Raw genomic sequence first — 143,598 nt, 5'->3', positions numbered from 1 at the left:
ATATTCTATTATTTTGAAAGATCTGTGTATTTTTTGTTACTTTGTTAAACATGGGTATAATGTGTAAGCTGTTATTTGAGCAAAACCCAGATGATAGAAATTGGTAATAGGTAATTAAAAGGATCGATTGAGTACCTGATGATCTAGCTAGCTAGTTGGGTTAAGTCAAATTTTATTATTGGGTTTATGGATTCCCTAGCTGGACCTAAGAAATCCAGAACAGGTCATTATCTCTAATTAACACCAATAATTAAAAATAAAGGGTCAAAGAGATATTAGGGGTGGTGATGCATTGTTATCAACAATGCCTGCCTAACAAACTATTTTAGTTCGGGAAGTGGAATTTTATGAGCAAGCACCAATATTTGGATTGGATAATGTTGTAAAGGTATAATGGATCACACTTCTAGGGTGCAGCTTGTAGTATGATTTTTGTTTTTTCTTTCATGTCTAAACAGAAACTTCCTCTTACTACCAAACAGGTTTGGGACCTAACGGCTGGAAAGCTATGATTTAAAGGAGAAATAAATACCTAAAACTTGGTAGGGTTACCAAACCTAATCTAACATAGAGGTGATCAAGAGCTAAAGGCAATATGCATAGAGATCGAGGAGGTAGGATTAGTGACTCTTACCCACCCAAAAAGAGTAATTGGTTGTTAAAATATATTGTCAAACCATTCCTATCCTTTAAATATTTACATTGATTATTCTAATAATGTCAAGGCCAAAGGAAAAAGGTACTGATTCTGATTGTATATTAACTTGCTTTAGCAAACCCCATGATCATGCATTTTTTTAATCATAAGCTGATGTGTTTCTCGAACAAGCATTCTTTGGACCATATTCAGCCAACCATATCTTAGTCTCCCCATGTATTTACTCAAGTTTTTGTTTTTTGCAAGATCTCTTTTGGTCCAATCACTTGAAGTTGCTATTTGATGTGGAGATTAAATAATTGATGGAAATGCATCTGATTTTGTAATTTATATATTGTAATTTTGTAATTTATATATTGTAATTTTGTATTTTATATATTGTAATTTTGTATTTTGTAATGTATATATAGCAAATAATGGAATATGTAGTAGATTGCATTATGATGCATGCATAGATGAATGTTAGATTTTTTTATTTTTTTTTAGATGCATCTAATATTTTTAGAACACAAATATTATGCTTTGACTATGTTTTTATGAGTACAGGATCACATTCTTTCATGTACCTGAATGTTGAAAGAGTGTGATCGCGTGATTCCTATCGAATTTCTGAACAAAAAGGTAGGCGTGTATAAAACGATGCATAATTAATAGCTATTTTCTATTTCGTTTTCGTCTTCATTTGAATGATGAATCGGCACGAGAAGGTAAGTGGCTATAATAATATCATGAGTAGTCGCAATCTGTATAATTTCGTAGTAAACAAGTTGGCCGACAAACCACTTTCCACCACCAATAATAATTAATTTGGACTCCTCTCTCACAGTAATCACAATTGACTCCGTCAACCCATGCAATTCTATTTATTGTGAACATTAATTCTTGAACGTGGGCTTATGTTTACTCCTCCTCCTGTACCTGAATGTTTGTCTACAGACGTACGCTGTGGAAACTACGACCTCTAGATCTCCCTAATCCTCTCTCTTTCTCTGATCTCCCTCTCTGGCTCTCTCTGTTAATTGTTGATGACAAGAGGAACGACAGCCTTCCCTGCTGGACTCATGGTCCTCCTTATAACTGTTCTGGTCTTCCTCCAGCTTCTTCCTCCAGCTTCTAGTCTTAATGATACTCATGATAACTACTCATGTGTTCCTTCTTCCTGTGGCAATATCCCCAACATCAGCTATCCATTTCGACTGAAAGGGGATCCACCGAAGTGTGGAGATACAAGGTATGAGCTCTCATGTGATGAGAACAATCATACGTTGTTATCTTTACATGGTAGTAGATACTACGTAAGCCAAATCAATTACAACAACTACACCATCCGAATTGTAGACGCAGGTATTCAGGAGGATAATTACTCCTTCATCCCTCGTTATTTTCTAAACTATCGTTATTTTCGAAACTATCGTGGTTTGAATCCTAGGGATTATGTTGAATATTCATATTCAACATATGTACGAGCGAACTCGACAAGACAAGGATTCAAGGAAAAACCATCACAAGTTGTGGTTATTGTGAATTGTGAAAAGCCAGTGGCTCCGAATTCCTCTTTCTATTTCTTCTCGACTCCTACGAATTGTTCTAATATTAATAATAGATCTGGCTCTGCTTCCAACTCCTCTTTGTCTCAGTATTCCAAAAGGTACATATATCTTTTTGTTGGAAAATATTATGACTATCAGGACATCAGTGTGATGGATATGGAGGAGTCGTGCACGATAGAGCAAATGTCTCTGATATCGTGGCCAGAACAAATTAATGAATATCCTAATATTTCCTCATGTACTGACCTCCGCAACGTATTCTCACATGGTTTTGAGCTTTCATGGTTCTACAGTAGTACACTTTGTGGAAGCTGCAGATCATACTATGATTGCTACGTCGGTGACGATAATCAAGCTCATTGCGACCCATATTGGAGTGAGTAATAAATTTGAGATCCGAACTCTAAGTAGATATATCTAGTCATTATATATGTTGGTTTGGCAATTATTGAAGTACTTCTTCCTTGACTGAATTCTGATTAGCACCGTACATCATTTGAAACATTCTAGGGTTGATTTTCATAGTGATATATTTATTGGTGTAATCAATTTTACTATTTTTAGTGCTGATGGATATGTTGATTTTCATCATGTTGACTGATGTGTACTAATTTGAAGGGATATATACGTGATAGGGGCTATAATTAATATTTTTATTTGCTGGAGTTCTTCTGATTTTTAATTGAAGATGATTACTTAGTCTACATAGGACTAGTTTTACAAAAGTGATTTTATATTATAATGTGTCGGTCAGTTTTCTTTTATATTATAATGTGTTTTTCTAATTATTAAAATTGAACAAAATTTATAAGGAGGGAGTTGATTCAAAATCTGTGATCGCAAGTAAATTCTTTCATCTTTTTCAGTTAGGTAAACATCAGCCAATTATTAATGCATGAGCGAGAACGACAACTACCTAAGCTAGTAATCATTGAATCGGTGCTGGTCAATCAAGCATCCGATGCATTTAATTTCTTCCACCAAAAAAATATTGACGAAGATAAAATTCAAAGTTCTTCTGTCAGCATTATTTCTCACAAGATTTTCATCTTGGTTCAACTGTCTCATTTAAATTCATGCGTTTGAAGTATCTTTATTAGCTTTGGGCATTTTTTTTTTATTTGATTTTAGTCTGTTGTGAGCATTTTTTAAAGTCACGGTCCTATTTTTAGTCTATTAATTTTGATTCTATAGCTGACCAATGCCATATATATGTAGCCCATTGTTAGCTCGTTCGACCTATTATTAGCCTTTTGTTGGCTTTGACCTATTATCAACCCATTTTCCACAGTTCTGATTAACTAGCATTATAATGACTTGATTTTTAATTGAAGATTCTAGAACGCTAATGTTATATCATTTTTTGTCAAACCATTCAGGCGGATTTACTTTCGCTACTTTCTTACAAGATCTGGTAAATGTTATATATGTAGGTGAGTTTTCTATCTCTATATATAAGATGTTAGATCATGTATAATAAAGCATTGATTGTCGGTAACACAAGCTGGTACGAATAACCTTGTGCACGGGCATCAATGATCTCAAATTGTTGGATTAAAACTTTTTTACATCGATCTCAGAAAAAAATGAACAAAATGAAAGGACAATTTTCAAATTTATGAAGAAACTAGCTAAAAAAATTACTTCGTCTAAAAAGGGCACTACCATGTGACTGATCTCTTGCCATGGAACTACCATGTGATGTTATGTGATTTATTAAAAATAAATTAAAAATACAAACACAAAAGGTGCAAAGAGACGTAGAATTTCAGTGATCTTACTCTTTTTGTATTTTCAAACATCCAACTTAATTTTGGTTTGAATTTATTTTTTATATTTTTTTATTTTTAATAAATTTATCACGTGACACTACGTAGTGGTGCCACGTTAAGAGAGTTATATAAATAGTAAGTTTCATATTGAAGTTTCCTTGGTACGTAGTAACACAAGGTAGCTAGCTAGGTACGTATAACCTTGTGCGTGGGTATAAGTGATCTCAAACTGTTGAATTAAACTTCTTTTCCATCTAAGAAACAATGATTAATAAAATAAAAGGACAAATTTCAAATTTATTAAATAAGTAGCTTCCCCTCTTTAATGAAAATTTGAATATTACCCTACTACGTTTGGATATTGAGTTGAGTTGAATTTTTTATGAATAGTAGTAAATTCAAATAGTTGAGTGAGTTTTACGGGACCTACCTAAGATGAGTTTAGATGTGTTTATATGTTAAGATAAATTTAAATGTATTTATGAGAAGTTAAAAAAGATTGTTAGTCCCGCATGTAAAGAGGTGTTGAATTGAAAAAAGATTGTTAGTCCTACATGTAAATAGGTCTTGAGTTAAGTTATGTTTAGTAATTAAAAAATTGTGTGTTTGGATGTTAAATTATGCTTAAATTTAAACTCGACTCAGATGAGCTCAGCTGCTTTCAGGTTCTAAACGTAGCCGTCTACGTGTATATATATAGGACTAGTTTTACAAAAGTGATTTTATATTAATATAATATGTCGGCCAGTTTCCTTATGAGTTGATTTCTCTGAAAAATTTTCTTTCCAAGCCCCTATTATATATGTCCCTCACAACAGTTTAAGGTTGGTATTCAATGCATGCTCAAAAGTTGTTTATATTTATTGACAACATAAATGGATCATAAAGCTGTTTATATAGTTTCGTTAAATCTGGACTGTTTCGATTATTTAAATCACTTTTTAGTTTCTATATAAATTAACTGAACACTTGCCTTTATTTCTTTTATGCAGTTACGCGGCCAGCTTATCATATTGGATCATGGGCCATCGGTAAGGATATTATGTATCTCTCTCATCTATTAATTCTCTTTCGTCTTGTAACAGGTCATTCCTTAAGCAGTGAAACATGAAAACAGTTTAAACATGTAGATAAGATAAGATATATTAATTACATGCACATGCATGCATACATGCATGCATACATACATATATAATGATTTCTGCAGGCATAAAATGTGCAATTCCGCAGCAATATATAAATTAGAAAAAGCTGGCCCAACTTTAAAAGTAACTTTCTCATGGCATGCCCAATTTTTTTTTTTCAGGACTACCCTAGACTTGCATGTCCTAGACTTATATCTAACTTTCAACATTACTTATATAAATAAAGTATTATATAGTTATAATATATCTATATATAATTGTTGACGTGTTATATATCTCCAATCACACAAGCTAATATGTCACATTTTAACTGTCTTTTCATTTTAATAAAATTCTATGAAGTCCCTTAAAACATGTCACAACAGATATTGTGACTGAGGATAATAAAATATAGTACAAGAAGTAGAATTGCTAAAAACATAAATAAATACAAACAAAAGCTTTGAAAGGCCGATTATCACACCCCTGCATCTGGGGTGAACCCTTTATCCTGAAGTCCATAATAATAAGAACTTAAATACAAAAAGTCCTCTAAAATCAAGTGTCGCAAAAATTATTCTATGTATAATAAACTAAATACTAGCAAAATTTATATTAGCTTAGAGAAATCCACTTATGCCACTTGGCACTAATCTCATATTTCTCTTATAATCCTGTCACGTGGCATTTGCTCTAAATGTTATAACCATCAAAGTTAACTAAAAAAATGGTGGAGATGAAGGGTGAGTCCACTAACTCAATAAGCAGCGAACCTATAATAATGTGTAAACAAAAGCCAGCTATAACATTATGGCTTGATTGTTAATTGTTGATTTGACGTACTGACAGTGTTTTTCTTTTTTCTTTTTTCTTTTTTGTTTGTTTGTTTGTTTTTTTTTTTTTTTTTTGTCAAACTAGGTCGGTTCATACCAATATATTCGCCATTTTTTGGTGAGTTTTCTATTTCAGAAAGATATGAGATGTATAATGCATGTATAATTGGATGCGTTTCGCTTCATGGATCTGATCAAACTGTTGGATTAATGCATTCTGAACATTCCTTTTAGATCTCACTAACGATGAATGCATTCTAAGCATGCATGTTTGTACATTTAATTCTTTTACTTCAATTCTTGGCTAAATTTTAATGGAGATTAATATTTTTTGTAACAACTTTTGCAGTTGTAATGGAAATAATAATTGGATTCTTGCTCGGTAAGAATCTTTATCTCTTGCTTTTTTATCTCTTTTAATTGTTTTAGCAAATCGTTCCTTAAACTACGAAACAAGAAAATAGTCGGACATAATATTAAATTGACACTAAATAGAAATAGTATTGTTCCTAACCAAAAGAATTTAAAAGGGCGTTAGGCACTCCTAATTAAATATAACACAATGCTGACAACAAATAGAGTATTGGTACTGCAACTATAAGATCCCTTTCTTATAATTACTTTTGTGATTTCCTTTCCAGAATGGCGTGTGCTTTTTAGCGTGTTAGGCACTCCATTTGTGATTGCATTTTTGATATATAAATGGCGAAGGAGGCACTTATCCATGTACAATGCTGTTGAAGAATTTCTACAAAGCCAAAATAACTTTATGCCAATAAGTTACTCCTTCTCAAAAATTAAGAGGATGACCAAAGGTTTTAAGGAAAAATTGGGTGAAGGAGGATATGGCACAGTATTTAAAGGAACACTTCGAAGTGGATGTCTTGTGGCAGTAAAAAAGTTAGGCCAGTCAAACACAAATGGGCAAGATTTTATCAATGAGGTGGCAACTATTGGAAGGATACATCATGTTAATGTGGTGCAACTTATTGGTTATTGCGTTCATGGATCAAAGCGTGCTCTTGTATATGACTTTATGCCCAAAGGATCTCTAAATAAATACATTTTTTCTTCGGAGGAAAGTATCTTCCTAGACAATGAGAAAACATATAATATTGCTCTAGGAGTGGCTCGTGGGATTGAGTATTTGCATCGAGGATGTGACATGCAAATCTTGCATTTCGATATCAAACCTCATAACATCCTTCTAGATGAGAACTTCACCCCTAAGATTTCTGATTTTGGCTTAGCAAAATTGTATTCCATAGAAGACAATACTATTTCTTTGACTGCTGCAAGAGGGACATTGGGTTATATGGCTCCTGAATTGTTCTACAAAAACATTGGAGGTATTTCATACAAAGTGGATGTTTATAGTTTTGGAATGCTCTTGATGGAATTGGTTGGCAAAAGAAAGAACCTGAATGCTTTTGTCGAACATTCAAGCCAGATTTACTTTCCTACCTGGGTGTATGATCAATTCAATGATGGGAAAGATATTGAAATAGAATGTGCTGCTGAAGAGGACAAAGAGATAGTTAGAAAGATGATCATTGTCGCATTATGGTGTATACAAACGAATCCTAGTAATCGTCCTTCTATGAAGAAAGTTGTAGAAATGCTTGAAGGAGAAGTTGAACACTTACAAATACCTTCTAGAGCTCCCCTATCATCCCCAGAAAGAGTGATAAAAGATTGTGATCAAGAAAATTCAAGTCAAGATTGGCTATCAAGTCAAACTTTGCCATCAACTTCTTAAAGGAAAAGCTAGCATCCAAGTCTTTACAGGCATGTGGATAACTGTACTCTTCTCCTATTTGGTAGACTACAAAAGATACTTTTTGTGTTTATAATTGAGTTTTATTTGAAAAAGTTAGGATGCTATTCTCAGTTTGTATCAGACATTTTTTTCCCACTTTGTTATATTGGATTGGACTATATTTGGCACTCAATAGCATTTTAACCAATAAATTAGACACTATAATTCGAGTATCATATTATATCCATACTCTCAAATTACCTGATAATTAATTACTTAAATTGAATTGAAGGCACAACATTGGAGTGTCCAAAACAAAGCAAATTTAAATACCGGAGGGCAGAGAGAAATATTGTAACGTCCTATCTTAGATTTTGGTATCATTTCCAGCTACATATATTTATTTATGTGGTATATTTTAAGTAATTTTGTTTGCCTACTGTGTATCACAAAGCAAAAGTGAGAATTCTAAAAAAATAAAGCACTCCAATTCACTAATCTGTCTCGCTACCCACTTTAAAAAATAAATCAAAATGTTTTACTCATAGCCAGCAATCCGATTATTGAGATTGATCAACAACATTTTGCAAAAGATCAAATAGTTCTACTACTCACTTATTTTTTAACAATTCTATAAATGTTATGACCCTCAACACCTGCTCAATCCTCATATAGTTTGGTGAGTACTCTTTATAGACACACCAACAAAGCAGGTATTAATTTTGTCTCAAGTATCGAATTCGTGTTAAAATTTGACATGAAACACCTCAGTCCCCATCTTGGAAATATGGATAACTCATAGAAAGTGGGTAGATTATAAAGGTAATCAAACATTTTAAATAGCAAATTGACTATTTAAAATAAAAAGATTATATCTCATATTTCATTAATACAACCTCACTTGCATAGGAGGAATACCAATTCTCACATCAATTAGTAAACGAAATCGAACTTTATAAATATAAGCAAACTTTTGATGTGTTGAAATATAACAAGAAAGTTGAAGGTTAGTTGCCCTGTCATGGGTCATACTCAGTAGAAAATGAGTAGTGACATATTTTCTTTGTAACATTAAAATTGTGCAGGTGAAGACAGAGGAGATGGTGACTGCGGATTTTGTAGGGAAAGATGCAAGGGAAGTTTCAAGTCACTAATGGCTATGGATCATATGGACCAAAGAAAGCCTTATATGTTATGTGGGTAAAGACACATTTCTAATTGGTACCTTTTTTGCCTTCGTGTGCCTGAGAATGGACCAGTACACAAAGAGCTACAAATTATGAGGTAAAAGAAGTTTAAAAATTACTCCTTATATCTCTCATACTTTTCGAAAAGTTAGACTGTATAATATATTGAGAATTATGAGAAATCTTGATCCATTTTCTTACGTTAATGATTGTAATTAGAGAGATGTTTTTCTTCATCATTAATTCATCTCTAGTCACACAGATTGATGTGATTAATATATTTTAATCGATTTTTCATTCAAGTCATTATACTACACAAGGTATAGGATATACCTTGAGTCCTATACCTTGAGTAGAGTATGCCTTTTAAGATATTGGTCATGGACTGTATCTCTGAGGCAGAGACATAGAGAGAGAAGGGCTTTCAAGTATGAGATATTGGTTAGAGTAAGGGAGGCTTGCGTCTCTGATGCTGAAGCTATCACCATTGCTGTTGAGGTTCTTCTAGCAAAGCACTTCCTCTGTTTGATATAGAGTTGGAAAATTGTTGCAGAATAGTTATAAGTTAACCATTTTCATGTTTATATATGTTCAGACTAGTTTCGTTTGTTCAGTCATTTTGGACCCATTTGTGTTAAATTTGAAAGTTTTGTGAGGTTGAATCTGTTACTTTTCTAGGTTGACGTTGGATGTATACTCCTTTAGTAAAAAGAAAAAAAGTAATTTCTGCACAAAGCCTTTCAAAATGATAAAAAGGGGCAGAACATATTGAGAATTTCAAGTGATTTGAGTAGTAATGTAAGATTCCATTGCCCTTACATTCTATAATCAGCGCTTACATTCTTCTATAAATTCCATACATTCTAATCATAATCTAACTAAAAAAAAATGATGACTTTTTACTCGACCCGAATGGTTTGGATCTGGTCAAATTATTTTGCCCTGAATTTGGATGCAAGACAAGTCGGGTCAGGCCAAAAATTGCTTGGGCGGGCCAATATGCAAGCCTACCCCCAATGTACAAAACCATATTCCTTTATTCGGATGCCATGTTTTGTTGGTCTACAAATGTTATATTTATTATAGATTGTGATATTAAATATGTGAATTTATTGAATGTGGGATATTATATTTTTAGTAAACTATTATCTAAAGAGATGTATTGATTTAGTGGTAGTGATGTGTTGTTTTAAATGAAAGAGTAGGAGTTCAAAATTCCACAAGTGCACTTTGATTTACTTTGTGGAATAAGTCAAGTGTGGGACTTGGACAGACACAATGCTTGGGCTGAACCGGTAAGCTCGAAGAGACATGATGCTTAGGCCAAAGAGGTACCACGCATGGCCACTGTGTAAAAGACTCACTTGGATGAGTGCAATGCTTCAAAATAATTTCAATAGAAATGTTAAATAGGTGTGGTTCGAACCAAGGACCTCCCTTCGGGAGAAAAGTATCCAACCACTTGATCGGGCATGTTCTTTGGTCTTTAAATAAAACAACATGACTTTTAAACTATAACTACCAGTTGAAAAGTCATAAGTTAAGAATTGTGATTTCACATTATTTCACTTCACCCTCTATAAATAGAGGATGAGAACCACGATTTATTTCTTCAACAACAAATACTCAAACCAAGACAATGCAACTAATATGTTGCACATAAATAAATCGAAAGTAAACATATATAGATGTATAATTAACTAGGACTTAGCTGTTGTCAAGTTACAGATGAAGAGGTAGCTGAGTGGCAAGTTAGAGGAGCATCAAAAGAGGAATACCAAAGATTTGCCAAGGCCCTACATGATATTTATCGACAAGCAACATTTGGGTGGGCTTACTGGACCCTTAGAAACGTCAACGACCATTAGAGTTTGAAGTGGATGATCAGGAATGGTTATATCAAGCGTTAGTACCATACACACTTGTTAATTTGTAGGGCTTCTTTATTTTTAGTAACTAAAGCTAGCTGTTCTCATATTATGCTGATGATTTACTCACTAATTACTCAAACGTAGGCCCCTCTAATTTATAAGGTCCAATTTGCTTACAGCATTTGACATTTTGTGTACATAATAATAATGGTAGCGGAAAGCAGAAATTATGTGGGAAACGATTTGGGGTCCAAATTTTACTAGTTTCTAAACAGAAATTAATATAATTTAAAAGGGCCGGGCCCCCCCAATGCTTTGAAGGTCGTGATAATGAATCACACAATGACGAGAGAAGCTTTTAGCTGCTTTCAATGATGCGCTTGCTGTCCGCACCTACCATTTACAATTTTACCCCACACATGATACTTCAGCAACAAACCAAGTCGAGTTAATAGAAAATGAAGTGGTCGTATATCCTTTTTGAGGACATCATAAAAGTTTTGGCCATGCTCATGTTGGTGGGAAACATCAATGATTGCACAAGAAATTACAATTAAAATTCCTCTCTTTTTCAATATTACTCATCATGATTGACATAATGAGATCGCAACTGAAACCAAACTTGCAATATTTTATTTACTTCACACCATTATTTCCTTCTTTTTAGTGTTTCTTTCCAAGGACAAGTTCGATATTGAAGACTTCTTCACATCATCATAAGCATTTTGCTGGAAAAATTGACAAATAATGATAGAAAAAATCTTCACAACTTCTCAACACTCCACACTTTACATTTTTTTTAATTTTTATTATTTTATCTTTTATCAAATATTTAATATATAAATAATGAATAAAAGAATTAAATTAATTTAAAAAGAATAAATTCAAAAAAAAATATTAAAAAAATATTAAAAAATTGAAAAAAAATAGAGTGTGGAGTGTTGGGAGGTTGTGTAGCATTCCTCAAGATGTGAAAAAATAATTATTTGCAGAAAATAATCATTTTTACATGAAATAATTGGTCATAATTGGACAATTTTCTTGTAGCCCAAGAACATGTACAACAAAAACTTGAGCATCTTATTTTCTTCACTTTAACATTGCACACGTACAAATCCTGGAGACAGCCAAACATATTTGCAGAATCTCCAACATATATATAAGATATACAGACCCGAAGGAATTCAAAAGATCAGCCTAGCAAACAGATTATCATGCCTGAATTTTTGGCCTGTAGTTTGGATCATATTATATGTTTCCAGCATGAGAAAAAAAAAGCAACCATCCTCCTGTAAAATTGGAGATCCGATGCATAGAAATTAGTATTTTATATCCATCTAAAAATCAAACCCAATAGTGTGTAAGCATTGAAGATATTGTATTAATATAATATGCTTGGATTGCTAGATGGGTGCCCAACTATCAATAAATTAAGGTAGACAGATATTTTGGTTGTGATTAATTAGTAGGTACTGCATACATATATATATATATATATATATGGCTTGGTCTCACGGGTCATTGTAGGAGAAGCGCGCAACTTGTATATATATATATATGTATATGTATATCTGGTCTCACGGGTCATTGTAGGAGAAGCGCGCAACTTGTGTATATATATGTATATCTGGTCTCACGGGTCATTGTAGGAGAAGCGCGCAACTTGTATACATATATATATATATATATATATAAATATATATATATATATATATATGTATATGTATATCTGTAATTCTGAATGTAAACGTGTACGTAGCTAGCCAGCTAGGTATTCGAAGCTCCTAAGCAACCACTTTGCTTAACGTTTTCTCGGCAAATTATTGAGAAGAAACACCTTGCAGCCATATATAATAGACATCTCATTTTCAAGCTGAAAGCCTGTTCATATGCCTGGATTCCAAAGTCTAAGGCCTTGTTTGGTTTCTTATTTAATCATTAACTTTCTCAAACTCCCACATAAAATATAATAAATAATTTAATTTTTTTAAATTTTAAAATAAAAATTATCTTAAAAATTATATTGTAACAATATTTTATTTAATTTTTAATTTTTATTTCATATCACCTCATTTAAAACCAAAAGAAAATGAAACCGTAAACTTGAAAGAGACGTCCTAGTCATGAGTAGGCCTCGTAAGCTTGAAGTGGTTGCTATTTATATTAATTTGGTCGTCATTATCGAGATGGATTAATTGGGGGAGCACCATATAGCCATTAATATTAATTATCGATGTAGCTAATGCTTTCAATATATTAGTAAGGCGCATCACCCACGGATGCTGATAGTGGATGTTTAGAGAATAAAATGAGATAAAAAAAAAAATTTGTAAAAAATAGTAAAAAAAAAATTTGAATAGTAGTAGAATTATTTAAATTATGATATTTTATGGGATTTTAAAAATAAGATATAAAAAGTTAAATAAAAATATTATAAAGTTAAAATATAATTTTTTAATATTATTTTTATTTTAGAGTTTGAAAAAATTGAATTATTTTTTATATTTTGTAAATTTGTAATGATTAGGTAATGATTATATAAAAGAAAGTTAAAAATTTAAAATTGAAAAGTGTATATTTGAGTGGTGTTTAGATGTTGACATATAATGTGATAAGATAAGATAAAACCATCTTAACATCCAAAACCCATGAGTGTTTTGGCCTCTGTTCTCACCATGACTAGTTGTTTCACTTATTTATCTCCTACTTTCCGCTTTGGTGCTAAATATGTTACTTATTTCTAACAAGTTTCTAATTCTTTATTTACTTTTTATTTTTTAAGGGACGTCAAAACTTAGATTTGGGCCATTCAGCGACCATTTTTCATTTTAAATGTTATTATATTTTTCTATGTATGTTACTATTTGAAAAAATTATAGTTGCAGTCGTGAGTGTGCAGACGGCGTATAATCACTTTAAAAAAGTGAATAAATACGATATCTGTACGAAAAGAAATTAATTTTTTAATAATAAATCTCATTATTTTTAAAATCGACGGCATAACACTTGCTCACTATATAACTGTTATATGTAGCATACCTAAAAAAAAAAATAAAATAGAATGAACACATGTATACCTCATAATGGTGGGTGATTCTTTATTTTCCACTTTCGGTATCTCTTTTTGTCTTTTTAAGACAAACATAGATACAAAAGTTAGTGAACTTTATGAAAGAATATATAATAATGCTGTAACCTTATTTTGTAGGGCTAGAAGAATGCGTTAGGACGCTTAATTTAGTTGATGAATGAATATACTTCCTCCACAATATTAATTGAACCATATCTAATGAAAAGTAAGCCCCAAAGGATATGAATTCCATGATTAAAGCTAGTAAAAATTATGCTTACAAAATCCTTTGGAATCACGCAAATCTGCATATATTCCCTTCTTCGATTCTTATGTTCCTCATGTACGTTCTCAATGAACCCCATCTTGAACCAAATCTTCTGTACTGTTCTCCTCAAAGTGGATGAATCGATTTTGTTAATTAAAGGATCATGAGTTGCTTTCTATATATAATTTCAAACTTATTATGTTTACCATAAAATCTATTTATCTATAGCTCAAAGTTGAATTAAAACATGGAAAAATCTAGTTACAAGCATAATTGTGCACTAATATGTGCACCAATCTATTGTGATTGGTCAAAAAGTAAATTTTATTTTAAATGATACTAATTTAAATTTTAAGTATGAATGAATAAGTATTAATATGCAAATTAGTACGCGACTTTGTTTATATATAGCAAAACTCTTAAAACATTCATAAAAAAATTTAAAAATATTAATACTTTTTGTACTATTGATGCCATAAGATTCTACATTAATAATATAAATAATGCTCAATACAATTTTAGAATATAAATAAAGTGAGATCTATTAAGTATTAATAAAAAATAATTTTCTTATACGATTATGTGAGAGTATACAGAGTCTGCAAATCTTAAAACTATAAATATTATTTCTTTATATTTAATAAATCAATTAAAAAATCATCTTTTAACTTGAATTAATTCTAACCCCCGTGTGTATTTTGTTTGCCTATACTCAAGTTTCTAAGCTCTAACGAGTTGACACTTGAAACTGAAAATAATTAACTTGGAATTAAATGATTGGTCAATAGTGATCAATACTGATAGTGAAACAAGAGTGAATAAAAAATCAAGAGAGCAGCCGTTAAAGTCTAAAGTGACGAGAACTTCATTTGAGGGACCACTACTTTTAGCCGACATTGATATTGAGAACTGAGAGAGATAGGGGTGAATTCGGTCCGGTCCGGTCCGGTCGGTCCGCAGGGGGATTTGTGGACTGGACCGGACCAATTCGGTCCAGGGTTTTTCCACCCTGGACCGGACCGAAATGCACTAAGGACTGGTCCAGTCGGTCCCTTTCGGGGGGGGTCCGGTCCGGTCGGTCCGTTGGTCCTAAATTTGCAAACACACACACTCAATAAATAAATTTGAATCTGGTCCTAAATTTGCAATGTGTCATCTACGGTGCTACCATTAATTTAATTTAATATAACTAAGCAAATCACAGCTTTATATCTCAACATGAAGAAAATGACATGATTTCAAAAAAAAACATGAATCATGTAGTAAAATACGGTAAATACCTAACCTAACCAAAAAATCAAACTACATTTGGAAATTAGAGGTATTTATTACCTTTAGAGGGAACTGGAAGGGTGCGAATCACCGTTTGGAGGGGCTGGACCGGCTGGTTTGTGGGAACTGGAAGGGTGCACACTACCACGGAAGGTGTAGGGTGCGACGGGAGGGGCTGTGACGGAAAGCTAATGGGTCTGTTAAACGGCGCCGTTTAGGGTGGAAGGGGGCGAAGGTCTGCGATGGAAGGGGGCGAATGGGTCGGCCGAGCTGAGAGGTTAGGGTATCCATGAGCTGAGGGGTAGGGGGAATTGGGAATCGGGAGCTGAGGGGGGGATTGGGAATTGGGAATGGAATCGATGAGCTGAGGGGGGAAGAAGGCTTTGCCTTCCGTTTAGGGATAAAACGGCACCGTTTGGGGTTAAATTTAACTCCAAACGGCGCCGTTTAACAGACCGGCTGGGTTTAAATTTTAAAACTGAGTTGCATGAAACGGCGCCGTTTCATGCAACCCGGTTTTAATCCTTGGTCTCCACTGGACCTAAACGGCGCCGTTTAGGTCCAAATTTACATTAAACGGCGCCGTTTTCTATAATGCCTATTGCCTAATATTTTCTTTTAAATTCTTTTATCTTCTTGTTATTTAAATGCAAAAATATTTAAATTAATATAATTAAAGTTAAGTAAACTAATTGATGTAATAATGTGGATTATTTCATTAACTCAAAAAATAATTAATTAAACTTATATTAATATATTAATTACTATTTTATTACTAACTTAGAGATATAGACTTATAGTATGTCAATGAATTAGTGAGCTATATTAAACTTATAGATGCAAATTTTTTTATATGATCATGAATCATGATTCATAGATGTAGATGTTAATAAACTATAATTAGTTAATGGTGAATTGGTGATGGGTTAGTTAATTGATATCATATATTAGTTCATTAAAATTTACATTAATTGCTTTATATTTAGTTATAAGTTACAACTTAGGTATTTTACAAAAAATTTATCTACTAACTTTAATTAGATCATAGATGTAGTGTAGTCTTGTTACTTGTATATGTTAATAATTAATAGTAACATAGTTAATGGTGAATTGGTGATAGGTTACTTAATTGATATCATATATTAGTTAATTAAAATTTATCATTGATTTATATTTACAAAGTTACAAGTTACAACTTAAGTATAACTTGTTTATCTAATAACTTTAATTAGATCATAGATAATAGTTATATTAGTAATTAGTTAATTCACCTACTAATTAGTTAATGGTGAATTTAATCAATTGATAATAAGTATTAATAACTAATTGACATTAGTTAATTACTAGAACATTAATTTAAATTTAAAGTTTTATATTGTTAAACTTAATGGTAATATTTTAGATGAAAATTGCATAATTAATTATACAATTATTATATAAAATAATATATATAATATATTTAAAAATCACATTTTTCTATTCGGTCGGTCCGGTCCAAAAAAGGCATGGACCGGGACCGGGACCGAAACCGAAATTTTAAACTCTACTGGACCGAGACCGACCGGCTCTAAGGCCGGTCCGGTCCGGTCCGGACCGAAACAGTCGGTCCGGTCGGTTTTCCCGGTCCGGACCGACCGGCTTTCACCCCTAGAGAGAGAGGTGATCAGAAATTTATATGGATTTCCTTTACCCTTGATCTTCTTAAATACGTCTCTACATATGGAAGAATTCTACTATTTATTTTTTTGTATTTTTTTATTTTATTAATATAATTAATTAAATAAATTATTTTATATTAAAAAATAATTCAGTCAATTATATTAATAGAGCGTATAAAAAATAAAAATAAAATAATTGTATATAAAATTTTTGTATATCAAATCTAGTGACCGGGAGGTAAAAATGTGTTGCCAAACATGTTTTTAAAAACAAAATATTTTTAGCAATTTAGCATAATTAATTAAGAAAACCAATTTAAAACATCAATTATAAAACAAGTTTCAACAGTAAGATCACAGCTTGAACCCAACATGGTTACAAGAAGATGATCACAAGTCTTGTACTTGAAAAAGCCTTTTTTAGGGTAATCCGATTTTGTCATTTACTTGCCAAAAAAATAATAATAATAATAATCATTATTTTCATCTGGCAATTCTGAAAATTTCGAAAATTCCAAACAGGTAGGAATGCAAGTTGGCAGACCAGGGGCTGGAACCCAATATAAATGATGGAAAATACTATTCCTATGTAAAGTTTTTACCGAAAATTTATACCGAATTGCATTTTATTTATTTATTTCTTTTTTTGTTTAATGGTTAAGAAAATATTTTAAATGAATTTGTGAATTTTTTTTATTTTTAAAAACTATTTAAATACTTGAAAAAAAAAAAAAACCCTTGATCGGTGACGATTCTAAGAATCGTCTAGGGACAAAGCATCGTCCATTAATGATTCATGCAGACAGTGAGGCAAAACCCTGAGAATGACCCATCACGCAGCCAATCAAGCAGCCAGTGGTCTAAAACTATAGACGTTAGCTTTATATGAAATGCCTCTAATATTTTGGTAAGAGCATTGTTATTCATAAGTCCTTACGTCACATGGCACATAATTTTTTATTTTTTTTATTTTTTTTAAAAAAAATTATTTAGTTTTATTCTTCTTAAAATAATTGAATTATTCTACTAATCATTCATATACTACACATTTAGTAAGAGAAAAAAATTAAAAAAATAACAAAAATAGTAATGTGTGGTGTATGAGACTTATGAATATAATTTTTCTTTTTGTAAAGCATTTCTGGAGCTGTGTATCCAAAGGTTCCTCTTGCACGAGTCAAATGAACAATACTATCTTCCACGGGTATAATTTAGCCAAGCCAAAATTCAAAATCTTGGGGGCCAAATTTTAATATCAAAATGTAAAATTTACATGTCACAACCTCAATGTAAATACACAATCCCGCGAGTCAGTCCTATAGCAATATCATATATTTTTTCATAGTTAAGGATATTTGCCTTTGATGAAAAAATGTGTTTGTTAAGATCGAGATGATCCCTTGGGCATGAACATATATAAGGGTACGCTTTGAACAATGAATACGAAAACGATGAGTTGCACTTTGTTCATCTGATGAATCCTACCAATAGTTGTTACTTCATTGATAAAAAATTTATCCATTTGCTTTGAACTGGACTAACATATTTACTGTCACAAGATGTCTACTTCAAAGTGTTCCTTTAATTGATACTATGTGTAAAGGCAAAAAAGTTGGCTAGGATTAGATGAGTAAATGATAAGGCTTATCTTATCATATTATTTATTATTGTTGGATGAATGTAAAAATAATTATTGATTTATGTCTAAACAATGTTGAGTCTATCTAGAAATATTAGGAGTTGTTTAGATAAGTTCTTGAAGTCAAAATCGAGTTCTGTTAGCAGTACACTTATCCAGAAGAAATCGGAACAGAATTCAGTCTATATCAGAAGAAGTTATCCCGAAGTGTTAGCAGTCCGTCGGGACGCGTTTTCGCGTCTGTTGCTAACCGTCAGCAGAGTCCTACTGCAACTAGAACTCTTTTCAGATCTTCTATTTTAAAGGGGACTCGGTTTTGTATCTCCTCAAGGACTTTAAGCCACGAATTTTACAGAGGATATTCTGTGTGTTTATGAGAGAAAATTCACTTGAGAATTTTCATGGGATTTTTCATATCTTCTTGAGTGTGATCGTGCTTTGAGTGGGAAGCAACATCGATTGAGTTTCAGCCTTTGGAGTTCCAGAAGGGAGGTCAACATTTAAAGATCGCCAGAGGTTCTGGCTGCTACTGTGGTAGAAGACAAACGGGTCGTTTGTCTAGGCAAGTAAGAGAGTCGAATTGCAAAGGTTTTGTAATTGATTATTACTTATAATTGTTCTTCAAATAATGAGATTGACTTTCCTGGGTTTGGCTGCCCCGTAGGGTTTTACCTTTAAAGAGTTCTTTAAAGGGTTTCCCTTCGTAACCAATCGTTGTGTCTTGCAAGTTTGATTATTTATTTTAAAGTATTTGATTCATTTCATAATCTTTATAATTGAGATCTAACTAATTTGTTCAAGGAAATTGGTAGACAATTTCGTGGTTTTACAGGGGTACATTGGGAATTTCAATTGGCATCAGAGCGTGGTTCACTCTTTCGAGTGTGATCCGTGCCCCTGCAATATGTCATCATTGACTGCCGCACCGCACTTCAATGGTGAAAATTATGCATATTGGAAAGTACGCATGCGAGCCTTTCTCAAATCATTAGATGAGCGAGTGTGGAACGCGGTTGTACGAGGTTGGACCAGACCAGAAACAAATATTGATGATTGGACGAAAGAAGAAATCACCAACTGTAATTGGAATAGCAAGGGGCTGAATGCTATATTCATGGCTGTATCTCCAGAAGAATTTAAGAGAATCTCCATGTGTGAGATTGCTAAAGAGGCATGGGATATCCTGGAGGTTACACATGAAGGAACAAAAATTGTGAAGAACTCAAAATTACAATTGCTAACTTCTAAATTTGAGGAGATTAAAATGCTGGAAGAGGAAAGTTTTGATGATTTTTATTCTAAACTAAATGATATTGTGAATTCCAGGTTCAATCTTGGAGAAAAGGTGGAAGATTCAAGAGTTGTAAGAAAGATTCTAAGGTCTTTACCTGAAAGATTTCGACCCAAAGTTACTGCAATTGAAGAAAGTAAAGATCTGGATGCAATAAAGGTAGAAGAACTGGTGGGTTCTTTGCAAACATATGAATCTTCACTTCCTCAAACAAGAAAAGGTAAGTCCATTGCTTTAAAGACTATAGAAGAAAACTATAAAAATATTTCTGATGAAGAAAGTCTGAATGATGAAGAGATTGCTTTACTTGCTAGAAAATTCAGAAAGTTCATGTTTAATAAAGAAAGTGGTAAACAAAAACGAGGAAAAAATGTTTTTGCTAAGAAAAATGAAACTGAAAATTGGAAAAAAGAAAAAACTGAGAAAAAAGATAAAGTTCAGTGTCATGAATGTTCTGGGTATGGTCATATAAGAGTTGAATGTCCAAACTTCAAGAAAAACAAAGGGAAAGCATTGAATGTCACACTTAGTGATAGTTCAGATTCTGAAAATTCATCCTCTGATGATGAAAAATCTTTTATGGCTTTCTCTACTATTGTGAATGATTTTCCTGATATTACACTGACAAAATCTGAAAGTAGTTGTGAATACAGTGATTCAAATGTATCAGTTGTTGAGACTGATCAAGAACTAAGTTTACAGGAGGCTTACAATGATGTGTGTGAAGAAGTGATTAAATTAAAGAAACTCAACAAGAAGTTGTATAAAAAGTTCACTGATATGGAAAGTGAGAAAAACAACCTGTCTGAAGCTTTAAAAGTCTCTGAGAATGAAATAGCCAGGTTAGAAAATCAAAATACTGCACTAGAAAAGGAATTGAAAAAGGTTGAAGAAAAAACAGCAACACAAAAATTAGAAGAAATGTTGAGTCTTCAAAAAATGAATAGTGACAGAACTGGTCTAGGATACACGACTTCTAAAGGAAAAGAAAAATCTGCCTCATCATCCGCTGCTACAACCTCCAAAGGTATTGTTTTTGTTAAAGGAAGTCAAGGTAAGAGTTTTCAAAATCATGCTGAACTTAAGCCAGTTTATTCAAAAAATCTGCATGATAAATTTGTCCCTACATGTCATAAGTGTGGAATAATAGGTTATATAAGACCACAGTGTTTTAACATGAATCAAGTGCAGAAATCTGAAGGAAAAAGAAAAGAGAAGAGCCTACAGACTCAAGTTGATGACATAAGTCAACAAATCAGTCTCATAAATCTTAAGCTTGGGGAACTAGCAGATATTTGCGTTCAAAACAAAGAAAAACACAAGTCAATACTCAAGACAAAATGGGTGAGAAAGAAAGATGCAGTATGTCTTGTTGCTCACACAGCACTGAAATCAAAGGAAGATTGTCTGTGGTACCTGGACAGCGGCTGTTCTAGGCACATGTCTGGAGACAAAAACTTATTTAAAAAAATTGAAGCATCTCATGGAGGCACCGTGACTTTTGGAGATGGGAGCAAGGCTGTCATAGAAGGGAAAGGGAGTATTGAAATACCAGGACTACCTGTGTTGCATGATGTTTTATTTGTTAATGGTTTGAAAGCTAATTTACTTAGCATTAGTCAGTTTTGTGACAATGATTTTTCTGTGCAGTTTTCAAAGGATGCGTGCAACCTATATGATAAAGGTGGATAATGGGTTTTAAAAGGTACTAGAACTACAGACAATTGTTATGGAATTTCTCCAAAACCATTGGAGAAATGTCATAGAGTCACACTTGATGAAGCTTAATTATGGCATCAACGCCTTGGGCATATTAATTTTAAAAATTTGTCAAAAATCTCAAAAAGAAAAATTATTGATGGACTGCCCAAGGTAATAAAAGTGAAGAAAATAGTATGTGGAGCATGCCAAGAAGGAAAGCAAACTAGAGCCCAACACAAGAAGATTTCTTATATTCTTACCTCTCGGCCTCTTGAGCTATTGCATATGGATTTGATGGGTCCCACACAAACTGAGAGTCTTGGAGGAAAGAAGTATATCATGGTGATTGTAGATGATTTTTCAAGGTTCACATGGATAATACTCTTAAGAGAAAAATCTGAAGCTTTTGATCTTGCCAAAAAGCTGTTCAAGAAACTACAAATAGAGAAGGAAGTTTCTATCTCTAGAATACGCAGTGATCATGGTCGAGAATTTGAGAATACTAATTTTACTTCTTTTTGTGATGAACAGGGAATACACCAAGAATTTTCTGCACCTATCACTCCACAACAAAATGGAGTGGTGGAAAGGAAAAATAGAGCAATCCAAGAAATGGCACGAACAATGTTAAGCAACAAGAAGATGGCTTTATATTTTTGGGGAGAAGCTGTGAATACAGCAAATTATATCTTGAATCGAGTGGTTCTAAGACCCGGCACCAATCAAACACCTTACGGTTTGTGGAAAAATAAAAGGCCTACGGTAAAGTATTTCAGAATTTTTGGTAGCAAGTGTTATATTCTAAAAGACAGAGAAAACAATCATAAATTTGAAAGCAAAAGTGATGAGGGATTGTTTCTTGGCTATTCCTCAAATAGTAAGGCTTATAGAGTTTACAACTTACGTACACAAACTGTTATGGAATCAATTAACGTAGTTGTGGATGACATTTCAGCAGAAACTACCATGAAGGAGCTTGAGAATATGAAGGAACTGGGGCAGACCAGTGGAGAAGACTTACAAGTGCAAAATGAGGAAGATAATATAGAGGAAACACCACAAAATCCACAAATCAAAGAACCTTCTTCAAGAATAACTCAAAATCATCCTAAAGAAAACATTCTCGGTGAGCTAGAAGGAGGTATGAGACTTAGAAGAAGAGTACTAAATCAGGTTTCTTTTGTGTGTTATTTGTCACAGGTTGAACCCAAGAAAGTCGAAGAAGCACTAAATGATGAAAGTTGGGTCAACGCCATGCATGAAGAACTCCATCAATTTACTAGAAATGATGTATGGGAGTTAGTTCCTAAACCAGAAAATTCTAACATAATTGGGACTAAGTGGATCTTTAAGAACAAATCCGATGAGCATGGTACTATTGTGAGAAATAAAGCAAGGCTGGTTGCACAAGGTTACACACAAGTAGAAGGGATTGATTTTGATGAAACATTTGCTCCTGTGGCCCGGTTAGAATCTGTTCGCATTCTACTAGCACTTGCCTGTCATCTAGACTTCAAATTATATCAAATGGATGTCAAGAGTGCCTTCCTAAATGGAGTGTTACAAGAAGAGGTATATGTCAACCAACCAAAAGGATTTGTTAATCATCTCTACCCTGAATATGTCTACAGGTTGAAGAAGGCGCTGTATGGACTGAAACAAGCACCTCGAGCTTGGTATGAAAGATTAACTGCCTACTTACTTGATCATGATTTTGTTAGAGGACAAGCTGATAGGACCTTATTCATAAGAAGATCAGGTAAACAACTCTTAATTGCTCAAATATATGTTGATGATATTGTTTTTGGAGCAACACTTGAATCTCTTGCTTATAACTTTGCAAATGAAATGAAATCTGAATTTGAGATGAGTATGATTGGTGAGTTAAATTTCTTCTTGGGTATTCAAGTAAAACAATGTAAAGAAGGAATATTTATTTCACAATCTAAATATGCAAGAGATCTTGTAAAAAAGTTTGGAATGGAAGGAAAAAGCAATGCTCGGACTCCCATGAGCACTTCAGTGAAAATCAGCAATGACTCCACAGGTAAAAATATTGATCCCACTCTCTATAGAAGCATGATAGGAAGTCTTTTATATATTACAGCAAGTAGACCTGATATAGCTTTCAGTGTTGGTGTATGTGCTAGATTTCAAGCTAATCCTAAAGAATCCCATCTTACTGCAGTAAAAAGAATCATAAAATATCTTAATGCCACTGTTGATTATGGGATATGGTACTCAAAAGACACTAATCTTACACTTGTTGGCTATTCGGATGCTGATTGGGCTGGGAATGCTGATGATAGGAAGAGTACTACGGGTGGATGTTTTTATATAGGTGGAAATCTTGTAGCTTGGATGAGTAAAAAGCAAAATTCTATTTCTCTATCCACTGCTGAAGCTGAATACATAGCTGTAGGGAGTTGTTGTACTCAGCTATTATGGATGAAAATAATGCTTGATGATTATGGTTTTTCTCAAGACACTATGACAATATATTGTCATAATTCTAATGCTATAAGTATTTCCAAAAATCCTGTCCAGCATTCTCGGACCAAGCACATTGATATTCGACATCATTTTATAAGAGACTTGGTTGAGTCTAAAATTATATCCATGGAACATGTGCCTACTGAACATCAACTGGCTGACTTGTTTACTAAACCTTTGGATGGACTTAGATTTGAGTTTTTACGAAAAGCCATTGGCATATGTGATCCCAAGTGAGAGTTTTCTATCCTACTAGTTTAGGATCTTTTCTTCCAGTTTTTTTTTTCCCTTTCTTTAAAAGCATAAATGTTTCAGTTTTTTTTTCCTGTTTTAAAAAAAATATATCTTATAAAAAAAAAAAAAAAACTGGGTTATGTATTTTCTTTAAGGTACATGTTTATTACATCACAGGTTGAGCATGTATGGAATTGCTTTCAAAAATTTTCTGATCTTATGTATTACTCCTCTTTGTGCAGCTCTCTTTAAGTGTACTAACCCTATAGGTCTTTTTTGGCAAAGTTCATCTTTATGCACTGTGAGGAACCTATATGTAAGCATTCTATAATTATTTTTTTTTAAAAAAAATGATGCTCATCAAGAGGGAGTTCATGCCTTGAATTGACTAATACTAGTTGAACCTAGTACTTCTTTAAAGAGCTCTCTTCTTGCCAAACACAAAGAGTGATCCATATAGAAAAAGTCGGTGTTTATTCATTGCGGAAAAAGACAAACACCCTACACGGATCTATCACCTTGAGTTCTTACAGAAAAAATCGTTGCTCCAATCATTGTGGAAAAAGATGAGCAACCAACATGAACAAAGGTGGTGTACAAACTAGTGTTTGGAGGAGATGCCTATGTATCTAGGCCCTAGCATAAAGTTTGACTTTTAAGGTCAAGAAACAAACTCTAGTGAGCATCTTTATAAAAAAAATATATTACCTTTCTTTGAACAAAGGTATCAAAAATATAACACAAAAGAGAGCAATAAACAAAAAAAAAAAAAGGGGGGGAAAGCTCATAACATGCTATGATATAAGTATACTCACTCACACACTCACCTGAATTTTGGCATTACTGATTCTATGAGGAGTGAACATCCAAAAAGGGACTGTTACAAACATGAGTGGGCTAAGGATTATTGAATTTTTTTTTGGTATATTCTAACTTGATCAAACTAAGATGATTTTAGGCATGTTTTTTTTTAAAAACCAAAACAAAAAAAAAAAAACAAAATCTTTTTCTCCTAAAAAATTTATAGTTTTTTTTTTTCCATTGCTTTGTTCTGTTTTTTTTTAAATAAAAAAAAAAAAAACAAAAAAAAGGTTTCCAGTGTGTTGCATACATGTATCGGGTCTTTTATGCCTAAGTGTAGAAGTCCTAATAGGACTCTTTGGCAAAGTTTTGAAATCCGTTTCGGAGACCATTCCGGTCGAGACACTGGAACGGAATATTTCGGTACCGGTACGTTTCGGTGTACCGTTTCGGGATTAATTATATATTATATATAAATATTTATATATATATATATATAAACTAACAATTAATAAAATAAATACATATATATGTAAGTGTGTGATATGTATATGTGTATATATATAGAAGAATTAAAGATTTATAAAATGAATATATATTGAAAAAAATCATAAACTTGAGTTAAGACACAAAAATAAATGAAAAAAATTAAAGAATAGACAGATTATTAAAAGAAACAATACTTCTAGTGCACGGAAAGAGATATTTGAATTCTAAAAGTACAATTTTATTCATTATTTTTCAACTTATATACAAGAGAGTTTTTTTTTTTTTTTTTTTGGGACCGGAATCACTATTCCGGCCGGAATACCGGAATTCCGGCCGGAATTGACCGGAACGGCCGGAATTTGACCGGAACGGCCGGAATTTGACCCGGAACGGAATAGACACCTATCCGGTTCCGGTCACTGTTCCGGCACGAAAAATTCCGGCCATTCCGGCCGGAACGGAACGGTTTTTAAAACCTTGCTCTTTGGTCCAGCACGTGCACGGGGAGGGTCTTCCTTTAAAACACTTGAGCATACCTCTTGGCCTTTGTTTCCTACACTCAGCCCGATTCTCATAAGCCTCTCCTTACCCATTTTCACGGCAGCTTGCTTCCTTCCCCCTAATCCTCCATATACGGTGCTCTTTTCACTCTCATTCCTCCCTCCTTCCATCTTCAAGGTAAGTATTTTCGGATCCTCTGTTTTTTTTTTCTATTCTTTTCTTCTCTCAAGTTTCGGTATGTTGATATCTACAGTTTCTGTGAAGGGTTTTATTTTTTTTAATCTTGGTTGTTGGGTTGAGCTACACTACTCGGAATTAGGTTGTGTGTATTGATTCTTCCCATTATATGCATGTATTGAGGACAAATCTCTATTACACACGGATTCTCTGTTTTTTTTTTCTCCACGGGTGCACACCAAGTGTTTGTGTTTTTTCCTGACTCATCTCCCTTTTGTTTTGGGCACTTGTTAGGATGGCTCTTTCTTATCTATACATAGTAAGGTTTTATGCACATATTGTGTTTGGGTTGTTCTCAACGTTCAAGCTTATTAAAAAAAAAAAAAAAAAAACCCAACCCACCCTTTAATATCATATTTTTGTTTTATCTATTCTTATCCTCTATAAGGTTTGAGAATTATCTTTCTAAACTTAATTCTTGTACTAATTCAGATGAGATTCAAAGAACGGGCAAAACACAAAAAGTTCACTACTCCGGTGCCATCCGAGCACTCTTCAAGTGAGGATGTCCCGTCACTTGAACCCATGCAATTAGGCGACACTTCTGCCCCTCCTCCATCTCCATCACCATCTGTGCCTGTGCCCACAGAAGCACCTACTGATCGCTTCACCTCCATTGAAGCCGAGAATGCCTATAGAAATACCTTTTCCAAGAGACCCGTCTTGGGTGAACGGGAGGTAAGCATCCATGACTTTCCTTCGGATGACTTCCAAATTATCCGTCATATATTCATTGACAGAGGATGGGAGAAGCTCACTCATGCCCTTCCTACACCTTGTGTTGAGGTGGTCCGGGAATTTTATTCCAATATAGCCCACTTCAATTTAGATGATCATAGCATCATCTCTACTGTTCGCGGGATTCAGATTGAGGTATCTCCTGCTATTCTCCGCAATCTATTTACTCTTCCTGAGGTGGAATCCCCTCTATATCCATATAAGGGCATGGGAGCCCCAACCAAGACTGCAATGCGCAATCTATTTGTTGGTCTCACTGGCCCCAAATGGACTGCCAAGACACACAGACTGCCTCTTCACAATATGCTTCCTCAGTATCGGCTTCTGGCCAAAATAGTCTTGACCAATCTCTGGCCCATTAGTCGTCACACTGAAATTTCTCTAGAAAGAGCTTATTTTATGTATGCTCTTGCTACTAGTGTGTCTATTGATTTTCCACGACATGTCATTGATATTATTCATCGTTCACATGTGGAAAAAGAGTTAAATCTCCCCTTTGGAAGTCTAATTACTAAATTGGCCATGATTGCCAAAGTGCCACTTCGAGCAAATGAACCCACCATGAAGCTGCCAGGGCCTATTTCTGCCTTAACCGTGGTTAAATCAGCAGCTGTCATCACCAAGAAGCGCCCCCTCACTACTGAGTCAGCATCCTCTCCACCTGAACCATCCATCCCCACCTCTCAACTTCTTGAGCAAATCTCTTTGTTATCTCAGAAGATGGATAGCTTCACAGCTAAGTGGGAGGCCAGTCAGTCCAAGTTGGAGCAACAATTGGCTGCAGTACGCTCTGATTGTGTACAAGCAAATGATCGACTAGTTCAACTGTCCTTGGATGTCCAACACATTATGGCAAGCGTAGCAGATTCTGACGAGGAAGTATAGCCCTCCATGGCTGATTGTTGACAAAAAGGGGGAGAAACGTTTGAGGGGGAGCAGCAGCATCTAAGGGGGAGTACATTTGAAAAACTTATCATGTTATTTTTTTTTGGACTGTAATGCAGATACAATTGGGCATGTATTTTGATTAAGCTAACTGACAATTCTGGTTTTATTAAATCACAACTCTTTATAATATTCTATACTTTTTTGTGATTTGATAGTTGACATATTTTCAGGAAATCTACATTCATCAAACTGGTTTCGTCATCAATCCGCCAAAGGGGGAGATTGTAAAGGCAAAAAAATTGGCTAGGATTAGATGAGTAAATGATAAGGCTTATCTTATCATATTATTTATTATTGTTGGATGAATGTAAAAATAATTATTGATTTATGTCTAAACAATGTTGAGTCTATCTAGAAATATTAGGAGTTGTTTAGATAAGTTCCTGAAGTCAAAATCGAGTTCTGTTAGCAGTACACTTATCCAGAAGAAATCGGAACAGAATTCAGTCTATATCAGAAGAAGTTATCCCGAAGTGTTAGCAGTCCGTCGGGACGCGTTTTCGCGTCTGTTGCTAACCGTCAGCAGAGTCCTACTGCAACTAGAACTCTTTTCAGATCTTCTATTTAAAGGGGACTCGGTTTTGTATCTCCTCAAGGACTTTAAGCCACGAATTTTACAGAGGATATTCTGTGTGTTTATGAGAGAAAATTCACTTGAGAATTTTCATGGGATTTTTCATATCTTCTTGAGTGTGATCGTGCTTTGAGTGGGAAGCAACATCGATTGAGTTTCAGCCTTTGGAGTTCCAGAAGGGAGGTCAACATTTGAAGATCGCCAGAGGTTCTGGCTGCTACTGTGGTAGAAGACAAACGGGTCATTTGTCTAGGCAAGTAAGAGAGTCGAATTGCAAAAGTTTTGTAATTGATTATTACTTGTAATTGTTCTTCAAATAATGAGATTGACTTTCCTGGGTTTGGCTGCCCCATAGGGTTTTACCTTTAAAGAGTTCTTTAAAGGGTTTCCCTTCGTAACCAATCGTTGTGTCTTGCAAGTTTGATTATTTATTTTAAAGTATTTGATTCATTTCATAATCTTTATAATTGAGATCTAACTAATTTGTTCAAGGAAATTGGTAGACAATTTCGTGGTTTTACAGGAGTACATTGGGAATTTCACTATGCCATATATATCCTCCTTCACCCAATTTTTTTCTAAATCCTTTGGTCATCTTCTTAATTTCAAGAAAAAGTTGACATGAGGTTATTTTGATTTTGTAGAAATTCTTCAACAGTCTCGTAAATGGAGAAGTGTCTCCTTGGCCATTTATACATAAAAAATGCAATCAGAAATGGATTGCCTAATAGACAAATTGGCACATGCCATTCTGGAAAGGAAATCACCCAAGGATAACTTTTTGCCTTGAAGAAGCATAAGCCTTATTGTGAGAGATGTATTACTCACCCCATAGACTGTTTAGCCAGAGCCACTACAACAAAATTGCCTTTTAGGGCGAAATATTTCTCCGATTCGAAAATTTGTTTCTTCATATTATATTGTTAACTCCTCTACGTGGGCCACCTTGGCCACAACGACCAAAATTAGCTTAAGAAACTATATATAATATATATATCAAAGATAGAAGTTTGAATAGTCAAGTATATCTTCTAGTTTTAATCTATATATGTAATACCAGGACCTAAGCCAAAGCCCAACATCGTTTTAATACTAGCTTTATAAGGAAAAGAAATTAGTAGCGGCAATTGCAGCTATGTTTGAATGTTAAGGTGAGTTAAGTTAAGTTGTAAATATTAATATTTTGTGAGTTCTATTAAAGATAGATTTAATTTTTTTAAGTTAATATGAGTTTAATTTTTAAAGTTGAAATGTATGAAATAGGTTGATATAAGTTTAACTTTTTTTTGAATAGTTAAAAAAGTAGTGAATCTATAAATAATTAGTTTGAAATAAGTTGAGGTGAATTGAGTTTGATTCAAAAACCAAACACAATCTTAAGTGAAGCGGTGGGTTTAGTTTCATTTCTTTCAACGAAAGAGCAGCCATTACCATTCTAGATCTTTTTCCTCTATTTTCTTACCCTGTACATTACAAGTCTTACGCATTTTCTTTGAAAAAATTGGACAAATTTAGAACCCATATGAAAAAATTTTATTTTTTAATAATAGACCAATTTTTTTGAATGATTGCGAAAAATTTATATATCTTAAAATTGTATCTTACATTACTCTATATACAATAATTAACTGATTAAAATAAATCAATTATAACTCTATTAATAAATAATATAGATACGTATACATAATATTGAAAATATAGTAATATATATAACATATACATATATACACGTATGTAGATAGGTTAAGATTGCATTTAGATATTGAGATGATTTCAAATTATTTGAGTTGATGTATGAATAGTAATATTTTGTAAGTTTCATTAACATATGTTTGAATATAAATAGATTTAGATTTGTATTTAAATTTATTATGCAAGTTGAGATGAATTAAACATTTTCATGTGAAGTTAAAAAAATATTAAATTTTATTAATAATTAATTTAAAATAAATTGAGGTGAATTTGTGTTCCAATGATAACTAGTTAAGATAACTAACATATATAAATCTAAATAAAAGTGAACACACTTCAAAAAAATAAAAATACAATAATATTAAAAAAGAGAAAAAGCCACTGGGGATGAGGCCCACGAGCGAACACGACATGTACCCAATAAGAAAAGAGAAAAGGAGTAGTCCAATAGAAGAATGACAAATCATCCCCCTACGACTTTTATTTCATTGCGCCAGCTAGCTTTGTCGTCACGCATCTCTCTTGTAAATTAATCGCACGGAAGGTTACGAGTTACAGTTCTTATGAGTTATGAGTTAACTATTTTATTTTGGCAAGCATTTTTTAGCTTTACCTGCTGATGTTGTTTAGGATGACCGAACCTTGTAACTAGCTTTATCTGCATCTGAAAGCTTTTATGTTTTAGTTGAGTTGGAATATAAATGTAACTTCAGGAATATGATTTTGGTTTTTGCTTTCTCTGTGTTGTGGTGGAGTGTAAGGTGCACTAGGGATGAAATCATGTGAGTTTTTCTATGTGGTTCCGACTTAATTGTCGGTTTAGACAGAGAAGTTTAAATTGAAACTTCAGCTCGGCAGCAGTCTAAAGTCCAGTGGGGTATTTAAGAATGTGGTGGTAGATCGGAAGAGTTAATTGTAATATATGCACATTTATATCATTGAATATCTTGAAATTACAAAACATCTCTATCTAGAATATTCTAACATTACAGGATAATCTAAAGACTAAAATGATTTTAAAAAACCAGATAGATGCGATAATTTATACATAATCACTTGTGTTAGGGGCATGAAAATGGCTCAAGCTTTGCAATTATTTGTCGAAACATTTCTGCATTCTTATTGCATTTTGAAGAGAAGTAGTTTTTATTTTTGGTGTGCTTATGATTGATTTTGAGTTGTAAAAATATAATGTATTGATTACCTCTTGTTTTTTTTTTTATAGGTAAACGTTGAAGTGAGAGTTGAAATCTCTTAAACGGGAAAGGATATGATCTACTTGGTGAAGTGATGGAGTAGTTTGGGATTAGAGCTATCGACTATTTATGTTGATAAAGAGAGTTTTGCTGGTAGTATGCATGTGATTGAAAATGCCTGAATGGTTAAGGATGGCCTCTGTTAAGATCACGCTAACCCTTGTAACTCCAGCCCTTCTGGGAAAGGGTTTCTACAAGCAAGATTTCGCGTGTGCTCCAAAGGGGCTAATTTTGACAAGAGCATGTAAAGAGGTGCTCGGCTTCAGTGCTCACAACTATTTTTGCAACTATTTTCACAAGTCTATTTTAAATGGCAGGCGGTTATAAAAATCTGAATTACAAATAATAAAAAACTTTGATATATTAAATGGCGGGTGGTTTTCTCATCATTACAGTTGAAGCAAGTCATAATCCTGTTACCATTTGTTACCCAACAATTGGGACCAGAAATTTATAAAAAAAAAAAAAAAAATCATAAATCACACGCAAGCCACTTGAAAATATCACTGATGGAGAAACCTAAAATAAACTTTTCTGGAATTTCATTAATGAACAAATAAAATTTGTATAATTTCATCCACTTGGTACATAAACTTCCCACTTAGTAGGATCCAAGTAGTCCCATTTCTTGATAAACAAGATTCTAATTATGCACAAGGCTACAAGATTCTAATTATGAACAAGTCTTATCATTGCTCATCATTGCCAACTTTAATCCTGTTGAACTCCTATGCCTAATATCTAATTGGGCAGCAGGATCCAACTTTAATCCTGCTGCCTAATCCTTTTGTTCCAATCTTTCCAGTCATCTACTATTTAAAGATTGTAGATTTCACACTCTAGCCACAAGAAGAATGGCTTTCTCCAGTCCACTAAGAACACGGTAGAGCTACCCGTAAAGGAGCACATAAATTCCAATTACTAATATCTGTGGACTTGTAAAACAAATAACAAGTTAACCACAAAATATTATATAAAAACAGTTGATAAGAATCTTGTACTTACTTCTCAAAAGCCATGTCCAATTTCTCACATAGAATTGAAAAAATCAAGGTTAAATATTAACCAACAACAATGCACAACCTGAATGCATAGAAAACAGTCCATGAATTCAAAAACAGTTAGATTCTGAAACAGTCATTAACTTCGGCCACTCCAATTTTTGAATGCACAATAGATATGCACAAAAAAACAGTCAAGAGCCTGAAAATGCAAAACAGTCACCTTTCGCTAATCGGGTCAACCATTTTACTAAAAAAAAGCATTATGAAACCATTATAAATGACACATTCATCATCAAAGCCTCATTATATATGTGATTATTTGGTGTCGCTTGAATTCATTTGAATACCTTGCTGAAAAAATAAAAAAATAAATAAACAGGGCATTGATAAGGATAAAGTTCAATCTATAATAACTGATATTGAAACTACATAACTTACCGAATATATTGTAGTTTGGTGGTTGACGTGGTTCTCTGTTTTTCACGTTGTTCTGCAGCAGTTACCTTTTACACTTAAGTTTAAATTCTTGTAATCGTATCCTTTGTAACAACTTTAATTATATATATGAATACGAATGCATACATCTCTGGTAAGCAATTCAAGAGTTATTTTAGTTCTTTCATGGTATCACAGCCTCCTATTGCTAACACTTCCTTTTATCCTATGGCTACTACTACGGACTCTTCGTCGTCTTCCGTTGCATTTCACCTTCCAGCTCAAGTTATTTCCATCAAACTTGATGGAACTAACTTCCTCGCCTGGAGTGCTCAATTGCTTCCTCTATTTCGGAGCTATGGACTCATGGGAATCATTGATGGTTCCGATCTATGTCCACCTCGTTTTTCCAGCGATGAACAAAAGGCCAAAGGTATTCTTAACCCTGCTTATATGGCTTGGCAGTATAATGACCAAACGGTACTTGGATGGATTATTTCTTCTTTGTCTCCTGTGGTGGTCTCCACCATTTATGGACTTGAAACTTCTCGGCTTGCCACTCTTGGCCCACGGTTTGTTGCGCCCTATTTCTCTTATTACCAGAAAGCTGCAAACTTTACAGCAAGGCTCCTTGTCTTGCCAAAATTTTTTGGATGAAGTTAAGTCTCTTGTTGATGAATTATCTGCTGTTGGTAAACCGATTGATGATTCTGATTTAATTCTCTCTGTTCTTAATGGTCTCAATTCCTCTTTTCACTCTTTTGTGACAACATATATGCTTCTCGCCAAAGAGAAATCTATGTCATTTTCGGATTTCCATGCAGAGTTACTAAACCATGATTTAATGCAAAAATTTCATAATCAGTCTCTCCACTCTAAGGCCGTTCCCTATGCTCTCTACTCGCATAAACCCGGTTCTAAACCAGGTTCTCAGCACAAAAGTAACAAATCTTGTTTCTCAAGAATATCTAAAGGCTCGAGTAATTCTCCTACCCAATTTCGATAGCCATTATCTCACCTACCATCCTCGTCTTCAGCTGCCCATGCTCCATTTGAATCGCATTCACGATCCCGATCTCAGATCTGCAAACGCGAGGGACATCAGGCCTTGGATTGCTTTAATCGCATGAACTACTCCTTCCAGGGACGTCATCCTCCTACTGAATTAGCTGCTATGGTTGCTGAGGCTAATACGACTTATTTAAATCAGCATCAATGGTATGCCGACAGTGGTGCTAATATTCATGTTACCTCCGATATTGCTAATCTTACGACTTCTCAACCTTATGAAGGTGATGACTCCATGGGCGTAGGTAACGGGACAGGTTTGCTTATATCTCGTACTGGAAATGCTTCCATTAAAACATCTTCATCTACGCTTGCCTTGAATAATGTTGCTTATTGTCCTAAAGCTTTCGCTCATCTTCTCTCTATCAATAAATTTTGTAACGATAATAATGTTCTTTTTGAACTCATTGGTTCTGATTTTTTTGTGAAGGAAATCCTGACGGGGGACACGCTATTGACAGGACCAAGTGATAATGGATTGTACTCGATCAACCTTCGTCAACTATCATCACCAAAACTGCATGCTCTCACAATGATTGTTGGCGTCAAGGCTTCTACCTCCACTTGGCATTGTCACTTGGGACATCCTTCCACAACAATTCTTTATCGTGTCATTTCTAATTTTTCTCTTCCGGTTAGTGATTCAATAAATAAATCATCCATTTGTGTGTCTTGTCAACTTGGAAAGTCAAAACAGTTGCCTTTCGCTGATTCTTCAAGAGAATCGACTACTCCTTTGGAACTAATTCATTCTAATGTTTGGTCAACTTCCACTCCTTCTTTGAGTGGTTGTCGCTATTATATAATTTTCATTGATGACTTCACTCATTTTTGTTGGATGTTTCCTATTTCAAATAAATCCGATGTTTACTCTACATTTGTTAAATTCAAGCTTTTAGTGGAAAAACAATTTAATTCCACCATTAAACAATTCCAAAGCGATAAAGGTGGTGAATATTGTTCTACCATCTTTAAGCAATTTCTAAGTGATAATGGAATTTTTCATCGATTATCATGTCCTCATACGTCTCAACAAAACGGCACCGTCGAGAGGAAACATCATCATATTATGGAAATGGGACTTACTCTTCTCGCTCAATCAAGATTATCTAAGAAATTTTGGGTTGATGCGTTCTTAACCGCTACTTATATAATTAATCGCTTACCTACTAAGGTTCTTGATAATTTATCACCTTATGAACGGCTTTTTCATCTCCCTTCTGATTTCACATATTTTCGAGCATTTGGTTGTCAATGTTTTCTGTGCCTTCGTCCTTATACAAATGATAAATTATCATATCATAGCACACCTTGCATTTTCATTGGTTATTGTTCTAATCATAAAGGCTTTCGGTGTTTTGACCCTTCCTCTAGACGTGTTTATATATCTCGCAACGTGATTTTTGACAAAGGAAAGTTTCCAGCTCATGTACAATCCAACGTCACTGATCCTACCAGCTACGTACACCCTTCAGGTAATTCTCCAAGTTTACTTTTCGCCCCTCCCTCATTTTCTTTTACTTCTTCCCCTGTTTCGTCTAATATTCCAAAGACTTCTTCCCCAAATATCTCGCATGATACTGACTCACCCGATACCCATCTCCACTCTTCTCTCCCATCTCTCAATTCTGACCAAACCGAGACTTAGATTACCTTTCCCCCTTCCACTGCACCTTCTTCTTCTCATCTCCCTGAACCACAAAACAGTGCATCTCCTGAAACCCAAATTGATGGCTCACCTATTCCTATGGCTCCCTCACATCAAGTTACTAGATCCCAAATCGGTCATCTTAAGCCCTGTAGCTTTCCTGATTTTAAGTTATATTCTACTCGTCATCCTCTTCAAGCATTACATGCAGGTGTAGTTATCTCTGAACCTTGTTCCTATGCTCACGTGGCGTCTCAACCCAAATGGCTTGCAGCAATGGAAAGTGAGTTTCAGGCCTTATTAAAGAATGAAACATGGTCATTGTGTTCTCGACCACCTGGTAAAAACGTGGTCCCTTACAAATGGGTCTTTAAGCTCAAGTGGCGACCTGATGGCAGTATTGAACGTCACAAGGCCAGACTAGTTGCTGTTGGTTATCTTTAGAGAAGTGGTATTGATTTTCATGATACATTCAGCCCAGTCATCAAACCTTCCACTGTTCGTATGGTTCTTGCACTTGCCGTTTCTTTCAATTGGGAAATTAGGCAACTTGATGTTTCTAATACTTTTCTCCAGGGCATTTTAGAAGAAGAGGTCTATATGACTCAACCGAAAGGCTTTGAAGATCCGGTCCATCCTCAGTTGTTTGTAAACTTTATAAATCTCTCTATGGGTTGAAACAAGCCCCTCGGGCTTGGTTTAATCGACTGTCCACGGCTCTTTTGGCATTTGGTTTTCAAAATTCACAAGTTGATCCTTCATTATGTGGATGATATTCTTGTTACCTCAAATGATCAGGCCTTCATTACCTCTCTTATTTCTGAATTACAACTTGAGTTTGCTATGAAGGATCTCGGTCAGTTGACGTATTTCTTGGGTATTGAAGCCACACGCAATCCTTCAAGATTACATCAACTGCAAACACGGTACATTATTGATCTTTTGGACCATATCGAGCACCTTGTGTCTCAAGGTCCAAACTGTCCAAATATGATGGAGAAGCTCTTCAGGATCCTTCTGAATATCGGCAAACGGTGGGGGCTTTACAGTATGTTACTCTCACACGCCCTGACATCTCATACTCAGTGAATCAACTCTGTCAACACATGCAAGCTCCAACCACGGCTCATTGGATAGCAACCAAACGTGTGCTGCGATACTTGAAGAATACACTTGATTATGATCTTTTCTACAAACCTGGTTCATTTGATATTAATGCCTATTGTGACTCTGATTGGACCGGTGATCCTAATGATAGAAGATCAACATGTGGTTATGGTGTTTACGTTGGACCCAATCTCATCTCTTGGTCTGTAAGAAACAACCTATGGTGTCTGAATCGAGTACTGAAGCTGAATACCGTTGTTTTGCTCTTGTTACGGCTGAAGTTTATTGGTTGCGCATGCTTTTGTGTGACCTAAAGATTTCCCTTGATTCTGCTCCCGTTGCTTGGTGTGATGATATCAGTACTTTAGCTCTTGCCTCCAATCCAATTTTTCATGCACGATCTAAACATATTGAAGTGGACTACCATTTTGTCCGTGAAAAGGTGGCCAATCGAGATGTTATTCTTCAACACGTTCCCAGTTCTCTCCAACCTGCAGATATCTTTACCAAGGGACACACAACTGATCGGTTCTGTTATCTCCAGGAAAAGCTCTCTGTTTTGGATCTCCTTGCTAGTTTACAGGGGAATGATAAGGATAAAGTTCAATCTATAATAAATGATATTGAAACTACGTAACTTACCGAAGATATCATAGTTTGGTGGTTGACGTGGTTCTCTGTTTTTCACATTGCTCTGCAGCAGTTACCTTTTACACTTAAGTTTAAATTCTTGTAAATCGTATCCTTTGTAACAACTTTAATTATATATATGAATACGAATGCATACGTCTCTGGTAAGCAGTTCAAGAGTTCTTTTAGTTCTTTCAGGCATAAGGTGTACTTATCTTGCTGCTTCGTCCATTCTGACATTACCTAAGCAAAGGAATTATTATAGCCTTCAGCTGGAATGCTGACTAGCGAATCAATTAATTGCTCAACATTAGGGGAACTCATATGAACCTGCAGTTTAAAGTAAGAAATATTCCAGACTCAATCCATAGAAAATATGAGGGGGAACCTAACTTCTCAACGACACCAGTAATCAGGCAATGTTGAGGAAATTTGACAACCAACTCCACCGATGATAAGGTACAAACCTCAAAATATAAGAGTGAAGCCCCATTTCAGCAACTTAAAAACCAGTACAGCAAAGAATGGATGCGAATAGCAAGGAATTTCACTTTTAGAATTTTCCTCATGAATTTTTTTTTTTTCTCCTCCAACGGGCTTTGAGCTATACATGCAACTACCAGGGAATAATAAATGTGTCAAACAATTCAAAAAAAAAAAAAATAGCAATGAACTTCTCAATCCCACTATTTGAACAGATTGCATTTGTCTAACAAGAGCAGCAACCAAGTTTCGAATATCTTGAGGCTTACCTAGAGACATAGCCGCTTGATGCTGTTATTTGCCCAATTGCCGAAACTTAAGACATAGAGACACAGAGAGAAAGGCGAAGGAGAGGGATCCTCACCTAAGACGTTGTCGTTGAACAATGGCCACAAAGAAGGATGCGCGCCACCAAGGGGAGCGGACATTCGGCCTGGGCTCGACTTGAGGGGGGCTTCTGGAGAGAGAGAGAGAGAGAGAGAGAGAGAGAGAGAGAGAGAGAGAGAGAGAGAGAGAGAGAGAGAGAGAGAGTAACCTGTATTGGACCGTCGCCGTTGACAGTGGCTTTTGGGCGCGGAGGGAAGAGCTTGGGCTCAGAGGGGGAGAGCGAGACGGTTGGGTGCGAAGAAGTGAAAATATTGGGTCCTAGCTTTCTCAAAACTAGAAGTCAGAAGAAGAAAATAAATAAATAAATAAGTCGGTAGTAAACGGATAGTAGAGAGTACAAAGGGTATCATTACCCTTAACTTAAACTATTCTTAATTTAAATTACCCCATTGTTATTTACAAACTATTCCATTATTATTTATAAAATTCTTATCTCATTTTATTTTCTAAACTTTTTCTTAGTTGTTGTCTACATTTTCATCACTATACAACGTTGTTTCACTATTTTTATTATCTATTTTTTTCATTTGTTTTGTTATATGTACTCTTTATTGTTTATATATAAAATAAATAATAAAATCTCTCTTTTTATCATATTAAATTTTTGAAATAAGTAGTAATTTTATGTGATATCGGAGACAAATTTGAACTCTTGTAAAACAAAGTGAGTATATATCCAAAGAGACAGACTGAAAAGGAAAGGAAGACTTGTCAAATATAACACCTCGTGACACATAGAATTTGTTGCTAGTAGGATCAAAGCACTCTGCCCCTTGCCCTCTGCCCTAACCCCTTCCCCTCCATCTCAGTCCCTCACCGCTCCCCCTTTGTCTCTGCCCTAACCCCTCCCCCTCCATCTCAGTCACGATTCTAACCCTCCCATTTGTCTGGTAAGAGTTGATCTTTCATCCTATCTGTGTAGCAAAATCGGCCCTTCTGAGTTGATCTTCCCCTTCTATCTAAATCTCGAGCCCTCTCTCCCTGACTTGTTTATTTTTTCTCTGTGGCTGATCAATTTTCTAACAGTCTCTTTTTACTCCACTTGGAGAAGTATTTATCGAGAAAAATAGACCAATGAAGTGTTGTTTGATTTCATTGTCATAATCTCAAATCTCTAAATGGCCTCATAATACCCTCCATTTCTCCTTCTCTCCACTTCACGAGGGCAGCTTTTCGCACCTATAACTAGCTTCTTCTGGATTGCGGACATCACGCTACAACCTGATAGCAGAAGCTTTTTGCAGTTGATCCAATCAATCTGATCCAAACTACCGAGAAGAAAACGAATTTCGTATGTAACTCCCGAAGCCACTCTTCGTCGTCGTCTTCTTCTATTAATTTCTTAAGATTTATTCGACGATTCTTTGAGTTCTGATGTTTTGAGACTAACTTTGATATTTTATTTTCTTTGTTATTAAACCTAGATAGCCTCCGAATTCACTGTCGTAAGAATACGATTATTATTTCTACTGCGTGCTGTGTTTGAAAGTCTATTTCATTGTTATGAAGATCACATTTACTTATGTTGTTCAGCTCCAAAATGCCAAATACTGCTCTCAAAGCACTGGCGAAAAAGTGCCTTTCCTAGTCTCATGCTTTTGATTTCTATTCATTGTGATCACTGATAGTAATCCCTTTGTTCACTTGGAATTGCCGATAATCATATAAATTTGAGGATATAATTAAAAAATCCCCAATTAGTTGTTTTTACTCACAACGCTAGTTTTACAAGTACATTGTTGATGTTATAAGATTTGCATTATTTACTGTTTGATGCTAAATTTTTTAGGGTCTGCATGCAAGAATTAGTTATTAAAACTTTGTTTCTTACTTGAATTGTAGATTCAGGGGACTGGTATGTAGTTCGTTCAATCAACGCCTGAATTTTGGAGAGTAGAAAGTTTTAGTTTATTTAAGATGAACAAGATTGGAAGAGAGAGAAGCCATATATTTGGAATCCCCACCCCTCATTTCCATAGCCAATTAATCAACTGGCACGCCAATTGATCATTAGGTGAATTTCTAAGGGAGGGAAGAAAATTGCTAACTGATTATTATTCGAGACTTTACAACTAGATAAAGAAAAAGGTCAAGCAATCCCATTTTAGATTCTTCAGTCACGTTCAGTTGGCTCCATTGAATTTGTTCATATTCCCTTTTACAGTGGGATATTTGGCTACTCCTGGATAATTATGGCGGAACCCATACTTAACCACTTATTTTGAAAGATGCAAATGCAATGATAGGTATTGAACTGAATAACTAAAGCTTTCTTGTAATAATGATTGGTCATATTTTTCCCCATGAATCTGTACTAGAAACTTATATGCTGCCAAGCTCTTCTTTAGTTACTTAATTTATGCTAAAATGTAGAATTGTGTTACATCTTGGAAGGGGAGGGTTTTTCATCCACCATCAGTTTCTATTCTATGTGCTGCAAACATTTTGTCTCTTTACTGGTATATTTAATGCTGTCGTGATTGGTACATTGAATGTTGTGGATTTTCCTTCTTTCTCTCTCACCACTCAGCATTCCCTCCTATAAATGTTACATGATGAGATCTCTTTGATTATTATCAATGGTTATATGGCTAAATGTTATTTCCCTGCTTAATGAACTAAACTCATAAATTTGTTTTTCCTTCATTGATTATTGTTGTAGAGTCTTAGTTTGGTTCCCATCCTATTGTGGAATAATGGATATAAGTACAATGAACCCTGGACAACTGACTCTCTTTGGATCTGCATTTTGTGTGATGCTTACAATGCACTTCACAATACAGTTATTGTCGCAACATCTCTTTTACTAGAAGAACCCAAAGGAGCAGAAGGCTATTATAATTATAAGTTATCCTTATGGCTCCCATATATGCAATTGACTCATTTTGTGGGTTTGTTAGATATCGAGGGAAGCAAAGCGTTCTTGGTTGAAGAAGGAAAAGCGAAAATTATTGTGTTTGTACTAGGTTATCACAATTGTAATAGTTTTGGCTTGGTTCGGATAAATTGTATGTAAATTTACACGTTGTATAGAGTAAAGTGTTTTTAAATAGATTAATTGTAATTGTACTCCCCTTATGTTTTGGTTATGATGTACAAAAGGGGTATATGTAGGTACATTAAATTAACCTGTATAATGAAAAGTTGAGTTTAACAAACAGCTTGAGCACATGGTTTGATCTCCTGAAATCTGAAGCCACTCTAATTATAACTTATAATTGATCTACACACTTGGTAGTGGCGTTGTGGATCTTAATCTACATGGCTCTTGTGGATCTTCTTGCAACTGATTTTATACGTCAAATTCTTAATAACACAACAGACAGCATATAAAATGCAGCACTAACAACAATATAAGGTCTTGAGTATTGAAAGGTGAGAACTTCCATATAAAGCTTAACAACTTTGATTGGTTCTAACTTAAAGCTCTGAATACAGCTACCTACCATTGTATACTAAAACATATCTTAGACAATAAAGCAAGGATGCAAAGGAAATTGAGCCTTTTCAACCCCGTTGTAGATTAATTAGTACCACAAAAATCTGGCCATGAAGGTGAAGCACCAGAAACATGATGGTCATGAAGGAAATAGCCATATGGAGACAAATATCACCAAAAAAGTTGCCAAATTTCCTCATCATTTTCACACGGAATTAATGTACAATATTCATCTACATAATAGAAAATCATGGTCTTCTCTCTCTTAGTGTATACAGAGATCAGTGCATGCTTAGCAAACACATAGGATGCTAAAGTTACATGAACTAAATATATAGCAAATGAAAATCAACATCCTATCTTTGCTTCCAATCTTGTCAATTTTAGTCAATCTGAAGTTTGTACCACAAAGCCATTCAGAATACTGGGTGGAATGTTTACCGAAGTTCAAGACCATACCTGAAAAATGGCAGAAACAGATACATCAGATATTGAAAGCCAAAATGAGGAAAATATGTCTAATGATAAACTAGAAAAGGAACACAAAAAGGAAAAGCACTTATTGCTAGCTACTTTATTCCTTTTTTTTTTTTTTTTACGGATTCTCTTTTAGCAATCAAAAGATCATAGAGATGACTTTAGGTGTTGTGATGTGTTTTCCTCTTGCAGACTGACATTGCTTCTGTTTTGTTAGAAGCCATTGGCTAAATCAGATTTTTTCTGTGTCAAATTGAGTTGATGTTCCTTCTATATATTATACTCTGCAAGAGACTTGTAATCCAAAAAAGCATGCAGTTATCAGTTCAAATATTCATGCTTTTTTCTAAACATTCTTTAGTCATGGAAGTACTCATAAATAATTTTATTCTTTTTTCTCCCCCCTGAATGCAGGCCCTCAGTTCCCTTTACTTTGATAACTCATCAAACAACCTGTGCAACCAGCAGTGTGTAAGTACCCATGTTTCTTGAAGCATAATCTCTAGATCTATAAATGATGAGAAAAATTGTTCTAGAAATATGGAGAAAGAAACTGCATATTTCCAAAAGACCCCGGACAGGTATGCTTCATTGGATCTCTCACCTCTTTAAAAGCAAGTAGAGGAGGCTTTGTCATTGGAAAGCATCTTATGAACTTAAATTTTCATAAAGAAAAGCATTGAAACAACAAGGTTCTCAGCTTTATAAAACAAAAATATTCATAAAGAAAAGCACACTCCACTTCTTTACTAACCTGTTCAGTGGCATACATAAGAAACATCAAAAGCATTACACCTCAATATAGGACAATTTCACTATCAAGCATGTCAGCCAACTGGCACAGACACTTCTTCTAAGAAGTTGTGACTGTCTGTTTAACAAGACAACACAACCAAAAATCTTTTGAGTATGAATTTCAAAGATTCACGGTAAAACCCTGCCTTAATAATTGTGATAATTTATTTTATGCGGCTTATGGACCAAATAATTCCCTCACCAACCATCTTATCTCATTCATTCAATTCTGTACTTTTAACTATTTTGGACAAGAATATGGAGTGTTGTTCAAAGGCCAAAATAAATAAATATGGTGCTTCCCTACTCAAATAGTGCAATAAAAGTTTGAGACCTGCTACACAACCTCCCCTCCCTCGCAACCTCCGCACACTGCATCCCAACCCCTCCCCAGCGTTTTCTTCTGTACAGATTCATCACACAGGCCGCGGTGTTGCTTCTCACTGCTTGTCTTCCAAATGGAGCCATCCGGGACTGCCGATATTGGTCTTTTATGACCGAAGGGTTTATGATTTTCTCTCCATTCCATTTTCGTTTCCCAACATCCCGTATATTGTGTGTGTTTGTGTTTATTGAATCTGCAGCTTTGTGTTTTTTGGATCTGTGTTTTTTTATATTATAATGGTTGCTGATTTTGGGTGAGAAACTTTCATTGTTGGATATGTGTTTTTTGAGTCTTTATTCTTCCCCTGAATAATCTCATTCACTGTGTATAGCTTTATTTCACAGCACATAAACTAGAACTTGTGTTGTGCAAAATTACCGTGGTACTCTACCAGCCATAGAGTTCATAGCCAGATAAGATGCATTATTGGCACTCTTTCCGTGCAAATTTCTTGATTTTAGCTTTCAACCTTTGGATTAAAAACTAATTTTAATGCATTAGCAGCTAATCTTAAAACAACAAGACTTTGCTCAAAGAATAGTGTGTGTGTGTGTGTGTGTGTGTGTGGGGGGGGGGGGGGGGGGGGGGGGCATGATATTGCTCAGAAAAATAATTAAATAAAAAGCATGAAGTCTTATAAAATTGTCACCAAGGAACATGATTATTTTCATTTTCATTTTGCTTGAAATTGCGGATGTTATTCAACGCTTAGCAAGGGAGATGAATTATATCATGTAGTGTAAAATAGATAGCATTTTATAATTCTATAGTTAAAATTCATGGGTGCTTTTTATATTTTGTGAAAGTGAGTAGATGAGAATGAAAATTATTTTTTTGGATAAAAATTTGTTAGATATTTTTGGTATTAGAATCTTGGAATGTTATTTTGGTTTTTTGTCACAAAATTAAAGACCAAGTTAGCATTGATACAAATGGTATTAGAAATTATGACATTGATCACAAATATGGAACATAGAAAAATATTCCACCATTAAAGAATGAATAATAATGTGGTTGAAGAGTCACATGGGTAGATTTAATTGATAGATATGAAAGGTTAATATGGGCCGCTCTCAAAATTCGATGGTTTAATTAATTTGAATCCATACTACCTAGTATGTGATGAAGTATGTCCCCGAGTGTGTACGTGCCACTGTGAATTTGCATTACTGTTAGTGTTATATATTAGTAAATATGAGTTTTTTTTTTTTTTTAACGGATTGAGGCTACAGATATATACGTAGTTGTTACTGTATGTATTATTGTCATGGCTTTTTTTCCCCCTTTGTTGATACATGTATATACAATGAAGTTTCAACATGCAAAGACACTAGACAGAAGGAAGGAAAAAAACAAAAAAAAAGGTGGGTCAATAGCCAATGGTGCATTGAATTCTTAAGAATACTCTTGTCATTCGTCACAGTTCCAACACTAATTTCTTCTGCAAATTGCTGAAAAAGAACACAAACGAACAGATCATTTTCGGAAGTACTCATAGTGTCACAATTCTTAAACAGCATGTCTAGTTGCTTGTACTGTAATCATGAATAAAAAGAAAAACGCTCTGGAACCGTACGGGCTGATTTCAGCCTTTTAACAGCAACCAATATAAGGATGCCATCTCAGCATTACATAAATTAACACCATGGACTTCAGCCCATGTGATTTCTACCTAGAATGAAATACACTGCTAAAGGAAATGTTCTTCCCTTCCCTCTGCCTCTCATAGCCGACGAGTTGTATTGCCGCCACCAGTTCCACGCAGCCATTTCATCATCGAGCCATCCAAAATGTTACAGGAAGCTGAAGCTCACCTTCTCCACCACCGAGGAACTGCACAATTTCTTTGTCAATCAGCTAATCTTAGGCGCAATAGAATTAGAGGCTATTCAGGATCAAGGAACAACAAAAAACAAAAACCCAGTAGTAAGTCTTCAACAATAAACCACACAAGGATAGGATTGGTCAGAAGTCAGAACTTAGAGAGAGAAAAAAATAGAGAAGAAGATAAAGTTCCACCTCTACGTCCTAACAAAAAAAAAAAAAAAAAAAAAACCAAAACTTGTTAAAATTGGCCTAAAAGTTCGTTGAATGTTAAAGACTAGACGCAATCAGGTCCACCAAACAAGTAAAAACCTAGGAATCCGGCAATCTAATTCACCACCACCTCCATCATCTAACTTTGACTTTGACGGAGAGCTTTTTCTTCTCCTTTTTTGGTGCTTTGTCCTTTTGTCTTTTGCTTGCTTTTTTATTGACTTGGCCGAAAGTTCGTTGAATGTTAAAGACTAGACGCAATCAGGTCCACCAAACAAGTAAAAACCTAGGAATCCGGCAATCTAATTCACCACCACCTCTCATCATCTAACTTTGACTTTGACAGAGAGCTTTTTCTTCTCCTTTTTTGGTGCTTTGTCCTTTTGTCTTTTGCTTGCTTTTTTATTGATTTTGCAGACAGAATATGCCACCTGTTTTTAGATTCTCGTAAACATTAAGCAAATTGCAAAGAGCAAATCTTTTCACCGGTAAGTGTTTTTAATCGTGGATTCGGTGAGAGAAGAGGGTGAGGGGAGGGAAGAACCCACGGCGTCAAGGGTGAGTAAGGAGAGGGGAGGGCTCTGGCTTCGTGAGAGAGAGACGAGAGTGAGTGAGGGGAGGGGAGCGGAGGGAGAACTGGCTTCGAGAGACCAGGGTGGGAGAGAGAACTGGATTTGGTGTGGTGTGGGTGCATCTTAGATGTATTGGGTGGGTTACGTGGCAGGTGTAATTGGTGACTGATTTAAGCTCTTTGATACATCTACCGGTTAGAAGTTATTCTTTAATAAAAAAAGAGTTTTGCTACATATAAATAAAGTTGCGTATTAATCTGCGTATCAATATTGATTCATTCCAATAATTATACTATTTTTAAAAAATCTATTTTTAATAAAATTTATTTTTTAACTAATCACGTCAAATTAGTGCGTAAATTAGTACATAATTATATTGTAATTATATTTTTCCATAAAAAAGACCAGCTATTCCAGCCTTCAAACTGCAAAAGTGAAAAGCTATGATACCATCCAAAAAAGTATTAGCAATGCTACATACAGTCGTGGAATTGCAAACACCGCACAATTGCTTTAAAAAAAAGTGGGATCCACGATTAAAAAGTTAGTTTTTTTTTATGTGGGTTTCATATTAATTCATTTTTTTCAAAGCGACTGTACGTCGTTTGCACAATCACAACTGCAAATATCATTTCTAAAAAAAATATATATATTATCACATAGACAGAGCACCTATCTATTGAGGATAGTAAAGATGGATGGCATTCAGGTGGCACATCACATCTATCACAGGCTGTTGGCCTATCATAATTACCAGATAGTACGTACGGTTCGGATGAAAAACAATGTCAACCAGATGAACCCTCAATTATGAAAAAAATGATATTTTACAGATCCAGTATTAGTAACAATGATCAAGAATGCTAGAACCAGCCACTTGGCTCTCAGCCACAAAATTGTTTGGTCACAACTAACGCTCTATCTAGGACCATTCTACAATATCACAAGGCATGGGAATCTTCACCTTCCACTAGAACCATACCCACAAAGTCAATAGTCTTCAACAATCGACATTATCTCGCATAAGCAAATGGATGCTTCACTATGCCAAAAAGTCCTGAGAGAGTCTGTCAAAAGTACTCCATCCCAATTTTTAATATGGTTCATAGGGGGCCGGGAGGGCGTGTAATCTGGATAGAAAAAATGTGACCGAGTGATTGATCTAATCCAATTTCTGAACAAATAAGTACATGTCGTGTATAAAACGATGCATTAACGTGAGCTGATTTCTTTTTGTATTTTCTTCACGTGAATCACACGACAAAGGCAATTGACTCCAACATGATGAGCTGTCGCAGCCGACAAACCAGTCCTAGTACCACCAATAATAATTTTGCATCGTCTCTCACACTACGCGCAATTGACTCCGTCTACCCATGTAATTCTTTTTCTCGTGAACTTCTCTTGAACGCGGGCTTATGTTACTGATTACAGTTTATATGTATTCTTTTCTTCGTCACGACTCCTATGAATTATTCTAATATTAAGAATGGATCTAGGTTAATTTTCAAATTCTTCTTTATCTCAATATTTCGAAAAGTACATATATATATATATATACATATATTTCTTTTTTCTTTTTTCTTTTTTTACCGTGGAGCGAATGTGATGGATGTGTAGCCTGTAGGAGTCGTGCACGATAGAGTAAATGTCTTGGAGATCATTACAGGACATTTTTATAAAGATCCTAATATTTCTTGTACAGACCTCCGCAATGTATTGTCATAAGGATCGGATGTGCAATCCCCATATAATATTGTTCGGAAAAAGTTGGCCCCACCTTTAAGAAGTGACTTTCTCATATATATAAATAAATATTATATATATAACGGTTGATGTGCTATATTTCTCTAATCATACTAGTTAGCATATCACATTTTAAATGTTTCCATTTTGTTGAAATTCTATAAGTCCGGTTTGGCTCTTATGAATTCTTATCTCAAACTCAAAATTCTCATATCATCATTATAATTTTTTTAAATTATCATACAAAATATAATAAATAATTCAATTTTTCTTAACTTTTTTCAAATCTCAAAAAAATAATATTATTAAAATATAATATTTTAATATTTCATCTTAAAAGTCAAAATTCTCATCTTAAAATTCTCACTTACCAAACCATACCGTCTATCACAACAGATATTGTGATTGAGGATAACAAAATACCATATGAGAAGTAGAAATATTGCTAAACAATAAACAAATACCAACAAATTAAAGCTTTGAAAGTTAGGTAGTTATAAAGTGTAACTATAATTCCAAACAAATCAAAATGGGGACGATAGGTAGTGAAACAATAGCAAGCATTGTTTTCTTTTCATTATTTTGGTGATTTTCTTTCTAGGATGGCATGGCATGTGGCCGCAATCCCGGTATTAATTTGTAATAACATTTTTTATATATAAATGGTGAAACCATGTATCCCAATATTGTCAATATTATCACCAAGTTAATAGACCGCTTGGTGACTGCAAGCTATTTTTGTGTAAAATTGCAAGGTCATCTTTGGGGTTTAGACTGTATGGATAAATTGGATATTCCTTACATTTAACATTAACGTGATTTGTTTTTTCTTGATTTGTTGTTTGGAAATTGTAAGTATGGTTGTTCTTCCATTACAGCGAAGAATTCTCAATAATAAGAGGCCGTGACCTCGCCCTTTTTTTAATTAAAAAAAAAAATCTTGAATTCTTTCAAATCATTTACTGTTCTTTATTTAAGAGTTGATCTTTTGCTTCTAATTTTTGCTTTCCTCACATGTTCTCCGTAACTGCTCGTCTAATATACAATCTCCTTGTATTTATAGCTTGTATATTGGATTTACTCATTTCTGATTTGCTGTTGTGATGTCTATGGAGAATTTGATTCTTTTGCATTGATTTGGCTTTGTTCTTAATTAAATAAAATATAAATTCCACCCCATCCATTCCTTTTATCGTTGCTAATAGTGAAAATCACATCCCTTTGAAGCAAACACATTGTAATAATCATATTTAATAGTAAAAATTAGATTCCTTAATAAATCAGACTCTTTGGTCTGTACAACAATCTTGTAGGTAAACCTTGAAGTATTTATAGATCAGCAACCTTAAAATCTAAAGTGACATCGAGTCAATTCAAAGAAATCTTTCTAGGATATGAGGATATTTTGAATGATTCCAATTAATTTAATTTAATTTAATTGATTTCATATATTTTAATTAGGAGTGGCAATATATTACACTATCCGTTAACCCAACAGAAACACGACACGATAATAGCGAGTTAAGATTTAGTCTTAACGGGTTCGGGTCACAACGGATTGACCCGTTAAGACACGATTGCTTAACAAGTTGATAACAAGTTAACCAGTTTTGACCCGTTATGACCTGTTATGACACGTCAAGAAAGTTGAAATTACAATTATACCCTTTACCCAGAAGTAAAATTGTTAGAATTTTAATTTCGATATTTTTATTATTTAGATTGTAATTTTAGACTTGTAGTTAGTTTTATAATTTTTATAGATATTGTGATTTTAACATTTATAGAAAATTATATTAAATTTAATTAAGTCAAACATGTTAATTTCAGGTATATTTAACCTATTTATATAAACATTTTAAAACGGGTCATATTGTTTCGTGTTAACCTATTTAGTAATATTCACTAATGGGTTAAAACGGGTTGACACGACACGACACGTTACATTAATGGGTCGTGTTAGGGTTTGAGATTTTGACACGATAAACTTAACGGGTCGGGTTAGGATTTACCTATATAGTATAATATACATGCTTTCTATTAACACGATTTGACACCTCTAATTTTAACTCTCTTCTTTTCTCATAAGCACCCACGGTTTTATAAGTATTGCAAAAAGCTGCATGTATAGAAGGGTAATTTCTATTTAATTTCCATTGTTGCTTCTTTTTCCAGCCGTGTATATGCATTTGTTTTGTTCTTATTTCAAATAAACATTATTTCCGTTATTTGTGATCTCTATTTTAATTACTTTTTTTTTTTTTGATTGGTGGTTTCTGTTTTAATTACTTAGATAGTGTCTTTTGTCCACCTTGGAAGTTTAGCTTTCAACTAAAGAAATTTTACAATATTCAAACATAAAGAACATGTATTTAAATACAATCTGGCTATCTCTTAAATCTAAATGAAACAAAGAACACCCACCAAATTGTACCATTTATATTTATTTAGCATACTTCCTATTTTTCCTGGTTTATCATATTTTATTTCTATGTTAATAATGCAAAAATTCCAAATTTATTCCATGCAGGACCATTTGCTCTATTTGCAAGACATGGCAGCTGCCCAGACTTTAAAAAAAGAAAGGATTTTCAACTGACTGCAGACCTAGACCAGTGAAAGCACCAAAGCAACAAAAAATTCAACATCATTTCCATCCATGCATGTAGTAGACGAAACAACATGACTCTGGAATGCATACATATATTTGGTGAGAGGAGTGAGAAATGAATACCGTAGTGTACGTTTGGCTAAGTTACTATACATCCACATATTTGATAAGTTACAGTAGAAAATGTCTAGATCTATATAGACATGTTTAATTTGATGCGGGGTATTTTAAGTGTCTTGTTAACTATAAATTTGATTAAAATTGAATTAACCAAGTCAATGAGAGTGCTTTACAGTCACTTTCAGGGTCCTACAAAATATTTGTATATTATATGTTGCTCTTAAGATTAAAACTACAACTTATATTTTTATGTGTTGCTGTTTTTATTAGACTTATATCAAGCTATAATCTGTTTTGATATACCTATCTTTTACTTGGTACACAAATAGAATGAAATTGTTATGTATTTCAATCACATTTTCTTTATTAGTAAAAAAAAATTATTAACACTAATTTTTCCTCAACTAGGAGAACGTGCGTCACTGGACCACTAGTTTTATATATAAATAATGTTATATATAATCGTAAAATATATAAATACAGCGTAATCATTTTGAAAATGAGTGGGATTTACAATTAAAAAAATTAATTTTTTTAAAAAAATTAAAAAATGAGTGAGAATGTTTTATTAAATTTTAAAAAATTAAAGAAAAAAAATTTAAATAAAATAATTTTTAAACTAAGTATTATATTAGAGTTTGTGAAAATAAATAAATAAAATTAAAATATTTTTTAATATAATTTTATTTTAAAATTTGTCTAAATTGTATTAATTTTTATGTTTGAGTAATGATTAAATAAAAGAATTAAAATTTATTAATAAAAAATATTTCGTGTTTGAACAATATTTAATAACAAAGTTATAAAAAAAAATTTAAAATTTTAAAAATTTTCATATTTGCGACAGGAGAGCGGTTGAAAGAATATAATCGCGTGATTCTTATCCAATTCCTGAATAAGAAAAAAGCTAATCTGCCGCGTAATACATACAGTTTCAGGTTGACCGTTGGTAAAAAAAAAAAAAATGATTTTATGTGTATTGATATATTTTTTTATTTTTTAAAAATATTTAAATATATTAAAGAGACGTGAAAAAAAATAAAAGAAGAGTTGAAAAAGCATCTGGCGTGTATAAAACGATGCATTAACAGGAGCTGATTTCTTTTTGTATTTTCTTCACGTGAATCGTGAATCACACAACAAAGGTAATTGGCTGCAACATGATAGCATGCACAGTCGCAGTCTACCTAATTTCGTAGCAAACAAGTTGGCCGACAAACCAGTACTATCCGTAATAATTTTGCATCGTCTCTCACGGTACGCGCAATTGACTCCTTCAACTCATGCAATTCTTTTTCTTGTCAATAGGACGCGCGCTTATGTTTACTCCCCCTCTTGTACCTACCTGCATGTAGTTACCCCTAATGGTCCCCTATATCTGCATTATGAAACATATCACATGTTTCTCTACAGACGGCCGTGGAAACAACGGCCTCTCTCCAATTTCTGAACAAAAAGGTATGCGTGTATAAAACGATGCATAATTAACAGCTATTTTCTATTTCGTTTTCGTCTTCATTCGAATGATGAATTGGCACGAGAAGGTAAGTGGCTATAATAATATCATGAGTAGTCGCAATCTGTATAATTTCGTAGTAAACAATTTGGCCGACAAACCACTTTCCACTACCAATAATAATTAATTTGGACTCATCTCTCACAGTAATCACAATTCACTCCGTCAACCCATGCAATTCTATTTCTTGTGAACATTAATTCTTGAACGCGGGCTTATGTTTACTCCTCCTGGACCTGAATGTTTGTCTACAGTAGTAAACAATTAGACGTACGCTGTGGAAACCACGACCTCTAGATCTCCCTAATCCTCTCTCTTTCTCTGATCTCCCTCCCTGGCTCTCTCTGTTAATTATTGATGACAAGAGGAATGACAGCCTTCCCTGCTGGACTCAGGATCCTTATAACTGTTCTGGTCCTAGTCCAACTTGTTCCTCCAGCTTCTAGTCTCAATGATACTCATAATAATTACTAACACTATTTTTTCCTCAACCAGCAGAACGTGCCTTCACCACTAATTTTATATATAAATGGCGAGGAGGCTCTTATCCTACGGCACTGTTAAAATTAAGAAGATGACGGGGACAGAATAATCTATCGTCAATAAAGTACTCTTTCTCAAAATTAAGAAGATGACGGAGCTAGCCGTACATCTCTCAAAAAGTCAGTAGTCTTCAACAATCGACATCATCTCGCATAAGCAAACATTTCTTGGATGCTTCACCATGCCAAAAAGTCCAGAGAGAGTCCGTCAAAAGAACTCCACCCCAATTTTTAAAGATATGTTTGAATGTTTCCAGTATCTTTAACATTTTATAAATATTAGGGACATAATTTGAATGAGAATGTTTTATTAAATTTTAAAAAATTAAATAAAAAGAAGTTAAATTAAATATTTTTTAAAATAAATATTATATTAGAGTTTTTGAAAATGAATAAATAAAATTAAAAAATTATTTGAATATAATTTTTTAATATTATTTTATTTTAAAATTTGTCTAAATTATATTAATTTTTATGTTTGAGTAATGAATAAATGAAAAAATTTAAAATTTAAAAATAAAAAATATTTCATATTTGAACAATATTTAAGAACAAAGGTATAAAAAAAATTAAAATTTTAAAAAATTTTCATATTTGCAACAAGAGACGGGTAATCAAAATGAGATGGTGTGATTCTTATCCAATTTTTGAATAAGAAAAAAGCTAATACGCCGCATATATAATACATACCGCTCCATAGCTGGTTAATTTATTTAATGATTAAAAAATAATTTTAAATATATTAATATATTTTTTTATTTTTTAAAAATATTTAAATATATTAAAAATGTGAAAAAAAAATTAGAAAAAACAACTTGCGTGTATAAAACGATGCATTAACATGGACTGGTTTATTTTTGTATTTTCTTCACGTGAATCGTGAATCACACAACAAAGGTGATTGGCTGCAACATGATGAGCATGCGCAGTCGCAGTCAATCTAATTTCGTAGCAAACAAGTTGGCCGACAGACCAGTACTATTAACGATAATTTTGCATCTTCACTCACAGTACGCGCAATTGACTCCGTCAACCCATGCAATTATTTCTTCTTTAACTTCACTAGAACGCGGGCTTATGTTTACTCCATCTCCTGTACCTGAATGTTTGTCTACAGAGAGTTGTGGAAACCACGACCCCTAGATCTCCGTAATCCTCTCTCTTTCTCTGATCTCCCTCTCTGGAGCATGCGCAGTCGCAGTCAATCTAATTTCGTAGCAAACAAGTTGGCCGACAGACCAGTACTATTAACGATAATTTTGCATCTTCACTCACAGTACGCGCAATTGACTCCGTCAACCCATGCAATTATTTCTTCTTTAACTTCACTAGAACGCGGGCTTATGTTCACTCCATCTCCTGTACCTGAATGTTTGTCTACAGAGAGTTGTGGAAACCACGACCCCTAGATCTCCGTAATCCTCTCTCTTTCTCTGATCTCCCTCTCTGGCTCTCTCTGTTAATTGTTGATGACAAGAGGAATGACAGCCTTCCCTGCTGGACTCATGGTCCTCTTTATAGCTGTTCTGGTCTTCCTCCAGCTTCTTCCTCCAGCTTCTAGTCTTAATGATACTCATGATAACTACTCATGTGTTCCTTCTTCCTGTGGCAATATCTCCAACATCAGCTATCCATTTCGACTGAAAGGGGATCCACCGAAGTGTGGAGACACAAGGTATGAGCTCTCATGTGATGAGAACAGCCATACGTTGTTATCTTTCAATGGTAGTAGATACTACGTAAGCCAAATCAATTACAACAACTACACCATCCGAATTGTAGACGCAGGTATTCAGGAGGATAATTACTCCCTCACCCCTCGTTATTTTCTAAACCATCGTTATTTTCTAAATTATTTTGGAATTAGGGATTATGTTGAATATTCAACATATGTACACGCGAGCTCAACTGGGGATTATGTTGAATATTCATATTCAACATCTGTGAGAAGACAAATATTCGAGAAAGAACTATCACGAGTTGTGGTTATTGTGAATTGTGAAAAGCCAGTGGCTCCGAGTTCCTCTTTCTATCTCGTCTCGATTTCTACGAATTGTTCTAATATTAATAATGGATCTGGATCTGCTTCCAACTCTTCTTTGTCTCAATATTCCAAAAGGTACCTATATCTTTTTGTTGAAAAGTATTATCAGAACATCAGTGTGATGGATATGGAGGAGTCGTGCATGATAGAGCAAATGTCTCTGATATCGTGGCCAGAACAAATTAATGGAGATTCTAATATTTCCTATACAGACCTCCGTAATGTATTCTCATCTGGTTTTGAGCTTTCATGGTTCTACCCAATTTATTGTGGAAACTGCAGTGGCTTTTGCTACCTCGGTGACGATAATCAAGCTCATTGCAACCCATGGTCGGGTGAGTAATAAATTTGAGATCTAAATTCTAATGAGATATATCTAGTCATTATATATGTTGGTTTGGCAATTATTGAAGTACTTCTTCCCTGACTGAATTCTGATTAGCACCGTACGTCATTTGAAACATTCTAGGGTTGATTTTCATAGTGATATATTTATTGGTGTTATCAATTTTTCTAGTTTTAGTGCTAGCTGATGGATATGTTGATTTTTTTCATGTTAGACTGATTGATGTATATAGCCTAGTAGGTACCCGACATGACAATACTAATTTAAAGGGATATATACGTGATAGGGGCTATAATTAATATTTTTATTTGCCGGAGTTCTTCTGATATTTAATTGAAGATGATTACTTAGTCTACATAGGACTAGAATTACAAAAGTGATTTTATATTAGAATGTGTCGGTCAGTTTTCTTTTGAGTTGATGCCGATTATTGCAAACGATATTTCCCGGGTGATCAGTACTAATAAATAATTCTAATGATATTACATATATATACATATATAGGCTCTATAATTATTTGCCGGAGTTCTTCTGATCAAGAGCTAGCATTATAATGACCTGATTTTTAATTGAAGATTCCAGACTCTAATATTAATTATACCATTTTTTGTCAAACCATGCAGGCCGATTTACTTTCGCTACTTTCTTACAATATCTGTCATACGTTAGAATTGTAGGTGAGTTTTCTATCTCCATATATAAGATGTTAGAATATCATGTGTAATATAGCATTGATTGGTACGTACTGGTAACACAAGCCGGTACGTATAACCTTGTTGGATTAAACCTTTTTTACATGTCAGAAAAAAAAAATGAACCAAATGAAGGGGCAATTTTCAAATTTACGAACAAACGTCTACATATAGGAAAATGATATTATTACTACTCAACTACAATTAATCTACAACTCTTTTTATATTTGATTTTTTTTTAATTTTTTTTTTTTTACTTAATGATTAAGGAAGTGAGTATTAATAAAATTATATTTTTTTAAAATTTTTTCTTAATGATTAAGGATGTTAAAAAAATACTTAAAAGAAAATGAAATAAAAATAAAAAAATTTGAAATGCACATGAATGGTAGATTAGTTATAGTTGAGTTGGTGGTGTATCATTGTCCCTACATATATATAGGACTAGTTTTACAAAAGTGATTTTATTATATTATAATGTGTAGGCCGGTCAGTTTTCTTTTTAGTTGATTTCTTTCTAAGTCAAGATTTTGCAAAGTCAGCCGACAACTGATCCTTTTTAAAAGGTTTTTATTTTTTATATTTTATATTTTTAATAAATTAATCACGTGACACTTATCTAAGAGAGTTATCTAAATAGTAAGTTTCAGATTGAAGGTTCCTTAGAGCACTTCTAATGACTCTTGTAAAATATATTTTCCTTCAAAATATAAAAAAATGTTCTTAAAATGTTGCTCCATTAGATTTTGTATTTTAAAAATATTATACATTTTACTACAGTGATCCCTCTATATGTAGATGATCCTATTCATCAAATGTAAACATTTTTAATTATTTTCTCTTTTCTCCTCATGTGACTTTCCATTTCCTCTTTATGTGTAAACATTTTTAAAAATATTTGAAATGAATACAAAAGAATAAAAAATATAATATTTAAATGATATGAAGAAAAAATCAATAAGCTGATGTATGGTATATTGTAAAAATCAATATAATATAAAATAAAAAAAGTAGATTTTGGTGATGTATTTTGAAGGATATGATAGAGAAGCTATTAAGCATGCTCTTAGTACGTAGTAACACAAGGTAGCTACTATGTACGTATAACCTTGTGCGTGGGCATAAGTGATCTCAAACTGTTGAATTAAACTTCTTTCCCATCTAAGAAACAATTATTAATAAAATAAAAGGACAAATTTCAAATTTATTAAATAAGTAGCTTCCCCTCTTTAATGAAAATTTGAAGATTACATCGGCTATATTTAAATATTGAACTGAGTTGAGTTTTTTATAAATAGTATTAAATTTAAATAGTTGAGTGAGTTTTATGGAACCCACCTAAGATGGATTTAGATGTACTTATATATTAAGATGAATTTAAATATATTTATAAGAAATTAAAAAAAATTGTTAGTCCTGCATGTAAAGAAGTGTTGAATTGAGTGATATTTAGTTATTTGAGAGTTGTGTGTTTGAGTATTGGGTTATGATTAAATTTAAACTCGATTCAAATAAACTCAGCTGCTTCCATGTTCCAAACGTAGCCGTCTGCATATATATAGGACTAGTTTTACAAAAGTGATTTTATATTATAATGTATTTGTCAGTTTTCTTAAGAGTTGATTTCTCTGAAAAATTTTCTTTCCAATAAGGTTTTTAATTCAATGCATGCTCAAAAGTTGTTTATATTTATTGACAACATAAATGGATCATAAAGCTGTTTATATAGTTTCGTTAAATCTGGACTGTTTCGATTATTTAAATCACTCTTTAGTTTCTATATAAATTAACTAATCACTTACCTTTATTTCTTTTCTGCAGTTCGGCTAGCTTATTTTACTGGATCATGGGCCATCGGTAAGAATATTATGTATCTCTCTCATCTATCAATTCTCTTTCGTCTTGTAACAAATCATTCCTTAAGCAATGAAACATGAAAACAGTTTAAACATGTAGATAAGATAAGATATATTAATTACATGCACATGCATGCATGCATGCATACATACATATATAATGATTTCTGCAGGCATAAAATGTGCAATTCCGCAGCAATATATAAATTAGAAAAAAGCTGGCCCAACTTTAAAAAGTAACTTTCTCATGGCATGCCCACTTTTTTTTTTTTTTTTTTTTTTTTTTTTTTTTTTTTTTTTTTTTTTTTTTTCAGAAGGACTACCCTAGACTTGCATGTCCTAGATAGACTTATATCTAACTTTCTAACATTACTTACATAAATAAAGTATTATATAGTTATAATATATCTATATATAATTGTTGACGTGTTATATATCTCCAATCACACAAGCTAACATGTCACATTTTAACTGTCTTTCCATTTTAATAAAATTCTATGAAGTCCCTTAAAACATGTCACAACAGATATTGTGATTGAGGATAATAAAATATAGTACAAGAAGTAGAATTGCTAAAAACATAAATAAATACAAACAAAAGCTTTGAAAGGCCGATTATCACACCCCTGCATCTGGGGTGAACCCTTTACCCTGAGGTCCATAATAATAAGAACTTAAAGGCAAAAAGTCCTCTAAAATCAAGTGTCGCAAAAATTATTCTATGTATAATAAACTAAATACTAGCAAAATTTATCTTAGCTTAGTGAAATCTACTTATGCCACTTGGCACTAATCTCATATTTCTCTTATAATCTTCTCACGTGGCATCTGCTCCAAATGTTATAACCATCAAAGTTAACTAAAAAAATGGTGGAGATAAAGGGTGAGTCCACCAACTCAATAAGCAGCGAACCTATAATAATGTGTAAACAAAAGCCAGCTATAACATTATGGCTTGATTGTTAATTGTTGATTTCAGATGCTGATGTACTGACATTGTTTTTCTTTTCTCTTTTTTGTTTTTTTTGTTTTTTTTTTTTTTTTGTCAAACTAGGTCGGTTCAAACTAATAGGAAGAGAATCGATATTTTTTGGTGAGTTTTCTATATCAGAAAGATATGAGATGTATAATGCATGTATAATTGGATGCGTTTCGCTTCGTGGATCTGATCAAACTGTTGGATTAATGCATTCTGAACATTCCTTTTAGATCTCACTAACGATGAATGCATTCTAAGCATGCATGTTTGTACATTTAATTCTTTTACTTCAGTTCTTGGCTAAATTTTAATGGAGATTAATATTTTTTGTAACAACTTTTGCAGTTGTAATGGAAGTAATAATTGGATTCTTGCTCGGTAAGAATCTTTATCTCTTGCTTTTTTATCTCTTTTAATTGTTTTAGCAAATCGTTCCTTAAACTACGAAACAAGAAAATAGTCGGGACATAATATTAAATTGACACTAAACAGAAATAGTATTGTTCCTAACCAAAAGAATTTAAAAGGGCGTTAGGCACTCCTAATTAAATATAACACAATGCTGACAACAAGTAGAGTATTGGTACTACAACTATAAGATCCCTTTCTTATAATTACTTTTGTGATTTCCTTTCCAGATTGGCGTGTGCCTTTTAGCGTGTTAGGCACTCCATTTGTGATTGCATTTTTGATATATAAATGGCGAAGGAGGCACTTATCCATGTACAACGCTATTGAAGAATTTCTACAAAGCCAAAATAACCTCATGCCAATAAGTTACTCCTTCTCAGAAATTAAGAGGATGACCAAAGGTTTTAAGGAAAAATTAGGTGAAGGAGGATATGGCACAGTATTTAAAGGAACACTTCGAAGTGGATATCTTGTGGCAGTAAAAATGTTAGGCCAGTCAAACACAAATGGGCAAGATTTTATCAATGAGGTGGCAACTATTGGAAGGATACATCATGTTAATGTGGTGCAACTTATTGGTTATTGCGTTCATGGATCAAAGCGTGCTCTTGTATATGACTTTATGCCCAAAGGATCTCTAAATAAATACATTTTTTCTTCGGAGGAAAGTATCTTCCTAGACAATGAGAAAACATATAATATTGCTCTAGGAGTGGGTCGTGGGATTGAGTATTTGCATCGAGGATGTGACATGCAAATCTTGCATTTCGATATCAAACCTCATAACATCCTTCTAGATGAGAATTTCACCCCTAAGATTTCTGATTTTGGCTTAGCAAAATTGTATTCCATAGAAGACAATACTATTTCTTTGACTGCTGCAAGAGGGACATTGGGTTATATGGCTCCTGAATTGTTCTACAAAAACATTGGAGGTATTTCATACAAAGTGGATGTTTATAGTTTTGGAATGCTCTTGATGGAATTGGTTGGCAAAAGAAAGAACCTGAATGCTTTTGTCGAACATTCAAGCCAGATTTACTTTCCTACCTGGGTGTATGATCAATTCAATGATGGGAAAGATATTGAAATAGAATGTGCTGCTGAAGAGGACAAAGAGATAGTTAGAAAGATGATCATTGTCGCATTATGGTGTATACAAACGAATCCTAGTAATCGTCCTTCTATGAAGAAAGTTGTAGAAATGCTTGAAGGAGAAGTTGAACACTTACAAATACCTTCTAGAGCTCCCCTATCATCCCCAGAAAGAGTGATAAAAGATTGTGATCAAGAAAATTCAAGTCAAGATTGGCTATCAAGTCAAACTTTGCCATCAACTTCTTAAAGGAAAAGCTAGCATCCAAGTCTTTACAGGCATGTGGATAACTGTACTCTTCTCCTATTTGGTAGACTACAAAAGATACTTTTTGTGTTTATAATTGAGTTTTATTTGAAAAAGTTAGGATGCTATTCTCAGTTTGTATCAGACATTTTTTTCCCACTTTGTTATATTGGATTGGACTATATTTGGCACTCAATAGCATTTTAACCAATAAATTAGACACTATAATTCGAGTATCATATTATATCCATACTCTCAAATTACCTGATAATTAATTACTTAAATTGAATTGAAGGCACAACATTGGAGTGTCCAAAACAAAGCAAATTTAAATACCGGAGGGCGCAGAGAAATATTGCAACGTCCTATCTTAGATTTTGGTATCATTTCCAGCTACATATATTTATTTATGTGGTATATTTTAAGTAATTTTGTTTGCCTACTGTGTATCACAAAGCAAAAGTGAGAATTCTGAAAAAATAAAGCACTCCAATTCACTAATCTATCTTGCTGCCCACTTCAAAAAATAAATCAAAATGTTTTACTCATAGCCAGCAATCCGATTATTGAGATTGATCAACAACATTTTGCAAAAGATCAAATAGTTCTACTACTCACTTATTTTTTAACAATTCTATAAATGTTATGACCCTCAACACCTGCTCAATCCTCATGTAGTTTGGTAAGTACTCTTTATAGACACACCCACAAAGCAGGTATTAATTTTGTCTCAAGTATCAAATTCGTGTTAAAATTTGACATGAAACACCTCAGTCCCCACCTTGGAAATATGGATAACTCATAGAAAGTGGGTAGATTATAAAGGTAATCAAACATTTTAAATCGTACATTGACTATTTAAACTAAAACAAAAAGATTATATCTCATATTTTATTAATACAACCTCACTTGCATTGGAGGAATACCAATTCTCACATTAATTAGTCAACGAAATCGAACTTTATAAATATAAGCAAACTTTCAATGTGTTGAAATATAGCAAGAAAGTTGAAGGTTAGTTGCCCTGTCATGGGTCATACTAAGTAGAAAATGAGTAATGACATATTTTCTTTGTAACATTGAAATTGTGCAGGTGAAGACAGAGGAGCTGGTGACTGCGGATTTTGTAGGGAAAGATGCAAGGTTCAAGGGAAGTTTCAAGTCACTAAAGGCTATGGATCATATGGACCAAAGAAAGCCTTATATATTATGTGGGTAAAGACACCTTTCTAATTGGTACCTTTTTGCCTTCGTGTGCCTGAGAATGGACCAGTACGCAAAGCGCTACAAATAATGAGGGTAAAAGAAGTTTAAAAATTACTCCTTATATCTCTCATACTTTTTGAAAAGTTAGACTATATAATATATTGAGAATTATGAGAAATTTTGATCCATTTTCTTACGTTAATGATTGTAATTAGAGAGATGTTTTTCTTCATCATTAATTCATCTCTAGTCACACAGATTGATGTGATTAATATATTTTAATCGATTTTTCATTCAAGTCATTATACTACACAAGGTATAGGATATACCTTAAGTCCTATACCTTGAGTAGAGTGTGCCTTTTAAGATATTGGTCATGGACTCTGTGTCTGAGGCAAAGACATACAGAGAGAGGGCTTTCAAGTATGAGATATTGGTTAGAGTAAGGGAGGCTTGCGTCTTTGATGCTGAAGCTATCACCATTGCTGCTAAGGTTCTTCTCGCAAAGCACTTGCACTGATTCAGTGGTAGTGATGTGTTGTTTCAAATGAAAGAGTAGGAGTTTGAAACTCCACAAGTGCACTTTGATTTACTTTGTGGAATAAGTGAAGTGTGGGACTTGGACAGGCACAATGCTTGGGCTGAACCGGTAAGCCCGAAGAGACATGATGCTTAGGCCAAAGAGGCACCACGCATGGCCATTGTGTAAAAGACTCACTTGGATGAGTGCAATGCTTCAAATTGTGATATTAAATATGTGAATTTATTGAATGTGGAATATTATATATTTTAGTGAACTATTATCTCAAAGAGATGCATTAATTCAGTAGTAGTGATGTGTTGTTTCAAATGAAAGGGTAAGAGTTCGAAACTCCACAAGTGCACTTTGATTTACTTTGTGGAATAAGTCAAGTGTGGGACTTGGACATGCATAATGCTTGGGCTGAACCGGTAAGCCTGAAGAGACATGATGCTTTAGGCCGAAGAGGCACCACGCATGGCCACTATGTAAAAGACTCACTTGGATGAGTGCAATGCTTCAAAATAATTTCAACAGAAATGTCACACCTATATATTTTAGTGAACTATTATCTCAAAGAGATGCATTAATTCAGTAGTAGTGATGTGTTGTTTCAAATGAAAGGGAAAGAGTTCGAAACTCCACAAGTGCACTTTGATTTACTTTGTGGAATAAGTCAAGTGTGGGACTTGGACATGCATAATGCTTGGGCTGAACCGGTAAGCCTGAAGAGACATGATGCTTTAGGCCGAAGAGGCACCACGCATGGCCACTATGTAAAAGACTCACTTGGATGAGTGCAATGCTTCAAAATAATTTCAACAGAAATGTCAAATAGGTGTGGTTCGAACCCAAGACCTCCATTGGGAGAAAGGTGTCCAACCACTTGACCGGGCATGTTCTTTGGTCTTTAAATGAAACAACATGACCTTTAAACTATAACTACCAGTTGAAAAGTCACAAGTTAAGAGTTGTGATTTTTCACATAGTATCACTTCATCCTCTATAAATAGATGATGGGACGATTTATTCGATTCCATTTTTTCATTTTTTCAGTCACTTACACAATTTTGTAGAGAAACTCTAAAGTAAAGTCTTCAGAATTGCTATCTGCAGTTGGTAACTTTGTTGTATCCTAGAGATGAATTGCTTGTAACCCGATAGCAAACTCTTTGGAGTGGAAGCAATTATCACTTTAAAGAAAGTGTTCTACATGTCTCAAAGTCGCATTTATTTTTTCAGATTGCTGCATCCACACAACTTTCTTCAACAACAAATACTCAAACCAAGACAATGCAATTAATATGTTGCACATAAATAAATCAAAAGTAAACATATATAGATGTATAATTAACTATGACTTAGCTGTTGTCAAGTTACAGGTGAATAGGTAACTGAGTGGCAAGTTAGAGGAGCATCAAAAGAGGAATACCAAAGATTTGCCAAGGCCCAACTTGATGTTTATCGACAAGTGACATTTGGGTGGGCTTACTGGACCCTTAGAAACGTGAACGACCATTGGAGTTTGGAGTGGGTGATCAGGAATATTGGTTATATCAAGCGTTAATACTTTACACACTTGTTAATTTGTAGGCTTCTTTATTTTTAGTAACTAGAGCTAGATGTTGATCTCCTATTATGCTGATGATTTACTCACTAATTACTCAAACGTAGGCCCCTCTAATTTATAAGGTCCAATTTGCTTACAGCATTTGACATTCTGCATACATAATAATAATGGTAGCCGAAAGCAGAAATTACGTGGGAAACGATTTGGGGTCCAAATTTTACTAGTTTCCAAACAGAAATTAATATAATTTTAAAGGGCCCGGGGTGCTTTGAAGGTCGTGATAATGAATCACACAATGACGAGAGAAGCTTTTAGCTGCTTTCAATGATGCGCTTGTTGTCCTCACCTACCATTTACCCCACACATGATACTTCAGCAACAAACCAAGTGGAGTTGATAGAAAATGAAGTGGTCGTATATCCTTTTTGAGGACATCATAAAAGTTTTGGCCATGCTCATGTTGGTGGGAAACATCAATGATTGCACAAGAAATTACAATTAAAATTCCTCTCTCTTTTTCAATATTACTCGTCATGATTGACATAATGAGATCGCAACTGAAACCAAACTCGCAATATTTTATTTACTTCACACCATTATTTCCTTCTTTTTAGTGTTTCCTTTCAAGGCCAAGTTCGATATTGAAGACTTCTTCACATCATCATAAGCATTTTGCTGGAAAAACTGACAAATAATGATATAGCCTTTTGCTGCAATAAGTGCCAGTGTGTTCATCTTTCTCTGAGTACACGTATTAATCAATCAAAAGAACAATATGCAAAGAAAAATGCTTTGGGTCTAAATTCGATGTTTTTTTTTTTTTTTACTTAGTGATTAAGTAAGTATTTTTTTAGTGATGTTGTATTTTTTTTAAAAAAATATATATTTAAGAATATAAAAAAAATGAATGAAAAAAATTAAAAAAAAACATTGCCTTATTCAATGGATTCTCGGGCTACATCCCTCTGAGTATGTAGCAGTACCCATATGCAAAAAGAGGTCTTAAAATGGCATTACAAGAAAAATAATTATATGCGACTATTTTGGCAGTCATTTTTACATGAAATAACTAGCCACAACTAGATAATTTTCTTGTAGCGCAGGAACATATGCAACAAAAACCAAAGCATCTTATTTTCTCCACTTTAACATTGCACACGTACAAATCCTGGAGACAGCCAAACATATTTGCAGAATCTCCGGCCAACATATATATAAGATATACAGACCTGAAGGAATTCAAAAGATCAGCCTAACAAACAGATTATCATGGCTGAATTTTAGGCCTGTAGTTTGGATCGTACATGTTTCCAGCATGAGAAAAAACAAGCAACCATCCTCCTGTAAAATTGGAGATCCGATGCATAGAAATTAGTATTTTATATCCATCTAAAAATCAAACCCAATAGTGTGTAAGCATTGAAGATATTGTTGTGCTAGCTTCTTAAACAAATTGTATTAATATAATATGCTTGGATTGCTAGATGGGTGCCCAACTATCAACAAATTAAGGTAGACAGATATTTTGGTTGTGATTAATTAGTAGGTACTGCACGCATATATATATGGCTTGGTCTCACGGGTCATTGTAGGAGAAGCGCGCAACTTGTATATATTTATATATATCTATCTATAATAAAAAGCATCTATGCTTCTGCTACAGTAATGAACAGTGCAATCCCATTCCGTTTCCGTGTTTTATGTCTTCACTCTTTGCTTCAATTTGTGCATTTCATCCGTGCAAAAGTCTTTAAATTCATTGGTTGTGCAGTCTAAATACGCCGGTTGCATTGGTACCAAGGCCTGCTCTTGTCCCCTCTTGTCACTTATCAGTGCATGCGTATAGAACCTCCTTCAGTTGGTCAGTGCATGGCTGTAGTTAATTGTGAGTTTTGCATGCGTATAGGTAATTGTGACTTTTACATCTGTAACATATGGAATCACAAAAATCATTAAAAAAAATATTCTTAATCTGGATAAAAAAAAATAATTAAAATCTTAAAAACAAATAAAAAAATCCTGCCCGTTCAGGATAAAGAAGAAAAAATTGCTCAGTGTGTAAAAGAAAAACAAATCTCATATGATTAATCACAACAAAGAAAACAGTGCTCACTACCTAAGAAGAAAAAACAAGTCCCATATGAAAAAATCACAAATATTTAATCCTGATAAATAAAAATGCAAGAAATAAAGAATTATAAAAACATTAAAAAGTATAGTTAATCAGGATAAAGATCCATATGATGGCATGCCTTAGGAGGTCAGTTCTACATCTACATATAAGTGAATAAATAAAACTGCATTCATTACTGCAGGAAATTTTTTTTAAAAAAATATATAGTTAATCCTGATAAATAAAATGCAAGAAATAAAAAATGCATATACAGTGGTCTGATGCTGCCAGTTTTCTACAAATAAAACGCAAGAAATAAAAAATGCATATGCAGTGGTCTGATGCTGCATATGCAGTGGTTTTCCAGTGGGTTGATTGGTTTTGCAGTGGTCTGCTGCATGCGATGGGAGTTCCTAGGAGGATAGTTCAGGAAGCCATTGCACCTTAAAAGGGTCTATGAAGATCATTTTTGTTCACCCTGCTTATGTCGTTTGGTGCTTTCTTTCAGAGCTGCACATTTAGTTCTTGGGTTATTTTCTTTACCCTACTAGCTTTTCTTTCTTCTTTCTTTCATTGTTACCTTACCCTACTAGCATTTCTTTCTTCTTCTTCTTTTTCATTGTTTCCTGCAGTGCTTAATGTTTTCTGTTCGTTTCTAATGGTGATTTCTTTTCAGGTTTTCTTGGTTGGGGACTTTCAGAGTTTTACATTTCTGATTTTTATCTTTGTAAGTCTATCTTGTGGTTTACTTATTTTGTTATCTTCCACTTTTCGATCCCTTTCATTTGCTATTGTCAGATTTATCAAAGATCTAAAAATAAAAGTGTACTCTTTCTTTTGTGAGCTATCTTGACAGTGAATAGGTTAAGAAAAGAAAAATGTGATGTTTTGTCAGTGATATATCTAAAGCTAGGAGCAAAAACAGAATTAGATAAACATCCTAGGGTGAGGATCTAAAAATAAAAATGTGTTCCAATAATAATGTATTTATCAAAGATCTAAAAATAAAAGTGTACTCTTTCTTTTGTGAGCTATCTTGACAGTGAATAAGTTAAGAAAAGAAAAATGTGATGTTTTGTCAGTGATATATCTAAAGCTAGGAGCAAAAACAGAATTAGATAAACATTCTAGGGTGAGGATCTAAAAATAAAAATGTGTTCCAATAATAATGTATTATGTTTTTGTTGGCTATCTTGATAGTGAATAGGTTAAGAATAGAAAAGTAGTGTGAAGTAGTATGATGTTGTGTCATTGGAAATTAAAAAAATTAAAAAAAAACTACAAAAAAAAAAATGGAACAGCAGTTAAACCAGATGAACTAATCACAGACCCAAAACCCAAGACAGACCCTAATCCATTTAACCCAAGAAGCCATATAATTCCAAGAGCCAACAGCATATAACATACCCAAATAAATAAATAAAACCCCATAATTAAAAAAAACCAGATGAACTAATCACAATCAAACTAGATGAAGTAATCACAGTCAAACCAGATCAAACAACATGCTCAATTTATAGGAGTCACTCATAAACCCACAACTCTAGAAATTAAATAAATATTTATATAATTCCAAGAGCCAAACAGTAATAAGAAGAAGCAAAACATATCTGAGACTCGGGCTTGTATTTTTCGACCCTCTAATACATATCCATGGCTAATTCCAGGATTGCTGATTTCTTAGCTGAGAAACCCTAGCCCTACAAAAAAAAAAAAAAATACTAACAAGTTTCAAAACGAAAAAATACTAACAAGCCATCTTTAGTGGAGTTTCCGGCCCGTTACTTCAACGGCACAACCTATCAAAGTGTATGAAGAAAAAAACAAACCCCTAGACCATTAAAGGAAGAGAGAATCCTAAAAATCACATGAAATGCAAAAATAAATCCATAAATCAAACCCTAAAATCCAACAGAAACTCGTATGTGAAATGCATAAATCAAAAATTTACCCATTTAAAGAGAAGACTGCGTGAGAGGGAGGGCGTAGTGAAATCGGCACTGCAAGTGGGAGGGGTGGGGAAATCGGCTGTGAGAGATGAGTTGATCTTGTTGGAATCAGGTTGGGGGACGAATGAAAGGGGGCTGGGAAGGGACGAAAGCTCAAAAAGTTAGCTAGGGTTTTAAAACAACCCACGTGCACGTGTCTATGACCATAAAAGACCAAAGAACCCCTCACGCTGCATGTCCATCCAAAACAAAAGACTCCAAAAAAAAAAATTAAACTTACAGCGTTGCTTCCGTAAAATCTAAAATGAAAAAAAAAAAAAAAAGGAAAGAAACTGACCCAAATGCATATCTTTCATCAAGCCAGAGAGAATCTTAGAGAAATCAAAGAAAAAATGTACTGCTTTTGAAATGTCAAAGCTTACTACGCTTTTCACTTTATCTCTTCTCTCATGCTTTGCATTTCTTAATCTAAAATAAAAAATAAAAAAAGAGAAATAAAAAAAATTAAAAAATAAAAAATATAAATAATATGTTGTGCATATTAAGAAATATTATTTAATTAAATTAAAATTTTTAAAATTATGTATAAACTATATTATTAAATAATTTTAATCACAATTCAAATTTATACATTTTAACTATTTTTTTCATTTAAAATAATAATAATAAAATGAAATAATTCAAATATATTTATTCTAAATATATATAATATATAATAATTCAGTTCGTTACTGCCTAAAAACACAAATTTCAGTTGGCGTGGACATGAACTACTTGGCGCGTAGTTCAAATAAAAATTTTATTCATTATTTTTACACCACATATTATATATAATTTTTTATTTTATTTTTTTCTTTATTAAATATGTAGTGTATGGATGATGAGTAAAATATATAGAGAGCATTTACAATAGAGTTACTGAGAATAAATGGATCTCTTTTTCAGAATAAAGAAAATACAACAGAGATAGAAATATAGATAATAAAAGTATAATATATATATATAGCTATAGATGCAGATACATACTAAAATGATAAAAACCAGAGCTAAATTAACATAGGAAAAGAAGTGTATGAAAATCTTGAACCCACAATTAAAAATAACAACCCACAATTAAAACAGTTACATAAACTCCAAGAAAAAGAAAAATAGATTTCTGATTACATCCATCACTACACACGCTCGAAATAACAACCCATATGTTTCTCTGTATAATAACAAAACCCATTAAAACAAAAAATGAAATTGGTACTTTATAAAATAATTGGTACAAGAATTTCAATGTCGTCTCTATTGATGCTGTACAGGATGACACAAAATGATGGATCAGAATAAAAACAGCAAAAGATTCATATTTTGAATTGATGTTTTTGTTGGGCTTGTGTTAAACTTATCACATGTGTTGGACTATGTTATGTTTTGAACTAATGTTTTTGTTGGGCTTGTATTAAACTCATCACACGAAACTTTGCTAAAACTATCAATATTATAGATATGTATTAGATTATGTCTTATTTTGAACTAATATTTTTATATTTTAATCTATACAAGTATGTAATTATTATTCTATATTTAACTATCATTACCTTAAATATTTGCTAGATTTCACATTTTTTTCCATATGCTTTAAATTATTGATTGAAATCAATTTTTTTATGAAATATATACCTTTTTTTAAAATAATTATTTCATTAAATTAGATAAACGTGCATTGCACGTTACTTCTATCTAGTATATATATATATATATGTATATCTGTAATTCTGAACGTAAATGTGTACGTAGCTAGCCAGCTAGGTATTCGAAGCTCCTAAGCAACCACTTTGCTTAACGTTTTCTCGGCAAATTATTGAGAAGAAACAACTTGCAGCCATATATAATAGACATCTCATTTTTAAGCTGTAAGTGCATTGACATTGGCTTCATCAAAAGTCAAGCTAAATGTATAAAATGATGAATATGTGTAAATCAAAGCTGCATTGGATTCATCAAATGAGAAATGGGGAGTTTTGAGTTACAGTAAATTTATAATTTCCTTCAAATTTGAAGGGTTACTATACACTCATCAACTAATTATTTTACTACATTTTAATTCCCAACTGTTGTACTTTATTTTTCCTCTCTCATTTTTTTCCCCTACAACCTTAGTTTCATTTCAGTTTTGGATTTATGGTCAGCCCCAAGTATAAAATTAAATTATTAATGTACCTATAGTTAGTTTAATTGCTAAAAATGAAAAAAAAAATATTATTATTAAAAAAATAATATTATATTATTATTTTAATGAATTCAATAGCTAATTCAATGTGGGATTGTGGATAAGAAGATTTTAGATTTATGGAAAACTTGTACTTTTCATTAAATTTTAAAGATAATTTTGATGAAGCCAATGTGAATGCTCTAAGCCTGTTCACATGCCTGGATTCCAAAGTCTAAGGACTTGTTTGGTTTTTCATAATTTTGTCAAACTCCCACATAAAATATAATAAATAATTTAATTTTTTTAAAATTTTAAAATAAAAATTATATTAAAAAATTATATTCTAATAATATTTTTTTAATTTTTAATTTTTATCTAACTCATCTTATCTCATATCATCTCTAACCAAACGAATATGAAGCAATAAACCTGAAGAGACGTCCTAGTCATGAGTAGGCCTCGCAATTTTGAAGTGGTTGCTATAGATATTAATTTGGTCGTCATTATCGAGATGGATCAATTGGGGGAGCACCATATAGCCATTAATATTAATTACCGATGTAGCTAATGCTTTCAATATATTAATAAGGCGCTGAGCCTCAAATGCTGATCGGTGGATGTTGGGAGAACGAGATGAAATAAGAAATTTATAAATAGTAGTAAAATAATTTTTGAATAGTAGTAAAATTATTTGAATTATGAAATTTTATAAAGTTTTGAAAAATAAGAGAGAAAAAGTTAAATAAAAATATTATAAAGTTAAAATATTATTTTTTAATATTATTTTTATTTTGAAGTTTGAAAAAGTTAAATTATTTTTTATATTTTATTTCAAAGTTTGAAAAATTTGTAATGAGTAGATAATGATTACATAAAAAAAAGTTAAAAATTTAAATTTGAAAAGTATATGTTTGAGTGGTGTTTAGATGTTAATATGTAATGAGATGAGATAAGATGAAACCATCTCAACGTCCAAAACCTTGCCAGTGTTTTGGCCTTTGTTCCCACCATGACTAGTTGTTTCAATTATTTCTCTCCTACTATCCCCTTTGGTGCTAAATTTGTTACTTATTTCTAGCAAGTTTCTAATTCTTTATTTTGTTTTAGGGACTTCAAAACTTAGATTGGGGCCATTCAGCCACCATTTTCCATTTTAAATTTTATTATATTTTTCTTTGTATGTTATTGCTTGAAGAAATTATAATTGCAGTCGTGAGTGTGCAAACGTCGTACAATCACTTTGAAAAAAATGAATAAATACCAGACCTGCATAAAAAAAAATTAATTTTTTAATAATAGACCTCATTCTTTTTTAAAGTGACTATACAACGCTTACTCACTACATATATATGTAGCATTATTAAAAAAAAAAAAATTAGAATGAACACATGTATACCTCATAGTGGTGGGTGATTCTTTATTTTCCACTTTCGGTGTCTCTTTTTGCCTTTCTAAGAGCATCCACATCCTATTTCCTATCCTCATCCCTATAATTTAACTCAAAATCACCTTTCCTCAAATTTTTCCCTAAATTTTATTCATCTTTCAAAAACCTCCTACATCCCATTCCCCATCCCTATCTCTATTCTATTAAATAATATTTTTTTATTCTTTTTTATTACTTTTTTCTTTCACTTCTATTTACAAATTTAACTACTCAATATTTTTTCTTATTTTTTGAACTATTACTCTAGTGAATATTTTAAACAAAAATTTAAATTATTTTTTTGTGAATATGAGAATATTTTTAAAATTAATTTTTTTTTATATTTTCGTAATTAATTAAATTATTTTTAAAACTATTATTTAAAACTATAATAAATATGAGTATGAGAGAAAGTGTAGATGATTGGAAAATTATTTATTTGATATATTAGAATAAAATATTAATAAAAATAATTTAGGGAATGAATAGTAAGTCCCCAAATATGGGGACTTACTGTTTAGTCCCTAAACCTTTTCCCTAAAATAGGGATCCGGATGTAAGGGATATTTTGATCAAAACCCTAAAATAAATCCCAAATTATGGGGAATATGATGGTTTGGGGAACCGGATGGGGATGCTCTAAGACAAACAGAGAAACAAAGGTTAGTAAACTTTATGAAAGAATATATAATAATGCTATAACCTTATTTTGTAGGGCTAGAAGAATGCGTTAGGACGCTTAATTTAGCTGATGAATGAATATACTTCCTCCACAATATTAATTGAACCATATCTAATGAAAAGTAAGCTCCAAAGGATATGAATTCCATGATTAAAGCTAGTAAAAATTATGCTTACAAAATCTTTTGGAATCACGCAAATCTGCATATATTCCCTTCTTCTATTCTTATGTTCCTCATGTACGTTCTCAATGAACCACATCTTGAACCAAACCTTCTGTACTCTTCTCCTCAAAGTGGATGAATCGATTTTGTTAATTAAAGGATCATGAGTTGCTTTCTATATATAATTTCAAACTTATTATGTTTACCATAAAATCTATTTATCTATAGCTCAAAGTTGAATTAAAACATTCATAAAAAAGTTCAAAAATATTAATACTTTTTATACTACTGCCATAAGATTCTACATTAATAATATAAATAATGCTCGATACATTTTTAGAATATGTAATTTTTGTGCTCTTTTTAAAATAAAGTGAGGCCGATTAATAAAAAATAATTTTTTTATACGATTAGGTGAGAGTGTACGGAGTCTACAAATTTTAAAATTACAAATATTATTTTTTTATATTTAATAAATTAATTAAAAAATCATCTTTTAACTAATTTTAATTCTGGCCCCCGTGTGTATTTTGTTTGCCTATACTCAAGTTCCTAAGCTCTAACGAGTTGACACTTGAAACTGAAAATAATTAACTTGGAATTAAATGATTGGTCAATAGTGATCAATACTAACAAAAGTGAATAAAAAATCAAGAGAGCAGCCGTTAAAGTCTAAAGTGACGAGAACTTCATTTGAGGGACCACTACTTTTAGCCGACATTGATATTGAGAAGTGAGAGAGAGGTGATCAGAAATTTATATGGATTTCCTTTACCCTTGATCTTCTTAAATACGTCTCTACATATGGAAGAATTCTACTATTTATTTTTTTGTATTTTTGTATTTTATTAATATAATTAATTAAATAAATTATTTTATATTAAAAAATAATTCAATCAATTATATTAATAGAGCATATAAGAAATAAAAATAAAATAATTGTATATAAAATTTTTGTATGTCAAATCTAGTGACCGGGAGGTAAAAATGTGTTACCAAACATGTTTTTAAAAACAAAATATTTTTAGCAATTTAGCATAATTAATTAAGAAAACCAATTTAAAACATCAATTATAAAACAAGTTTCAACAGTAAGATCACAGCTCGAACCCAACATGGTTACAAGAAGATGATCACAAAGTCTTGTACTTGAAAAAGCTTTTTTTAGGTTAATCCGATTTTGTCATTTACTTGCCCAAAAAATAATAATAATAATCATTTTTTTCATCTGGCAATTCTGAAAATTTCGAAAAGTCCAAATAGGTTGGAATGCAAGTTGGCAGACCAGGGGCTGGAACCCAATATAAATGATGAAAATACTATTCCTACGTAAAGTTTTTACCGAAAATTTATACCGAATTGCATTTTATTTATTTATTTATTTTTTTGTTTAATGATTAAGAAAATATTTTAAATGAATTTTTGATTTTTTTTAATTTCAAAAAAATATTTAAATACTTTAAAAAAATGTTTTAAGAAAAGTGAAAAAAAAAAAAAAAACCTTGATCGGTGACGATTCTATGTAAGAATCGTCTGTGGACATGGCATTGTCCATAAATGATTGATGCGGACAGTGCAGGCAAAACCCTGAGAACGACCCATCACGCAGCCAATCAAGCAGCCAGCGACCTAGCGGTCTACATCCCTTGTCCTCATCCTTAACGCGTCGTCTGTTTATGTAAATTTAAACTATTTCATCTCAATTTTATTTTATTATTATATTTATTTTAATTTTAAGATAAATTAATATTAAAAAATTATATTATAATAATATTTTATTTAACTTTTAATAAAATATTTTATCTTATATTATCTGAATTATATAATTAAACAAGACTTAAATTAGTTAAAAATACGTTTCCTGATCGGAAAAAAATACTTTTATTTATTATTTTTATTTTTACATGGTGAATTTATACGAAAACCAACTACAATTCCGGGACAAATGAGTTCGATACAAACTATACAAAGATTATAATATTCTCATCAATATTATTCATTTTTGTTTTGTTTTTAAGCTACAATATGCATGTCATTTTCCTCACAATATGACATTTTAGATCTAGAATATGATATTCTCACATGCAAATTCATGTCTATTTTTAAGGAGTGTTGAAATAAACGAAGCCCGTGTATGTTTTATATAAGTATTGATCGATACACATCTCTTTTCACAACTTTTTACATAATAATATTTTAAGATAAAAAATATTTATATAAAATGATGTTATATTTATAAATTATTTTATAAAAATTTAATTTATTTAAAATATAGTTGTACAAAACATTGCAAAAATAATTGGACGCGTTTACATATCTGTATAATAGCTTAGGAGACAAAATACATAAATGGATAGGGTCAATATTTTGCAGTTGATGTTTAATGTTAATAAAAATTTTATATATAATTATTTTTATATATTTTATTAAAATGATTGACTCCATCAATTTTTATCTCTGAATGTAAGTCTTCCTTTTATTTGACCAATTTCAAAAATTCATAGAATGGCCACCGACACAAACACCCAAAATATACAAAACATGTTCCAAAAATGTTGTCTTAAATTAGTTCGCAGCAGAGCAAATGGGGAAAGAAAGAAGTCTATGTACTCCCCATCACCGAGAAAAAAACTCAGAACACACAGCAAATCAAGACCAACCCAGAAATTGTCATACCCTCACAAAACCTAACCCCAACAATTCAGACCATCTTACCTTCGGTCAGAGAGAGAGATATAGTGAGAGAGTGCGACGGATGCTGAGAATCTGAGATGGAAGATGCGACTGTGAGAGGCCAAAACTGAGAGCTGGGATTCTGGGAGTGGGAGAGTCGGGACTAAGCTGAGAGCCTGAGAGTGAGAGCACTGAGAGGGAAGAATCAAAGGGAATTTAGGAATTGAGATTTTCGATTTCAGTCTACATGAAATCGAAGGCCAACGGATAATTAACCGACCCGGACACAAAACGGAATTAAATGGAAAAGACCGAACCCGACCCATTTTCATTCCGGGCTGGTTATTTATCGGTTCTGGTTGGCAGGTTCAGGTCAGATTGGGTGCACGGTTTAAACGTACACCCTAACAAATATTGTGATTGAGGATAACAAAATAGCATATGAGAAGTAGAAATATTGCTAAATAATAAAAAAATACCAACATATTAAAGCTTTGAAAGTTAGGTAGTTATAAAGTGTAACTATAATTTCAAACGAATCAAAATGGGGACAATATGTAGTGAACCAATAGCTACCATTGTTTTCTTTTAATTATTTTGGTGATTTTCTTTCTAGTATGGCATGTGGCCGCAATTCCCGAATTAGGCACTCCATTTGTGATAACATTTTTTATATATAAATGGCGAAATCATGTATCCCAATACAAAAAGTCTACTTACAACCGGTTTGGAGAATCCCCTCATAACTGTGTCCTACGTGGCATGTTTTAAAACGGCGTTGTTTAACTTTTAATTCAAATCAAAGACAAAGCCTTGTTTCGGTGTTATTTCACTTTCTCGCACTCCATCCCCTATGAGACCCTCCCCTCTTCTCCATTCCCATTGTCTTCCCTAGAAAGGCCTTCCATCCAAGTCGATTCCAAGACCACGTAGGCACTTGGTCTTCATCTTCTCCTCGATTCCAAGACCCACAAACCCATATTTCAAGCTCGTACCGAAGAGCCACAAACCACAAACTCGATTTGAACCCACGAACCAGAGCCATGAAGCCCTTTCGTCTTCTCTACCAAATCTGAAATCTAAAGCCCACATAGCAGTCCTCGTAGGCACTTGGTCTTCGTCTTCTCCTTGAACCCAAGACCCACAAACCCATGCTTCAGGCTCGTATCGAAGAGCCATGAACCACAAAACCGATTTGAACCCACAAACTAAAGCCACAAAACCCTGTCGTCTTCTCCACCAGATCTGAAATGTGAAGCCCACAGAGCACCGAAACCTTAACCCTAACCTCAAAAAATTTGGCATAATCATCAATTGGGCTGAGTTTCAAAGTATGCCCTTGCAAAATAAGGTTAGTTTTCTCCCTTTTAATGTGTTTTGGTTTTGGTTTCCCTCCCTTCTCACATTGTGAGTAAGTTATAGGATATGTTTTCTGTTCTCTAATTGTTTATATTTTGTTTTCTATTTTTGAGCTCCGATTAAGAACTTCACTTTGAATCCCTGTGAAGAATCATAAGAAAAATTAAAAGTAGTGGACTGAATTTCTATTTGATGAGCAATGAATTCTGAGGGATGTGTATTGGAATTGTAGAGGTTCTAATTAAAAGTTGTGGTCTACTTAGGTCTGTGTTTGTTTTGTTCATATATGCTAAAAAGAAAAAAGAAGACTTTTGTTTTTGAACTCGTCTTGTCATCTGGTCGTGAAGCTCATTAATTTATTTGCATATGAAAAATCTTAAGTTGCTAATCTTCTTGGCTTCTGTACCGGGTTAAAATTTTTGTTGAAATCATTCTTATTTTTGGGAAAAATACTACTTTAATTGATTTTGCTTTTGTTTTACATTGGTTTCTTTCTTTAATGTACATGAAAGCTAGATAAAAATAGGATTGAAGATCCCATTTTTTAGATCGAAAATAAATTGGACCTTCGAACTAAGGAAATATCATTAAGCTTTTCTACCCTTAGTTTTAGTTTTTTTTTTTTTTTTTAATTTCCTTGTAAAAAGATTAGAAGTATCGCACACAGATCACTAATCTGCCTAATTACGTTAAGTGGAACTCATGTTTTGTTCGCTAGATTGGATAATTGGGTACTTAATTATTGTCCAATTAAGGATCTCTTGTGCTAATCATGTTTGAATAATTAATGTTAGTTGTCCTGAGGATGGGTCTGGATATAATGGTTTTTTGGATGTTAGAGATTAAGTGTTTTAAAATGATGATGTGATTTTTTTTTTTTAAATGTTTAAGGGTATAAATTTTTTTTTTTTTTAGAAGAGCAGAAGGTCACATGTCTAATAGTGACCCTTTCCCATATTTATTGAAATAAAATCCTCACTTATAGTAGAGGAATACTGTGGAAACAGAATCAAGACCCTAGGGAAAACCCAAAGAAGCCGCAACCAAAAAAACTTATCTATTACAAACCTATGGATAAAGAAAAACAATACGAACCATAAAGAGCCAGACCTAACATTGTAAGGAGGGCAGGCCTAAAAAATCCAGACAAAGCAAGTCTCTAAGAAACCGAGGCATACTACAATTATTAGAATAAGTCAATTCTTCACCTAAAGCCCCAAACTTGGCTAACCAATTTGCCACCCTATTACCTTCACGAAAGACATGTTGAAAATGGCATTGCATAGTATGGCATAGCCCAATAATTTCCTCCCAAAAATCCTCTAGGTACCACACACCACATCTCCCTCTAAGCCACCAAGAAATAACAACCTTCGAGTCCATTTCTACAATCACCTTAGTGATATTTTGTGCTTTGCAAATTCTCAAATCTTGAAGAAGCGCCATGAGTTCCGCTTTATTATTGGACCCAAAGCCAACATGTGAGGCATAGGCCTGAACATGTCACCCCGAGTCATTATGAATAACCCTACCAATGCCGCAAGAACCTGGATTGCCAAGATAAAAAGAATTATATCTCATATTTCATTAATACAGCCTCACTTGCGTCGGAGGAGTACCAAATCTCACATTAATTAATCAATGAAATCAAACTCTATTAATATAAGCAAAGTTCCGATGTGTTGAAATATAGCAAGAATGTTGAAGGTTGGTTGCCCAGTCATGGGTCATACTCAATAAAAGATGAGGAGTGACATATTTTCTTTATAACATTGAAATTGTGCAGGTGAAGACAGAGGAGCTGGTGACTGCGGATTTTGCAAGGAATGATGTTAGGGGAGTTTCAAGTCACTAATGGCTATGGACCATATGGACCAAAGAAAGCCCTACATATTATGTGGGTAAAGACACCTTTCTAGTAGGCACCTTTTTGCCTTCATATGCCTGTGAATGAACCAATACACAAAGCCCTGCAAATTACGAGGGTAAAAGAAGTTTAAGAATTACTCCTTTTATCTCTCCTACTCTTTGAAAAGTTAGACTATTTATTTTAACTTTTTGGGTTAAACTAATAATTTTTTACTAACCCATCAGATAATACACACTACAAACCATCAATACAATCTAGTCACACACCATCTTTGTTATCCTTTCCTTTTCTTTCATTTTTTTTTTCTCTTTTTTTATCACTTGTTGTGACATTTTTCTAGAGTGAGTCCACTTGACAGAGTTTGGAGATAAGATTTGAAGAAAGATTTGTGTGAAGAGAAGTGCTATTTTTACCATTTTTTTACTCATCACTCTCCAAGAGTTTTTAGATGGTATCATATATTGAGAATTATGAGAACTTTAGATCAATTTTCTTATGTTAATGATTACAAATTGAGAGATGTTTTTCTCCATCATTAATTCATCTCTAGTCACACAGATCGATGTGATCGATATATTTTAACCTATTTTTCATTCAAGTCATTATACTACACAAGATAGAGGATATACCTTGAGTGGAGTGTGCCTTTTAAGATTCACACAAGATCGTTATGCTACACGTACAAAGTTTCATAAAATATCACGCTATTTAGAATTGTTTGACAAGTCGATGATATTGGATCTCAGGAGTATTGGAAGACATTCACAGTCGTCATCATGGACATCCTAACTGCTAGGTATATATTTAAAGAAAAATGTTATACATTACACCATCATCTTATTTCTATTCGACTATGATAATGTGGCATTATATATCAACCTTCCACCATTTGACTGTTTTTATATTTGAATCTCATGACTTCCACATATATAGTTACGTATGCAAGGAGCCTGAGCCTTTATGCAGTTGAACTCATTAATGAGCCTCTGGCACCAGGAGCATCTGATCTAGAGAGCCTAAACAAGTACTACAAGGTTGGTCATGATGCAGTCAGCAAGCACTCTTCCAAGACTTACGTTGTTCTGTTATAGATGTCCACTGTTATAACCTTTTCTCCATTAACGAACATTGATTTCATCAATACCAACAGGACCAGCAGTTTAATAATGTCACAACCTCCAATGGCCACCTTACTTTTGTAGGTATGACGTCCAAATGCCTCCATATTCTCCAACTTACAAAATTATATTCCTTTACTAGGATGCCATATTCCTTTACAAAACCATATTACTTTTTTAGTTATTACGTACAAATACTCTGATTAGGGATGTGTAGCCGGATTCGGATTTGGATATCTGACCATAACAGAATCTGGATCTAGATTTTAAAAACCAGGTGGATAACCGAATTCACTCTAGATATCTAAATTTTTTTTTCCTTTTTTGCCTATAAATCTGGATATCCAGATTGTAACCGGATTTAATCCAGATAAAATATTTATACTTAAAAAAAAACTATTTAAAACTTTAAAAAATATTTTTATAGCACTTGTTGATAAATTGCCTAGATTTTAAAAAAAAAAATTTAAAGTTTTTTTAAAATAAATAAATAAATAAATAAATAACAATACAAAATAAATAATAATATAACATAACTAATTAGACTAGTACAATGCTACTACTCTTCACAAGTACTTGGTTGTCAAAAAGTGATCCATCCATGACTACTTTTCCAATCAAAACTAAGAACATTTACCATGAAAATTTTAAATAGGTAGAGGTTACTTTTAACTATTTCATGAATTTGATGAATTTGAGCTTCAGCTTATACTTGTTTTACGTAAGATGAAATTAACTTAAGTGCAGTGGAAACATTTGCTTCTACTGCTATAATCTCAATACAACTCAGGTGGGTTTGATCACGCACTACCTTGTGGAATTAGATTTCATTAGTATTGTCACGGAAATGCACATAAAATAGCACTGCAATATTTATAGTTTGTGACATACGTCAAGTCGTGTTCTTTTTTCTATATTAATTAACCATTATGCAGGCCTAATATATGTTTTTACTTCAACAAGTTAAAAGGAATTTTGAGACCCATAAATATTAATAGTCCTTTTTGAAAAGTTACTAAATATTGTCACTATCTTTTGCACTTTTCATCCAAAAGTAAACAAAACAGCGTGGCAGAGATTAAAATAAAAAAAAAAATTAAAAGGATAGGATTCGATTATGGATAACCAGGTTGCAAAAGCAGATCCATAACCGAATTCCGGGTGGACTGGACCAAAAAACAATGGGCCCAGTTCTACACCCCTAACTCTAACCAAGCCAATGCAAATAATATGTTGCACATAAATAAATCAAAAGTAAGCCATTATTTTTATTGGTTTGGACTTTAGCTAAAAAATCTAATTTTAATAAAAATTTAAACTTTGTAACGGCTAGACCATTGCCAATACTCTTAGGCACTCCATTGTCATCACATTTCTATCTATTCTCTATAAATCTATAAATAAAAGTGGTTATCCATCTATCTACATTAAATTTTCGACCATTTTTTATTTTCCATTCCGTCCCTCCATTTTTTTCATTTCTCCTTTTGTATCCCTCAGTTTTTCTTTCATTTGCTTGTAATTTTATGTTTTTGGCCCTTTATTTAGTTTGTTTTCCCTTCATGTCCCTCCTTTTACATTACTTTTACTCAGATTTTACTTTTTTTTCCCCCACAAAATCCTGAATAGTGGTTTTTTTATGATTTTTCTTTTCCTTCTTTCTCCCTTTGTTTTGTTGCATGTTTACCTTTTTTGCCCATCTTCTTACTTTCTTTGTTGCTTTTCTCCCTCACTTCCTTCTGTTTTATTTTCGTTTTTGCACTTTTGACCCTCACTTTTGTCGACTGTGATCTTGATTTGAGAATTCCTTCTAGCCGATCCGGCTAATTTTTCCCATATAACAACCAGCCATTAGTTTCTAGACACATAAGCTTTCCGCCATAGTTAGTGTAAACCATCACTACAGAGAATCATCAATTAGACAGCCCCTCCCCTTTATTAAGGCATCATACTCAGGAGCTCACTCCTTTACAGGAACACCAAGTCCTGCTCCGCACGTAGCAGCTATGCACAACAATGCACCTGACATGCACGGCACACAAAAGGCACTATAGAGAGAAAATCCTAGAATTAGGCCATAACAGAATGACAACTATCACAATATGAGAAGTGAAAGATTTAGGGCTGTTATGTACTCGGCCTATAAATTCCACACTGTAATACTATTATTCAGTGAAGGAGAAATGAGAATTTTGCAAGAAAATGAATCTATGTTGTCCTGAGTCATTTCTTCAAACATGTATTAGCCTTTTAGTTTTTCAAGTTCTTTCATGGTATCTAGAGCCAAAAGACTAACGTCTTCTTACACTCTCCATGGCCAACGCTGACAAAAATCCTACCCCACCCACCACCCCTTCCATCATCTCATCTTCTCAAAACTTTATCAACATCAAACTCACCAATGATAACTACTTGCTTTGGAAAGCATAGATTGTCCCCTTTCTCAAAGGCCATCAATTATTTGGCTTTGTGGATGGGTCTATACCCATTCCCACAGCCTTCATTGATGGCAATCCCAACCCATCTCATGCTCAATGGGTTCTCCAAGATCAACTCCTCATTTCCACCATTAATTTTCCCTCTCTAACTCTGTTATTGCTCAAGTTTTAGAATGTAACACTTAGCATGAAATTTGGACTACACTTCAAAATCAGTTTTCGGCAAAATCCACTGCTCATGTAGTTCAGTCTCAATACCAACTAGCTACACTACGTAAAGGGTCGGAGTCTATCACAGACTACTATAACAAAGCCAAGTCCTTTTCCTCCTCCCTTAGTGCCGCTGGTCACACCTTGACTGATCAGGAGTTTTTTATATATCTTCTTGCTTGCTTAGGAACAGAATATGAGTCTTTAGTAACCTATTTAACCACACGACCTGATCCCCTATCCTCTCATCAAATATACAGTTATCTTCTCAATCACGAGTCTCGTTTGGCTCACCAGACTCAATCCTTGCTTTCAGGTGCCCATTTCTCTACTAATAACACCACTTTGAAGTTTTCTGTAGGGGGCTATACGCCCACTAATCGTGGTCGAAACTCTCCATTTCGTGGTGGACATCGAGGACATGGCTTTGGATGACACAACAACACAAATGGTTGCAACTCAGGATCCACCTCCAATTATTTTCAAAATCGCGCTGAGGCATGATTGGTCTACCAAGTTTGCCATAAAGCAGGACATACGACAATTATGTGTTACCATCGTTTTGACCATGCCTATCAGGCCACTACACCACCTTCAGGCTTTCACCAGCTAGTTTCCCGATTCAGCTGCCACGCACCACTTCACTCCGAACCTTGCCTCTCTCAATCTGGACTTTGCTTCCTATTAAGGCTCTGACCATGTGAGCATTGGAGACGGCTCCTCCATTCCCATCCAGCATATTGGCTCAGCTCACCTCAGTTCTCCCACTAGCAAATTTCTTCTACATAACCTTCTTCATGTCCCTTCAATTTCTAGGAATCTTTTATCTGTTAGGCAATTTTTTTTTTTTGATAATAAAGTCTTCTTTGAATTTCACTCAGATTTTTTTCTTGTGAAGGATTTAGCATCCCAGGTGGTGCTTCTCAAGGGCCTTGTTAAGGATGGGCTGTACGTTTTACCATCTTCTTCATCAACCTTGCCTTCCACCTCTTCTCCCACAACACCAAAAGCTTTTCTAAATTCTCATGTTCTAGCTCAACAATGGCACTCTAGGCTAGGCCATCCCTCTCACCGCATCACTAGCTTCACACTTCAGCACTACAACCTTCCTACTTCAGATCGTGGGCTTCACTTTTGCTCCTCAAGCATCTCAGCCAAGGCTCATGCCTTGGCCCATCCCCCCTCCCCGCCTCGGTCTAATGGACCTTTTTTATTACTCTTTGCATATGTATGAGGTCCAGCCCCCATTTTATCCAGTAATTCTAGTAGATTTTTTCTATTTATTCTTGATGACTACTCTAAATATTTATGGTTTTTTCCACTGCAATCAGAATCCAATGTGCCATCCATTATTGTTGCGTTCATTCAATATGTTAAAAATGTCTTTTTGGGCAATATTGTTTCTATCCAACCGGTTGAGGGTGGAGAATTCTGACCCTTACGTGAGATTTTTAAGACTTATAGCATAATCCATAGAGTTTCTTATCCATACTCTCGTCAACAAAATGGGAGTGGGAGTGTTGACAGACACCATAGCCACATTGTTGAAATAGGCCTCTCTTTACTCTCTCATTCATCCAGGCCACAAAATATTGGTGTGAAGCATTCCAAATAGCAACTTTTCCTATTAACCGAATGCCCACTCCAATCCTTGCCTACAAATCTCCTTATGACGTCTTAATGGGCCATACACTGGACTACCTTTTCTTACATGTCTTTGGTTCTTCGTGTTGGCCCAATTTGAGGCCATTGAATCATCACAAACTTGACTTACAATCTAAAATGTATGCCTTCATGGGCTATAGTCCAAACCATAAGGGTTGTCTTTGTTTTTACATTCCCTCAAGCCAGACTTATATTTCACACGACTTTGTGATTAATGAGTCTTTGTTTCCTTTTGCACAATAGCCCATCACCACTTCTTCAAGCTCCCCTGACTTCTTTGTGCATAACGGCTTGTGGCCCATCCCCAGTCCTTTGCCTTTGACCCATCCAATCTCTGCCTTTCACCCTTCACCAAATATCACAGGCCCACACTCGGACTCCTCTACAACTCACATTCCATCTTCCTCAACCCCTTTGACACCGTCGAACCCTTGCTCTCCTACAACGCATGCTACCTCTCCAAATCTTCCAAATCCTCCAAATCCTATCTCAGAAATCTCATCTCCTCCTTCACATGACAATATTTCTTTAATCTCACATTCAGCTCAGCCCCTACCTTATCCTATGGTCACAAGGTCTCGTGCAAACATTTCTTGCCCAAACACCCACACGGACAACACAATACCATGACCAAAACCATTTACCTCCTTGACCACTTCATTAGTCCCTTCCATTGCCCCTTCAAGAGTCATCCTAGAAGAATAGACCATCGGTAAGAATATGTATCTCTCTCATCTATTTCTCGTCTTTTGATAGATCATTCCTTAAGCAATAAAACATGAAAATAGTTTTAAACTTGCAGATAAAATCATAAGATATATTAATTACGTACACATGAATTTTTAAATATTACTACTACTCACTAATTATTGAGATTAATCAACAACATTTTTCTAAAGATCAAATAGTACTACTACTCACTGATTTTTTAAATCCATCATTTTGAAAAATGCTGCGCATCAGCCAGTTATTCGAACGCACACCCCACACCTTAGTTGTCAAACCGGGTTCACTAATAAGGGAACCGGTTCTTCCCCTAACCCCTAAACGAGCATCTCTCACTAGGGGTGGCAATATGTCACACGACCCGTTAACCCAACACGAACACGACACGATAATAGCGGGTTAGGGTTTAGCCTTAATGGGTTCGGGTCAAAACGGGTTGACCCGTTAAGACAAGATTGCTTAACGGGTTAATAACGGGTTAACCCGTTTTGACCCGTTATGACACATTAAGAAAGTTAAAGTTACAATTATACCCTTATATCTAAAAATAAAATTGTTAGAATTTCAATTTCGATATTTTTATTATTTGGATTGTAGTTTTGGACTTATAATTAGTTTTATAATTTTTATAGATATTGTAATTTTAACATTTATATAAAATTATGCTAAATTTAATCAGGTTAAAAAGGTTAATTTCGGGCCTTTTCAACCCATTTACATAAATAGTTTAAAATGAGTTGTATTGTGTCGTATTAACCTATTTCGTAATATTTTCTTAATTTATTTGTTTATTTATAAAAAAAACATATTTCGTAATATTTATTAATGCGTCAAAACGGGTTGACACGACACGACACGACCCGTTATATTAATGGGTCGTGTTAGGGTTTGAGATTTTGACACGATAAGCTTAACGGGTCGGGTTAGGGTTGACCTATATGACCCGTTAACACGATTTGACACGACACGAACACGACATGTTAATACGATTTGACACCCCTATCTCTCACTCCCGCCCCCCTCCCCCCTCCCCCTTGCCCTCTGCCCTAACCCCTACCCTTCCATTGAAGTCACAATTATAACTCACCCATCTGTCTGGTAAGAGTTGATCTTTTCCTCCTATCTGAGTAGCGAAATCGGCCCTTCTGAGTTGATCTTCCCCTTCTGTCTAAATCTCAAGCCCTCTCTCCCTATCTCACTTCCGCAGACCTCTCTCCCTGACTTGTTTATTTTTTCTCTATGGCTGATCACTTTTCTAACAGTCTCTTTATATATATATATATATATATATATATATAGTATCACTCCACTTGGAGAATATCGAGAAAAATAGACCAACGAAGTGTTGTTTGATTTCATTGTCATAATCTCAAATCTCTAAATGGCCTCATAATACTCTCTATTTCTCCTTCTCTCCACTTCACGAGGGCAGCTTTTCACACCTTTAATTGGCTTCTTCTGGATTGCGGACATCACGCTACAACCTGATAGCAAAAGCTTTTTGCAGTTGATCCAATCAATCTGATCCAAACTATCGAGAAGAAAATGAATTTCGTATGTAACTCCCTAAGCCACTCTTCGTCGTCATCTTCTTCTATTAATTTCTTAAGATTTATTCGACGATTCTTTGAGTTATGATGTTTTGAGACTAACTTCGATATTTTATTTTCTTTGTTATTAAACCTAGGTGGCCTCTGAATTCACTGTCATAAGAATACGATTACTATTTCTATTGTGTGCTGTGTATGAAAGTCTATTTCATTGTTATGAAGATCACATTTACTTATGTTGTTCAGCTCCAAAATGTGAAATACTACTCTCATAGCACTGGCGAAAAAGTGCCTTTCCTAATCTCATGCTTTTGATTTCTATTCATTGTGACCACTGATAGTAATCCCTTTGTTCACTTGGAATTGCCGATAATCATAGAAATTTGAGGATATGATTAAAAAATCCCCAATTAGTATTTTTTTACTCACAACGCTAGTTTTACAAGTACATTGTTGATGTTATAAGATTCACATTATTTACTGTCTGATGCTAAATTATTTAGGGTCTGCGTGCAAGAATTAGTTATTAAAACTCTCTTTCTTACTTGAATTGTAGATTCAGGGGAATGGTATGCAATTCGTTCAATCAACGCCTGAATTTTGGAGAATAGAAAGTTTTAGTTTATTTAAGATGAACAAAATTGGAAGAGAGAGAAGCCATATATTTGGAATCCCCACCCCTCATTTCCATAGCCAATTAATCAGCTGGCACACCAATTGATCATTAGGTGAATTTCATAGGGAGGGAAGAAAATTGCTAACTGATTATTATTTGAGACTTTACAACTAGATAAAGAAAAAGGTCAAGCAATCCCATTTTAGATTCTTCAGTCATGTTCATTTGGCTCCATTGAATTTGTTCATATTCCCTTTTACAGTGGGATATTTGGCTACTCCTGGATAATTGTGGCGGAACCTATACTTAACCACTTATTTTGAAAGATGCAAATGCAATGATAGGTATTGAACTGAATAACCAGAGCTTTCTTGTAATAATGATTGGTCATATTTTTCCCCATGAATTTGTACTAGAAACTTATCTACTGCCAAGCTCTCCTTTAGTTACTTAAGTTATGCTAAAATGTCGAATTGTATTACATCTAGGAAGGGGAGGGTTTTTCATCCACCATCAGTGGCTATTATATGTGTTGCAAACATTTTGTCTCTTTAGTGGTATACGTAATGCTGTCGTGATTGGTACATTGAATGTTGTGGATTTTCCTTCTCTCTCTCACCACTCGGCATTCCCTCTCATAAATGTTACATGGTGTGATCTCTTTGATTATTATCAATGGTTATATGGCTGAATGTTATTTCCCTACTTAATGAACTAAACTCCTAAATTTATTTTTCCTTTGTTGATTACTGTTATAAAGTCTGAGTTTGGTTCCCATCCCATTGTGGAATAATGGATATAAGTACAATGAACCTTGGACAACTGACTCTCTTTGGATCTGCATCTTGTGTGATGCTTACAATGCACTTCACAATACAGCTATTGTCGCAACATCTCGTTTATTGGAAGAACCAAAGGAGCAGAAGACTATTATAATTATTATCCTTATGGCTCCCATATATGCAATTGACTCATTTGTGGATTTGTTAGATATCCAAGGAAGCAAAGCGTTCTTGGTTGAAGAATGAAAAGCGAAAATTATTGTATTTGTACGGGATTATCACAATTGTATTAGTTTTGGCTTGGTTCGGATAGATTGTATGTAAATTTACACGTTGTATGGAGTAAAGCGTTTTTAAATAGATTACAACTCCCCTTTGTTTTAGTTAGATGTACAAAATGGGTATATGTAGTTTCATTAAATTAACCTATATAATGAAAAGTTGAGTTTAACAAACAGCTTGAGCACATGGTTTGATCTCTTGAAATCTGAAGCCACTCAAATTGTAATTTATAATTGATCTACACACTTGGTAGTGGAGTTGTGGATCTTAATCTACATGGCTCTTGTGGATCTTCTTGCACCTGATTTTATATGTCAAATTCTTAATAACACAACAGACAGCATAGAAAATGCAGCACTAAAATCAACAACAATATAAGGTCTTGAGTATTGAAAGGTGAGAACTTCCATAGAAAGCTTAACAACTTTGATTGGTTCAAACTTAAAGCTCTGAATACAGCTACCTGCCATTTATACTAAAACATATCTTAGACAATAAAGCATGGATGCAAAGGAAATTGAGCCTTTTCATCCCCGTTGTAGATTAATTAGAACAACAAAAATCTGGCCATGAAGGTGAAGCACCATAAACATGTACAGATTTTCCGAAGTGATGGTCATGAAGGAAAGAACCATATGGAGACAAATATCACCAAAAAAGTTGCCAAATTTCCTCATCATTTTCACACAGAATTAACATACAATATTCATCTACATAATAGAAAATCATGGTCTTCTCTCTCTCAATATATCCAGAGATCAGTGCATGATTAGCGACCACATAGGGTGCTAAAGTTACATGAACTAAATATATAGCAAATGAAAATCAACATCCTATCTTTGCTTCCAATCTTGTCAATTTTAGTCAATTTGAAGTTTGCACCACAAAGACATTCAAAATACTAGGTGGAATGTTTACCATAGTTCAAGACTATATCTGAAAAATGGCAGAAACAGATAGATCAGATATTGAAAGCCATAATGAGGAAAATCTGTCTAATGATAAACTAGAAAAGAAACACAAAAAGGAAAAGCACTTATTGCTAGCTACTTTATTCCTTTTTTTTCTTTACTAATTCTCTTTTAGCAATAAAAAGATCATAGAGATGACTTTAGGTGTTGTGATGTGTTTTCCTTTTACAGACTAACGTTGCTTCTATTTTGTTAGAAGCCATTGGCTAAATCAGATTTTTTCTGGGTCAAATTGAGGTGATGTTCCTTCTATATATTATACTCTGCAAGAGACTTGTAATCCAAAAATGCATGCAGTTATCAGTTCAAATATTCATGCTTTTTTCTAAACATTCTTTAGTCATGGAAGTACTCATAAATAATTTTATTCTTTTTTCTCCCCCCTAAATGCAGGCCCTCAGTTCCCCTTACTTTGATAACACATCAAACAACCTGTGCAACTAGCAGTGTGTAAGTGCCCATGTTTCTTGAAGCATAATCTCTAGATCTATAAATGATGAGAAAAATTGTTCTAGAAATATGGAGAAAGAAACTGCATATTTCCTAAAGACCCTGGACAGGTATGCTTTATTGGATCTCTCAGCTCTTTAAAAGCAAGTAGAGGAGGCTTTGCCATTGGAAAGCATCTTATGAACTTATATATTCATAAAGAAATGCATTGAAACAACGAGGTTCTCAGCTTTATAAAACAAAAATATTCATAAAGAAAAGCACACTCCACTTCTTCACTAACCTATTCAGTGGCATACATAAGAAACATCAAAAGCATTACACCTCAATATAGGACAATTTCACTATCAAGCATGTCAGCCAACTGGACAGACACTTCTTCTAAGAAGTTGTGATTGTCTGTTTAACAAGACAACACAACCAAGAGACTTGCTATACAACCTCCCCTCCCTCGCAACCTCCGCACACTGCATCTACGTGGAATCCATTTTTCTATTATTTATTTATTTTTTAATGATATAAAAGGTGGGTTCCTTCTTTTAATTTTAGATTTCCCCCCTCCTCCTCCCCACCACCCGCCAAACCGAATCCCCCTCACCCCATCGTCCCCCCCCACCCCCCAACCCCAACGTCCCACCACCCCACGATCATTACCCCCCAGGGTCCGACCCCCTTGCCATCATCCCCCCTCCCCAGCGTTCTCTTCTGTACGGATTCATCACACAGGCTGCGGTGTTGCTTCTCACTACTTGTCTTCCAAATGGCACCGTCCGAGACTGTCGATATTGGTCTTTTCCGACTGAAGGGTTAATGGTTTTCTCTCCATTCCATTTTCGTTTCCCACCATCCCATATATTGTGTGTTTTTGTGTTTATTGAATCTGCGGCTTTGTGTTTTTTGGATCTATGTTTTTTTCTATTATAATGGTTGCTGATTTTGGGTGAGAAACTTTCATTGTTGGATCTGTGTTTTTTAAGTCTTTCTTCTTCCCCTGAATAATCTCGTTCACTGTGTGTAGCTTTATTTCACAGCAGATAAACCAGAACTTGTGTTGTGCAAAATTACCATGGTACTCTACCAGCGTAGAGTTCATAGCCAGATAAGATGCATTATTGGCACTCTTTCCATGCAAATTTCTTGATTTTAGCTTTCAACCTTTGAATTAAAAATTAATTTTAATGCATTAGCAGCTAATCTTAAAACAGAAAGACTTTGCTCAAAGAATATATACATATATATATATATATATATTTATTTATATATATATATGTGTGTGTGTGTGTGTATAGCAAGATATTGCTCAGAAAAATAAGTAAATAACAAGCATGAATTCTTATAAAATTGTCACCAAGGAACATGATTATTTTCATTTTCATTTTGCTTGAAATTGCGGATGTGATTCAACTCTTAGCAAGGGAGATGAATTATATCATGTAGTGTAAAATAGATAGCATTTTATAATTCTATAGTTAAAATTCATGGGTGCTTTTTATATTTTGTGAAAGTGAGTAGATGAGAATGAAAATTATTTTTTTGGTCAAAAATTTGTTAGATATTTTTGGTATTAGATTCTTGGAATGTTATTTTGGTTTTTTGTCACAAAATTAAAGACCAAGTTAGCATTGATACAAATGGTATTAGAAATTATGACATTGATCACAAATATGGAACATAGAAAAATATTCCACCATTAAAGAATGAATAATAATGTGGTTGAAGAGTCACATGGGTAGATTTAATTGATAGATATGAAAGGTTAATATGGGCCGCTCTCCAAATTCGATGGTTTAATTAATTTGAATCCATACTACCTAGTATGTGACGAAGTATGTCCCCGAGTGTGTACGTGCCACTGTGAATTTGCATAACTGTTAGTGTTATATATTAGTAAATATGAGTTTTTTTTTTTTAACGGATTGAGGCTACAGATATATACGTAGTTGTTACTGTATGTATTATTGTCATGGCTTTTTTTCCCCCTTTGTTGATACATGTATATACAATGAAGTTTCAACATTCAAAGACACTAGAAGTTGAAATGCTTGCTTTCCAACGAGAGGAGTTGATGCTCACTTGATAATGCATACTTTATGGAACTATGTCACTGCAGCTGACAAATTTGAAGTTGAATAATTTTGAGATGTTTGGATTTGTAGTGTAATCTGTATTATTGTATGCAACCTTGGTTTAATTATTTTGATTTTACGAATAGAGGGATGTGAATGCATGGTTTTAAGAATATGAGTTCGAGAATTATTTGCCACTACAAATTTCCAGTTGATGAGTGTAGTTTTGAATGTTAGAGTGATGGATGTAATTTTTCTTGTACACGTTTTGGAATACTTCTACAGATTTGATGAATGTAATTTTTCTTGCAATGTATTTGCTTATGCTAGGTGCTGAAAATGATTGAATACATGTGGACATTGAGACTATATTGTATCCTGCAAAGCAAAAACTAGAGAGTATGCAATACATATATTGTCTCAACTCCTCACACACCTCTCCGTTCCTGCTGATTCCTCTTCAGTCTCTCTTTAATTAAAGAATATGCAATACATATTATATTGTCGCTCTTTCTTTTTATGAGCAATAATTGTAGGTACTAGATTCTAGTACTTAAGTTAAAACCACTAGTGCCTTGTGATTTTATTTGGTTCAGTGGAGTCGCTAATTCATCTATCTGTCTCGGCCAATTATTGAATAAAAGCATAATTTAAAAAGGAAAAAAAAAAAAAAAAAAACTCAGGACAAGTTCCACTTTTTGGTCAAATGACAATTATTGGTTCATTATGAGCTACTTGGCCTTTCTGATTTGCGACTAAACCATTTATCACAACCTTCTATCATGTGTAAATAGGTGATTGTATGGATTTACCATAATAAGTTGCCATAATTCTTCGCATAGAGCATATAGCATATACGTTACGATCCGAACAATCTATTTACATTTAAACTAACATGATACAGCTATAGTCCGAATCAACTAAAAACTATTACAAGATATGCGAGAGATGCGATCCAGTATAGCATCATCCCTCTTCCAAACTTCATTCTCTCTTATTAGAATTTTCTCCCGTACCAACTGAAGTATATCTACCCATATGAAGAATTGACATATTCCTTCTCCTTACATACAATTCAAGACTTTCATGTTTCAAATATAACAACTTTGTACATGCATTCAAAACCAAGAAAAAAACATGACAATTAATTACCGTATTATACTTCTGACAGGCATAAAATTTCCTTCCAAACATTTTGTCCATGCGGGAGATCTTTAATGGTGCTTTCAAGCCACACCTACTTGGTGATTCCATTTCAAGCGCATCAACTACACTTGATGACGATTGACTTGATGCCTTAGATGATCTACATTTAAGTAGATTTTGTGATCGTATAAACTTTTAAATGGACTACTTGCAGATGATTGACTCAATGGCAGTTTTCTTAAGCAAATAACCTATTAATAACATAGGACAGACACAAGCGCATATAGCATACATGTGAATGAATAGAAATATTTCAAAAGGTCCAATACTATTTGCCATATTAGCTAGTCAGGGTAAGAGTGCATTATTAATCATGTTGTCAAGGCCGTATGATCTCATGCATTTATTGGAAAATATTGTAACAAGTGAAAAATTTCCATTCAACAAGAAAACTAATACTTGTTGTAATAACCAAACAGAATAGAAAATAACCAAACCTCAAGAAGGGTTGGTAATAACACAATTTTATTTTGGGGTAATCCTTAATAAAAGTAAAAAGAATTTATAAAGTGCATAAATTTGGGCAACCAAAATTAGCATGGCATGTCTGATCCAGAAAAAGGAAAAGGAAATAATGATCAAAGTAAGTTGAAGGAGCATTAAGTGGCCTAAATCAAGATGAAAGGTCAAGCTAGCGAAGAGAATGGTCCATTGATTTACTAAGACGAGGGGACAAAAAAAAAAATAGAAAGGAAAAAAGAATGAGGTCGAATAAAGCTAGGGCTATATTATGAAATGATGTAGCTTTGGAGTTTTGGAAGCCATATGCCTTGAGGTACACCTCACAGAATAATTAGTTCAAGAGTAACATACCCACTAAGTGATGTTTGCTTAATAGGCAATAATAGTCAGTTTGCTTTGTACATAATTACTAACTCAGGGGAATGATTATGTCTCCACCCTGTAGCTTTATCATACATTGCCTCTCCTTTCCACTTCATCCCCACATAAAAAGAAAGAATACCAGTATTTTTGTTTGCCAAGAAAAGACAATCTTTGGACTTGAGGTGGTGCTTAGGTTGGAGTTAGAATTTTCACAGTTTCTTAGAACCAAAGATTCAATGGGAGTTTGAACAGATCCTTCGAAAATGATCATTTGTGATGGGAAACTTAGTAATTGTTGGCATATGCAACTATTAATCTTTCTAATCTTCAAGCTGCCCGCCCACCTTCAAGATGGCAAAAAATCGACAATTCTAGATTTACATCAATTTGATTGGTCAGAGTTTGATGCAGATGCAGTGCAGTAGGCAATAGTACTAATACTCTGCTTAAATTTCAGTACCATTGTAGTGCAGATATTGAACCCTTAATTCATAAATTCATGATATGCAATAATAATTCCTTGAAATTCACAAATCAACAAATTACTTCAACAACACAATCACAGAATCTACATCAGTAGTCTATTTCAACAACACAACCAGTTGTATACTAGAAATCACAAAAAAAAAAAAAAAAAAAAAAAAAATCAACCAGTAGCAATAAATCAGTGTACATGCAAAAAAATTACAAGAAATCTTCCAAAAATCAACCTTTTGGAAAAAATGCCTAACGTGTGTTACCTTGCAATCTGTTAAAGGAGGGAAGGCATTCGGACTCAACGCGGTCTTCGGGTTGCTGGGTTCATTGAGTGGATCTGCTCCTCCAACTGTGGAGGGTTCATTGAGTGTCGTTGCTGGGTTGTTTGGCGATGGTGGTGTTGCTGCTGCTGGCGACAGTGATGGAGGCGGTAGCACCTTTCGGATTTGTCTGAAAGAAAGAATGGAAATGGGTTTGAGACAGTGGAGGATGAGGGAGGAATTGGAAACGCACCGTTTAAACTGTTAAAGGAGGGAAGGCATTCGGACTCAACGCGAAACGTACCGTTTCATTTAATCCAAACAGGGCATTTCAACTCCATGTAGGACGTCGTCCGTGGGGCCTTCCCCAGTGTGCCTGCATTTAGAGTTTTTTCAAAACACATACTGATGCATATCCAGGACCATTTGACATATACATAAATGTGGAATTTATTTGGTGAAAACTCATGTACATCTAAACAACATCTGAACGACCGTTCAAGTGCACATTTATAATTGAGATTCAATAATCACTAAACAGAAGGAAGGGAAAAAAAAGGTGGGTCAATAGCCAATGGTGCATTGAATTCTTAAGAATACTCTTGTCATTCGTCACAGTTCCAACACTAATTTCTTCTGCAAATTGCTGAAAAAGAACACAAACGAACAGATCATTTTCGGGAGTACCCATAGTGTCACAATTCTTAAACAGCATACCTAGTTGCTTATTCTGTAATCGTGATAATAAAAAGAAAAACGCTTTGGGACGGTACGGGCTGATTTCAGCCTTTTAACAGCAACCAATATAAGGATGCCATCTCAGCATTACATAAATTAACACCATAAACTTCAGCCCATGTGATTTCTACCTAGAATGAAATACACTGCTAAAGGAAATGTTCTTCCCTTCCCTCTGCCTCTCATAGCCGACGAGTTGTATTGCCGCCACCAGTTCCACGCGGCCAGTTCATCGTCGAGCCATCCAAAATGTTACAGGAAGCTGAAGCTCACCTTCTCCACCACCGAGGAACTGCACAATTTCTTTGTCGATCAGCTAATATTAGGTGCAATAGAATTAGAGGCTATTCAGGATCAAGGAACAACAAAAAACAAAAACCCAGTAGTAAGTCTTCAACAATAAACCACACAAGGATAGGATTGGTCAGAAGTCAGAACTTAGAGAGAGAAAAAAATAGAGAAGAAGATAAAGTTCCACCTCTACGCCATAGAGAAAAAGGAAAAAACCCAAAACTTGTTAAAATTGGCCGAAAGTTCGTTGAATGTTAAAGACTAGACGCAATCAGGTCCACCAAACAAGTAAAAACCTAGGAATCCGGCAATCTAATTCACCACCACCTCTGATCATCTAACTTTGACTTTGATGGAGAGCTTTTTCTTCTCCTTTTTTGGTGCTTTGTCCTTTTGTCTTTTGCTTGCTTTTTTATTGACTTTGCAGACAGAATATGCCACCTGTTTTTAGATTCTCGTAAACATTGAACAAATTGCAAAGAGCAAATCTTTTCACCGGTAAGTGTTTTTAATCGTGGGTTCGGTGAGAGACGAGGGTGAGGGGAGGGAAGAACCCACGGCGTCAAGGGTGAGTGAGGAGAGGGGAGGGCTCTGGCTTCGTGAGAGAGAGACGAGAGTGAGTGAGGGGAGGGGAGGGAGAACTGGCTTCGAGAGACGAGGGTGGGAGAGAGAACTGGATTTGGTGCGGTGTGGGCGCATCTTAGGTGTAGTGGGTGGGCTAAGTGGCAGGTGTATATTGGGACTGATTTAAGCTCTTTGATAGATGCACCGGTAGAAGTTATTCTCTAATAAAAAAGACCAGTTATACCAGCCTTCAAACTGCAAAGGTGAAAAGCTATGATGCTATCCAAAAAAGTATATTATCACAGAGACAGAGCACCTATCTACTGAGGATGGTAAAGATGGATGGCATTCAGGTGGCACATCACATCCCACAGGCTGTTGGCCTATCATAATTATCAGATGGTACGTACGGTTGGGATGAATAACAATGTCAAGCAGATGAACCCTCAATTATGAATAAAATGATATTTTACAGATCCAGTATTAGTAACAATGATCAAGAATGCTAGAACCAGCCACTTCGCTCAGCGATAAAATTGTTTGGTCACAACTAACGCTCTATCTAGGACGATTCTACAATATCACAAGGCATGGGAATCTTCACCTTCCCCTAGAACCATACCCACAAAGTCAATAGTCTTCAACAATCGACGCCATCTCGCATAAGCAAACATTTCTTGGATGCTTCACTATGCCAAAAAGTCCTGAGAGAGTCTGTCAAAAGTACTCCATCCCAATTTTTAATAGGGGCCGGGAGGGCGTGTAATCTGGGTTGAAAAAAATGTGACCGAGTGATTGATCTAATCCAATTTCTGAACAAATAAGTACATGTCGTGTATAAAACGATGCATTAACATGAGCTGATTTCTTTTTGTATTTTCTTCACGTGAATCACACGTCAATTACCGACAAACCAGTCCTAGTACCACCAATAATAATTTTGCATCGTCTCTCACACTACGCGCAATTGACTCCGTTAACCCATGTAATTCTTTTTCTCGTGAACTTCTCTTGAACGCGGGCTTATGGTACTGATTACAGTTTACATGTATTCTTTTCTTTTGGTCACGACTCCTATGAATTATTCTAATATTAAGAATGGATCTAGGTCAGCTTTTAATTCTTCTTTATCTCAATATTTCGAAAAGTACATATATTTTCTTTTTTTTTTCTTTTTTTTTTTTACCGTGGAGAGAATGTGATGGATGTGTAGCCTGTAGGAGTCGTGCACGATAGAGTAAATGTCTTGGAGATCATTACAGGACATTTTTATAAAGATCCTAATATTTCTTGTACAGACCTCCGCAATGTATTGTCATAAGGATCGGATGTGCAATCCCCATATAATATTGTTCGGAAAAAGTTGTCCCCATCTTTAAGAAGTGACTTTCTTATATATAAATAAATATTCTCTAATCATACTAGTTAGCATATCACATTTTAAATGTTTTCATTTTGTTGAAATTCTATCAAGTCCCTTAAAAACTTATCACAACAGATATTGTGATTGTGGATAACAAAATACCATATGAGAAGTAGAAATATTGCTCAAAACTAATTAAAGCTTTGAAAGTTAGGTAGTTATAAAGTGTAACTATAATTTCAAACAAATCAAAATGGGGACAATAGGTAGTGAAACAATAGCTAGCATTGTTTTCTTTTAATTATTTTGGTGATTTTCTTTCTAGGATGGCATGGCATGTGGCCGCAATCCCCGTATTAATTTGTAATAACATTTTTTATATATAAATGGTGAAACCATGTATTCCAATATTGTCAATATTATCACCAAGTTAATGGACCGCTTGGTGACTGCAAGCTATTTTTGTGTAGAATTGCAAGGGCGTCTTCGGAGTTTAGTTTGTATGGATAAATTGGATATTCCTTACATTTGACACTAATGTAATTTTTTTTTTTGATTTGTTGTTTGGAAATTGTAAGTATGGTTGTTCTTCCATTACAGCGAGGAATTCTCAATAATAAGAGGCCGCGACCTCGCCCTTTTTTTGATTAAAAAAAAAAATCTTGAATTCTTTCAAATTGTTTATTGCTCTTTATTTTAGAGTTGATCTTTTGCTTCCAATTTTTGCTTTCTTCACATTTTCTCCATAGCTGCTCGTCTAATATACAATCTCCTTCTATTTATAGCTTATTTATTAGATTTACTCATTTCTGATTTGCTGTTGTGATGTCTATGGAGAATTTGATTCTTTTGCATTGATTTGGCTTTGTTCTTAATTAAATAAAATATAAATTCCACCCCATCCATTCCTTTTATCGTTGCTAATAGTGAAAATCACATCCCTTTGAAGCAAACACATTGTAATAATCATTTTTAATAGTAAAAATTAGAGTCCTTAATAAATCAGACTCTTTGGTCTGTACAACAATCTTGTAGGTAAACCTTGAAGTACTTATGGATCAGCAACCTTAAAATCTAAAGTGGCATCGAGTCCATTCAAAGAACTCTTTCTAGGATATGAGGATATTTTGAATGATTCCAATTAATTTAATTGTTAAACATAAAAGCATTTCATATATTTTAACTGTACGTGTTCTTTTCTCATAAGCACCCACGGTTTTATAAGTATTGCAAAAAGCTGCATGTATAGAAGGGTAATTTCCATTTAATTTCCATTGTTGCTTCTTTTTTCCAGCCGTGTATATGCATTTGTTTTGTTCTTATTTCAAATAAACATTATTTCCGTCATTTGTGATTTCTATTTTAATTACTTTTTTTTTTTTTTTAAAAGAACCTCCGTAACCTTTCATTCATCTTCCTTTGTTACATCTTTATCATTCTTCAGACATCCCACAATAAAACCTGGGACCTCCTCTATCCAAACTTGTTCCCCTTTCATAACTAAAGCTCTTTTAGCTAAGCTATGAGCAGTCGTATTCTTTACTCTAGACACAAACTGTATAGACCAATTTGGTCTGTTGCTAAAGTAAAATCGAACGTCTTCCACAATAGGACTAAAATTAAAAGAAACATCATCCTTGCCAATCACAGCATGGATCACTACCTTTGCATCTCCCTCGAAAATGGCCCTTTGAATATTAAGTTTAGAACATACCTCAACTGCTTTCCTCAAGGCATAGCTTTCTGCTACTGCTGCTTCTACCACATTCAGCTTCTGATCACAGACAGTTACCATAGCCTCACCTTGTTCATCTCTTATCATGATTCCTATTCCCATTTTCCTTCTCTTCAAATCCAAAGATGCATCCCAATTGACCTTTACAAAACCCCTCTCTGGTTTCTCCCACTTTACCCTTCTTGTGTCTGTTTTCTGTACCATCTCATCCTGATTTGAAGCCAATTGAGAGACCCGAAACTCATGCAAAGCTGCCTTTGTAGCACTGAACGAGTTCTTAGGACATGCCATTCTCTTTTCAAACACCCAATCATTTCTTCTCAGCCACACCTTCCTCAACAATACAGCCATCTCCTCCATCTGGTCCTTTGTGAGTCTGTCCATAAATTTCTCCCATAAAGACATAAAGTTCAATTCAGATCTAGCCCACTTTTTGACACAGCTTTCATCATTTCCCCACAAGTTATTGGCTGCAGGGCACTCCCATAAAGCATGCATAATTGTTTCCTCCTCTGCATCACACAAAGGGCACCTTTTTTCCTCAATCACCTTTCTCTTGTACAAATTTTCTTTTGTGGGCAGCAAGTTATTTGCAGCCCTCCAAATGAATAACTTGGTCACTCCTGGTACCTTCAAGTCCCATATTCTGTTCCATCTATCATCCCTCTTCTCTTCTAATGAGCTTTCCCCTTGGTTTCTTCCCCATAATTCCAGCTGTAAGTAATATGCACTCTTAACTGAGAAAAGGCCTTTCTGAGATGGGCCCCATACCAATCTGTCTTTTGTTCCTCTACTGCTCAAGGGCATACTTAGTATTATTTCAGCTTCCTCTGTTACAAAAATTTCTCTAATCTTGTCTTCATCCCATTCACCTTTCTGAGTATCAATCAACTCCTCAACTTTAGCATCTTCCTACAGCACCTTCACTGGAGATTGAACAGCATAAGAAGTAGGGCTTGTCAACCACTTCGAACCCCATATTTTAATCTCCTTTCCATCCCCTACTCTCCACCTCAACCCTTCTTTCAAAATAGTCCTAGCTGAACAGATGCTTCTCCATATGAGGGATGGCTGTGATCCCAATTTTGCCTCCATAAAGCTCCCCTTTCTAAAGTATTTTTCTCTGAAAATCACTGCAGCCAAATTAAAAGGATACTTGAGGATTCTCCACCCTTGTTTTGCAAGAAGGGCAGAGTTAAAACTCTCCAAGTCCCTAAAGCCCATTCCCCCTTTCTGTTTCTGCTCACTCAGCCTTTCCCATTTCCTCCATATCATCCCTCTACCTTCCTGCTTTTTTCCCCACCAAAACTTGGATAACATCCCATTAATATCTTTGCACAACCTGCTAGGAAGTTTGAAAACCCCCATAGTATAAGTTGGGATGGATTGCAATACAGCTTTAATAAGAACTTCTTTCCCAGCTTGGGACAGAAATTTATTTTCCCAACTAACAATTCTCTGCCAGATCCTCTCTTTTAGGCTTCTAAAAGTGTTGAATTTGGATCTCCCTACAATAGTAGGGAGAACCAAATATTTTTCATATGTACCACAAACATAATTCTGGCCTACTTCCTTTATTGCCTGTATTTCAGCTGGATGTGAGTTGCTACTGAAGAACACAACAGTTTTTTCTTTGTTGAGGAACTGACCCGATGCCCTTTCATAAACTTGTAGAACTTCTTGTAATCTCCTCCATTCTGCGATTTTTGCTTTGCCAAATAAGATGCAATCATATGCGAAGAGGAGGTGATTGATGCTTGTCCCTCCTCGAGCCACTTGCACCCCTTTGATCAAATGATTCTTCTCATAATAGTCTAACAGACTACTTAATCCCTCAGCACATATAATGAACAAATAGGGTGACAAAGGATCCCCTTGTCTCAACCCTCTTGAAGGCCAAAATTTTAATCCAAGGATTCCATTAATGAGCACTGAGTATGAAGCTGTTCTTACACATTTCATCACTAAATCTACCCATTGAGTACAGAAACCAAGTTTACACAGCACAGCCTCCAAAAACTCCCATTCCACTCGGTCATAGGCTTTTGACATGTCTAGCTTCATGGCCATGCTTCCCACCTTCCCCTTCTTCCTATTTCTCATTGAGTGTAATAACTCATAGGCTATCATAATATTGTCATTGATTATTCTTCCAGGCAGGAAAGCACTTTGTTTAGGGGAAATTATTTCAGCTAAAACACCTTTGAACCTGTTTGTGATAGTTTTAGAGACTATTTTGTACAAGACATTACACAAACTGATGGGTCTATACTCAGTCACTTTTCTAGGGGACTTTGTCTTTGGGATCAAGGCTAAGTAAGTGTAATTGAGAGTAGGATCCAAAGGACTACCATTCAAAATTGCCAAGGCTGCTTTGTTTACTTCTTCAGATACTATTCCCCAATGATTTTGATAGAAACAAGGTCCAAAACCATCTGGTCCAGGTGCCTTCAGAGGGGCCATTTGTTTCACTGCTTTCTCCACTTCCACTGCTGTGAATCTTCTTGACAGTTTCTCATTCATCCTCACAGTCATCCTTCCACCCATACCCACTAAACAAGCTTCAATCTCAACCTTGCTTGGCTTTGTAGACTGAAAAACAGTGCCAAAGTAATTTCTGAATGTTTCTTCCACCTGTTTGAATCCACAAACCATATTGTTACTTGGATCTTCTACTTCTTTAATAAAATTCCTTTTTTTCCTTTGATTAGCATAAGCATGAAAATACTTAGTGTTTCGATCTCCATGTTTGTACCAATTTGTTTTAGCCCTTTGTTTCCACCAGAGATCCTCCTTTTCTAACAGCAGATGCAATTCTGTAGTAATCTTCCTGATCTCTTCCACATTACCCCTGCTTTCCTCAGCTTGTAGTCTCTTTAAATGCTGTGTTTTTTCTTCTATTTCTTTCCCACTCCTCTGCCTCTTTGACTTACTCCATAACTGAAGAGCCTTCCTACTATTATTCAGTAAGCCCATAACATTTTGGTTCTATGGTCCATTTTCTCCCCAAGCTTTCCTTAAAACCACCTCACATTCCTTCTCTAAAGCCCAGCAAGCCTCATATTTAAAACCTCTTTTCTTTTGCCTGAGTTGTGCCACTACCCTTTGATCTTGTCTATTTAAGTGCACTAACAGTGGCTTATGATCCGAAGTTCTAGCCACTAACACTTCCACCCAAGCTTCAGAATAGATGTCCATCCATTTGGGGTTTGCCACAGCTCTATCTAACCTTTCTTTAGTAAAGGTTGAATCAGCATGTGAGTTGCTCCACGTATACTTGTCTCCCCTCCACCCCAAATCATGCAAATCTCCTTCACTCATCACCTCCCTGAATAACTCCATTTGTCCATCTGGTCTAACCTTTCCTCCCTACTTCTCATCATCAGTTAAAATTTCATTGAAGTCCCCTACTATCAACCAGCCCTCACCTCCCTTTGGTTTCAAGCTCTTAAGCATTACCCATGTATCTTTTCTTTTAGCTGTTTCAGGTGCTCCATAGAAGCACGTAAGAAGCCATTTACTTACCCCCTCCTCTATTACCCAAGCACTAATCTGTCTTTGTGAAAAATTCACAATATCCAGCTGCATATTTTCATCCCACAACAGAACCATACCACCCCCTTTTCCCACTGCCTCAACTTCAAAACAACCTTCAAATCCCAATCTTCTTTTTATTGTCTCACATTTCATCTTTCTAAGCTTAGTTTCCATTATGAAAACTAAGTTGGGTTTATTTCTCTCTGCCATTAAGCAGAGGCCCTGAACTGTCCAAGGATTCCCCAATCCTCGGCAGTTCCAGCTTAGCATTTTCATAATAATTGGCGGGGCTGAATCTCAGCCTCCGCCATTCCAATAGGGACATCAAAACTACCACTCCACTTCCCTTTCTTGTTTGCACCCCCACCTTCTTCATCAAACATTCCCCTTTTCTTTTTGGTTTTTTCTTTTTTAACTAACTCTTCTGTTTTGTGTTTCTCGAGCTCTCCTCTTCCATACACCTATTTTTTCTGGCCTGCTTCCTTCCACCCTTCTACCCACTTCCTTACTCATCAACTCACTACCAACTTCCTTCCCCATGGTCTCAAACTGCACTGCAACATCCTGCAACCCCGTTTCCATATTTTCTTTTTGGCCATTCATAGTAAATAGCATGGTTGATTCATCCCTTTCCTTTACTCCCTCGACCCCATTACTACTACCTACATCCCCACTGTCCTCCCCTTCCTTTGTTTTTTCACTCCCCTTTAATCCCCTTTCCTTCCCTTTTTCATTTACCTCAAATCCCTCTACACTTTCTTCCCTAACTCTACTGCCCCCCTCTTTATTACTTCCCCCACTACCTTCAGCATAAGGCATGTTGTCCTTCTCCTTCCACCACCCATTCCTTTCTTCATTTTTTTGCATTTTCACAAAGAAATTATTTCTATAATCTTGCTTAGCCCTCAACCATTGACCATACTGATTTTCATCCCCTACTATCCTGCCTCCTTCTTTACACTCATTTAGACCATGCTCTATACAACCACAGGAGAAGCATATTCTAGGCATCTTTTCATAACTAAACGGGATCCAGATCTCATTGCCTTTAACCATCAGAGTTCTCCCTCTTGCTAGAGGTTGATTGAGATCCATATGGATCTGAACTCTCAAGAACTTCCCCCATCCGCTGCCATCTCCCTGTACATCCACCCTTTCCACCCTTCCCACTGTACTCCCAATCTGTTCACCTCGAACTTCCGTCATACAAGATAACGGTAAGTTGTGAAACCTTACCCAAAAGCTTTCTGAGTTAAAATTCACTTGTTTCAATGGCGTAAAGCCATCAAACTCCTTCAATACCACTAACTGGTTATCAAACAGCCATGGTCTACCTGACCAGACCTTCTGTTTATCAGCTATATTACCAAACACTATAGCAAAAGTATTCGGACTCACCTCAGTGAATTGTGCCTTCTTGCTGATTCTCCAAATTTTTGCCAGTGTGCTTTCCATCACCTCCTTACTAATCAGCCGGTTCGAACAAAGTTTTCCGAGTAAAGACCTCTGTTCTTTCATCAACAGATCTCCCGATACCTCATCATCAATCTCTATTACCATTTTTTCCTCTTCCCTCAACCGTAGCTCCTTCCATTTTTCCTCTAGGTCTTCCATCACGTCGTCACCTTCACTTACGTCTGGATAAGCTACTTCCCTAACTGCCTTGACCTCCAGTGCCTCTCCGCACCTCAGCCGCACTCTGCTTCCAAAAAACTTCCAGAGTTAGCCGGGGCCACCTCCAGATTCCTTTTTCCATTATAACTGCCTCCAGCACTACGCACTCACACCTTCCACTCCTTTTGCAGAGAGAAAAAGAGTGACTATCAACGATGTCAAAATCATTTTTTTTTTTTGATTGGTGGTTTCTGTTTTAATTACTTAGATAGTTTCTTTTGTCCACCTTGGAAGTTTAGCTTTCGACTGAAGAAATTTTACAATCAAATGTAAATAACATGTATTTAAATACAATCTGGCTATCTCTTAAATCTAAATGAAACAAAGAACACCCACCAAATTGTACCATTTATATTTATTTAGCATACTTCCTATTTTTCCTGGTTTATCATATTTTATTTCTATGTTAATAATGCAAAAATTCCAAATTTATTCCATGCAGGACCATTTGCTCTATTTGCAAGGCATGGCAGCTGCCCAGACTTAAAAAAAAAGAATGGATTTTCAACTGACTGCAGACTTAGGCCAGTGAAAGCACCAAAGCTGATAAATGTTGAACTCAGAAGTGAAAATGTATTATTATGAAAGCAGAGTACATATGTGCTCTTTATATACAAGCCAGAATAGGCGGGAAAAATAAATTGAAAAACTAACTTAACTTGGTTCACAACTAAACTAACTAAACTGAAACCAACTAAACTGCAGATAAAGTCCTTGTTTGGCTTTACCCTTCCCAATCATTTTCCAATGGATGAGGTCTTGTATGATACAAGAGTCATGAAAAAAGGTTATGCAACAAGGAGATGACTTAGTAAGTTGACTAACAGAAAGGAGATTGAAATGAAAAGAAGGGATACACAACACATTGTGTAAAACAAGCTGAGGAAGTAAACGAACAGATCCAACAAATGTAACTGGTGCAGAAAAACCATTTGGCAATTTGACAAATGAGTTGTGGACAGGTTTAAAAGATTGAAAAAGAGAAATGGAATGAACCATGTGGTCCGTGGCACCAATATCAATGACCCATTCATTATGAAGATTTGAAGTAGGATTTGCTATGTTGAGAGAAAAAATAGAAGATATAGAAGACTTACCAGAAAGTTGATTAAGTGGAGATGTTAGCGGATTTGTTGTTGGTGGTGAAGAATCTGAGGATTCAGGATGAAGAAGTGCCAGAAGTTGTTGACATTGTTGTGGAGTAAAAGGCATGGAGGGAGTCAATGTAGAATTGGCAACATGATGAGTAGTATTGACAGAAGGATGAGAATTGGATGTGGATGCATAATTGGAGGATTTGCCTTTGGATCGATATCCAGGAGGATATCCATGCAACTTAAAACATTTCTCCATAGTGTGCCCAGGAATAGAACAATGAGAGCAAATAGGTCTGCGAGTGGAAGGTTTGGCCATAGGAGCAGATTTAGTAGTGGAAGAGAAAGCAGCAGATGGTATGCTAGGAACTAAAACAGATCCAATATCACGGTGTCGTTCTTCTTGAAGAACCAGAGAAAAAACTTTGTTAATAGGAGGCAGAGGCTCAATGAGAAGGATCTGACCTCTAACATGCGAATAGGAATCATTTAATCCCATCAGAAAACGCATGACATAGTCTTGTTGATGCATATCCATCAAGGATCGCAAACCACCACAAGAACAAACAGGTAGAGGACGATAGTTCAGCAGTTCATCCCAAAGTCCTTTCATGTGAGTAAAATACGCACTGACAAAAGATCATCTTGTGTAAGAGATGCAATGGACTTTTGTAATTGAAAGATCCGAGGACCATTGCCTTGAGAGAACCTCTCGTGAAGATCAGACCACATCTCCTTGGCAGAATCAACGTAAATGACACTAGCAGCGATCTCTTTAGAAAGAGAATTAAGTAACCAGGAAAGCACCATATTGTTGCATCGAGTCCATGATTGAAACAAGGGAGAAGTGTCTGGAGGAGATGGAGCAGATCCATCGATGAAGCAGACTTTGTTCTTGGCAGTCAATGCCATGAGCATGGAACGACGCCATGTGTTATAGTTATTGCCTGTAAGGAGTTGAGTAACAAGCATTGTGCCTGGACTATCTCCATGATGAAGATAATATGGATTGGAAGGATCCACAGGCAAAGCAGAGGAATTAGCGGAAGAATTTTCTCTGATCCCATGATAAATGTTGAACTCAGAAGTGAAAATGTATTATTATGAAAGCAGAGTACATATATGCTCTTTATATACAAGCCAGAATAGGCGGTAAAAATAAATTGAAAAACTAACTTAACTTGGTTCACAACTAAACTAACTAAACTGGAACCAACTAAACTAACTAAACTGAATGAAAATGTAATACAGACTAATACTTCTAATAAAAGCAACAAACTAAAAATTCAACATCATTTCCATCCATATAGTAGACGAAACAACATGACTCTGGAATGCATACATATATTTGGTGAGAGGAGTGAGAAATGAATACCGTAGTGTACATTTGGCTAAGTTACTATACATCCACATATTTGATAAGTTACAGTAGAAAATGTCTAAATCTATATAGACATGTTTAATTTGATGTGGGGTATTTTAAGTGTCTTGTTAACTATAAATTTGATTAAAATTGAATTAACCAAGTCAATGAGAGTGCTTTACAGTCACTTTCAGGGTCCTACAAAATATTTGTATATTATATGTTGCTCTTAAGATTAAAACTACAACTTATATTTTTATGTGTTGCTGTTTTTATTAGACTTATATCAAGCTATAATCTGTTTTGATATACCTATCTTTTACTTAGTACACAAATAGAATGAAATTGTTATGTATTTCAATCACATTTTCTCTATTAGTAAAAAATAATTACTAACACTATTTTTTTCTCAACCAGCAGAACGTGCCTTCACCACTAGTTTTATATATAAATGGCGAGGAGGCTCTTATCGTACGACACTGTTAAAATTAAGAAGATGATGGAGACAGAATAATCTATCGTCAATAAAGTACTCTTTCTCAAAATTAAGAAGATGACGGAGCATCTTCAACAATCGACATCATCTCGCATAAGCAAAAATTTCTTGGATGCTTCTCCATGCCAAAAAGTCCAGAGAGAGTCCGTCAAAAGAGCTCCACCCCAATTTTTAAAGATATGTTTGAATGTTTCCAGTATCTTAACATTTTATTAATATTAGCTAGTGACATAATTTGAATGAGAATATTTTATTAAATTTTAAAAAATTAAATAAAAAAATTAAATAAAATATTTTTTAAAATAAGTATCATATTAGAGTTTCTGAAAATGAATAAATAAAATTAAAAAATTGTTTGAATATAATTTTTTAATATTATTTTATTTTAAAATTTATCCAAATTATATTAATTTTTATATTTGGGTAATAACTAAATGAAAAATTTAAAAATAAAAAATATTTCGTGTTTGAACAATATTTAAGAACAAAGTTATAAAAAAATATTAAAATTTTAAAAAGTTTTCATATTTACGACAAGAGGCGGGTAATCAGAATGTGATGGTGTGATTCTTATCCAATTTTTGAATAAGAAAAAAGCTAATACGCCGCATAATACATACCGCTCCAATTGATAGCTGGTTAAATTTTTTTTTTATTTAATGATTAAAAAAGTAATTTTAAATATATTAATATATTTTTTATTTTTTAAATATATTAAATGTGAAAAAAAAAATTAGAAAAAACAACTTGCGTGTATAAAACGATGCATTAACATGGACTGATTTATTTTTGTATTTTCTTCACGTGAATCGTGAATCACACAACAAAGGTGATTGGCTGCAACATGATGAGCATGCGCACTCGCAGTCAATCTAATTTCGTAGCAAACAAGTTGGCCGACAAACCAGTACTGTTAACGATAATTTTGCATCGTCATTCACAGTACGCGCAATTGACTCCGTCAACCCATGCAATTATTTCTTCCTAACTTCACTAGAGCGCGGGCTTATGTTTACTACTTTACTCCTGTACCTGAATGTTTGTCTACAGAGAGTTGTGGAAACCACGATCTCTAGATCTCCGTAATCCTCTCTCTTTCTCTGATCTCCCTCTCTGGCTCTCTCTGTTAATTGTTGATGACAAGAGGAATGACAGCCTTCCCTGCTGGACTCATGTCCTCCTTATAGCTGTTCTGGTCTTCCTCCAGTTTCTTCCTCCAGCTTCAAGTCTTAATGATACTCATGATAATTACTGTGCTCCTTCTTGTGGCAATATCCCCAATATCAGCTATCCGTTTCGACTAAAAGGTGATTCACCGAAGTGCGGAGACACAAGGTATGAGCTCTCATGTGATGAGAACAACCATACGTTGTTATCTTTACATGGTAGTAAATATTACGTAAGCCAAATCAATTACAACAACTACACCATCCGAATTGTAGACGCAGGTATTCAGGAGGATAATTACTCCTTCATTCCTCGTCATTTTCTAAACTATCGTTATTTTCTAAAATATCTTCTTTTGTATACTCGGGATTATGTTGAATATTCATATTCAACATATGTACAAAAGAACTCGACAAGACAAAGATTGAGAGAAGAACTATCAGAAGTTGTGGTTATTGTGAACTGTGAAAAGCCAATAGTTCTGGATTCCTCTTTCCATTTCGTCTCGATTCCTAAAAATTGTTCTAATATTAATAATGGATCTGGGTTTGCTTCTAACTCCTCTTTGTCTCAATATTCCAAAAGGTACACATATCTTACAATTATTAGTGCAGTGTATAATTGGTTTGGTGCGATGGATGTAGAGGAGTCGTGCACGATAGAGCAAATGTCTCTGACATCGTGGCCAGGACAAATTAATGAATATCCTAATATTTCCTCATGTACTGACCTCCGCAATGTATTCTCACATGGTTTTGAGCTTTCATGGTTCTACGGTAGTACACTTTGTGGAAGCTGCAGATCATACCATGATTGCTACCTCGGTGATGATGATCAAGCTCATTGCTACGCATATAAGGGTGAGTAATAAATTTGAGATCCGAACTCTAATGAGAAATATCTAGTCATTATATATATTGGTTTGGCAATTATTGAAGTACTTCTTCCTTGACTGAATTCTGATTAGCACCGTTATTGTGATCTTCGACAATTATATATAGGACTTGCGTTTTTTAGGACGAAACATTTGAAACATTCTAGGGTTGATTTTCATAGTGATATATTTATTGGTGTTATCAATTTTAATATTTTTAGTGATGATGGATATGTTGATTTTCAACATGTTGACTGTATAGTACTAAATATTTAAAGGGATACGTGATAATTAATATTTTATATTTGCCGGAGTTCTTCTGATATTTAATTGAAGATTCCAAACGCTAATGTTATAATTAATGACCCGATTTTGAATCGAAGATGATTACTTAGTCTACATAGGACTAGAATTACAAAAGTGATTTTATATTATAATGTGTCGGTCAGTTTTCTTTTGAGTTGATGCCGATTATTGCAAACGATATTTCCCGGGTGATCAGTACTAATAAATAATTCTAATGATATTACATATATATAAATGAGAAATACTTTTTGCAGTCAACAGATGCAGTCGGCGTGCAGTCGGCTATAAAAAAGTGAATTAATACGGAATCTACATGAAAAAAAAAATTTATTTTTATAACTTTTTTTTATTCATGTAAGTCTCCTGAATATAAAAAAAAAAATTTTATAATTTTTTTTTATTCATTCCGTACAGCCGACTGCATTTGCCGACTGTATGTAGCAAAGCCCTGGCTCTATAATTATTTGCCGGAGTTCTTCTGATCAAGAGCTAGCATTATAATGACATGATTTTTAATTGAAGATTCCAGACTCTAATATTAATTATACCATTTTTTGTCAAACCATGCAGGATATACTTTCGCTGCTTACTTACAAGTTGGTCTGTTTTATGTAGGTGAGTTTTCTATCTCCATATATAAGATGGTACGTACTGGTAACACAAGCTGGTAGGTATAACCTTGTTGGATTAAACCTTTTTTACATGTCAGAAAAAAATGAACAAAATGAAAGGACAATTTTCAAATTTACGAACAAACGTCTACATATATAGGACTAGTTTTACGAAAGTGATCTTTTTTGTAAGTCAAGATTTTGCAAAGTCCGCGTGCTAATTCTCTGAAAATTTTTCTAATTTCCAAGCCCCTATTATATATATATATATGTCCGTCACAACAAATTAAGGTTTGGCATTCATTGCATGCTCAAAAGTTGTTTATATTTATTGATAACATAAATGGATCATAGAGCTAGCTGTTTATACAGTTTCGTTAAATCACTTTTTAGTTTCTATATAAATTAACTGATCACTTACCTTTATTTCTTTTCTGCAGCTTTCCCAGCTTTTTCTATTGCAAACTGGATCGGTAAGAATATTATGTGTCTCTCTCATCTATTTCTCTTTGGTCTTGTAACAGATCATGCATAGATACATACATACATACATACATCTATTATATATCAATATATATATATATAATATACAGAAAATGATATCTGTAGGTATAAAATGTGTAATTCAACGGCAATATATAATTTAGAAAAAAGTTGGCCCCAACTTTAATTAAAAAGTAACTTTCTCATGGCATGCCCAATTTTTTTTTTCAAAAGGAATACCCTGGACTTGCATGTCCAGACTTATATCTAAGTTTCTAACATTACTTATATAAATAAAGTATTATATATTTATAATATATATATATATATAATTGTTGACGTGTTATATATCTCCAATCACACAAGCTAACATGTCACATTAACAAATATTGTGATTGAGGATAATAAAATATAATACCAGAAGTAGAATCGCTAAAAACATAAATAAATACAAACAAAAGCTTTGAAAGGTCGATTATCACACCCTTGCATCTGGTGTACTGAACCCTTTAACTTGAAGTCCATAATAATAAAAACTTAAATACAAAAAGTCCTCTAAAATCAAATGTCTCAAAAATTATTCTATGTATAATAAAACGTACTAAATACTAGCAAAATTTATCTTAACTTAGAGAAATCCACTTAGGCCACTTGACACTTATCTCATATTTCTCTTATATAATCCATATAATCCTATCACGTGGCATCTGCTCTGAATGTCACAATCATCAAAGTCAACTAAAAAATTTGGTGGAGATAAAGGGATGAGTCCACCAACTCAATAAGCATCGAATATATATTAATGTGTAAACATAAGCCAGCTATAGAATATAGAAACGGATAGTTCCCAGAAATATAGGAGTAGTATTTTTAGGAGCATTTCATTACAATATTAATAATATATACAAAAGATATTAGGACAAGATACTAAAACAACATCTAAAACATAATCAAAGACAATCTTTACCCCCGTGCCAAAGTTGTGCATATTTATGATTAGCCAAGCAAAACATAAATCATTGTTTTGTCACCAAAATGAGTACACTCAAAACAGAAGCCAAATCACCCTACATTTTCCAATGTATATAACTCATCATGCATTTAAATCGGACATAACTTGTCACCATTTTGGTCTTTTAGAAGTGTTCTACCGGCCTATCTAGTACTGATTCCTCTTAGCTCCATAATTGAAAGAATTCAAATTTTAGCCAAGAAAGAAAAAGATTGAAGAAGAAAAAACTCAAAGTTCTTCTATCAGCTTTGCCTCTGACAAGATTTTCATCTCCATTGACGAATATAAAGACTACATGTCTTAAATGTCAAACTAAACATTTTAATGAATATAAATAATTAAATTTACGTCTTCTTATCAGTTTAACTTGTTAAAATATACAAGTGATTATTTCACATGGTATTAGAGCTTAATTGATATGCATGATTGTTCATACTGTAATTTATCCTTTTAATCTTTTCCTATTTTCCAACCTACGTACATTCCTCTATTGCCCGATTCCGATTAGTGGTACCATTATTTAGCTTCCGAGGGTTAATGCTGAACTTATCTTTAAGATTACGAAACTTAATTCTTGGTAAATACTCGACACAATATCAAATTATGGCCTAATTATTAATTGTTGATTTTAGATGCTGACATATTGACTTTTTTCTACTTTATTTTTTTTTTTGTCAAACCAGGTATAGGGCCAGTCATAGAAAATTCGACATTCTCTCGTGAGTTTTCTATCTCAGAAAGATATGAGATGTATAATTGGATGTGTCTCGCTTGATGGATCTGATTAAATTGTTGGATTAATATTATACCTTCTTTTTAGATCTCACTAATGATAAATGCATACTAAAGCATGCATGTTTGCACATTTAATTATTTTACTTAAATTCTTGGCTAAATTTTAATGGAGATTAATATTTTTTATAACAACTTTTGCAGTGGTAATATCAGAAATAATTGGACTACTGCTCGGTAAGAATCTTTATCTCCTGATTAAATATAACACAATGGTGACAACAGGTAGAGTATTGGTACTGCAACTATAGAATCCCTTTCTTATAATTACTTTTGTGATTTCCTTCCCAGAATGGCGTGTGGCTTTTACTGTGTTAGGCACTCCATTTGTGATTGCATTTTTGATATACAAATGGCGAAGGAGGCACTTATCCGCATACAACGCTGTTGAAGAATTTCTGCAAAGCCAAAATAACCTCGTGCCAATAAGTTACTCCTACTCAGAAATTAAGAAAATGACCAAAGGTTTTAGAGAAAAGTTGGGTGAAGGTGGATATGGCACAGTATTTAAAGGAACACTTCGAAGTGGATATCTTGTGGCAGTAAAAATGTTAGGCCAGTCAAAAACAAATGGGCAAGATTTTATCAATGAGGTGGCAACTATTGGAAGGATTCATCATGTTAATGTGGTGCAACTCATTGGTTATTGCGTTCATGGATCAAAGCGTGCTCTTGTATATGACTTCATGCCCAAAGGATCTCTAAATAAATACATTTTTTCGTCGGAGGAAAGTATGTTCCTAGACAATGAGAGAACATATAATATTGCTCTAGGAGTGGCTCGTGGGATTGAGTATTTACATCGAGGATGTGACATGCAAATTTTGCATTTCGATATCAAACCTCACAACATCCTTCTTGACGGGAATTTTATCCCTAAGGTTTCTGACTTTGGCTTAGCAAAACTATATCCGATAGAAGACAATACTATTTATTTGACTGCTGCAAGAGGGACATTGGGATACATGGCTCCTGAATTATTCTACAAAAACATTGGAGGTATTTCATACAAGGCTGATATTTATAGTTTTGGAATGTTGTTGATGGAAATGGTGGGCAAAAGAAAGAACTTAAATGCTTTTGTAGAACACTCAAGCCAGATTTACTTTCCTACCTGGGTGTACGATCAATTCAATGATGGAAAAGATATTGAAATAGAATGTGCCACTGAAGAGGAGAAAGAGATTGTTAAGAAAATGATCATTGTCGCATTATGGTGTATACAAATGAATCCTAGTAATCGTCCTTCTATGAACAAAGTCTTACAAATGCTTGAAGGAGAAGTTGAACACTTACAAATACCTTCTAGGCCTCCCCTATCATCGCCAGAGAGAGTGATCAAAAATTGTGAAGATAATTCAAGTCAAGTCTGGCTGTCTAGTCAAACTTTGTCATCAACTTCTTAAAAGAAAAGCTATCATCCAAGTCTTGACAAGCATGTGGATAACTGTACTCTTCTCCTATTTGGTAGAATATAGAAGATACTTTATGTTTTTTATAATTGAGTTTTTATTTGAGAAAGTTAGAATGCTATTCTTCAGTTTGTATCAAACGTTTTTTTCTCACTTTCGTATATTGGATTGGACTATATTTGGCACTCAATCGCATTTTAACCAATAAAGACACTAATATTTTGAGTATCATATATCCATATCCAGAAGTAAGTTGATGGCACAACGTTGTAGTGTCCAAAACAAAGCAATTTTATATACCAGAGAGAAATGTGGTAACGTCCCATCTTAGATTTTCTTATCATTTCCAACTACATTTATTATATGGTATATTTTAAGTAATTTTGAATATATATGCCTATTGTGTGTCAAAGCAAAAGTAGAATTGAGTTAATCTACAAAGTCAAAAAATAAAGCACTCTAATTCACTAATCTGTAATTACATGGTTTAAATCAGTTCAAACCTCACAATAACGACTAACGATTCCTGCATGCACCAATTATATATACTATCCACCAAGAAAACATTTAACTCCTAACTACTCATGAAGTTCCTTGACTTTTGACTCTTCTATGTATCCGTACTCTTTAATCCTTAAATAGTACCATAAGAAAAACAAGATAACAAATGGAGATCAATTCAAGACTACTAATACTAAGCATGATAGTTTTTCTTTTCGGTATGATGTATTTTTTTTTAAGTCAGTGTAAATCCATGCTTTCGAGTAAAAGCTGTTAATCTGGGAGGTTAGTTGGTTACAGAAGGATGGATTAAACCTTCTATTTTTATGGCATCCCCAACAAGGACTCTTTGATCTGTATATATTGGACTACTTCACAATGTATCATATTAGCATCATGGGTCTTCGGTCTTGGGCTTGCGAATACAAAGAAAGCACCTTGAGATGGCCGCCAAGGTGGTGGCCAGGAAGTGTCTGATGCTAAAGTCAGTATATCTTTAAAAGAGTGCTTAAGCCAGTAGAAAGAATTCAGAGAACCTAACCCTTATCCCAATGCATGTGAGTAATTTTTATACCTGGTTTCTGGGGTCAGGTACCCATGTCCTGGGACAGGGGGAGTTTTCCTCCTTATAGCTTCTCCAGCCATGCTTATTTAATGTGGTGTTCTGGGGTTAGCCATACTTTTCCTTTTCATATGTATGCGTCTGTTCTTTCTTTCGTGTAAGGTTCCTTGTAGAGATGTTGTAATCTCCCCATTTGTAAAGACTTTGGTCATCAATGAACATGCATTCTCTATAGTTTTGCTCGTGTTCTTTTATTTTGTTGTCTTTCCTTTGTTACCATATGTTTATACTTCGCTCGTTTTGAAGAGAGGTCGAATGCTAGGCAAAAGACAGCGCTACTAGAGTAATGGGTTTGACACCCTGTTTTCCCTTGCGGGTAGGCGACCTTCCCCGCTGTGGGGGGAGCTAGGAACTCTTTAAGTCACCCCACCTAGTCGGTTTCCCTGCCAATCGAGAGGGACCAAGGGGCATGTAAAGGTTGAGATTGCTCTGATCCTTCTAAGGAGGTCGAGCAGCACGCTAAGTCTAAGTCGCCTCATTAACCCTCACGCTTGGCGAGAGGGGGCTGAGCGGTAAGGCCGAGCTCGCCTAAATGCTTTGGACTCGCCTTGTTAACTCTCGCGCTTGGCAAGAGGGGGCCGAAAAGCAAGTAAAGGCTGGGCTTACCCAGATAGCTTGGCGGTTGTTTGAGTACGTTGCAGAAATCAACCTGGTTAATGTAAACAATCACCGAGATTTGCAAACCTTAGCTAGTTCGCTGGAGAGCAGTAGAAATTGTGAGCATTCCATTGGAGGACATGGCCTTTCTAGAGTTGCGTCAGGCAATCGTGGGACTGTCCCGCACTCCGCCTAGGGAAGGGTAGGGGTGCCTCAAACCACGCCCTCCCCTTTGGGCCTTCTAGGGGAGGTAATTAGCCCTTTGCCGCGACGGGAATAGGATAAGTTATTTAAGCAGCCCCAGGGCTGGACCCACTCTCCTCCTTTGGGGAGGTCGAGTTAGCGCAGTAGCTAGTCCCACCTGTTGACCCTCACGGGGTGGTAGTTTTTTTGGGTAGTTTGTGACAGAACCCGCTCCCGCCCGTTGACATCATAGGAAAGGTTAGTGAGAGCTAGGCTAGTGCTATACCCACTCTTCGTCGTGCCGGTGACGAGGTAAGTTCAGGTGGCTATAAGACCAGACCTGCTCTCCTCCGTGGGGGAGGTAGGGCTGGCACAATAGCCAGCCCCGCCTGTTGACCCTCGCAAGAAGGTATTCTATTTAGGTAGTCCTTAACTGGACTCACTCTCGCTTGTCGATGCCCACGAGGAAGATAAGTTGTCGGGTAGTTGACGACTGGCCCGCACTTCGCTACAAGAGGGATCAAGCAGCCATAGGCATTACACCCATCCCTTTAGCATCCCGCGGGGAAGGTAAGTATCAGAGGGCTGAAAAGTCATCCGCTCTTCGCCATGACCGAGACAGGGTAATGTTTGGGGGGTCGAGGAGCCAGACCTGCTCTCCTCCGTGGGGGAGCTCAGGCTGCCACCTTGGCTAGTCCCGTCTATTGACCCTCGCGGTGAGGTAGCTTGTTCAAACAGTTTGCGACTGAACCCATTCTCACCCATTGTCTTCACATGGAAGGTAAGTGAGGGCCAAGCTGATGTTGTGCCCACTCTTCATCATGGCAGGGTGGGGTAAGTTGTTCGGGCAGTCGGGGGCTTGTCCCGCTCTCCTCCATGGGGGAGGTCGAGCTGGAGCAAAGGACAATCCCGCTTATTAACCCTCATAGGGAGATAGTCTGTTCAAGCAGTCCCTAACTAAACCCACTCCTGTCTGTCGACACCCATGAGGAAGATAAGTTGTCGATACCCACGGGGAGGATCAAGCAGCCATAATCATTACACCCATCCATTTGGTATCCTATAGGGAAGGTAAGTGTCAGAGGGCTGAGGAGTCATCCGCTTTTCACCGTGACAGGGATGGGGTGATATTTGGAGGGTCGAGCCCGCTCTCCTCTGTGTGGAAAGTCGGGCTACAGCCGGTGTTAATCCTGTCTGTTGACCCACACGAGGAGGTAGTCTATTCGGACAATAATTGACTGGATTTGCTCTCGACCATTAACATCATTGGGAAGGTAAGTTGTCGAGGGTAGGCCTCGACAAAGATTTGCATCGGAGGAGATTTACACATTGGTGGAGATACCGCTTACACATCCAATTTCTAAAACATTCATATTTTCTATTAACATAGTGCATGCAACAGTCAGTAAAGAAAACTACAAATTTACAAATCACAAAGCCTTTATCGGTAGAACATTCGCAGGTGCTCGATGTTCCACAGGTGTTGTAGCTTGTTTTGTTAGGAGTCTCAAAGCCAATAGACGCCTGGGCAGTTGTTGGTGAAGATTACGTAAGGGCCTTCCCACTATAGTCCTAACTTTCCTTCATCTCGGGTAATGCTCCTCGTTTGCTTCAACACGAGGTCCCCAACCTTAAACGATCTCGGGCACACCCTCTGGTTGAAGCAACACTCTACCCTTTTCTTGTAAGCTGCTATCATCACTTCTGCTTCTTCCCTGATCCATTCCAACAGTTCAAGTTGTTCCTCAAGCCGTTGGTCATTGGAGCGCTGTTCGAAATGATGCACCTTGTAGGTGGGAATTTCAACTGCAACTAGCAAAATGGCTTCGTGGCCGTATGCGAGGGTGAACGGGGTTTCCCCTGTCGGTGTCCTTACTGTAAACTAATACACCTATAGAACCATAGGGAGTTCTTCCGCCCACGCTCCCTTCCGGTCATTGAGTTTCTTCTTTAGTATTCTCAACAGGGTTTTGTTGGTCAACTCCACCTATCCGTTGAACTAAGGGTGTCCCAGGGAGGAGTACCGGAACCTAATTCCTAAGTCCTGACATGAGTCCTAGTAGTGGTCGGAGTCAAACTGCCTCTTGTTGTCCGAGATGATATTGGGGGGATGCCAAACCTATAGACAACATTCTTCCACAAGAAACAGGTGATGTTACTCATTGTGATCGTTGCCAACGCTTTGGACTCCACCCACTTGGTGAAGTAGTCCACCGCAACCACTACGAACTTTACCCCCCCTTTGCCCGAGGGAAGGGGGCCTGCCAAGTCAACTCCCCACTAGGTGAAGGGCCAAGGTGAGGTGATTGATGTCAGCTCTTCCGAAGAGCAATGGGGCACCCTTGAGTACTATTGGCATTTCCTGCATCTCCATATGTATTTCTCAGCATCCTTTAGGGTGCACGACCAGTAGTATCCCACCCGCATTGTTTTACCCGCTAACACCCTTCCTCCAGAGTGGTTGCCACATATTCCCTCGTGTATCTCCATTAGCACATGTTGGGCTTGTTCAGTTGAGATGCACCTCAAGAGATGTGTGTTGTACCCTCTTCGGTATCGGATGCCATCAACTATGGTGTATCTCGCTGCTTGGCGCACGACCTTCCTAGCTCCTTGCCTGTCGTCGAGCACTTCTTTGGCATCCAGATATCTAATGATGTCTGTAGCCCATGCTAGTGCTCTCGGTTTGATCTTCATCACCTCGATCGCTACGGCAAGCATTTCGACGGTCCTAAAAACTGTTTGTTCATGGAGCGAGGCATTCTTTTGCCCGGATGCTGCTCTTACCAATCTATCTTCCTTGTGGTTCTCGACCCTTGGGATCTAGTAGATCTTAAAGTACTTGAAGCTAGTGTGCTCGGCCTCTATCAGCGTTAGATATTTTTTCAATTTCTTGCACTTCGCCGCGAACTCTCCTCGCACTTGACTAACCATCACCTAGGAGTTGGCCCGAATCTCCACCTCCTCGACACCTAGAGAATTGGCGATCGTTAGGCCAAAGAACAGTGCTTCATACTCTGCTTCATTGTTCATAGTTTTGAATGCCAACTTAACAACGTAGTTGTGCTCCTTGCCCTTGTCCATAATGATATGCACTCTTACTCCCCCTCCAACCCAACAAGATGAGCCTTCGACAAAGACTTGCCAAGGCTTCATAGGTTCTGCATGGTTAGCTTCTTCAGGGAACCCAATGAATTCTACAATGAAATCTGCCATGAACTATCCCTTTATTGAGTTACGTGGTGCATACTTGATGTCGAATTCGCTTAGTTTGACGGCCTAGTTCATGAGGCGGCCCAAGGCGTCCAGTCTTTGCAAGATCTTCTTCAAGGGGTTTCAGTGAGGACTTTGACTGGGTGAGCCTAAAAATAGGGCTGAAGCTTCCAAGTAGTTATTACCAAAGTGAAGGCGAGCTACTCTAAGTGCGGGTATCTGGCCTCTGCGCCTCTATAGGCTCTACTGGTGTAGTATACCAGCCACTGGACCGCACCATCATCTTGCACCAAGGCCAGGAGGCTACATGCGGGGAGACAGACAGGTACAAGATTAGGACCTCCCCGCATCTTGGTTGGCTGAGTAACGGGGGGCTAGTGAGGTATTTTTTTAGGGTGCCAACTACCTCGTCACATTCCTCGTTCTAACTTTGGGCCTTCCATAGTACTTCGAAGAATGGCAGGCATTTGTCGGTGGACCATGATAGAAAGTGGTTGAGGGTCGCCACCCAGCCCGTGATCTTCTGGATGTCGTTTATGCTCCAAGGGGTAGTCATATCGAGGATAGCTTCCACCTTTTCCGGGTTGGCTTCGATTCCTCGCTCCAAGACCATGAAGCCCAGAAACTTCCCAGAGCCCACACCGAAAACACACTTGCTGGGTTCAGCTTGATCCAAGACTACCTCAATACCACGAAGGCTTCTCGAAGGTCGTCTAGGTGCTACCTAGGGTTCTCGCTTTTGACCAATAGGTCATCCGCATAGACCTCCATATTTCTCCCAATTTGATCCGTGAGCATGCAGTTGACAAACCGCTGGTAGGTGGCCCCGACATTCTTCAACCCAAAAGGCAGTATAGCCCTCGATCTGTGATGAACGACGTCTTCTTCTCATCGTCCAGGTTCATGTAGATCTGGTTGTACCCTGAGTAGGCATCCATGAAGCTGAGCATGCGGTGGCCTATTGTTGAGTCTATGATCAGGTCGATGCCAGGAAGTGGAAAGCTGTCTTTCGGGTAGGCCTTGTTCAGATCGGTGAAGTCCACACACATCCTCTACTTGCCGCTCGGCTTCTTTACTAGTACCACATTAGACAGCCAGTCCGGATAATGCGCTTCCCGTATGAACCCTGCTACGTGCAATTGGTCAACCTCCACGGCAATGGTGGCATTCTTTTTTGTGCTGAAGCTTTTACGCCTCTACCTTACCCCCTTGGCTTTGGGGTCTACACTCAGATGGTGTTGCATGATCTTTGGGTCAATCCCCTAGCATATCCTCATGACTCCAAGCAAAGACGTCGCGATGTTCCATAAGGAGTTGCTGCATAGCGGCCCTCATCTCGAGGGTCATTTCGGTGCCGATCATGGCGGTGGCCTCTGGGCAGCTCAAGTCCAGTAAGACCAGCTCTAGTAGTTCGTTTGGCTCCACCTTCCTAAGTGTGTGCTCATCCCGTACCTCTCCTTCTGCTGGAGCATACTCAGGCGGGGGCTGGAGAACACCCTACATGTGCTCCCTTTCTCTCACAGTTTTGGTTGCCCCTCCAGCACTGCCAAGATTCGCACATTTTGGTGGCACCACGTTGTCTCTCAGCTTGTTGGTAACTACATCACACGTCTCCTTCTCATTTCCTTCTTGTTGCATTATTTCCACGATCCTCGTTTCCCATGCTTAGCAGCTCCCCCGAGCTGTTTAAGAATGGGTTCTCGTAGGCATACGAAAGATATGTAAAAAAATTTTAGAATCCCACAGACGGCGACACTATTAACGTCATGTTGGGCCCTCAACAGGTCAAGTCTTCAGTCTTAGGCTTGCGAACACAAAGAAAGCATCGCGAGACGCTGCTGGGGTGGTGGGTAGGAAGTATCCGATGCTAAAGTTAATATATCCTTATAAGAGTGTTTAAGCCAATAGAGAGAGTTCAGAGAGTCTAACTCTTATCCCAATGCCTGTGAGTCATTTTTATACCTGGTTACTGGGGTCAGGTACCCATGCCCTACGATAGGAGGAGCTGTCCTCCCCGTACCTTCTCCAGCCATGCTTATTTAATGCGGTGTGGCCCTCTGTCCCATCTGTGGTGTGATGTGTCGAGTCACCCTTCCCTCTTTGCTTATTGTTAAAGGATTAATGGTATTCTGCCTGTATGGTCTACCAGCCAATTCAATCCCTTTGGGGCCAAGTGATAGTACGGGTAGACTTGAGTGCCCTTTGTCCCTCTTCCTTTGGGGCCAGGGGCCCCCATGGGCCAGGGTCTATCCAGTCAGCCTAGGCCTCTTGCGTTTGGGCCTGCATTCCTGGGCTAAAGCCCCTGGGGAAAAACCCCTTTATATATCATATCTTACTTTCAAAGGTTTATCTTTTTGCCTTCTAATTTTCTTTTTGTGAATATAGGATGGAACTGGGCTTCGGTTCAAATCAGTAGTGTTGGGAAATATCTTTGTGCTGAAATTGGAGGAGGAACCCTCATAGTTGCAAACAGAACAGCTACTTCAGGGTGGGAGACATTTAAAGTAAGTCTTGATCTGGTTAATTAGTGGACATTATTTGACTTCAATGATACATATGGTGTTCTTTGTTTTGTTGCAGTTAGGGAGGATCAATGAGGAAAACATTCAATTCCAGGGTCTTTAATAATCAGTTGGTGGGGCTGGACACCAATGGGAATGTTATCGATGTAGTAGCTGTTGCAAGAACACCTGAAAAATCAGAGACATTAATCGAGATTGTAAGAAAACCAGATGATTCGAGCCGAGTTCGAATCAAAGCATCCAATGGATTCTTCTCGTAGGTAATCTTGCTTTCATGTTCTTGTGTTCTTGTTCATTTCTTTATTAATATAATTTATGTGAGTGTGCTACGTTGGTCACCACTAGCTAAAGTAGCTCGTAAAGTAGAAAGCAAGAAGCTTTACTTTTCTACAGTTTCTGCCCTCATGAATAAGTATCTAATTCATGTTAAAATTTGACATGAAACACCCCAGTCCCCACCTTTGAAATATGGATAACTCATATAAAGTGGGTAGATTATAAAGGTAATCGTGCATTTTAATTATATAAATCACACATTGACTGTCTAAAAACAAAAATGAATTATATCCCATATTTTATTAATACAGCCTCAATTGCGGTGGAGAAATACCAAATCTCACATTAATTATTCAATGAAGCCGAACTTTATAAATTGAAATAAACAAACTTTATACATGTAGAAATATAGCAAGAATGTTGAAGGACGGTTGCCCTGTCATGGGTCATACTCAGTAGAAAATGAGGAGTGACATATTTTCTTTATAACAATGAAATTGTGCAAGTGAAGACAAAGGAGCTGGTGATTACGGATTTTGTAGGGAATGATGCAAGGGGAGTTTCAAGTCACTAGAGATTATGGACCAAAGAAAGCCCTACATATTATGTGGGTAAAGACACCTTTCTAATTAGTACATTTTTGCCTTCGTGTGCCTGAGAATGGGCTAGTACTACACAAAGCCCTGCAAAATATGATGGTAAAAGATGTTGAAAATTTGAATAATTCTACTTATCATCCCAATACACCACGCACTACACCTATTTTGTTTTATTGTGCAAGTGAAGGCAGAGGAGCTAGTGACTACGGATTTTGTAGGGAATGAAGCAAGGGGAGTTTCAAGTCACTAGTGACTAGGGACCAAAGAAAGCCCTACATATTATGTGGGTAAAGACACCTTTCTAATTGGTACATTTTTGCCTTCACGTGCCTAAGAATGGACTAGTACTACACAAAGCCCTGCAAAATATGAGGGTAAAAGATGTTAGAAATTTGAATAATTCTACTTATCATCCCAATGCACCATGCACTACACCTATTTTGTTTTATTTTTTCAATTTTTCTATAACAAGTATGTGGTATATGGATGATAAGTAGAACAACTCAATTAGTTTAACAAAACTAAAATTGAATTAAAATTAAAAGTAATTTTAAAATATATAAAGTGTGTGGTGTAAGATGATGAGTAGCATTTCTTTCAAAAATTACTCATTTTATCTCTCCTACTTTTTGAAAAGTTGGACTGTTTCTTTTAATTTTTTGGGTTAAACTAATAATTTTTTATTAACACCATCAAATAATAAAACACTACAAACCATCAATACAATCTAATCACACACCATCTTTCTTATAGTTTTCTTTTTTCCTTTTTTTTTTTTTCCTTTTTGATCACTTGTTGTGACATTTTTCTGGAGTGAATCCACTTGATCGAGTTTGGAGATAAGATTTGAACAAAGATTTGTGTGAAGAGAAGTGCTATTTTTACCAATTTTTTATTCATCATTCTCCAAGAATTTTTAGATAGTATCATATATTGAGAATTATGAGAAATTTTGATCAATTTTCTCATGTTAATGCATGATCGCAAATTGAGAGATGTTTTTCTCCATTATTAATTCATCTCTAGTCACATAGATTGATGTGATATATTTTAACTGATTTTTCATTCAAGTCATTATGCTACACAAGGTATAGGATATACCTTGAGTAGAGTGAGTGTGCCTTTTAAGATTCACACAAGATCCTTATGCCAAACGTACAAACTTTCATAAAATATCACGTTATTCAGAATTGTTTGACAAGTCGATGATATTGGATCTCAGGAGCATTGGAAGACATTCACATTTATTATCATAGACATCCTAACTGCAAGGTATATATTTAAAGAAAAATGTAATATATTACACCATCATCTTATTCCTATTATTCAACTGTGATAATGTGGCATTATATATCAACATTCCACTATTTGACTTTGTTTATATTTCATCTCGTGATGAATTCCACACATATAGGTACGCAAGGAGCCCGAGCCTTTATGCAGTTGAACTTATTAATGAGCCTCTGGCACCAGGAGCATGATCTAGAGAGCCTAAACAAGTACTACAAGGCTGGTCATGATGCAGTCCGCAAGCACTCTTCCAAGGCTTATGTCATTCTGTCTAACCGGCTAGGACCAAGTGACCCGAGAGAGCTCTTCCCTCTAACTAATGGGATCTATTATAGATGTCCACTGTTATAACCTTTTCTCCAATAACGAACATTGATTTCATCAACACCAACTGAACCCAGCAGTTTAATCATGTCACAACCTCCAATGGCTACATTACTTTTGTAGGCATGACGTCCAAATGTCTCCCATACTCCCCAACTTACAAAACCATATTCCTTTGTTAGGATGCCATGTTTTGTTGGTCTACAAATACTCAAACCAAGCCAATGCAAATAATATGTTGCACATAAATAAATCAGAAGTAAACATTGATATATTAACTATGACTTGGTTGTTGTCAAGTTACAGGTGAATAGGTAGCTGAGTGGCAAGTTAGAGGAGCATCAAAAGAGGAATACCAAAGATTTGCCAAGGCCCAACTTGATGTTTATCGACAAGCAACATTTGGGTGGGCGTACTGGACCCTTAGAAACGAGAAGAACCATTGGAGTTTGGAGTGGATGATCAGGAATGGTTATATCAAGCGGTTTACACAGTTGTTAATTTGTAGAGCTTCTTTATTTTTAGTAACTAAAGCTAGCTGTTGATCTCCTATTATGCTGATGATTTACTCACTAATTACTCAAACGTAGGCCCCTCTAATTAAGGTCCAATTTGCTTACAGCATTTGACATTTTGTGTACATAATAATAATGGTAGCGGAAAGCAGAAATTACGTGGGAAACGATTTGGGGTCCAAATTTTACTAGTTTCCAAACAGAAATTAATATAATTTAAAAGGGCCCGGCCCCCCAATGCTTTGAAGGTCGTGATAATGAATCACACAATGCCGAGAGAAGCTTTTAGCTGCTTTCAATGATGCGCTTGTTGTCCTCACCTACCATTTACCACACACATGATACTTCAGCAACAAAGCAAGTGGAGTTGATAGAAAATGAAGTGGTCGTATATCCTTTTTGAGGACATCATAAAAGTTTTGGCCATGCTCATGTTGGTGGGAAACATCAATGATTGCACAAGAAATTACAATTAAAATTCCTCTCTTTTTCAATATTACTCGTCATGATTGACATAATGAGATCGCAACTGAAACCAAACTTGCAATATTTTATTTACTTCACACCATTATTTCCTTCTTTTTAGGATTTCTTTTCAAGGCCAAGTTCGATATTAAAGACTTCTTCACATCATCATAAGCATTTTGCTGGAAAAACTGACAAATAATGATATAGCCTTTTGCTGCAATAAGTGCCAGTGTGTTCATCTTTCTCCGAGTATATGCATTAATCGATCAAAAGATGTGCAAAAATAATTATTTGCAGAAAATAGTCATTTTTACATGAAACCTGCAACATCTTATTTTCTTCACTTTAACCTTGCACACGTACAAATCCTGGAGACAGCCAAACATATTTGCAGAATCTCCTACATATATATAAGATATACAGACCCGAAGGAATTCAAAAGATCAGCCTAGCAAACAGATTATCATGCCTGAATTTTAGGCCTGTAGTTTGGATCATATTATATGTTTCCAGCATGAGAAAAAACCAGCAACCATCCTCCTGTAAAATTGGAGATCCGATGCATAGAAATTAGTATTTTATATCCATCTAAAAATCAAACCCAATAGTGTGTAAGCATTGAAGATATTGTTGTGCTAGCTTCTTAAACAAATTGTATTATAATATGCTTGGATTGCTAGATGGGTGCCCAACTATCAACAAATTAAGGTAAGACAGATATTTTGGTTGTGATTTAGTAGGTACTGCATATATATATATATATATATATGGCTTGGTCTCACGGGTCATTGTAGGAGAAGCGCGCAACTTGTATATATATATATATATATATCTGTAATTCTGAATGTGAATGTGTAGCTGTCTAGCTTGGTATTCGAAGCTCCTAAGCAACCACTTTGCTTAACGTTTTCTCGGCAAATTATTGAGAAGAAACAACTTGCAGCCATATATAATAGACATCTCATTTTCAAGCTGAAAGTCTGTTCACATGCCTGGATTCCAAAGTCTAAGACGTTGTTTGCAATCATTAACTTTGTCAAACTCTCACGTAAATTATGATAAATAATTAATTTTTTTTAATTTTAAAATAAAAATTATATTAAAAAAATATAATATTTTATTTTAATTTTAAATTTTTATCCCGCCTCATCTTATTTGTAACCAAACGAAAATAAATCAGTAAACTCGAAGAGACGTCCTAGTCACGAGTTGCTATTTATATTAATTTGGTCGTCATTATCGAGATGGATCAATTGGGGGAGCACCATATAGCCATTAATATTACTTACCGATGTAGCTAATGATTTCAATATATTAGTAAGGCACGTTAGGCTCACATGCTCATCGGTGAATGTTTGGAAAATGAGATGAGATGAAAAATTTATAAATAATAATAAAATAATTTTTAAATAGTAGTAGAATTATTTGAATTATGATATTGTTAAGAAGGAAGGAAGAAGAAGAAATATTGATCTGAATTGATTCATTTCGTATTAAGCTTTACATATAAATAGTTGTACAATGTGCTTATGTAAGGAAATTATACAGAAAAGGAAAGTGGACTAATTGAAATGAAATCCTAAAATTAAGCTAATTACAAAAATGGTGCTAGACGTGATTTTGTGCATGGATGGTAAGATAGCTGTCAATACTCCCCCTCAAGTTGGCGCATGGAGATCCGTAATGCCCAACTTGCGCGAGAAATGATGAAAAAGTTCATGTCCCCAAGGTTTGGTAAATATATCCGCAAGTTGCTCATTTGAAGAAGTGTGGACAGCTTTGAGGAAGCCCGAGCGAATTTTGTCGCGAATGATATGACAATCAATTTCAATGTATTTGGTACGCTCATGAAACACAGGATTGTGTGCAATGTAGAGTGCAGACTGATTGTCACAATGGAGAGTGAAAGGCTCGGGATGTGGAACACCAAGGTCAGTGAGAAGCTGTTTTAACCAAGTAAGTTCACAGGTGGTGACGGCCATAGCAAGATACTCAGCTTCAGTGGAAGAGCGAGAGACTGTATTCTGTTTCTTGGTGCGCCATGAGATCGGACTGGTGCCTAACTAAATAAAATAACCAATGGTGGAGCGGCGAGTGATGGGGCAGCTGGCCCAATCAGAGTCTGTATAAGCTGAAACATGGATACTGTTGGATGAAGGAAAGAAGATACCCTGACCCGGACAGCCTTCGATGTAGCACTACAAGAAAAAGCAGCTTTTGCTGCCAAAAACTGAAGGGGCGAGTAAATTTGAGCCGCAACAGTCCATAATTTTTGGAGCCGCGTTTTTGTAGTGGCGCACGGGGAATTCGCCGTCATATATATTTTTTGCGGCAACAATACATATTTTGCGGCGACTTTCTCTCTTCACAAATAATAAAACAGAGTAAAGGCCTAAAATGGCTTTAAATTTTGCCGTGCGGCGATAAAACTACAGAACTATCACGCTATTTTTCTCCCCGCGGTAAACTACAGAAACCCAAAGGCGTCGATACTCTCTATCTATCTTCCACCCATTTTTCCTACAGCTATTGTGAGCCTCCACCACAAATAAATCACCAGCCGTGCCTAGCCACCCTGCCTTCACCACGGAAACTTGGTAAAATCCCCTTCGTCAGTCCATGACGGCCTTCACGTCGAAAATGGTTTGAGAAAACAACGACGTCGTGTGCCACACGCCGTCGCCTTCTCGCCTAGCCGGTAAGTCTCCTCCATCTCGCTTACACTCAATTCACCGTCCGTCTCTCTCTTTCTCTCTCTAACTTTCACTTAGTCCCTCTCTCTCTATAGGCTGCCCAATCGTGTCCCACCGTCGTGCACGGCTTCTCCACTCGGTCCCTATTTCAGCAAGCTATCTCCTCTCCTTTCAAACTGTGTGGTATTTCTCTCCTTCATTCCGTGTCTATCTCTTTCTGTTTTGGGTATATGCATTTATCTAGTTTTTTTTTTTTTTGTGTTCATTTGCAAGTGAAAGGTAAAGTCATTTACATAAAAATATTCAGATAGTAGTTTAAATGGATTGCGAATCTGTTAGAAATTGCTGTGCCTTATCTACATTAGAAACTTTTTGATGCTGAAGGATGGGTTTTGATCAGTTTTTAGATGCTGATTTATAATTAATTTGAAGTTTTGGGAGGTTTGGCGAATGTTGTTTTGGGTGACCAACCAATAGTTAATTTAGTCAATGCTCTATGCCGTATTTCTTAGATGCTTCTCACAACTTTCGTGGTTGCTATGTTTTGACCGCAACCCCAAACAATGACATATATATAGCTATATTAAAATGTGGAATCAGCAACTTTAAGTACTGATTCCAGAGCATGAAAACCATAATCTAGATCCCAAATGAAATTTGTACCCTCATCTCCACACGTTTCATGGTCATACACAAGAGAAATAAATAATTAGCTCATCACAAACGGTCAAAGTTGATAATTTACATTGACCAAAAGTACCAGGAACCTAGCTGGTATGTTGTAAACATATCCGTGTGTTTCATCCTACCTTTCAAACATCACATGGATTTGCCTTTTTTTTTTCTTTTTTTTTCGCCTAGCAAGTGTTTAACATTTTCCACTCAAATTGCCTAGGTTTCACATATTGCATGCGTTACCAACTTATATTCTAGTCTAAACTTGGTGTTGAATAATAAATGAAAATAGGTAATGTAGCACAGTTTTATTAATTGAATCTTTACATGTGGTGTTCGTTTTAATTTTTATTAGTGTAATATGCCGATGTTGGAATTTTTTGATGCACCAATGAGCCTGCTGGATGCTACATATATGGATTCACTCCCAGGTTTAAATTAATGTATAGCCATGTGGATGCACAATTCCAATGACCCGCAATTATTTTTCATGTGTTTAGTCGCAGTAGATGTTTTTAGGAATTTAAGCAATTGCATGACAATTAGAAACCTGCTAAGATGTATGATGTGAAAGTTAATGAAATGTTCACATTCAAGCTTATTCGTATGAAAACTGGATGGCAATGTACAAGTGCTTAGATGGTAAAATATATGGTGTTTGATTTATATTAAATCTAAAACAAAAGTCCTCAAATACAGGTTTGGTAGAGTTTAAAAATGAGAGGAATTTCAAAGATAAGTCTAATTTGCTATTGGGAAAGATTCAATAGCAAACCTGGTTACGTACATAGCTACTCTTTATAGTTCTTTCTTCTTGATCTTATTAATTTTTTCCTGAGTTAGTGCAGTGTAATTCAGCTTAATATAATTAGATCCTGTTACCACCAAGATGTTAAGAAATTAATAAACACTGCAAAGTATTGCAAAAATTAGCTGTTAAGGTCCTTTCTGTATCTATGTTTCTTTAATTCCATGATTTATATAAAGAATCATCTTCATGCATGGAATGAGAACCTGTTATTAAATTTCTAAATAGACTTGAGGTACCAATATATGCTAATATATGCTATTTCCCTAGCTCTTATTAACTATAATATTGCTCCAAGCTTGTAATTTATTTTTGGCAAATTCCTGAGTCACACGGCCTGCTGATCATCATCGACCCAGCTAGGTAGCTATAAGGCGTTGATCAACATTGAGTGCGTACAGCTATTGGGTTCAATTAAATTAGGTGCATCTTTTCATGTCTAATTTTCTGATCAGCATATTAATGTTATTGAAATGATCATGTTGTGTCTCGATCAGCAATTTTTGATGATTGGTCATTCATTCATGAAACATATACTGGGTAGCTAGATTGGCAAAGAATCAATATTTTAAACATTTAAGTTATGATTGGTGGAGAACCAAAATGGACAAGATGATATACAGGGGAATTGCGATAGAGGTGATTTCAATTAATTGCATATATAATAAATTGATTTGCAAACATACCTGGGTTCAAAACGTGAGCTGTCAAATAACGTTAACATTGCTGCAAAGCATTCCAAAAATAATAATTTGCTCAACTATAGATCTTGTAGTGGCAGCAAAAACAGGGGAAATATTGTGCATGCACAGCATTCCAAAAACCCATAAATTTGCTAAACTATTGGTACTATCCAGCGTTTGGAAAACCCATAGATCTAATTCTGCGACTGGGTTTCTTCATTTATTCACCGCATATCCAACCCAGCAATTGTAAATTTTAGAAAGAAGTGGTTTTAGCATTTCCTGCGCCGTAAACCTCACCGCATGTAGAATCTCTAAAATTACGGCGTCTAGCAATTCACCGTATGAAGAGTCTGAACTTACGGCGTATACGAAGACACCGCAAATGAGAACTCTCTTTCTTACCGCCAGCCCCAAAATCGTCGTAGGAAGAGTTTGAAATTGCGGTGTCTATGAATTCACTGCAAATGGAAACAAAGTTTCTTGCTGCCAGCTCTAAAATCGCCGAATATCTAGATTTTACGGGGTTGCAAAATCGCCGTCAATGACCCAAATTTGCGACGTCTCCTCACCGTAATTGCCCTTCAGACCAATTTGCTCAACCAATTTTGCTGCGAGATTTGTCGGCCGAGTTAGCTGCAGCAGTTGCGGCCACCAATGGTTTCTCACCGAAACCCCTCTCAGCAGACGTTTTACTTTCGACCAATTAGCGATGGACTCAAATCGCAGTTTCTAAAAATTTGTTGCGGGAAAACAGGAGAATTGCGGTGAATTTGCTCCCCGCGAAAAGGCAAATTTCCTGTAGTGTAGCGAAGAACTCTGGAGGCGGCGTTCATGTGGGGAACGCGAGGAGCATGCATGAATTGGCTGAGTGTGTTGACGGCATAAACAATGTCGGGTCGAGTAATGATCAGATAGATGAGACGACCAACGAAGCGACGATAAAGGCCGGATCAGAGAGGAGGTCGCCATCATCAGCAGTAAGCTTCAAGTGTTGTTCCATAGGAAAATGAGCGGTCCGTGCACCAAATTGCCCACTGTCAGAGAGAATGTCGAGGGCATATTTGCGTTGATTAAGAAAAATGCCAGTGGGAGAGCGAGCAACTTCAAGACCAAGAAAGTATTTCAGGGAACCGAGGTCTTTGGTCTTGAAATGTGTGGAGAGAATTTTCTTGAAAAGCTCAATCTGTGAGAGATCGTTACTAGCAACCAGTATGTCATCGACGAAAACAAGAACAAGAACAATGCTAGTAGAAGTGGTGAGAGTGAACAAAGAATGATCTGCTTGAGATGAATGGAAACCTGCATCAAGAAGCACAGAGGTTAGTTTAAAAAATCAGTTTCGGGAAGCTTGTTTGAGGCCATAGAGGGATTTGCGGAGGCGACAAACACAAGTCTCCCCCTTAGGACAATATCCGAGTGGTGGGGTCATGTAGACTTCTTCGTCAAGGTTAACATGCAAGAAGGCATTATTGACGTCGAGCTGATGAATAATCCAATTTTTTGTGGCTGCGACGGCCAATAAGCAGTGGATCGTGGTCATTTTGGCGATCGGGGCAAAGGTCTCATGGTAGTCCAGGCCTTCAATCTGATTGTATCCTTTGGCAACGAGCCGAGCTTTGTATCTCTCGATAGATCCGTCAGCTTTGAGTTTAGTTTTGAAAACTCATTTGCACCCAATGGGTTTCTTACCAGGGGGAGAGGCTCAAGAGTCCAGGTGGAATTGGCCTCTAGAGCACGAAGCTCAGCTGTCATGGCCTCACGCCAGTGAGGATGGCGGATGGCAGTGGTATAGCAAGAAGGTTCAATACATGAGGTAAGAGCAGTCAAATAAGTAATATGTGAGGGAGAAAAACGGGAATATGAAAGAAAAGCAGACAAAGGATGAGCAGTATCTGAAGCCGGTGAAGCAGGCGTAGATGCGGTGGGCTCCGTGTGTAAGGTGGGACAAATTTAGTCGTGAAGATAGGAAGGTCGAGTAATAGTTCGGCGAGGGCAAGGAGCCGGGGGAGAGGGGCTAGGTAAGGACACAGGAATCGGAGAATCAGGAGGGACAGGAGAGTCAGAAGAGGCCGGAGGATCAAGAGTCAGGATAGAGTCAGGGATGGGAAGAGGAATGATAGGAGCGGGAAGAGATGGAAGGTCAGGAAGGTCTTGGAAAGGAAATATGTGTTCGTGAAAGGTGACATCTCGGGAATAGAAGATGGTCTGAGTTTGGAGATTATATAGTTAGTAGGCTTTATGCATGCTCGGATAGCTAAGGAAGACACATTTAATGGCACGAGGAGAAAATTTGTCGCGGTGAGTGCGAAGGGTGTGTGCATAACAAAGACAGCCGGTGAAGCAGGCGTAGATGCGGTGGGCTCCGTGTGTAAGGTGGGACAAATTTAGTCGTGAAGATAGGAAGGTCGAGTAATAGTTCGGCGAGGGCAAGGAACCGGGGGAGAGGGGCTAGGTAAGGACACAGGAATCGGAGAATCAGGAGGGACAGGAGAGTCAGAAGAGGCCGGAGGATCAAGAGTCAGGATAGAGTCAGGGATGGGAAGAGGAATGATAGGAGCGGGAAGAGATGGAAGGTCAGGAAGGTCTTGGAAAGGAAATATGTGTTCGTGAAAGGTGACATCTCGGGAATAGAAGATGGTCTGAGTTTGGAGATTATATAGTTAGTAGGCTTTATGCATGCTCGGATAGCTAAGGAAGACACATTTAATGGCACGAGGAGAAAATTTGTCGCGGTGAGTGCGAAGGGTGTGTGCATAACAAAGACAGCCGGTGAAGCAGGCGTAGATGCGGTGGGCTCCGTGTGTAAGGTGGGACAAATTTAGTCGTGAAGATAGGAAGGTCGAGTAATAGTTCGGCGAGGGCAAGGAACCGGGGGAGAGGGGCTAGGTAAGGACACAGGAATCGGAGAATCAGGAGGGACAGGAGAGTCAGAAGAGGCCGGAGGATCAAGAGTCAGGATAGAGTCAGGGATGGGAAGAGGAATGATAGGAGCGGGAAGAGATGGAAGGTCAGGAAGGTCTTGGAAAGGAAATATGTGTTCGTGAAAGGTGACATCTCGGGAATAGAAGATGGTCTGAGTTTGGAGATTATATAGTTAGTAGGCTTTATGCATGCTCGGATAGCTAAGGAAGACACATTTAATGGCACGAGGAGAAAATTTGTCGCGGTGAGTGCGAAGGGTGTGTGCATAACAAAGACAGCCGGTGAAGCAGGCGTAGATGCGGTGGGCTCCGTGTGTAAGGTGGGACAAATTTAGTCGTGAAGATAGGAAGGTCGAGTAATAGTTCGGCGAGGGCAAGGAACCGGGGGAGAGGGGCTAGGTAAGGACACAGGAATCGGAGAATCAGGAGGGACAGGAGAGTCAGAAGAGGCCGGAGGATCAAGAGTCAGGATAGAGTCAGGGATGGGAAGAGGAATGATAGGAGCGGGAAGAGATGGAAGGTCAGGAAGGTCTTGGAAAGGAAATATGTGTTCGTGAAAGGTGACATCTCGGGAATAGAAGATGGTCTGAGTTTGGAGATTATATAGTTAGTAGGCTTTATGCATGCTCGGATAGCTAAGGAAGACACATTTAATGGCACGAGGAGAAAATTTGTCGCGGTGAGTGCGAAGGGTGTGTGCATAACAAAGACAGCCGGTGAAGCAGGCGTAGATGCGGTGGGCTCCGTGTGTAAGGTGGGACAAATTTAGTCGTGAAAATAGGAAGGTCGAGTAATAGTTCGGCGAGGGCAAGGAACCGGGGGAGAGGGGCTAGGTAAGGACACAGGAATCGGAGAATCAGGAGGGACAGGAGAGTCAGAAGAGGCCGGAGGATCAAGAGTCAGGATAGAGTCAGGGATGGGAAGAGGAATGATAGGAGCGGGAAGAGATGGAAGGTCAGGAAGGTCTTGGAAAGGAAATATGTGTTCGTGAAAGGTGACATCTCGGGAATAGAAGATGGTCTGAGTTTGGAGATTATATAGTTAGTAGGCTTTATGCATGCTCGGATAGCTAAGGAAGACACATTTAATGGCACGAGGAGAAAATTTGTCGCGGTGAGTGCGAAGGGTGTGTGCATAACAAAGACAACCGAAAACACGAAGATGATTATAGTCGGGAATTTTATTGAATAGAATTTCAAAAGGGGATTTATTGTTGAGAATACGGCTAGGGGTGCGATTGATGAGGTAGGCTGCGGTGAGGACACAATCACCCCAATAAGAGAGATGTAAGTGTGCTTGAAAACGAAAACTACGAGCAACATTAAGAAGGTGTCGGTGTTTACACTCCGCAACACCATTTTGTTGGGGAGTTTCGACATAAGTACGTTCATGAATGATGCCATGTGTGTGTAGGTAGGTTTGAAATTGATGAGAAATAAATTCTTGTCCATTATCAGTTCTAATAATTTTGACAGTAGTGTTAAACTGGTTTTGGACAAGGGAAAAAAATGCGTTAAATGAGTGTATGCCTCAGATTTAAAACGCATAAGATAAATCCATGTGGTGCGAGAAAAATCGTCAACAATGGTGAGAAAATAATGAGCGCCACATAATGAGGCTGTGTGATAACCACCCCAAATATCACAAAAAATGCAATTAAAACGAGAATCATTTTTATTTGCATAATTAGAAAAAGATAATCTTGTGTGTTTAGAACGAGCACAAACATCACATTCAGAAAGAGTACAAGGAGAATTAAAAATATTGGGAATAGTAAAACTAGAGGGATGACCTAGACGTTGATGCCATAAGGTCTTATTTGCAGGAGACGGAGCAGCAAAAATGACGGGAGAGGTGGGTCGATACACATAGAGCCCATTGCATAAATCACTCGTTCCAATCAGCTTCATCGATAGAGAGTCCTGAAATAAACAAGAATTAGAGGAAAAAGTTACAAGGCAAGAATTATGAAGGCAATTTGGAAAACCGAAAGTAAATTGAAGGAGAAAAGGGGAACATAAAAAACATTTTGTAATATGAGGGAAGGGGAGAGTCGGCAAGAACCCAGCCCTTCGGCTGGAATATCTTGGCCGTTTGGGAGTCGAATGTGATGGGCAATAGCAAGAGGCTGGAAATCGGAAAGGGCTTCACGTTGGTGGCAGATGTGGTGGCTTGCACCGTTGTCTACCACCCAATGGAGGTGCCGATTGAAGCTGAAATCAGAGGGGGAGAAGAGATTACCAACAAAGGAAGCAGGGGATAGGTCGATCGGTGTGGCCGACGGTGCTAGGAGGTTGAGCAGCTTCTGATAGAGCTCCGAAGGAAGGGAAACCAGATTTGCAGTGGAGGAAGAGGAGAGGCCAACGGTATTTGCAGTGGATGGAGGTGGGCCAAGGATGGATGATTTCGGTTTGGTGGTGCGAGGCTCTCAGCCTGGAGGGTATCCGATGATGGTCCAGCAACGGTCACGGGTGTGGCCATCTTTGCCGCATGCAGTGCATTTCAGAGGAGGTCTTGGGCGGGCTGAGGTGCGGATAGACATTGCCATGGTTTCGGAAGAAGTGGGTTGAAGGTGGAGGAGCCGGTGTTGCTCTTCTTGAAACAGAATGGAAAAGACTTTGCCGAGAGAGGGAAGCGGGTCCATGGCCAGAATTTGGGTGCGAAGATGAGCAAAGGAGTCGTTGAGTCCAAAAAGAAATTGGAAAACTTGTTCATCATCAGCCTGTCGTTACATTTCTTTGAGGTCAGTGGTAGTTTGTAGGTGACTAAGTTCATCCCATAGCTGTTTTATTTGGTTGAAATAATCATGAACATAGTTGGTGGATTGGTGCAGGGAGGAGAGAGCTCGTTTGAGGTGGTATATACGGGCATTGTTGCCATGGCAAAAACGAGAAGAAAGGTCAAGCCAAACAGCACGGGGATCGGTATGATATTCAAGGGAATTGGCAAGGGAAGGGCTGATGGAGTTGAGGATCCAGGTAAGGACCATATCCTTGGTTTGGTTCCACTTAGTATATTCGGGTTTGGTGGGTTCAGGAGGGATGAGAGTGCCATCGATAAAGCCAAGTTTATTCTTGGCATTGAGGGCTCGGGTCATAGCCTTTTGCCATTTGGGGTAGTTGTCTCCTGTGAGAAGGTTATTGACTAGAATTAAGCTAGGAGAATCAGAGGGATGAAGAAGATAAGAGGAGGGAATGGGTGGGGTGTGGGTCTCGGCCATGACAAAAAAAAAAGACTGGATCATTTCTTTAGGCTGATACCATGTTAAGAAGGAAGGAAGAAGGAGAAATATTGATCTGAATTGATTCATTTCATATTAAGCTTTACATATAAATAGTTGTACAATGTGCTTATGTAATGAAATTATACAGAAAAGGAAAGTGGACTAATTGAAATGAAGTCCTAAAATTAAGCTAATTACAAAAATCGTGCTAGACGTGATTTTGTGCATGGATGGTAAGATAGCTGTCAATAGATATTTTATAAAGTTTTGAGAAATAAAAGAGAAAAAATTGAATAAAAATATTATAAAGTTAAAATATAATTTTTTAATATAATTTTTATTTTAAAATTTGAAAAAGTTGAATTATTTTTTATATTTTGTTTCGGAATTTGAAAATTTTGTAATGATTAGGTAATGATTATATAAAAAAAAGTTAAAAATTTAAATTTGAAAAGTGTATGTTTGAGTGGTGTTTAGATGTTGACATGTGATGAGATGAGATAAGATAAGATGAAACTATCTTAACATCCAAAACCTCGCCATTGTTTTTGCCTCTGTTCTCACCATGACTAGTTGTTTCACTTATTTCTCTCCTACTATCCCCTTTGGTGCTAAATATGTTACTTATTTCTAGCAAGTTTCTAATTCTTTATTTTGTTTTAGGGACTTCAAAACTTAGATTGGGGCCATTCAGCCACCATTTTTCATTTTAAATTTTATTATATTTTTCTTTGTATGTTATTGTTTGAAGAAATTATAGTTGCAATCGTGAGTGTGCAAACGTCGTACAATCACTTTGAAAAAAATGAATAAATACCAGACCCGCATGAAAAGAAATTAATTTTTTAATAATAGACCTCATTCTTTTTTAAAGCGACTATACAACGCTTACTCACTACATATATGTAGCATTATTAAAAAAAAAAAAATAGAATGAACACATGTATACCTCATAGTGGTGGGTGATTCTTTATTTTCCACTTCCGGTGTCTCTTTTTGCCTTTCTAAGACAAACAGAGAAACAAAGGTTAGTGAACTTTATGAAAGAATATATAATAATGCTATAAACTTATTTTGTAGGGCTAGAAGAATGCGTTAGGACGCTTAATTTAGCTGATGAATGAATATACTTCCTCCACAATATTAATTGAACCATATCTAATGAAAAGTAAGCCCCAAAGGATATGAATTCCATGATTAAAGCTAGTAAAAATTATGCTTACAAAATCTCGATCTTTTGGAATCACGCAAATCTGCATATATTCCCTTCTTCGATTCTTATGTTCCTCATGTACGTTCTCAATGAACCAAAATCTTCTGTACTCTTCTCCTCAAAGTGGATGGATCGATTTTGTTAATTAAAGGATCATGAGTTGCTTTCTATATATAATTTCAAGCTTATTATGTATAAATCTATTTATCTATAGCTCAAAGTTGAATTAAAACATTCATAAAAAAGTTCAAAGATATTAATACTTTTTGTACTACTAATGCCATAAGATTCTACATTAATAATATAAATAATGCTCTATATAGTTTTAAAATATAAATAAAATAAGGTTTATTAATAAAAAAATAATTTTCTTATACGATTATGTGAGAGTGTACGGAGTCTATAAATCTTAAAACTACAAATATTATTTCTTTATATTTAATAAATTAATTAAAAATCATCTTTTAACTAGAATTAATTCTGGCCGCCGTGTGTATTTTGTTTGCCTATACTCAAGTTTCTAAGCTCTAACGAGTTGACACTTGAAACTGAAAATAATTAACTAGGAATTAAATGATTGGTCAATAGTTAATACTGATAGTGAAACAAAAGTGAACAGAAAATCAAGAGAGCGGCCGTTAAGTCTAAAGTGACGAGAACTTCATTTGAGGGACCACTACTTTTAGCCGACATTGATATTGAGAAGTGAGTGAGAGGTGACAGAAATTTATATGGATTTCCTTTAACCTTGATCTTCTTAAATAAGTCTCTACATATGGAAGAATTCTACTGTATATAGTTATTTTTTTTTGAATTTTTTTATATTTTATTAATATAATTAATTATTTTATATTAAAAAAATAATTCAATCAATCATATTAGTAGAGTATATAAAAAATAAATAAAAATGATTGTATATAAAATTTTTGTATATCAAATCTAGTGACCGGGAGGTAAAAATGTGTTGCCAAACATGTTTTTAAAAACAAAATATTTTTAACAAGTTTTTTAAGAAAGCCAATTTAAAACATCAATTATAAAACAAGTTTCAACAGTATGATCACAAGTCTTGTACTTGAAAAAGCTTTTTTTAGGTTAATCCAATTTTGTCATTTACTTGCCAACAAAAAAAGAAAAAATCATTATTTTCATCTGGCAATTCTGAAAATTTCGAAAATTCCAAACAGGTTGGAATGCAAGTTGGCAGACCAGGGCCTGGAACCCAATATAAATGATGGAAAATACTATTCCTATGTAAAGTTTTTACCGAAAATTTATACCGAATTGCATTTTATTTATTTATTTATTTTTTTGTTTAATGATTAAGAAAATATTTTAAATGAATTTGTGACTTTTTTTAATTTTTAAAAAATATTTAAATACTTAAAAAAAAACCCTTGATCGGTGACGATTCTAAATGATTCATGCAGACAGTGAGGCAAAACCCTAAGAACGACCCATCACGCAGCCAGTCAAGCAGCCAGCGGCCCAGCGCTCTAAAACTATAGACGTTAGCTTTATATGAAATGCCTCTAATATTTTTGTAAGAGCATTGCTATTCATAACTCCTTACATCACATATAACATAATTTTTTATTTTTTTATTTTTTTATTTTTTTTTTAAATTTTATTTAGTTTTATTCTTCTTAAAATAATTGAATTATTCTACTAATCATCTATATACTACACATTTAGTAAGAGAAAAAAAATTAAAAAAATAATAAAAATAGTAGTGTGTGGTGTATGAGACTTATGAATATAATTTTTCTTTTTGTAAAGCATTTCTGGAGCTGTGTATCCAAAGGTTCCTCTTGCACGAGTCAAATGAACAATACTATCTTCCACGGGTATAATTTTGCCAAGCCAAAATTCAAAATCTTGGGGGCCAAATTTTAATATCAAAATGTAAAATTTACATGTCACATTCTCAATGTAAATACACAATCCCGTGAGCTAGTCCTATAGCAATATCATATATTTTTTCATAGTTAAGGATATTTGCCTTTGATGAAAAAATGTGTTTGTTAAGATCGAGATGATCCCTTGGGCATGAACATATATAAGGGTACGCTCTGAACAATGAATACAAAAGCCGATGAGTTGCACTTTGTTCATGTGATGAATCCTACCAATAGTCGTTACTTCATTGATAAAAAATTTATCCATTTGCTTTGAACTGGACTAACATCCTTACTGTCACAAGATGTCTACTTCAAAGTGTTCTTTTAATTGATACTATGCCATATATATCCTCCTTCACCCAATTTTTTTCTAAATCCTTTGGTCATCTTCTTAATTTCAAGAAAAAGTTGACATGAGGTTATTTTGATTTTGTAGAAATTCTTCAACAGTCTCGTAAATGGAGAAGTGTCTCCTTGGCCATTTATACATAAAAAATGCAATCAGAAATGGATTGCCTAATAGACAGATTGGCACATGCCATTCTGGAAAGGAAATCACCCAAGGATAACTTTTTGCCTTGAAGAAGCATAAGCCTTATTGTGAGAGATGTATTACTCACCCCATAGACTGTTTGGCCAGAGCCACTACAACAAAATTGCCTTTTAGGGCGAAATTCTCCGATTCGAAAATTTGTTTCTTCATATTATATTGTTAACTCCTCTAAGTGGGCCACCTTGGCCACAACGACCAAAATTAGCTTAAGAAACTATATATAATATATATATCAAATATAGAAGTTTGAATAGTCAAGTATATCTTCTAGTTTTAATCTATATATGTAATACCAGGACCTAAGCCAAAGCCCAACATGGTTTTAATACTAGCTTTATAAGAAAAAAAAATTAGTAGCGGCAATTGCAGCTATATTTGAATGTTAAGGTAAGTTAAGTTGTAAATATTAATATTTTGTGAGTTCTATTAAGATAGATTTAATTTTTTTAAGTTGATATGAGTTTAATTTTTTAAGTTGAAATGTATTAAATAGGTTGAGATAAGTTTAACTTATTTTTGAATAGTTAAAAAAGTAGTCAATCTATAAATGATTAGTTTGAAATAAGTTGAGGTGAATTGAGTTCGATTCAAAAACCAAACACAACCTTAAGTGAAGCGGTGGGTTTAGTTTCATTTCTTTCAACGAAAGAGCAGCCATTACCATTCTAGATCTTTTTTCTCTATTTTCTTACCCTGTACATTACAAGTCTTACCTATTTTCTTTGAAAAAATTGGACAAATTTAGAACCCACATGAAAAAATTTTATTTTTTAATAATAGACCTTTTTTTTAAATGATTGCGAAAAATTTACATATCCTAAAATTGTATCTTACATTACTCTATATACAATAATTAACTGATTAAAATAAATCAATTATAACTCTATTAATAAATAATATAGATACGTATACATAATATTAAAAATATAGTAATATATATAACATATACATATATACACGTATGTAGATAGGTTAAGATTGTATTTAGATATTGAGATGATTTCAAATTATTTGAGTTAACGTATGAATAGTAATATTTTGTGAGTTCCATTAACATATCTTTGAATATAAATAGATTTAGATTTGTATTTAAATTTATTATGCAAGTTGAGATGAATTAAACATTTTCATGTGAAGTTAAAAAAATATTAAATTTTATTAATAATTAATTTAAAATAAATTGAGGTGAATTTGTGTTCCAATGATAACTAGTTAAGATAACTAACATAAATCTAAATAAAAGTGAACACACTTCAAAAAAATAAAAATACAATAATATTAAAAAAGAGAAAAAAGCCACCGGGGGATGAGGCCCACGAGCGAACACGACATGTAGCCAATAAGAAAAGAGAAAAGGAGTAGTCCAATAGAAGAATGACAAATCATCCCCTGCGACTTTTATTTCATTGCGCCAGCTAGCTGTGTCGTCACGCATCTCTCTTGTAAATTAATCGCACGGAAGGTTACGAGTTACAGTTCTTATGAGTTATGGGTTATTAGAGCATGTACACATGCTGTAGAGGAACACACCTCACGGGCCACGTCTACTGCATGCCCTCAACAGAATGCCTCCTCTGCTGGTTGCTCTTAACAAAATGCCATAACCACCTCTGCACCTCTTACGGAATAATAGAAGAACCCTCTAGAATTATTCTCTTGTAAATGATTTCTGCTATAAATATGAGCACTATTGTATTGAGGAAGTATGGAAAATAAGAAACATTTCATTCGGAATACACTCTTTCTCTTATGCATTCTTACAAGCATCTGAGCTTCATCTTTCACTACTCTGTTTTCAACATGGGTTAACTATTTTATTTTGGCAAGCATTTTTTAGCTTTACCTGCTGATGTTGTTTAGAATGACCGAACCTTGTAACTAGCTTTATCTGCATCTGAAAGCTTTTATGTTTTAGTTGAGTTGGAATATAAATGTAACTTCAGGGATATGATTTTGGTTTTTGCTTTCTCTGTGTTGTGGTGGAGTGTAAGGTGCACTAGGGATGAAATCATGTGAGTTTTCCTATGTGGTTCCGACTTAATTGTCGGTTTAGACAGAGAAGTTTAAATTAAAACTTCAGTTCGGCAGCAGTCTAAAGTCCAGTGGGGTATTTAAGAATGTGGTGGTAGATCGGAAGAGTTAATTGTAATATATGCACATTTATATCATTGAATATCTTGAAATTACAAAACATCTCTATCTAGAATATTCTAACATTACAGGATAATCTAAAGACTAAAATGATTTTAAAAAAACCAGATAGATGCAATAATTTATACATAATCACTTGTGTTAGGGGCATGAAAATGGCTCAAGCTTTGCAATTATTTGTCGAAACATTTCTGCATTCTTATTGCATTTTGAAGAGAAGTAGTTTTTATTTTTGGTGTGCTTATGATTGATTTTGAGCTGTAAAAATATAATGTATTGATTATCTCTTGTTTTTTTTTTTTATAGGTAAACGTTGAAGTGAGAGTTGAAATCTCTTGAACGGGAAAGGATATGATCTACTTGGTGAAGTGATGGAGTAGTTTGGGATTAGAGCTATCGACTATTTATGTTGATAAAGAGAGTTTTGCTGGTAGTATGCATGTGATTGAAAATGCCTGAACGGTTAAGGATGGCCTCTGTTAAGATCACGCTAACCCTTGTAACTCCAGCCCTTCTGGGAAAGGGTTTCTACAAGCAAGATTTCGCGTGTGCTCCAAAGGGGCTAATTTTGACAAAAGCATGTAAAGAGGTGCTCGGCTTCAATGCTCACAACTATTTTTGCAACTATTTTCACAAGTCTATTTTAAATGGCAGGCGGTTATAAAATCCTGAATTACAAATAATAAAAACTTTGATATATTAAATGGCGGGTGGTTTTCTCATCATTACAGTTGAAGCAAATCATAATCCTGTTACCATTCGTTACCCAACAATTGGGACCAGAAATTTATAAAAAAAAAAAAAAATCATAAATCACACGCAAGCCACTTGAAAATATCACTGATGGAGAAACCTAAAATAAACTTTTCTGGAATTTCATTAATGAACAAATAAAATTTGTATAATTTCATCCACTTGGTACATAAACTTCCCACTTAGTAGGATACAAGTAGTCCCATTTCTTGATAAACAAGATTCTAATTATGCACAAGGCTACAAGATTCTAATTATGAACAAGTCTTATCATTGCTCATCATTGCCAACTTTAATCCTGTTGAACTCCTATGCCTAATATCTAATTGGGCAGCAGGATCCAACTTTAATCCTGCTGCCTAATCCTTTTGTTCCAATCTTTCCAGTCATCTACTATTTAAAGATTGTAGATTTCACACTCTAGCCACAAGAAGAATGGCTTTCTCCAGTCCACTAAGAACACGGTAGAGCTACCCGCAAAGGAGCACATAAATTCCAATTACTAATATCTGTGGACTTGTAAAACAAATAACAAGTTAACCACAAAATATTATATAAAAACAGTTGATAAGAATCTTGTACTTACTTCTCAAAAGCCATGTCCAATTTCTCACATAGAATTGAAAAAATCAAGGTTAAATATTAACCAACAACAATGCACAACCTGAATGCATAGAAAACAGTCCATGAATTCAAAAATAGTTAGATTCTGAAACAGTCATTAACTTCGGCCACTCCAATTTTTGAATGCACAATAGATATGCACAAAAAAACAGTCAAGAGCCTGAAAATGCAAAACAGTCACCTTTCGCTAATCGGGTCAACCATTTTACTAAAAAAAAGCATTACGAAACCATTATGAATGACACATTCATCATCAAAGCCTCATTATATATGTGATTATTTGGTGTCGCTTGAATTCATTTGAATACCTTGCTGAAAAAATAAAAAAATAAATAAACAGGGCATTGATAAGGATAAAGTTCAATCTATAATAACTGATATTGAAACTACATAACTTACCGAATATATTGTAGTTTGGTGGTTGACGTGGTTCTCTGTTTTTCACGTTGTTCTGCAGCAGTTACCTTTTACACTTAAGTTTAAATTCTTGTAATCGTATCCTTTGTAACAACTTTAATTATATATATGAATACGAATGCATACATCTCTGGTAAGCAATTCAAGTGTTATTTTAGTTCTTTCATGGTATCACAGCCTCCTATAGCTAACACTTCCTTTTATCCTATGGCTACTACTACGGACTCTTCGTCGTCTTCTGTTGCATTTCACCTTCCAGCTCAAGTTATTTCCATCAAACTTGATGGAACTAACTTCCTCGCTTGGAGTGCTCAATTGCTTCCTCTATTTCGGAGCTATGGACTCATGGGAATCATTGATGGTTCCGATCTATGTCCACCTCGTTTTTCTAGCGATGAACAAAAGGCCAAAGGTATTCTTAACCCTGCTTATATGGCTTGGCAGTATAAGGACCAAACGGTACTTGGATGGATTATTTCTTCTTTGTCTCCTGCGGTGGTCTCCACCATTTATGGACTTGAAACTTCTCGGCTTGCCACTCTTGGCCCACGGTTTGTTGCGCCCTATTTCTCTTACTAAGAGAAAGCTGCAAACTTTACAGCAAGGCTCCTTGTCTTGCCAAAATTTTTTGGATGAAGTTAAGTCTCTTGCTGATGAATTATTTGCTGTTGGTAAACCGATTGATGATTCTGATTTA

General features: G+C 35.3%; 3 protein-coding genes, 5 long non-coding RNA genes and 1 other non-coding gene across 24 annotated transcripts; 7 read left to right on the top strand and 2 right to left on the bottom strand.

The window, feature by feature from the left end:
• The first annotated feature begins 1,526 nt into the window (after positions 1 to 1,526).
• On the top strand, positions 1,527 to 7,889 carry LOC122309959 (LEAF RUST 10 DISEASE-RESISTANCE LOCUS RECEPTOR-LIKE PROTEIN KINASE-like 2.1). Of its 4 annotated transcripts, XM_043123788.1 has the most exons (6): positions 1,527 to 2,584; positions 3,588 to 3,641; positions 4,973 to 5,011; positions 6,023 to 6,055; positions 6,287 to 6,319; positions 6,579 to 7,889. In XM_043123788.1, the coding sequence occupies exons 1-6, from the start codon at positions 1,684 to 1,686 to the stop codon at positions 7,694 to 7,696; spliced, it is 2,178 nt and encodes a 725-aa protein (XP_042979722.1). In that variant the 5' UTR covers positions 1,527 to 1,683; the 3' UTR covers positions 7,697 to 7,889. The 4 variants fall into 4 exon arrangements, with proteins under 4 accessions (XP_042979722.1, XP_042979724.1, XP_042979723.1 ...); XM_043123790.1 differs by lacking the exon at positions 3,588 to 3,641; XM_043123789.1 differs by lacking the exon at positions 6,023 to 6,055.
• A 31,205-nt stretch (positions 7,890 to 39,094) lies between these two features.
• Positions 39,095 to 41,567, top strand: LOC122309168. Its single transcript, XR_006242368.1, has 2 exons — positions 39,095 to 39,669; positions 41,041 to 41,567. It is a non-coding gene; the product is annotated as an uncharacterized LOC122309168 (long non-coding RNA).
• A 12,250-nt stretch (positions 41,568 to 53,817) lies between these two features.
• LOC122308851 (LEAF RUST 10 DISEASE-RESISTANCE LOCUS RECEPTOR-LIKE PROTEIN KINASE-like 2.2) lies at positions 53,818 to 60,484 on the top strand. 4 transcript variants are annotated; one of them, XM_043122119.1, is made up of 6 exons: positions 53,818 to 54,997; positions 55,632 to 55,685; positions 57,522 to 57,557; positions 58,611 to 58,649; positions 58,881 to 58,913; positions 59,174 to 60,484. In XM_043122119.1, exons 1-6 carry the CDS (start codon positions 54,088 to 54,090, stop codon positions 60,289 to 60,291), a joined length of 2,190 nt encoding a protein of 729 aa, XP_042978053.1. In that variant the 5' UTR covers positions 53,818 to 54,087; the 3' UTR covers positions 60,292 to 60,484. The 4 variants fall into 4 exon arrangements, with proteins under 4 accessions (XP_042978053.1, XP_042978054.1, XP_042978055.1 ...); XM_043122120.1 differs by lacking the exon at positions 58,611 to 58,649; XM_043122121.1 differs by lacking the exon at positions 55,632 to 55,685 and having other exon boundaries at positions 53,820 to 54,997.
• A 4,210-nt stretch (positions 60,485 to 64,694) lies between these two features.
• LOC122308853 lies at positions 64,695 to 67,926 on the bottom strand. 2 transcript variants are annotated; one of them, XR_006242261.1, is made up of 2 exons: positions 67,649 to 67,926; positions 64,695 to 67,496 (listed from the first exon to the last, which is right to left on the bottom strand). It is a non-coding gene; the product is annotated as an uncharacterized LOC122308853 (long non-coding RNA). The 2 variants fall into 2 exon arrangements; XR_006242260.1 differs by having other exon boundaries at positions 64,695 to 67,397.
• Positions 67,927 to 76,285: 8,359 nt separating this feature from the next.
• LOC122312133 lies at positions 76,286 to 76,365 on the top strand. The gene has a single exon (XR_006243046.1). It is a non-coding gene; the product is annotated as a small nucleolar RNA R21 (small nucleolar RNA).
• A 13,032-nt stretch (positions 76,366 to 89,397) lies between these two features.
• On the top strand, positions 89,398 to 91,509 carry LOC122308855. Its single transcript, XR_006242268.1, has 2 exons — positions 89,398 to 89,640; positions 91,224 to 91,509. It is a non-coding gene; the product is annotated as an uncharacterized LOC122308855 (long non-coding RNA).
• A 205-nt stretch (positions 91,510 to 91,714) lies between these two features.
• LOC122308854 lies at positions 91,715 to 96,014 on the bottom strand. 5 transcript variants are annotated; one of them, XR_006242266.1, is made up of 4 exons: positions 95,859 to 96,014; positions 93,966 to 94,691; positions 93,665 to 93,851; positions 91,715 to 92,199 (listed from the first exon to the last, which is right to left on the bottom strand). It is a non-coding gene; the product is annotated as an uncharacterized LOC122308854 (long non-coding RNA). The 5 variants fall into 5 exon arrangements; XR_006242265.1 differs by lacking the exon at positions 95,859 to 96,014 and adding an exon at positions 94,878 to 95,847; XR_006242263.1 differs by lacking the exon at positions 95,859 to 96,014 and adding an exon at positions 95,018 to 95,845.
• An 11,517-nt stretch (positions 96,015 to 107,531) lies between these two features.
• On the top strand, positions 107,532 to 113,363 carry LOC122308850 (rust resistance kinase Lr10-like). 5 transcript variants are annotated; one of them, XM_043122114.1, is made up of 6 exons: positions 107,532 to 108,543; positions 109,434 to 109,478; positions 109,915 to 109,947; positions 111,653 to 111,688; positions 111,906 to 111,938; positions 112,053 to 113,363. In XM_043122114.1, the coding sequence occupies exons 1-6, from the start codon at positions 107,553 to 107,555 to the stop codon at positions 113,165 to 113,167; spliced, it is 2,253 nt and encodes a 750-aa protein (XP_042978048.1). In that variant the 5' UTR covers positions 107,532 to 107,552; the 3' UTR covers positions 113,168 to 113,363. The 5 variants fall into 5 exon arrangements, with proteins under 5 accessions (XP_042978048.1, XP_042978050.1, XP_042978049.1 ...); XM_043122118.1 differs by lacking the exon at positions 109,434 to 109,478 and adding an exon at positions 109,479 to 109,530 and having other exon boundaries at positions 108,428 to 108,543; XM_043122116.1 differs by lacking the exon at positions 109,434 to 109,478.
• Positions 113,364 to 140,425: 27,062 nt separating this feature from the next.
• Positions 140,426 to 141,811, top strand: LOC122308849. The gene is made up of 2 exons (XR_006242259.1): positions 140,426 to 140,760; positions 141,414 to 141,811. It is a non-coding gene; the product is annotated as an uncharacterized LOC122308849 (long non-coding RNA).
• The last annotated feature ends 1,787 nt before the right edge of the window (positions 141,812 to 143,598 follow it).

The sequence above is a fragment of the Carya illinoinensis genome, chromosome 5, assembly GCF_018687715.1.
Source record: "Carya illinoinensis cultivar Pawnee chromosome 5, C.illinoinensisPawnee_v1, whole genome shotgun sequence".
Taxonomy (NCBI): domain Eukaryota; kingdom Viridiplantae; phylum Streptophyta; class Magnoliopsida; order Fagales; family Juglandaceae; genus Carya; species Carya illinoinensis.
This window is presented reverse-complemented; position numbering and strand designations above follow the sequence as displayed.

Excerpts from the sequence above, each read along its gene's own strand:
- LOC122309959 (XM_043123788.1), top strand. The coding sequence starts at position 1,684 with ATGACAAGAGGAACGACAGCCTTCCCTGCTGGACTCATGGTCCTCCTT. Across the intron at positions 2,585-3,587 it reads TCATTGCGACCCATATTGGA|GCGGATTTACTTTCGCTACT; the intron begins GTGAGTAATAAA and ends CAAACCATTCAG. Across the intron at positions 6,056-6,286 it reads AATATATTCGCCATTTTTTG|TTGTAATGGAAATAATAATT; the intron begins GTGAGTTTTCTA and ends CAACTTTTGCAG.
- LOC122308851 (XM_043122119.1), top strand. The coding sequence starts at position 54,088 with ATGACAAGAGGAATGACAGCCTTCCCTGCTGGACTCATGGTCCTCTTT. Across the intron at positions 55,686-57,521 it reads GTCATACGTTAGAATTGTAG|TTCGGCTAGCTTATTTTACT; the intron begins GTGAGTTTTCTA and ends TCTTTTCTGCAG. Across the intron at positions 58,914-59,173 it reads AATAATTGGATTCTTGCTCG|ATTGGCGTGTGCCTTTTAGC; the intron begins GTAAGAATCTTT and ends TTTCCTTTCCAG.
- LOC122308850 (XM_043122114.1), top strand. The coding sequence starts at position 107,553 with ATGTTTGTCTACAGAGAGTTGTGGAAACCACGATCTCTAGATCTCCGT. Across the intron at positions 108,544-109,433 it reads TCATTGCTACGCATATAAGG|GATATACTTTCGCTGCTTAC; the intron begins GTGAGTAATAAA and ends CAAACCATGCAG. Across the intron at positions 109,948-111,652 it reads TTCTATTGCAAACTGGATCG|GTATAGGGCCAGTCATAGAA; the intron begins GTAAGAATATTA and ends TTGTCAAACCAG.